Here is a 143,417-nt window from a genome sequence, read left to right as displayed (position 1 = left end):
ATTTCTCCTGTATACATATCATCATGTCTTCATTCTTCTTCTTCGTTTGTTTTGATTACTTTTTTCATATTATTGCAGGTAGTCATTTCTTCTTATTATTATTATTTATTATAATGTGTTTGTATATATTATCATTTGTTGTTTTATTTGTTCATGATTATAGATAAAATAAATTTTGTTATGTTTTTCAATTTTTTTCATTTCAGAGAGTAAAAGATCGTTATCGTGTATATGGACATCATCATTGTACAGTATGACTTCTATCTACGTTTCATCACCATCATCAACAGCAGTAGTATCATCTGTGAAGTTAGTATCATTAATTGAACTCTGTATAGACAGCATCAGTGAACAGTATATGGCAGCTGTGAAGTTATCACCTGAACAATGAAAAAATCTAACGTTCTTTTAAAAATGTACTATACTTACCGTCGTTTTAATTGTGTAAATAGTTTCATCAGCAATAAATACTTTGCATTCTTTTTCTCTTTGAAAACAAATGTTTTATTTCTTATTTTCTCTGTTTCCTAATAAATAAATGTTTTATGATCAATTATGTAATTAAATACACATATCATAAAACATATTTTTAAGTCATTGAATTAAAGAATTTCATAGTGGTTTTTAAAAAAAGATTCTAAAACTGACTTTTAATTCAATGATGTAATCACATAGCTACATAATAATAATGAATTCAAATACTTAATCAGTTATTCTTTCGTAAATTAAATCAAGTATGAGAATTCAATATTATTATGATAGGATTTTTGTTTTTAAAATTTTAGTATTAATTATTTTAGTTCCTTTTTTTAAAAAAATAAAAAAGTACTATCATACTTAAAACAAAGTTGTATAATAATAAAAATAGTAATTTCAAATACTAATTTTTAACATTCATTTCAAGAATTTGAATTCATTATGATTATGATTATTATTATTATTATTATACATATCACTTATAGTATACGAGGGAAAAATGTTAGGATTTTTTCTTATAATAATTAGTATACTAATTAAAAATCCTATCATATTGAGGTGTATGAAACGAACACAAAACACACAAATAAAACATTTCACTTTCACTATATATTTTATTACATTTGATATTACGTTGATTAGTATACATGTAAAAACAAATCAATTTTCTTCTTTATGAAGAGACGTTCACTTCATTGATACCCTCCGAAGGTTGAGTATCGGTTTTCCTCCACCATGGCTGTGTTGGTACACTATCAAATAAATCAGCCATAATTGAATCTATGAGTTTTTGTTTGCAAAGTACTTTCATTTCCAATTTTAATCGTTCACCATCAATGTTCACATCACTGTTCTTATCAAGAGAGACACTTGGAAAACTGATGTTCATACCATTAATAATACTCTGTTCATCTACACAGGTATGGATTCCGGCAAGTCCTCTGCATGTAAGACACTGTAATTGTACATGATTACGAATAGTATCTGTACACAAGTCAAAATATTCACGTAACACAACACTACAAACTTTACCGTTTTTCACAGCATGTTCAATACACGGTAATATTTCCAAGAAATAAAGCCAATCACTTGAAGTACACAGTGTTTCGAGGAGCATGAAGTGTTCCTTTCTTCTCTAACATCACTAATTTTTCACCCATTAGTTTTCGTACCACCAGTTCGTTTTTTCGACCAAGAGATTTATAAATGTAATTTCCACCTGAGAATTTAAATAGTCCGTGACAAATGGGGTCAAATGTACAAGTTTCTCCCACTCTGCCAAATTTAACTCAACTCCAAACACAAGTCCTTTGCCAACACGAATCACTGGTTCAAAAGAATCACCATCCAGTCCAATACAAATTAATTTGGTTTTCATTGAATTAAGTCCATATTCAACATTTAACAAGTACTCTTTCTTGGTATCCATAGTTGATGCACAAGCACTCAAAGACATGTTACTCCAGTCGCTGGCCAACACAGAATAACGACACTAAGCATACAGATGACTGCGCATGCATGAAGAGGAAGGGAGCGAAGAGGAAAATTCATGTTTCATCTTGTTTGTACATGTTACCATACACTTATGATGAGTATACCAGTTCAGTAAATTCAAGATCGTGCATGTTACGCCCAGATACATTAACCTTCATTCCTGTATATATTAAACAGACATTCCCACTTTGTAAATACGTTAATAATGCACCATTATCTGCTTCCAATTTTTCAGTACAACGTCCTGGTAAAATCACTTTTTCGCCTCCTTCAAATGTCACACATGCTTTCCTACCATATACCGTTGTAATTATCTCACAGTTTACAATACGAAATGGTACTCCAATCTCCAAATCTCGCATTTTTGTAAAGGGTACCATTGATGGCTTATTAAGCTTATCTAATAAACTCATTGACGATGACATCTTTAAATTTTGACGTTTCTTCCTTTGCAACAGCTGCTAACAGAATGATCTACACAAGAACATACGTTCCGCTTACGCTCTTCGCAGGAGGGGTGGGGGATTTGGGGATTCAAATTATTAGCCAATACACGACAAGAACAAGAAAAAGGCATGTTTCATCTTGTTTTTTTACATCTGGTAGGCGTCCAAGACTATGAGCATAGCAACAGAGGGTTCCAACATCAAACATTTTCCCACGGGCTCCTGTGGTAGCCGTAAAAGGCTATGAACATAACAACTAAAGGCTTGTCGAAACTTGCCTCCGAATTCCAGGAAATGATATCGAATTCTAGGAAAACAAGATAATTTTTTGCATACTCGGCCGTCTATCCGCCCGGATATCTACTCGCGTTTTCCTCCCTATGTTCATATGGACTTTTTTTATTTTTTAGGTGTGAGAATTTCACCAGTGGATTTTGGCTACATAATAAATTAACACCCTGTCAATTTAAGCTTCATGTTTCTTTAACTTAATTTGTGAAGACAAATATTTTGAATTGATTATTAAAAATGTAAATTAATAGCTTTCCAGTTTACATTTAATCTCTTCATGAATATAATTTTTGCTATGTTATTAATGATATTTGAATTATTCATTTTGTCGAAATTATTACCTGATATAATTTTGAGTTGATTTTGAGTTTAACGTTCCTTTCAGCAGCGAGCTTATATGCGACTGGACCTACTGACTAACGTGGAATACAAACCACATGAGGTTCCGCTGGGAATCGAACCCGGGTCTCCCACGCCATTTTTATTACAATATACCCATTATTTGCTGTATTATGGTCAGGGAGAAATTATTCTCTCATTTGCCTTCTCTGGAGCACTGTGGTTACTAAACCACACGTTCTTTGCTTGCCTCGAGCAATGAGGGTTCTTAACCTAACTCCTTAGCTTGCATAGAGTTCTAGGGTATCCTTTTTCTTGACAGACTAGGCCTAGGAACCATCCATTTACCAGCAAAACCCAGTTATCGTGATTTGTGCTATATTTGTAAATAATAGGATTTCTATAATAATAAAAGATTGTGGGAGAAAGTCCATAAATTCAATGTAGTCTACTAATTGCTCTACCTACCGCCTTAGCAGTATTTTTACATCATTCTTGGGATGCTGAAACAGTTGCAGAAAACCACATCTTGATATCTGTAATCGTTTTTACCCTATAGAAATCGATATTGAAACCAGTAGTCAGGAGCGGATAGGCATCATTAGGGTGGCGCGGGCGCTTTTTCTTACAAGGGCCATTAGCGTCTCAAGGTCACAAATCAAGTTGCGCAGTTTTCTTCTACAGTAAGTCAATAATGTTAACAATTAAAACATTATATTCTCTTATCAGAATATCATTCTGAATTCTTCAAATTACACGAAGTTCAAGGATTACAAATACTATATTACAAAATTAGCAGATATTTTAGTATACTGCTTTTTGATGCTACAAGGTCGATCACCTTTTCATTCGAAACATTCTCTAGCAAGTCCTTTTCAATACAAGACACAAAACGAAGAGGAGGAAACGAAACGACCCACGTGTCTGCCAAGTGATCGAGATTTACAAGGAACCCCTTGCGAGGTCGCAAGTGCAATCTCTAGTAAGGCTCATTTGAAAGTGTAGTGTGAACAATGATTACAGGCAAAATATTAGCTGCTAATGACTAAGGCCCGGATTTTTATGTTTTTACATATTTTTTCCTTTGTATGTACGCTGGTGAAAATATGAAATGTTCGCAAATTACGAAGTAAGGAGCCATATAAACCAAAATCACGTTACATATTTTTACATATTTTGAAGTCTGTTACATATTTTCCGTCTACTGTACATATTTTTAAATAAATTCAGTTTTCTGGCTCCTTTTTGCTAATTTTCTTTAAATAATACGCAAATAAAGGTAGGCTTATATATGTAATAATAACTCAAAAAGTACTTTATTTAAATATCTGTATTTTTTTTCTCTCACTTTGTTCAACCGATTTGCATTGAGGGAAAGCTGGGTTAAACCAAATCGTACACTCTACAATATGAAAAAAAAACGTCGTCAGTTACCGCTTCCAATCCTCAAAAAAATTTGTTTTCTTATATATAAATAAAGAAAACAATATAAGGATTTTTGTGCTTATCGCCTTTGCAAGCAGACGCCACTCGGATGTGTGCCGACAAAACAAACTAAAACGCATATAGTTGGCTGGCTTTCTCACCTTTTTTTGTATGTGCAACCTCTACGGAAATACAAGAAACTCAACATTGTGCAGGGAGAAACAGGTGCGAAAATTGCCCGAAAGTTCCAGTCAGTTTTGAAGAGGAATCCAGGATACCTAACATTGAGGACTGCATGCAGGATATTGGATGGAGAAGAAACGGAGGCACCTGAGGAAATCAGTCCTGGAAAATGTCATTTGCTGAAGTTCGCGCCTGTCAATTCCTGCGACGTGGAGAGGCCTTTCTTAGCCTATAAAAGGATCCTGACTGACCAACGACTCTCTTTAGCTCCTGAACAATTGGAAAAGTATGTAGTGGTTCATTGAGCATCAGCAAAGTAAGTGCTTTTTTTTCCTAAGATTTTTTTCATCATATACAATAATGTGGTTTTCATTTTTTCAGAGACAATTTCATTTGTTACTAGTAAAAGCTTGAAGTATCTGTGGCAAGTTAGAGATTTTTTCGAATACCATCATATAAAATACCTAGTGGTTCATTGTGCGCTCCGAAAGTAAGCGCTCGTTATTTTAAATATTTTTTTTCTCTTTTGATATTCAATAATGTAATTTTCATTTCTCCACGAGACAATTTTATTTGTTCTTAGTGAAAATTTGAACGTATCAGTGACAAGTTAGTGACAAAGTTTTTCCATTGCGTAAAATTATTTAGTGGTTCATTGTTCGTCCCAAAAGTAAGTGTCTTTTGTTTAAATAAATATTTTTTTGTGTTTATATGTTCAATAATGTGATTTTTAATTTCTTTATACATATTTTCATTTGTTTCTTCTGAAAATTTGTACGTATCTGTAGGAAGTTATTTACACTTGTTAAGCTTTTATTACATAAATATGTTACAGTATATTAATTAGCTAAGAAAATAGCACAGACACAAAATAAACACGAAAAAATATTTTTACATATTTTCATATTTTTAACATATTTCTTACATATTTCATTGATTTTTGCTACATATTTATGTACATATTTCGGTACTTTGGACTACATAAAAATCCGGGCCTTACTAATGACTCACCATGTGCATCAGGAGGGCGGCAGAAAATAAAGTGTCCGGGAGGTGCAGAGATCAACCTTCTTTGGGATATATGTATTACACTTCACAAAATGTACATTGTCGACAGTCATGAAATGTTCAAAACAAACCATTAATTTGCACCATGAACACCGAATAAAAATTAACGCTCCAGAGTAATGTCAAATGTTCACACCATCAAGATCGAAGGCGAACTTCTTGGGAATTAACAAACCATTTAGGACGTTCAGCTAGGTATCCACTTTTAAAGAATGCATATAGAATTATATTGAAATAACGAGATAAGAACTGACGGAATGTGTTAACACCCACTACACCAATATGATTCTATATGCATTCTTTAAGAGTGGATACCTAGCTGAACGTCCTGAACGATTTGTAACTCCCAAGGAGTTCGCCTTCGATCTTGATGATGGGAATATTTGTGATTACTGTGGCGCGTCATTTCTCATTCGCTGTTCATGGAGCAAGTTAATGTTTGTTTTGAACATTTCGTGAATGTCGACGATGTCAATTTTGTAAGATTGATCTCTGCACTACCCAGACACGTATTTTATGCCACCTTCCTAATGTCCATGGTGAGTCATTAGCAGCTAATATTTTGCGTGTCATCATTGTTTACACTACACTTTCAAATGAGCCTTACTCCAGATTGCACTTGCGACCTCGCACTCAAGGAGTTCCTTGTTAGTCTGACCATGGACCTTCAGTAATACAGGCACGTTGCGTGCACCCAGCAGTCATAACTCGTCCAGTGTCGAAGATAAATAGAAGTATCTGAGCAGCTTGTTCGCGTGTGATTGTGTATGACTTTAAAGTAGGCCTGTTATCTACCGCATCAATTCACCGCACATGCTAGGCATTTGGGGAGAATGTCGTGAGCAAACGCACCTCCAGGCATTCGCTCTAGAAACTCTGTACGGGAGATATGAGCCTTTTGGATGAACCCCACAGTAGACGCCCACATGTGTTGGATGACGAGATCCTGAAAGCAGTCATGGAGGAAGACAGTATTCTAATGTGTGACGAATTTGCAGATAGGTTCCATGTTTCCATTGAAACAGTCAGTTACACCTGCATGGGATAAGGAAGTCATACAAGCTAAGTAAGTAGGTATCCCACACTGTCGGCAGCCAAGAAGGAACAACGAGTGACTTCTTGTTTGTCCTTGCTCACTCAGCAGCTGAACACATCCATCTGTAATCGCTTGCTCACTAGTGATGAAAACTGTGTCCTGTATGGCACTCTCAAACGTATCAGACATTGGTTGTCACCACGTGGCCCTGTTCTTCACATCTGAAGACCACTTCTGCACTCACGAAAAGTTGTATTCTCTCTATGGTGGAATTGTCAGGAAATAGTGCACTACGAGCTCATTTCAAATGTCAGATCATCACTGCTGACATCTACTCTCACAAGTAAGGGACCATATGGTTGTCGCGCAAATCAGATGCAGACATACGCCATCTGATTGAGCATGAAATGATATGGAGAACACAGAAATTTAAGGTGCTAAGGGCCATAGAGAGCAGAGCGAGGAATGAGGAAACATTGAATATCGGCAAAATTGGAGAAAGTCAGGAATGACGGAAAAAGTTAATTTCGTGCAACAGGGAAAGAAAGTCAAGCAAAAGAAAGAAACTAAACATAACAAGGGCATCAAAGACGAAGAAAGATCATAATCAGGGTTGCCATCCGGACCGCAGTGTTGCCAGCGCTGCATAACATTGATATGGAAGATATAGCACAGTATAGCAATTCATTCACAAGGAAAAATATTTGTAACACAAAAGACAATTGAAAAGACTCCGTACACGTGCGTAAAAAGGTTTAAGGTAGTCGTGAGTGAATATTACACCCGCGTGAATATACAGATGGAGGAAAATAGAGAACAGTACGCACCATTTGTAGTTTAATTGCAGTTGACGTGAAGATCACGAATGAATGCGTGATCAACACACAAACATTTCTCGCAGTGAGCACAGTGGATGAAAGCAAGCTGGTCACACGCGTCTCTGCAGCATTCCTATGTGAGTCCTTTTTCAAAGCAATATGCGGAAGGTGTTTCAAACTGTCCAGGGTGGTAATTGGAGTAGCCAGATTTGAAAAACGCAAAGCGTATCATCTTTTGGAATCGCCTAGAGGAAAACTGGTAATGAACAAATGACTGAAGGCGGAGAAAGTTCTCACGTTGCCACACATTAATACTGGAAACCACTAACGTATCTGTGATGAACTTCCCCATGTTTTTGAATGGACGAAAGAAGAACACATCAGCAGGTTGTGTAATGAACTTCACCATGTTTTTGAATGGACGAAATAAGAACACATCAGCAGGTTGTATAAGGCCTGTACATTTCGGAGGAATCAGCTTTTTGTAGAATTGAACACCGTTAGGAACTGTCATGTTGTAAAGTGTGTCATCCTTGTTTGGAGTCCAGGAGTCAACCAAAAGCAAAACACGATCCTTACCCTGAAGATCGGGCCACAAAACTTCTTCCAGGAAGATTTGCAAATCCCGAATCGAACACAAAAGGTTCGGATCCCTCGTTACACTGTAGCTCCCGCCCTTTATACGTCATTATCATCCCATGGAAGGCAATAGCAAACCACCATGGGTTCATCCAGCCCAGGGACCTTCAGGTCAAAACCTGCCTACGGGCAGAACACCGATCGTCATCATCATCATGGAACGATGCTCCCAAACACTTTCGTTTCTGTGTTATCATTTGTACCCCCTTCACTTTCATGTCTATATTTGTCCTCCCTCATGTACATTATTCACTCACGGCTATCGCTAAACCTTTTTACGCACGTGTACAGAGTCTTTTCAATTGTCTTTTGTGTTACTAATATTTTTCCTTGTGCATGAATTGCTATACTGTGCTATACCTTCCATATCAATGTTATGCAGCGCTGGCAACACTGCGGTCCGGATGGCAACCCTGATTATGATTTTTCTTTGTCCTTGATGCCCTTGTTATGTTTAGTTTCTTTCTTTTGCTTGACTTTCTTTCCTTGTTTGTAAGAAATTAACTTTCCCATCATTCCTGACTTTCTCCAATTTTGCCGATATTCAATGTTTCCTCTTTCCTCGCTCCGCTCCCTATGGCCCTTAGCACCTTAAATTTCTGTGTTCTCCATATCATTTCATGCTCAATCAGATGGCGTATGTCTGCATCTGATTTGCGCGACAACCATATGGTCCCTTACTTGTCAGTAGTTGCGAAGGGTGCACCGTGCATTGAAACACAAGGAGCCGGCATTGGTGAATCACAAGATGTGCTGTACCTGACCGGCCACATTGGTAAAGAGGACCCGGGAGACCCTTCAGCAACTTAGTTGGGAGACATTGTCACACACACCATGTCCATCCAGACCTTGCACCAACAGATTACCGCCTGTTTAATTCCTTCGATAACCACCTTCGTAGGAGATTCATTGCAAATAAAATAGACCTGCGGAACGCACTCAGTGACTTCTTTTCATCCAAGACTGCCAAATTTTATCACCAGCAAACAAAATAATAAGCTTACGTGGAATTTGATTTAATCTCCTTCAAAGTATTGTCCTTGGCTAGCAACGTTGAATCCATGACTAGAAACATTTCTGGAAGGCTTCTTTTGGAAGAGCGTTCAACTGCTCTCTCGTGGCCCTCTCAATGTTAGGAGTGGTGTCCAATCGTTTTCCTTTAAGCACGGGTTTTAATTTTTGGGAAGAGGCAGAAGTCGAGTCAGATTATATGTGGAGAGTACGGCGGATGTGGAGAGAAAGGATTTTTTCTTCCGGCCAAAAACTCCTGTTCGTCAGTCAAAAGTCGAGGAAAGAAATTCGCACTCACTGTTCTCATTTCCAAATCGGTGGTTAAAATACTTTGTACGGACCCGTAAGAGACGTTTCGTTCTTTCGAAAACTATCGAATAGTTATTCGTCTGTTTGAACGAACAATTCTTGCCATTTTTTGTACTTTTTCTTCTGTGTTTGAGGTTAATGGACGTCCCGAACATCGACTCATTTCCACTTTTAAATCGCTCATACCACTTGTAAACAATCTTGAGAGTTTCAGGATTATCGTCATACACAAATTTCAACATTTCATGAGCTTCTTTGGCACCTTTTTTTTTTTTTTTTTTTCAACTTGAAACAGAACTTAATGTTAACGCGTTGTTGATGCGCAACAAACACGGTAAACACAACCTTACTCTGACAACTTTGAACGCTGACTGACAAGTCAGAACGTGTTTCAACTTGACGCTGCTTGTTTCAACGGATCAGCCTATCGGACAAATTACATCAAATGGTCGTAGCGTCAGCAGTTGCTGCCGAAAAGTTTTGATCAGACCTCGCATAGAACAGCTCCGCCTGTCCTCCAGCCCTTCTGTCGACAGATCTCAACGTAAAAGCTGTAAAAGATAGACAGCATCTGTTTTCTCATATTGTAATGCACCACCTTCGGAAGCATTACAAGTTTTCTATATTTATTATCTAGATTTTGGTATTTTATTTTTGTTCATGATGTATATACATAAGAGCTTGGCTTAACACTTCTAACACCATGGAAGCTCCCAGTCAGGACTTCGAATTCTTGAAAAGTCTTCACTAATACACAGTGGCGTATTTAGAGGGGGGGCTTCCGGGTTTAAGCCTTCCCCGAAATCTTACTTACTATAGTAAAGTATATGAAATATCTTGCAGAATTTTCACATTTTCAGGCAAAGCCGCCCCAAAAGTTAGTAAAGCCCTCCCCGAAACAAAATCGTAAATACGCCACTGTCACCAGGGTATTGTGCAGCTGCAGGAACGTTGACAAAAGCCGTCGGATGCTAATGGAGATTATTTTGAAACCCAAAGTTTCGTACCGACCACTGTATTGCTGTTTGTTTATCACTGCTCTAGAACGGCAAATACTTTGGTTACCTTGTTTTCGTTACCCTGTTTGGTTACTTTGTTTTTGGTTACCTTGTAATATACATCCTTATGGTCGGTTGAGTAGTTTTTCAGACAGTACACAGCAGGCCCGCATTTAAAGCCTCGGGTGGGAGGAGGCCATGTTTAAGCAGGCCTTCCTCAAAATATATATCGCAAGAAAATAGAAGGAAAGTTGGAAGAAATGCCTCACGGCATCACATAATATCATGAATGAGAATGCACAACAGCATGCAGAAAAAGCTCCATTCATGAGATATATTATCGAGAAGAACTTACAAGCCATCCTATAGAAATGATAAAGGCACTGGTTCATTGTAAGTACTCTGGTATGAAGAATTCAAGATTCCTGGAACAATTTTCAAAATAACCTAGTCCTAATTTCTAATGCAAAATAATATATAACAAGTTATACTTACACAGAGACGTCGGAAGTATTTGTCTTTACGGTCGGGATGGGGGAGCTTCATTAAACTTTCAGAAAAAAGGAAATTCAACCGGTTTTGTACGTGTGCACTTCACTTGAAAAAAATATATATATATATATATATATATATATATATATATATATATATATATATATATATCGGGTAATTCCGTTAGTTCGTACCAGGCCTTTAAATCGAAAACGGTCCGAGATATGTACAAACTGAAAAACACGTATCACATTAGTTGCAAAGGACAACAGAGCGAAGTAAAAAGTTTCGTCCCAGGGTCCCCCGCAGGGTCACAGACGGAGTCCAACTCAAAATTGTCAAATGGAAAGAGGGGTCAAGTGGTATATCGCTTGAAAGCTCTTGTAAAAAGAAAGAAGCTACAACAAGTCCCGATTCTCTAGGATCACCCTATGCAAAATGGCGGCGGGTCAAAATGTCATTAAAACCAAATTGCATTGAAAACAATATGGCCACCCCTATAAATCTGAAACGGGCAGCCAGACAGAAAAACTGATAAACAAGTGTCTCATTCTTGCAAAAGTACAACATATCACGTAACCAGTTCTAGATATCAAGGCAGGGTCCACCTCCAAGTTAGCAGTTGTTTGATTGTGCTGGAGGGAAGAGTCTGAACATTTTCAACAACTATATTTCCTTGGTAACATACGTTTTCCGGGTACAATACTACAGAGACTGTTCAGTCCTCTTTCGTGACACTACTGAAAAGTGTTGTCTTGTCTCGTCTCGTAGTCAACACTGGTAACATACACAGTATGGAAATGGAAGCGTTATAGTGGACAGGTAAGCATATTATATTGAAACGTCTAACGTTGTTCTAAGAATTAATTTACCATCGCATAACGTACAAAGGATATATCATATTTACCTTGGAGACGGCTGCTTTCCGTTATGTAACAGATGTGCACTTCACACAGCACGTTTTACATCACGTTTTGCCGAAATTGTCGTCCATGTACAGCAAGACAACGGTCCAGACGGCGATAATAATTATAGCCCACAGTTTCAAGCTCTGCCTCTCCTATGCTTCGAAATACGGTCATTATACGTTGCCTCATATCTTCTGGTGTAGTTGGTCTATTTGTGTAAACAAGCTCCTTATATTTCCGTCTTTGTAGATTTCCCTTCTCAATTCGCAGATAAACTTTCTATACATACACAGCCTTTCCTTTCCTTCTCCAGTCTCCCTGATGAAAACCAATTGTTGCTGGTTAGGCAATGAAAAAATTGTGTGCCTGCAGCCGAGACTACTTTGACTAACCAAGAAGCGTAACGTTTTAAAAAATCTTTCTTTGAAAGTGACACACGTCAGGCAGACATTCTAATCACATTAGCCAATTAAGAACAGACATAACTTTAATTTGTTCTGCCTATGGTTTTACTTCTTACATATAGATCTAAATACTTTCCGCATTAATTCATTTATCTCGTACTCAAAATATTTGGGGGGACGCGTCCCCGCTGTCCTCCCGCCAGGGACGCCCGTGGCTAACAAAGATGGAACCTTTCTTGGGACGCTTAATCAATTGCGAAAATCCGCTTCTCGATATTTCTCACCGTTTTTGCTCTTTGAAAACAATTTTTAAACCGGAAGTAGTAGAAAATTTCAAGTGCTTCCGGTTTTAGAGTGTTGAGGGTTGTGATTATGTGCTCTTTTCAGGCATTGAATCAATTGCAGAAAACCGCTTGCCGCTATATATGACCATTTTTGTTCTATAGCAAAAACCGAAAAGAAAACTTCATCTCGATATCTTCTACTGTGTTTGCTCTGATACCTGTCTACAGACGGACGGACGGACAAAGCCGGTCTAGAAGACTTCCGACACCTATGTATAGCATAGTTTGGAAGTCTAAAACTGAGAACTGCCATAAAATCGGATTGATTTCCATTTAACAAAACTCGATTTAATCAGTCTACCGTCAAGCCAAAGATACGATAGGACAGTGTTGGGAAGTAAAGTAACGCAAGTAACGCGTTACTTGTAACGCGTTACTTTTTAAGTAACGTTTCCTAGTAACGCGTTACATCTTTTCCAAAGTAACTGTAACGGTAACGCGTTACAAATTTTTAAGTAACGTACCTAGTTTGCGTTACTTTTTCCGCGTTACATTTCGGATGAGTAACTACAATATATGTATATTTTTTTCGGAAACAAATGTTTCTTTCCTGTAAGTGAATTTCTCAGAATGAAACAATCGAGCATGAACTACGTATGTCAGTGACCGACAGTCACAGACACACAGAGAACAGATAAGTTCGTAGTGCCACTTGCTGTTTTTTGAAGATGAGGACAGCCCTAGGGAAATCACGTGTACTGATTGCAAGCACCTGGAAGATTTTGTCGTAGATTTTGACAGCTCCAAATCAATACATTCAGTGAGTGAACTAGGAGTGCAATGATGCTGGTAGTCTATTTTACTTTGATTGGTGTTGTTTTTATAAAGATGGAGAACGAAAATATTTTACCGCTCGAACATTTGAAAGAATACTTTTTTCTTAAGAGCTAAGGATGATGGTGAACAGAATTTAAAAGTAAAGTGTCTGAAGTGCCCGGCGAAAAATATTTATCAACAACTAGGGTGCCATAATTAACGATTTACAGTCAGGGGTTAATATGAATAAACTGTATTCTGATGAGCAGGCCTTCTTTATTACTAGAAAATAGTTTGCTGATGGTATGTAATATTGGAGTTCTTTCAGATCAGTTTCAAGTCGAATCGAGTCAAGTCGAGTTTCGAGTCAAATCAAGGGTAATATCCTCGAGTCGAGTTCCGAGCCGATTCAGTTTTCCCGTCGAGTTTCGAGTCCAGTCGAGTTTGATTAACGGCTCGTTCGTTTTAAGTCGTCTTGAAATCATGGCCTGATTACACTGGAAAACGAAATCCATGAGAAATGTAAGCTAAACAGTAATATGGAATACTTTTAGTGTTGCTCACCAGAAGGGACACTGCTCGTATCTCGTCTCGTCTCGATAGCGAGACCACAAGAGCTATTTTTATAACAAACTCAGCTCGGCTCGACTCAACTGAGAAGATGGCTCGAGCCGGCTCACTTGGGGTGAACCATCGGCTCGAGCTGGCTTGGTAGGGATGAGCCATTTGCTCGGTTCGGCTCAACTGAGCCGACAGTTCTAGCCGAGTCGGTTGGGTGAGCTGTTGGCTCGGCTCACTTCTTGGTTCGGATCGATAGTGAATGAGCTGTGAGCCGAGTTGCTCGAGTCATTCACAATTCTAAACTCGGGCCGAGCAGTTTTGAAGATATTTGGCCAGTGCCCTATAACGCTTAACAGTGTTTGGCTCGAGCCCGATTACTCAACCTAGACCCTCAACCCAAATTCAGAAGCTCGTGAACAATGTCCTTCACTCCTAGACTTCACGATTACCGAGGTTGGTAATCAACTAGTTTTTTAGTATTCAAATACAAACCGCCCCTTTCATTTTTATATACAGTGTTGTTATAATTAATTAATTAATTAATTAATTAATAATAATAATAATAATAATAATAATAATAATAATAATAATAATAATAATAATAATAATAATAAAAGTTGTAGTACTAGTAGTGTCATTGATAATAATTATACTGTCTATGTAATATACTTGAAGAAGTACTAGAAACTACACACCGGATTTCGCTCGAGTCGACTCGAAACTCGACCCCAATTCGAGTCGAGTTGAAGGAAATTTTTCGAGCCTAGTTCTCGGTTCGAGCTCAAAGATGTCTGTTTCTAGTCGAATCGAGTTTCAAAGAAAACTCGCACGTGTCCATCCCTACAAGTAACGCAGTATGGCATTTTATCAATGTTACATTATATTGAAATGTTCATATATCAAGAAAAAATCTGTCCTTGCATTTACATAAAGCGATTCAGAACGTGCAATAATAATAATAATAATAATAATAATAATAATAATAATAATAATAATAATAATAATAATAATAATAATAATAATAATAATAGCGGTAGTAATAGTAGTACGGAAAATTGAAGTCATATTTTTTTTCACATTTTTAAAGTTTCGGACCTAAAAGTAACGCGTTAGTAACGCGTTACTTTCGAAGTAAAGTAACAGTTACTTTTTCGGGGCAAGTAACGCGTTACTAACGCGTTACATTTTAAAAGAAAGTAAAGTAACTTGTAACGCGTTACATTTTTACAAGTAACTTACCCAACACTGCGATAGGATGAGCAAGCTGCCACTGAGTCAACATTCTTGTTATAAAGGTCGCGTAGAGCTTCCTCGTGTCTATGTACGCGTAGTTGCAATAACCGCCTTCGGAGCGAGACTCGTGTTCGATTTCTGGCAGGAGCTGAGATTCAAATTCACAATAAGTTATTGATAGACGTCTCATATAGCGTCGGTGTTGAAAGGGACGGTAAACCCCAATCCAACCATGCAATTTATCTTGAAAACAACTGATTATCTAATTAACACCGTATTGCTATTTGTGATATATTTTCAATTCTTTCTGAATGTTTCTGCTTGGCGTCGTTAATAACTTGTTCGATCTTCTAACTTATTTAAACTTTTTTATGTTTTGTGGAATTGAAACCATCTCATTCGGATAAATAAATAGAATTTTTATTAATTTATTTTCGCTTTGGTTTATAGACATCTTATGGGGATATGCCGAGCCTGAAACAATGTCAGTTGATCGTGTACAAGCAATCAGCGCCGATGGCTTGCAGATTACAAAGGGAAGAGGAGCCTGAGAAAGATACCATTACGATTAACAACCATCGAAATTTCCTTTGGAGAAAGTCTTGTTCCAGGGCGTTGTTCCCCTTCCCTTTGTTGCCCTAAGTAAACTTAACAATCAATTTAACCCAAAGTTTAGGTGTTTTTTGAAAATTCTTGTATATGGGATACCTTCATTGTTAGTCACTTTTAAACCTCACATTACTAGATTTAAAATAAATAAATAAATAAAAACGCGGAAGACGGATCACACTCCGCCAACTTCAAATTATTACATACAAGAAATTGACGTTTTAACAATTCTTTAATTGTTCATAATCTTTAAATAAATTATGTATAATCGTGAAAAGCCACTGTTAGAACTTCTTAATTAATATAATATATTTTAGTGCAATAGTACATAATTACTTACAAATATACATTCTAAGAGGGAGCGCATGTGGTTCAAACAGACCCCACGCTAAGTTGAAGGTCTATATCTCATATAGCTCCGATGTCAAAAAGAACTTTAAAACTTCTCACCAATTGACCAACAAGGTCAATGCTGTTAGAATGCAGTATGAAGCTTGTTATATTGATACATTAGGAACGTTTTCACTCATGCTGCCAATGGGAACGGATCAGCAAGTTGCTAAACTTTCGTTAAGTATTATGTAGTCGCCAGGCTTTACAATTTTGAAAGTAAAGCCCATTCGGACTCGTTACAGAACTCCTTGGAAAAATATGAAGGGGTAATTTGGATAAGGGCGTATTGATCTATTTCCGGTAAAATGAGATATACATATTTTCTGCAAGTTTGAGCATGCCCGTAAGTGTCTAGGTGGTGTAAAGGTAATATCTCTGCTCCGTAGCGAACGCCTGTCTACAAAAATATTGTGTGACCACGTTGTTAATTGGATAAGAGTGTTTGTTTTTCTGCTCTAAAAAAAATGAAGAATTGCTAGTTACGCCTTTATCCAAATTTACCCTCATAAGATAATATGGTGACAATTTATTTGAATTTAATTACAATTCGCTATTCAACTACCACTCTTGGTAGTAAAGTCCACGAAACATGACTTCTCGGACACACACACCACCTGGGACATCCTGTACAGAAAATAGTTAAAGTGGGAAATTGAGTTGGGTTTAATTGAGAATCTATGAATACTGATTTATTTTAAAATATAACGTTATAAAATATTTTAGTACGTGCGTTACGGAGAATGTATATCACCGTTAGGGAAAGACAATCAACACTAAATACAATCTTTTATTTAACAATGTGTTTCGCTACATATACAGTGCAAAAATATAAAAATTCAAAATTCCACCGAAATAAAAATTCAGTTATTATTAAAAATGAATGACACTGATTAGAATCGCAAAAGTTTTTTTTTTTTAATTTTCTTGAGAATTACGCACGAGAACTCATTCACAAACATAATTTTGTTCAGCTCAATGTGATTTATCGACTGGTGTCTTATTTTTTGCATTAGTGTTGTATCGTCGGACCAATTTGAAAATTTAAAAAAATGTACGAAAATGGACTGCATAGGTTATATTTGGTTGGATTACATTAACTTACGTTAGATTACGTTACATTAGGCGTGCAGTATTACCATACGTATCCATAGCAGGAGTAGTAACGGGTGAGAAGCTCCGCAGGGGTTGGTTGGGTTCTGTTCTGAACGTGTAATGGATCTGGAGAAAATGGATTACCGAAAGTATTTTATGGCTTGTCCAATTTTCTCTGTACGTTTTATAATCTATGGATCCGTATAGTAAAACAAGTGTAGGGGAAAGTGGGGGAAATGTGCGCACCTAAGTCAAATACCTTCGTGTGGTGTTGACAACAAGGACAAAGAAACAGTAATTACCTGAATAGGTTCTTTCCCCACTGTACCGTCATACAGTGATATTAGTTTAGGTCTATATTTAAACATAAGGAAATTATACTGCAATAAAACAAGATATGTGTGTGCTCGCACCAAGGATGTTATAAATAGAGGACCTGTCCATATGTATCTTCATCCTATTAAATTGATGAATCCAAAAAACAACCGAGCATCGGCACGTCTGATTGGCTACTCTCGTATTTGCCATCGTCTGATTGGCTACCTTCGTTTCCGCCATGATTGTTGGCTCAAAACATTGCGATCTTATTGGGCGGAGTGGGCAGAGTAGGGGTGGAGAAACTGTGACGTATTGCTTCAAGATTTTGTTGTAAGGGCAGACCCTCTATTTTATAAGATCCTTGGCTCGCACGGTTCCATGCTATGAGGTAATTGGGCGCAGAAGGCTGGGTAATGGTGCACAGGAAATCTAGAGATCCGAAGGTTAATGAAAACACGAATGCAGTTGTAATTCATACTTTATTAACATTAGTCTGATATATTAAGAAATATGTTGATAATACGACTTTTTTAACAAACGCTCTAACTTCCGGTAATCCTGTTCAAACTTGTTCCCTCAGGTTGCCTCACTCTAACATCAAGGTGTCACCATAGGAACCATATAGCCAGTCCTTTCCCGCTAACCCTACCTCTTTGTTAAAATTATTCTTTATTTTCATATCTTTAGCATAACGAAATGCAACACGCCTAAGCTCTTTTGGTGTCAAGCCATAAAATACTGTACTCAGAGTAAACACATAAGTCTCTTAGTTCTAACTCTACTTTTTTGGAAAGGATTGAATGCCTGCCTCATCTTGGTACTGATGACCGGTTTAGTAAAAAGTATTTTCTCAATGTTGATTCTGATATGTTGTAACATCTTCCTACTTCTCTCATTTTTTATGCCATCGTTCCGTATTGCATCGACAGCATTTTGCAAAGTTTCTTGCGAATAGGAATTCTTTTGTTGTTTTTCCTAATGTATCTGCGCGGCATCTGTAATGAAAAATGATGAAGAATGAACTTAGAACTTGTTGCACAATATTTGAATCGGTGGGGGAATCATGCGCATTTGCGCGCACCATTACCCCATACGTGCCGTCGAAATAAACTTTATTCGCAACAGTGGGACATTGAGCGACAGTACAACCTTATTATAGTATATTCTATAGGAAGGAACTTTTTTTCGCACTATACTTACTTTAATGTCATAAGTTGCAAAATATAGGCTTACCTCCTTATTTTCCACAGCTCGTAAATAACAAAAAAACGTAGGAACTTTATTCCGTCTCGTCTAGCTCACTCCTCATCAACACTGAACGCTCTTGGTCGTGTCTGCAGTGTTTTGCCTGGAAGCACCTGGAACCAACATCTCACTGCACTTGCTAATGATATTCCAAATATGAGAAATTGCGGTGCGCGCGATTACCCGCCGCGCACGATTCCCCGACTTTGCACTACCTCTCCGCGAAATAGTCCATCCAAGCCGCTTACAACATCAAAAACAAACAACAAATACAACCACTTACTTAACTTTTACTATTCCCGTTACCTGACTTTCACTCATTCTTCCTCAGAAACTTAAATTCTCCAATTGATCCGGTAAATTTCCTAAAATTGGTCCGGCGATACAGCACTTAACCCCATTATTATTTTTTTTGACAATATTTCAGTTAAAGATAAATTAAAATTTAACAGTTAATTATAATTTAGGCTATATCTCAAAAACTATACAGTGTATTGTCATCTGGCTAGTATGAAAATGAAGAACTTAAAAAGGGTATATTACATTATGAGTTCTTCTCAATAAAGATTCATGGTTCTTCTACAGCATCAATTTTTAAATTCACAAAGGACATTATTTTTCTCCATTTTATCGAAAACTGTGCATGCGGTTTTACTCATGTATATAACTTTATTCAGCTCAATAAATTCTATTGGTTGGTATATGTCTCATCTCTGGATATAATATAGTCTTTATTTTTTTGGTTAAACGCTAATCATATTTTAGCATTATCCTTTCTTCTAATATTAGATAAAAAATAATGTCCTCCGACTTGATTTATCCCTTTGAGACTTCCTTTTGCAGCCCGTTCAAAACTTCTAACTCGAGAAGCAGGATGAGTAGTTGTCACGAGTTTCTTATTTTTTTCCTTAAACGCTAATCATATTTTAGCACTAATCTGACTTCTAATATCAGATAAAAATAAAGTCCTTTGACTTGATTTATCCCTTTGAGACTTCATTTGCAGATTACACTTCCCAGTGTGTCAACCACTCGACAATAGTGCCTAAAAAAACTTTTAACTTGAGAAGCAGGATGAGTAGTGGCCAGGTTTTTTTTTTAACCCTTTCTTCATAATCCACACGCTGTATATGTGCGTTAGGGTTGCCATTCGTCCCGGAAAATTCGGAACCGTCACGGAATCGAAATCTGCGTCCCGAAAATATTTCTTGGGACGCTTAAATGTCCCAGGTTTCAGCGAAGAAGTAAGGAAGGGAATATTATAGTTAGCTTTTTTCATAGGATTAGATATATAATTATTCTCTTCAACTTCTGAGTAAGGCAATCAAAAGTTGGAAAAAGAAAATCACTTGAAAACATAAAACATGCATTTAATTAAGTTCACGATTTAACTACTTTGACATTGAACGAAGCATTGGGCCACGGACAAAAGGTTTTAGTGATCAATCTTATTGTTATCTTTAGTACTCTGTTTCAATCTGCATCTTGCTTCTGAAATATTTTAATTAATAATTCCTGACCGATATTTCTGTAAATTTCCGCTGACCATTCAAGAACAAAAATATATTGTTTTAATTAATAAAACTGAACATACAACAATGGGATTTTTTTAAAAATAAAAGCTTATGATGTGGAAGAAAACGTAGTTTTTGAATTATCTGCGGAAGATTTTTTTTTCTTTTTACGCAACAATAATACTTGAACAACTTTATCTAATGGATATTTTTTGGTGAAGATATCATAGTCTCCCAGCGAGGTGTTCAACAAGGCGACCCCCTAGGACCTGCTTTATTTGCGTTAACACTTCAATCTATTGTCAGAAATATCAATACCGAGTTAAACATTTGGTACCTCGACGATGGGACTATAGCTGGAGACAAGGAAGATGTCCTCGAAGCTTTGTCCAAGATTCGTACTCAATCTCGTGACATTGGATTACAACTCAATTTCTGCAAATGTGAAGTCGGTTTCCTGGGAGTCTCAAACGAACAGGCCAACATCCTTTACTCCCTTTTCAACGAAGTTGCACCTGGAATTCAACTTATATCATCCAACAGAGCCTCCATTTTAGGTGCAGCGCTACACACTGATACTCGACGCATTTTGTTATTGGACAAGATATCTAAATTAGATCTCTTCTTCACTCGCCTATCAAAGTTATCTACCCACTCAGCTTTTTATCTCCTATGGGCCTCGTTAGCCATTCCAAGACTGTTATATTTCCTTCGTAGTTCTCCATCCTGGCATGAGACAGATCTTTTGGAACAATATGATGAATCCATCCGACTTGGCCTAGAATCTCTTCTCAACTGCTCTCTCACAGATAACTCATGGCTACAAGCATCTCTCCCTGTGGATCACGGAGGTCTAGGAATTCGTCGAGCCCTTGACTTGGCTACTCCATCTTTCCTTTCATCCATGTATAGCTCTATGCCTTTGATCACTTTTCTTCGCAAGGATATTCATCAGGATTCAGAAGCTGAGATAAATGATTGTATCTCCCAGTGGATATCGTGCGGCGGACTCGATCTACCTGATTTTGATAAGAGAAGTTTTCAAACTTCATGGGACGCTCCTCTTATAGACTCCAGATTATCTTCTATTCTTCAGTCCTCCACCAATCCTGAAGATAAGGCACGTCTTCTTGCCACTTCTTCCCCTGAAGCAGGTGCCTGGTTACAAGCTATCCCATCTTCTTTCCTAGGGCTGCATCTTCCAGACGAAAGTTTTCGAATCGCTTGTGCGTTACGTTTGGGAGCAGATGTCTGTGAACAACACCAGTGTCCTGCTTGCGGAAGTTTAATGGGTAAGAAAGGTATACATGGCCTATCATGTGTTCACAGTGCTGGCAGATACTCTCGACACTCCACTGTTAACGATCTCATTATGAGAGCCCTCATATCCTCTGGAACGCCTTCCGTGAGAGAGCCAATGGGGTGTAGTCGCTCTGATGGCAAGAGACCTGATGGAATGTCTTTGGTGCCTTGGAAACGAGGGAAGGCTTTAATATGGGATTTCACTTGTACCTATACCCTAGCCCCCTCTAATCTTCCTTCATCTTCGACAAAAGCTGGGACGGTTGCAACTCGCAGAGAATATGAAAAGAGACGAAAGTATAGCAACCTGTTGGACAAATACCACTTCGTCACCATAGCCATTGAAACTTGTGGGTCCTGGGGTCAGGAAGGTCTAAACTTCATTAATGAAGTTGGACACCGTATAGCTATTAACACAGGAGACACCCGAGCTTCATCCTATCTTATACAAAGGATAAGTATGGCTGTGCAAAGAGGGAACGTAGCAGCGATGCTAGGAACTCTCCCTCCGGGAAAAGCTTTGGACGAAAATTTCCTTTTGTAATCACTTTCCTCTCACCAAACTCTCGAAAAAAAAAAAATTATTGTGTATTTAATGACTTTAGATTTCTGGAAACAATGTGTGCAGAATAAAGTGATTATAGTGGGAAAAAAAAGTTAAAGTAACTATATATTTCAGTAGCAAAAATATGTAGTAATTAATTTCATGTACAAGAAGTCAATTTTTATACAATTATTAGCACTGAGCACTTGTTATAAGCTTAATTTCACTGAAGATATTTTTTGCCATTAAACAAATGCCAGTAAGATTCTGATAAACATTAAAAAAAAAAAAAAAGAAAGTAAATTAGTATATAAAACTTCTTTTCATTTTAAGCATTTCAAAGATTCTCGTAATTTAATAGCGTTCCGGATTTTCATTTTTGAAATATGGCAACCCTAATGTATGTGTATCTTTAATAGGCAAAAGGTTTCTCAAACTTCAATTTTCATGTTGATAGAATACATTACAGAACATGTAACTGTACTTAACCCTTATAGGATCTTGGCTTTTTGGGCTATTTTTTTTAGACTTTCAGTCAAGCAGCTACTGCATCGTCACTATTTATGCTAGGATCATGGTTCATACCTCATTCTCTTCAGAATAGAGCTGGCTTTCAAATGGTGCCACTTGCATGCCCATACCATATACCAGGAGAGGGAAAATTGATGTCGAAGGGAAAATTTTGAGGGGGAATTTTTTTTGTCCAACTTTGGGCCCCCCTGTCCCCCCCCCCCCTGTGTGAACGTAGAGACCTCCAAAAAATCTGATAAATAGTACTTGGTAAACTAAATGCGTGTACCAAATTTCAAGTTTCTATCTTGAATAGTAAGGGCGGGAGAAATTTTATCAAAAATTCCCACAATGCCCCAAATTACCACAAAACACTATGATCTCAGGGAAAATATTTCCTGCTACATCCCTAATTACCCTAAAGACATGTGTCGCCCATATTCTCTTCTGAATAGAACTGCCTTTCAGGCGGTACCATTCACATGTCTCCATCATGTATCTAAGGCGGGAAATTCCAGAAAAAAGGGATTTTTTGGGTCTAAATTTCCCTTTTTTCAACTTTTAGCCCCTCTGGACCCCCCTTGTTTTAACGCAGAAATCTGAAAAAAATCTGTTAAATGCTACTCGGTGGACTGAATGTTTGTGCACAATTTCAATCTTCTAGGTGCAAAAATAAGCCCGCCAAAAAAAAAAAAAATTAGAAAATTCCCCATGTTACCCTATACAGAAGTATATTTTGAAAAAAATTCACTGAGACGTCCCTAATTACCCTAGAATAATAATTCGACCGTCATTCTCTTCAGAATGGAACGGCCTTTCAGACGGTATGACTCACGTGTCTCCATCATGTATGTGAGGCGGAAAAATCATGAAAAACGGGGTTTTTTGGGTCTAAAAATCCCTTTTTTCAATTTTTCCCCCTTAATGCCCACCTGTTTTAATGCAGAGATCTGAAAAAATCTGAGAAATACTACTAGGTGAGCTGAATGTTTGTGCACAATTTCAATCTTCTAGGTGCAAAAGTAAGCCCGCAAAAAAAAAAAAAAAAAAAAAAAAAAAAAAAAAAAAAATTATATATATATATATATATATATATATATATATATATATATATATATATATATATATATATATATATATATACCCACCATGTCCCATTTTTCCCTACATAGAAGTATATTTTTCAAAAAATCCCTGAGACGTCCCTAATTACCCTAGGATAATGATTTGACCGTCATTCTCTTCAGAATGGAACTGCCTTTCAGACGGTATGACTCACTTGTCCCCATCATGTATGTGAGGCGGGAAAATCCTGAAAAACGGGATTTTTTGGGTAAAAATATCCCTTTTTTCAACCCTTCGCCCCTCTGGTTCCCCCCTGTTTTAGCACTGACATCGGAACAAAAAATCTGGTAAATACTACTCGGTGGACTGAATGTTTGTGCAAAATTTCAATCTTCTACGTGAAAAAATAAGCCCGCCAAAAAATAATGAACATAGGCTTCATAAGGGAAAATTTCTATTTCAAAATTATGATGTCATCACCTCCTATGTCTGGACGCAGGACGGTCTGAAACCATACGTAATGTCTTCTACAATGTATCTGGACTTGAAAAAAAAAAAAAAACGGACGAAAAAGCTCAAATAGAACAGAAATAACGCAACGTACGATGAAAAATGCGTATCGTACAAAATGTATGATAAGATCCCCAAAGGGTTAATTGTTACTGATAATGTTATTTTCACTTTTGAAACTATGTTGCTCTATGCTATTTCCGAAGCTTTAAGCTTTATGATATAACCGAAGCTATTTCAACATATAATGAAAAAATCAAACACTCAGCTGCTAACGTAGACAAAAAATCGAAATATAAATATGTAAAAACACTTAACAAATAAAACACAGTTCTGACCAGAGCAGAATGAAATATATTAAAAACTATACTTACAATGTGTTACAGTTTCAAGGACCTAACGTCCTCTTCATCAGAGTGTTGGTGTCTGATGAAGAGGACGTTAGGTCCTTGAAACTGTAACACATTGTAAGTATAGTTTTTAATATATTTCATTCTGCTCTGGTCAGAACTGTGTTTTATTTGTTAAGCTACTTATCCAGAGCCATGGAGTTTGTTCAGTAAAAACACTGTCTAATGCGCAACGAAATTTCTTAAGATGGTAACTCTGTTCATATTAAGTTAGGGAAGTTCAGGTGAAAAAAATTAGAAGGGTCATGCCTCTTCTACTGACGCTTGCTCCTGCACAAGTGGAGGTAGTTATCTATTTTGTCGACCAATAGGACTTCCAGTGGAGTGTTGGGCATGGAGTAACCCTAATACTCGGTGTCTCTGGCTGGGGATAGGAAGATGTGTTCCTCCAAATATCTTGTCTAGGAGATGAAATACACCAAGACGAATGTTGCGATGTATAACCACATAAAAATTTTATACATCTAGTCTCACAACTTTATTGGATTTTTCATCTTTTTTTAAAAAAAATCCACTTAAACCTTGTCGTGTGCCAGAACTGAAGCATTCGTAGTTCATGAGAAGTTATATTGCTCTCAAGTACTCTCAGCGCTTCAAACCGAGTTAAATTAATTTCGAAAGATGTAATGAAACTAATATAATGTCTATGCATTTTATAGCTTCACAATAATAACACTTATAAAGGATAGACAAGAGTTTATCTACTTATAGATAATCCTCTATATAGAGTATCCTGTACCACGGAAAAGATTGTCTGCTGGTTCAGAATACGACTGCTGCGTTTATGTCTTACGGTAAAAGGCAGAGGCTAGTCGTCTGCTGGTGATGTTGCTCTTGGACAGCCTATGAGCGACATTTGCTCATAGGACCATAACAGTAGGGCCATTCTGGAAACGATGCCATAACCTTGAAACTTCTTTTTCAATCAATGTTAAATTCTCTGGTCACTTCTGCCTACGACCGACCCAATTTCAATTTTTCACTAATTCGACTGCGGTCAACGTTACTCAAATGATGTTCAAATGCCTACAATGGGTATCAAATATACCATCAGCACTACTCTGCTTCACGCACCGGATAATACAACGCTGCCCGATGTGATGAAAGTATGTGTTGATAACAATGGACAATAGGGCGCTGCTGTGCAAGTTCTCGAATCACTACTCTAGTGATGGTTACTGAGTTTGAATCTGTCCAATAGGCATGTGGTGTTCCAGTCTGATGGACTTCAAATCATAATAACACCAAGTTGTTTCAAGTTTTGTGGAGCCGTGTATTCGTATTCTGTAAAGCAAGAACTTCTCAAATATGAACACTCGTGTCTTAAAAAAAAAGCAATAATGGTGAAATTTTCGGGCATGTTGGTCACATGATTTTATAGTTAAATGCAACATTTTTATACAGGAAGAAGTTTTTATTAAAAGTACTAGGAAATAAACATAAAAATTAATACATTTAAGCACATTAATAATACTAACACTCAAAAGATTCACTTTCAAACATAAGAACAGATACTACTATTACTTTTAACGTCTTGTGATTTTCACTAGTTCCGACTTTCTTTCGCCATTTATCTATAATAATTCCATCACATAAATTTAATGGATATGGGACGACCTACTTTTCTTTATGTACAAAGCAACTTCATCATTCATGAAAATGTTCAAAATTTAAGCAACAATTATTTGATGATGAGAAAAAAAAATCTGAATCACATATTTCACGTAACTACATCAAAAAACGGCGCTTGATCAATGTCGTCAAGATGAATAGACACTATGTGCCTTCCAGGTACCATCACTAGCCCCAATACTCTCGGCTCTTCCATGTTTCCATTTTCTGAAAAAAAAAAAAATAAAAAAATAAAAAAATAAAAAAAAAAAAAATTTACATAACGCTCTGCATACAGCTTATTGTACAATGGTTAATCCGAAAGTAATTCTGTTTTTTATCTTTACAGGTGACGCCAGAGGAAAATGGTGGTAGTGCAGCAGTAGAATCTGAATCTTCTCGCAAACTTCTGTTATACTTTTTGCCATGTGACAAATGACACCAAAGGAACAGTCTAAAAAATTGTGCCTGATATAGATATACTTAGAAACCAAAGCGTGTAATTAATTTTTTCATATGGAAAATAAATGCTCCTATTGAACAATATCGACACTTGCTAATGGCTTACGAAGACCAAATAGTTAATGTTAGCAAAATGAGAGGTGGGTGACTTGTTTCCGCTGTGAGGCGACTTTAAAACAAACCACGTTCTAAACAGACATGCAAATTTTCATACTATGCAATGAAGAGCCTATCGGTCAGCTTATCCATGCAAATCGACAGATTAAGATCAGACAACTGTTCTACGAAAATTTAATATATCACTAATCAGTGAATATGCTCTTTATAACGTTCACTTAAAAAAAAAGCAATCAAATTTTTAATTTATGTGAATAAAGGTAATTAGAATTTACTATTTTTAATTTAAAATGTACTTTCAAGTACATCCTGCATTATAAATCTTTGTAAGCTTAGATCACCTGATTCACAAATTCCTTGTATTTGGATTCCAAGGAAGTTTCGTGTTGTTTTATTGGAACATAGCCATGCTCTACCAATTCTTTGTTTGTTAGATATGCTTCAAACTTTCGAACTTGTTCACAGCATCGAAGCTGAAGAGCCACAAATACAGCATCTTAAATTTTAACATTTGATAGATGAGGAAATTTGTTAGCAACATCGTAAACCCTCTGCGTGGGATCCATAGTCTTTACAAATGTTTAATAGGCTCACTAGTCAGTTTCATGGAAGGATCCAGCAGTACCACACAAAATACCAGATTTTCCAGTCGCACATTTTTAAACTACTGTGCCGATATTACTTACTTCAAGCATACTGAATATAAGCAAGGAAAAGAGAATTAATAGAAATACCATGAATATACACTTACATTTACTTTATATCTCTAAAGAATCATAATAAATCGATCTACGTTCATAGAAATCGATGTTTTTTCCACTGTGACTTGCGAGTTTAACATCCTACACTACTCAAACAGCAATGCGAACACCTGAAAACGACAGAAATTCAAAACTAAAGTTGCCAACTATTTGCACAGATTCCCTATATTCAAATTACTTGGAAACTATCCGTCACAGTGAAATTCTGATTTCAAATTTGACCAAATTTTACCTTACAGCTGTGAATTCCTTTAGAATTACTGATTTTCATGAAGAAATAGAAACTACGTAACACAATGAAGTACAAAAAAAGTGAAGATATGTTTTTGGTATGGGAAAAAATATTAAAATACCATTATCTCTCGTACCTTCTGGTTTAAGATATTCATTACAGGATCCTAGGATAATATTCGCATCTCTATCCGTACAGAGGAAAACACCTACAAGCACTCGCCCATCTGTCATTTCGATTTTCATACTTTTATTTAACCAACTCCGAAGTTTCTGCTTCTCTGGTACTTCATCTTTCACAGCATCTGCCTGCAACAAAACAAAAATATGTATTGTATATATGAAAATATTTTGTACCGATAAATACCATTACCATTTCTACTTCAATTCAATTTTCCTTTTTTAGTATCTTTAAAATGTAGTTCAACTGGAATCCAATTCTATACTTTGTCAAAATAAATTTCACTATCTTAAGTTTTTTTTTTTTTTTTTTTTTTTTTTTTTTTTTTTTTTTTTTTTTTTTTAAAGTGTACCGCAATCAGTCTACTTACTCAGAAGTTTCTGATACAGTACCAATACAAAATTGCACACTCATTGAGACTCACTGCAACATTATTCGTAATTCTAGACCAATTAGCCTCGACAAATGACTGATCATCTTGCATTCACGTATGCCTAAATAAAGAGAGGCTCACATAAAAAACCCAAATTTATACGTAGATTGTATTTACGGGAATTGAGATACATTGCTAGAGAGGACATAGAGATAGATATGATTGTTCGATGTACACTCATGTCCAAAATTATTGTCGCATGTCTATAAAAATGTTGTTGTAGGAATATAATTTGATAACGAATTCGCCCGGTATTTCTTATAATGTTAGTATGTGTATAATCGGCAAAGACATCTGTGTGGCCAATTTCATGTGGAAAGAGCAGTAAATAAAAACAATAAAACGAAAATAAAACTTTCTTGTCTATTAAACAACATTTTGTTTTATTCATTCTAATTTTCGTATTTATAATTCTTTTCCTACGAAATTTATCACAAATATACATTTCCTGATTATACACATAGTATCAGTATTAAAAGTACCCTGCAAAATCATTATCAAATTATATTCATACAAGGAGACACTTAAAGATATGCGACAATCATTTTGGACATGGGTGTACATTCTGCAGTTAAAGATGTATTTAATCAGTTGCATATTTCTCAACGATTTCGCTATGTGAATTAGAACATGGTTGCTTAACACAAAATGAACCAATAAATAATAAAAATTAAACAAAATCCTTATTATGAATAATACACACAAATGGCTGGAGACAGAAAATAAAAAGAAAACTTATAATGACCACTCACGGTTTCTGATCAGTTTTAAAACCATGTGGGACTCACCTTCAGATACTACAAAAAACGAAAACACGGCAGGGTATAAAAAGAAGTGTAAAAATATCATCACTCGGTTCCACGTGTAACAAAGTATAAATGATTTATTAGTACATTGCTATGATGTACAGAATCAGACTTGCCAGTCTAAATCAATAATACGCCTTCTATATACCAAAAACCGACCACGACTGTGATCCAGTTCTTATTCTACTGCTCGATCCAAATAAATTTAGTATCGAAACAAATATACTCACCCTGTTACACTTTAAGCTAGTATTCTTAGTTTTAAATGTACATAAAAACCGACTCAGTTCTCTCTTCTCAAATTATTTTGATTTCCGTATGACATTAAATTCACTGATATCATAATAAGTATTAATAAATGAGTTTGATGAAATATTAAAACTGTACAGCATAGTATTTATTTTCTCTCCCAACATGTGAAACAATTTACTTTATTTCTGGTGGTTGGAAGAGCACAACAATTGAGAAATATGTAGTATCTACAAAATAAGTACACTTGAAATCTTCATGCTGCAGACCAGGCAATCTCAGAACTCCTTCCTCAACTTCACGAGGCTCTCCCACACACTCAACCATTGGCTTTAATAAAATGTTTAACAAAATACTTCACCAAAAGCACTCCTCTGACTGCGAATACTTATTGGGCCACAACTGTGTGAGATCAACCTCATGATCTGACGAAGCCAAGCCGGCCACTCCTGCAAACCGACTAGGACATCCTCATCCTAGGTTCACAAAGTCACGTTTCTTCTATCATTCTTATCATGAAAAGTTTTGTCTTTTGGAGATTCTGTGCCGCGGCATTCAAAACTGCAAGACACACTGCTTTAGTGAAACTATTTCATTAAAGCAGTTTCTTGCAGTTTTGTGTACATATAACTTAAAACGCCTTCGTAACTTTCTAAATGTTTATCTTACGAAAAATCTATTGTACAAGAAAACAGCATGGAAATGACGAAGAGTGAAACACGTTAAATATATACAAGTTACACAGGGCGGCCAAAATGAAACTGGCCCGGGAAAGTGTTTTCGGAATTTCGTGAAAATGTAATTCAAACAGCAAAGAGACCATTAAAAATTAGGACAGACACAACTAGGTGTGAAAAGACCATGCCTAGACACGTTACAGCAACTAGTTATTTGAGTGAAACGTGTACACGTATTTATTGATCAGTTAAAGTGAGAGGAGATATGTGTTTAGTGACTAGTTGAATGCAACACAAATGATGCAAACGATAAAACACCCCATACTTATTGTTAGGTGTTATGCGAAGCACAACTCGTGAAAAATGTATGTTGAAATATTTCCACAACAGTTTAAGAATGGAAATGTGTTGGTAAAACATCCAGCAAAATATGCAATTCAAAACTTAGAGGCAAAACGGCGCGAAACACAGACTAGAATATGTAGACCACAAACTCAGCGAAAAACTGAAAACTTAGCGACAGTAGCGCCTCTAACACGCGACGACACAGTCGATCTGACGTCACCTACATGGAAATTTCGAAGGTAACTATTACTCTTTCGCTCCTTTAGTTGCATTTGGGAAACAGCGTTTTCTCTTGACGTACTTCCCGGAACTTAGATATTTTCAAAGTGAACTCTTTAAAAGAAAGAAAAATCTGTTAATATATATATATATAAAGCTGGAAAGGAACGTCCAGTCCAGAGACAGTACAAGAGAAAGTAAATATTAGCTTATCTGATGATCTTTCTGCACTACATCTAACACTGAGATGCGAAGCAAACGAAAACAATCCGCCGGTTACTATGACAACCATGACGGCATGTTCGAAGACCGATGGCCGCGCCATCCACACACGACGACACTGATCCGGCCCACCGAGAGCGTTGACTGGTTCTTTCGCTGTGCAGACGATGCAAACTAATTTCAATAGCGCATAGAGGAAGTTGCTCGTCTCTATGTATTCTAGTCTGTGGCGCGAAACGGGTTCTGTAGTGAATAATGAAAGCCTGCGGAAAAAAAAAAAAGGCCGACAAATTCTCAACTCCGCTTTATAACCTCAAGTGGGAATTAAGAGATTATCTTGATACCTTATCGTGAAAATGATATGCATTTTTATCCCTACAAATTTGTTAAGCCTGAGCTAAATCTTCCAAAGAAACCTGCCTATGTGAAATTCTGCCGATGGTTTCTGAATGAAGCGGAATCAGGACTTCCGGATCCTCAGTTTTTCATTTCTTTAGATAAGGTCTGGTTCAGCTCATCCAGGTATGTGAATTCACAGAACACGCATCACTATGCATCAGCAAATCATTGACAGTACGTTCAACAGTTGCTACACAATCTTAACATTGGTGTTTTGTGCGCAATGTTCGATTTCCGAATCATAACATGATTCTTTCACCAAGTTGTTAATGTTCGTCGGTATGACTGGAATTAATTTAATTCATTTGTGGTTCAACTCATAGAAGAAAAATGACTGGATATTTTCAGCAAGATGAAGCAACAGCACACATCGCACTGGCAACCTTGTCACGAGTTCATGAAGTGTTCGTTAAGAACAAGACAGTCATCAGAGGCATTAAAATCTTCCGGCCACCACGCTCACACCAATTTCTTTCCCTGTGATTTTTACATGTTGGGCAAGGTGAAGGGTCAGATACTCAAACGCAAATAATCTCCACACACTGGAAGAGCTACAGCAGAACACTGAAAACGCAATTGCTGCCATCGCCTAGGCAGAACTGCTTTGTATGTCTCATAGTTCGATAAATGGAGCACAGCGCTGCATGAACGTCAACGGTGGTCATTTCCAGCATCTTCTGTAGAGGGTAGTTCTTGTGTTCATTAAAAGGATAAATTTAGCGTCCGGGCTAGTTTTATTTCGGCCACCCTGTCTATAGACATCATTCTTGCTTCCTTGCTTGTGATAAGGAAAAGTGAATTTCTCCTGAAGAAAAACTAATTGCAAGTATGGAAATAATAGTAAGATTACAACTACTAAATATTAGTACCTAATGAGGCTATATATACGAGTATATACATACTTGTATATACTCTCATAATGTAGTAAAAGAATAATAGTCGAAAAGTATCTAAAATACGAGATTATAGGTCCAAAAAGAGGGCCATTTAAATAACATGGGGAATTTCTTTACCGCCCCTTTAGACCCACTAAAAATTAAAAATATTCACTTTTGGCAATATTTCTGCGGGTTAGTCCCGAAAAGCTATAACCATGTTAAATTTAACCTTTGTAATACTACAGGCAGTGCCCAATAATTTTGGGGTGTAAAAGGTGCCCCATATAAATAATATGGAGAAGATTTTTCAGTTCCTTATAAAACCACTTTAAAGCTGGAAATTTTTACTTTTAGTTATTTACTTAGGTAACGCTAACGAAAACGTACAAGCATATCGATTTTCAAGTTTTATTCCAATTCCAAGTACCTACAATATAAGATTATAAGTCTTAAAAAAAAAAATAATAATAATAATAATAATAAAAAAAAAAAAATTAACATGGGGAATTTTTTCAGCGCTCCTTTAGATCCCCTAAAACTTAAAAATATTCATTTTTTGCTAATTTTCCTGTAGTTTAGTCCCGAAAAGCTATAATCATGCCAAATTTCAAGTCTCCACGTCAACCGCAAGTGCCCCTTTATTTTATGTCAGTTCATGTAGTTTTATATATAGTTAAGATTTCGCGAAGGCAGAATAATTTGAACTTGACATTTAATTTCTTCGTGCATATGGCTTGACTTGTTAATGTTGATTCTAGATATTTTAAAGTATCCACTTTGTTAAAAGTATTATTTGATATTTTAAATTGTCCATAATTTGCAGTATTACGGTCAGGGCGGACTTCCACGTATTTAGTTTTCTATGCGTTTACTTCTAAACCAATGCCTTCCTGCAGGCGTTTAATAAAACATCTGCTTTTCTTTCTATTATTCTCATACCATTCCCTATCAGTTTTACATCACCAGCCTAAGCCATAACCTGGTGAGTGTCATTCAGCTCTAGAGCCTGGCTGCTTTGATTTTCCTTATAGCGTGTTTTACAACAGAACTGAATAATAAAGGAGACAACGCATATTCTTGTTTCAGGCCATCCTCGACATGAAACCTCGTGAACAAGCATCTTCCTATTTTACTTCGAGATTCATTAAGTACATCTTAATTAATCTAACTAGGATTTACGGTATTTTTAAATTCAGTAAGAATGTTGTACAATGTATCCCTTCTAATCGAGTTGTATAAATAATTCAATAAATAATTCATGTACCGGAGTATTGTATTCCCGTTTCTTTTCGAGTATTTGACGAAGATAAATGTCTGGTTGATAGTTGATCTATTTCGCCTAAATTCGCAGTGATAATCTCAATAATTTCATCTGCGTATAGGATCAATCTTGCTAACAGAATGTCTGACAAGTAAAGGGTCCAAATGGATGAATCGAGTTGCGGGGTCAGACATAGTGCGACTGATAGAGGATGTGGAAATATGTATATGTGCAAAGCTATAGCGGCTGAGCGCCATAAGAAACGGAGGAGGTCGAATTTGGTGGGAGAGGGGCTATGCTGTTATTGAAATACATCAAATAAACTGCTGAATCGTGAAAATAGTGAAAGACAGACAATGCAAACGGTGGTAGTTTTACATATTGGCAAAATAAGAATGGGCAGAGTAGATCACGAACCTCCACCAACATCTTAAAATTCGTCACTTCGAAATCTGTTATATTTTTTGAAGTGGAAAGATATGTGATATATATCAATTAGGGTCAGCATGTTCTCAAAAAGTCGATTATGAACTTTAGTCATCGTTATCTGTGTTTATTTGGGAGATTTAGGACCATCTTTATAGTTATTTACACAAATCTATGAGACTGATACTCGTATGTTGAAAGTTTTGATTATCACGAAAACACATGTAAGTTGAACATATCCACAAGCCAAGAAAACTAACAGTGAAATTTGATATCCAAGTTGTATATTAGTGCATTATTACTATCACATTTCACTGTTGAAAATATCAAATTTCACTGGATATATATATATATATATATATATATAGTCTGGGTCGTTCTCTTTCCTTCCCATCTAACTTCTTTCCTTCCTACGAGGTCCACCCTATATGTCTAACTCACTTATTACGGATTTTAATGCGCCTGTTCTATAGAGACTTTCTATATTCCATGTTCCAAATCTCATGTCCATTTTACTTTGCTGAGGTCAAGCCATGCTATTAGTTCTGGTCCGAGGTTTCTGTGACTGATTCTGAAAAAATGCTTCTTTACAGGATGAAGTTGTCAGCCTCACGCCAAACCCCTACCTCTTGTTTGTTTGCGACTGTTTATTCAATATATTCTCAGCTAACCTCTCTATCTAGAGCCCTTCTTCTCGATCCGCAAGCTGAGGACGCGCTATGTTGTGGTGAAAGGAACCCATTTACAATGTTTATTCACATAATGTACAATTTAACTATCAGAAATGTTCTGAATGTGAAAACTTGATTGTCCAAGCACAACAGGAGTAGTGGTGCAAGCTATGGGCCTGAGTGAATGAAGACCAACTACAAGAGTGAGGGAGCGTATGATTGTTCAGAAACCGGACTGGGTAGTGTAATGGTAACGCATCGGTACGTTATATCGAAGATCCTGGGTACCGGTCAAACCCTGCATTTCTTCACTCTTTGTGTATCAGCCATATATTTGAAGAGAAAATACATTCTTCTTCCTTGGGCAGTAACGGGTTGCAAATATACATACTCGTTTTTCTTCTTACATTGTAGCCCCTGAAAAGAATTTACACTATTAGCAAATCAGAGAAAACTAATACACTAGAAATATAAATACTGTACACGATAAACGCTCATATTCTATCGAGTTCGCTAGTATTCTCAAGTTTGACGAGATAGTTTCTTTTCAGGATCTGCAAGGTAAGAAGAAATACTAATATGCAAATATGCAACCTGTTGCTGCCCGGGAAAAGAGTACGCTTAAATACACAGTACAAGATAATACGCATACACCTAAAATCAAGAACATAGAGGCGAGTGCTATGAGTATATGGTCCTTACGTACTTTATTACTTGCTAAGTATTTGCACAATCGTTCTGCGTTGCTGAACTTACATTTTGATCTTTTTGAAAATCAACTCCTCCTTCTTGATTATCCGTAAACACATCCGAGGGCTCTGGGCATGCAGATCCGTGCATCGTCACCTACACAAAGAAGTAATTATTATTACTTTTACGAAAATATGCAAGGGCATATTATTATTATTATTATTAACTTAATGAATATACTAAGTACAAAGAAATTACGTTATCGTCTAATATATATAGTAATAAATACGGTTGATTGATAAAAATCTATGATATAAATAAAATTTATTTGCTTAACACAGAAGTAAATTGCGATATTTCTGACCATTCTGGGACACTAATCGAATGTAAACTTGAAATTCGTATCTTAATCCGTATGATGGTAGGATTTTAATAATCCAAGTTTAGTATACAAGTTTTCTAGATTAGACTTAATGGGCCAAGGATTTTAACAATATACTGATTTAATAATTGATATTGTACAGAAACTTGAGAAGAAGGATTGAATTCATTTAACATCCAACACTTACAATTTTTAGTTTAGAAATATTGAGTAATATTGTAGTACATATTACATATTGTAGTAATGTAATAGCCTTTTTTTTATCCAGTTTAATGTAATAGTAACTGGGACGTTTACATTTATATAACGGGTTTAACTATTTGAAATGAATTTTCGAACATAGTACCTATCCCAAACGGGTTTTTTATCATGTCACTTACATTAAAATGCGTATCCTAAAGGGGATGGCAAAGAAAGTTTTAGAATGTAATCAAAGATAGAGTATCTTACAAACTCCTCATGTTCAAAAGATAAAACTTCGTGTACACCTCCTTATTACAGATAAGTGGCCACGTGGTACAGCGTTTTAGAAAATTGCGCTTCTAACGGAGAGGGAGAGACAATGTTATTCTCAATATACAGCCTAAAAATATAATATATAACATCGACGTCATCACCCTTTGTCAATTCCTAACTTCTCTGGTGGATCCAATGCAATTAGCACATTCTTCAAGCTCACATCCACAAAAATTAACTAAGAAACAATGGATAACACAATAATAATGGTGGATGTTCTCTGATCCCTTCTGGGATGATAACTGATTTCAGGTCGTGGTCACGCAAACACAAATGAAGCCCATCCAGAAACATTCGCTAACAAAAAGCACATTCGTCCAGAAACATTCGAGGTTATTCCTGGGAACGCACCACCCCAACGTCAACATGGCTTATAGATCAAATTTGGCCTAGTGACATCACCTTGGCTCCAATCTATGCATAAGAGTTGGGTTCATAACCACCTCCCGCTCCACAAACTGCTGCAAACTGTACGAAAAACACTTACTTCCTGGGATCAAAATGGAAGACAGTTGTTACTTTGGATGAAGCATACAGTTTCCTCACATGTAATGATTACATTCGGACAATTACGTACCGTGGTATCTCTGACAACAGAGATACCGAGTTTTACAGCCGCGCCGAGTTTCTCGCAGGGAATCAGGATTGTCGTTGGAGACGGTAATAAGAGGTAGTTAGGGCAAGGTGAATAAAAACATTAAGGTGAATGTTTTCTACTTCTAGGAATCAATCATTCCTGTAATCTACTAAAAGGACATCCTTTCTTTGTATGGAGCTAATAAGAACTAGGTGAGATCCACATGAACAAAGTGTCCACTCATATCCTCCGGTTTCATAATTCGTAATATTCTCTTTCATAACATTCCTGATACAAGTCCTAGCAGCAGCCTAATAAAAATAAATAGAAATATTTTTTACAGTTTAACGTCCCACGCATATGCCCTTTAGGCTGAAGGAGACGGATTATTAATGAAAGTGAATAATGGTGAAATTAAACTTTTTGCCCTCTCCCATCGGGAATCGACCCAGAGACCACATGCACCAAAGGACATACGTGCTAGCCACTAGTGCAGCGGGAAAGGCTGCCAACCCAATGAATTTCGGCGCATTTATATTGTTAAAATATCTACAATATGTCACCACCGACTTATGGAAAAAATGCAGGGAAATTGGGGTGGAATTCCTATGCCTGTAGTTTACCGTACTTTCTTGCAGTGGAACTTGTGATGTCGTGTGATAATCCATAGTGCTGGTTGTCCGATGGAGTACTACTGATAGTGGCGGCACAGTTTTTGGATCAAAAGATCCAATATATTTCAGGCAAAAATTTTCTTGTAGGCCCTATATCTGGAGAACTAATATAGTGTAGAAAAAGTCAAACTATCACTTAACTCTGTATAATGTGCTTATTCCGTATATATATATATATATATATATAACTTAATTTAGGAGCTGTTCAAAAATTTTGCGGCCCATGATTCGAAAACTAATTATTGGCCAAGATCGCAATCTTTTGACTTTTTTTTTTTTTTTTTGACCATTCCTAAATTATTCTTCATAGGGTAAGTAAACATAAATAGGCTGCCTATAACCAATTAATCTTTTGTACAGTGCAGATGATAGTTACAAATTTCAATTTGTTTTAAGTTGTATGATTCTTACATTAAACATTACAGTAAAATACTCTTTCGCCTCTTTATTCTAAGATATGATTTAACGAAAGTAGAACAATTAAAGTGCATTTGGTTGAAGTTGATATACTTCATACAAATTACTATTTTGCCTGTTGCTAATTCTAAATAAATTCATCTTTTCATTTAGAAACTACTTACCCCAAGCGCAATCAAATTATCAAAATCTAAACTTTTCGGCAAAAAGTTATCTTCCTTAGCACAAATCTTTTCAAAAAATAACGTTGTCTGTGAAATTACATTCCCGTTGATTATGTTCTTTCCTTACGTAAATTTCCATTGTACTTAAGTAATCTTCCTCAAGAGTACTAACAAGTATCTTACATAATGATTAATTAGAAAAAAGACAATCAACGGGATGTATTCCACAGACAACGTTAAGTTTCTGAAGAGTCCTGCTGAAAAGTCAATAACATTTTTTTACCGAAACATTCTCATTTACATAATTGCGGGTGCTTTTGGGAAAAGTATTTTTTAATGAATATTGAATATGCATCCTATTCAATGAAGAAACTAACCACTTCTTGTATTGGACCATCTCATAAATAATGCGTTTTCTTTTTAAAGTGCATGAACTAATAATTGGACGGAGAGGGGGCAAACTCTTTTAGCAACCTAGTATAAAAGCAGGTAAGACATTTACTTTTCTTCTTCTTAGTGCAACTTGTAAAGAATGCAGTTCGATTGGAACACTTATTTATAAAAAGTTAGAATGGACAATGTGACAAAGGAACATATTCAGCATATTTTGCTTTACGAGTTCAATAAAGACAATATTGCAATGTAAAGTGCAAGGAATATTCATGCAGCATATTGAAATCAGACAATAAGCGTAATCCCGACAACCAACGCGAAGTCAACAAAAGTACCGAAATGTTCAATGTGTTTCTCACGAGCTTTCCCAGTTTAATCACAGGTAGGTATGAATATGTGCTTTTCTTTGGTATCACGTCCCAAGAATGAACTTTGTTTCAACGAACAGTGATGTGACGAGAAATGGGTTTTACTGAATTTTGGAAAAGGGCCCTTAAAAGTCCACCAAAAAGACGAAAGAGCATTGCAGAAAATGAACGATTAAAAAGTAATTTTGCAGAATTACATTGCAGAATAATAAGATTAAAACATGCTTTTATTCACTTTAACTTTGATAAATGAAAGAGGTATTAAAAATCCACGTTATTTCTGAGATAACCTAAATGAATGTAAGAGATTTCTCTTTATTTTCAGCATTGCACTTTTCTCTCTGAATCTTCGTTGGCAATTATAAAATATAAAACATGTTTCCTTCAACCCAAAAAATGTTGTGAATCATTCGTTTATATGCACTAAGTTTTTAAAATAAGTTTGTCCGGTTTTTAAAACATTGTTAATGTTCTGCACAATCTCTTCTTAAGTAGTAACAATAAAAAAAATTTTCCAGCTCGACAGCTGACAATATAGATATTTGAGAAAATGAAATGGCTTCGCATTCAAGATAATTAGTTGCAACCGAGCCTCTAAGAAATATATATGTACATCCTTGTCCCTAGTACTCGTATAAAAATTAAGAAATTAATGTAGTACCTAGTACAAAATCAGACTCTTTTTTCAAACTTACAAGAGCCACCTTTTTATTATTATTATTATTATTTAACTTTGCAACAATTTAGCTGTGCATTTTTAAGGAGGTATATTTTCTTATATGGTTACTATGTGGTAAAAGGTTTCCAAAACTCGTGTTGCTGACTAAAGTTAACAAGTACGAGACTGAGTCCCAATGAGGGTGAAGATTGCGAGTTCGCACAAAGTTCATATGGAATGGACATCTCTATCTGTTTCAAGATGACTTCGATAAAATAAAAAAAAGGATTTTAATAAAACTTTACGTATGTCTTATTTAAGGCCTGGAAACAAGAAAGTAGAACGGGATAACTTTCCCAAAAACTAAGTTTCTCAATAGAAGTTTGGTATATTGTTTGGAGTTGAAGGCAATCGGACAACGAGATAAATTCATAACATTGTAAAAATATATGTTTAAAACTTTCCTTTAAAAAAGATTAACAGATTATTTTTTTTAACATATATCACTTGCGCTTCCTTTGAGGCTTTCCTATAAAATCTCACGAGCAAGAAAGTGAATTCGTCTTATTTTAAAAAATCAAGTTTAAGGATATACTTTCTGGATATGAACCGAGTTCCATGAAATATCGCATGTACTTTCTTTAAAAATTGCCTGTGTAATCTATTGCCTATAACTGAACTCAAGGATAGGGTGAATTGCCTTCAATGCCCTTTCTTTGTGGTTTAAAAGCCTAAGGAAGGTAAAACAAAAATGAGTCAAAGGTACGGCAGTACAATCCCACAACATACACGTGAAAATCTCTTATCGCTTCTATTCTACAATACAAAGCATTCAGTCTCAGAATCGACGAGTTGTATTACTAGCATACTACTATTCTCTTTTACTAGATAGGTTACTTCCTTAAACTAATAAACAAAATCTGGCAATACACTGGGCTGGTTTATGAACACATTTCTTTCTTTTTAGTCTAATTATCAATGCATTGAACACAACAAAAAACAAAAATGTCATTTAGACTCAATCCTCTACAAATCTCATTTTCCTATTAGAATTCTGTTATTACATCACACTTTCCTATACAGTAAACTCACTCTTAACTGCACTTTCTTAACTGTTTGTCTGCTTAACCGACCACCTTCCAAGAAATAAGTTATCTTCGTTCTCGGATGCGCTTGGTGCCCCATACAATGTACTGTAAATTAACTAATCGTTATGAGTCTATGTTTCTGCCTTGATATTGATTCGACACTGTAAATAAGTGTGTGATTTATTGATGGTATGGTGTGCTTTATTCAATATTCCGTATTTCGTTCAACTGAGTTCACAGGGGAAGCTTGAGGTGTAAACTTTACATTTTGGAAGTTAAATTTATTGAATTTAATAAACTTAACTTTAAGCCTCTTTTCTAACCATTATAAAGATGGTATGCAATTAAGAGGCTATGAAATGGTGATTTTCGCTTTAACAACTTTTTCGTTATCGAACCAGGGGACGGTCTCATGGTGATCGGTTAACAAGGAGTCTACTGTGTAACAATTCTATTACATATCTGATTCATCCTACACTAGACATACCAACTTCCATTGTATTCAGAACAATCCTCTAACTAAAAAAGCAGACACTTATTTGTACTATTGAATAATTCATTGCGGTTTATATAAATTCGGATTTCCTCTGAAGATTTCTTGAGATACATTTATAGTTACTCTTCTTTATTTACATATTCACCAATAAAGATGATTTTCCTGAAATATCTGAAGAACGCAGGATTATTCGAAAACACTATTAACACGTTCACTGCGGCAGTGTAAAATCGAGTTTAGATCTAAGTGCTATACGAGTCACCGTGTGTCTCGTGACTCGTGTAGCACAAATTCTAGTAATGTTAAAACTCAGTACAAACGAAAATACCAGAAACGCACAGGGGTAATACAATGCATACAATGGCACCGCATAGAAATGAAAGATCGCACGAGGCACCGGTGACTCGTAACGCAGAGAACATGTTAAATCTATATTATCACTTGTAATCTTCGCATTTTCTCACTTGTAGAAACCTGTTATTGAATGCTGAATTTTAATTTATAAATGTTACTGGTAGTATTTAGAAAACTATTATACATATTGGTGAAAAAAAAAAAATGTGGTCTTCCATCCCAGCGACGTGTCGTGAGTCCCTTATTATCAGTAAAAGTGAGGGAAATTGAGTGTGAAAAAGTATAAGTGCTTTTATTTTGTAAATAGGACTCACGACGCGTCGAGAACAGTTTTCTAAACACTAACAGTGACATCCACAATTATAATATTCGATAAACTTCTATAAGTGAGGAAGTTCAAGGATTAACAAGAGCTACTACAAAAGTAGTGTTTTCGTATGATTCTGTGTTATTCTAATATTTCAGAAAAATTCTCTGCCAAGGAATATATAAGGAAAGAAGGGCAATTAGAGGAAATATTACTCGAGCAGGCTCCAGAGACATACAACGCAATTGAGGAGTACTGTGTAATAATGGCCAATAACAAGAAACCATGTTTTGAGATAATAGCGTGTAAACATTTCGAACATGAATATCTTTGGCATTTAATATTTATACATGAGTGCACTCAACAATAATAACTTAAGTTCATTTATCTCGGTCTTCAAAATAACACAAAAGTAAGGTTTTGTTCCATTGTAACCTAAATATGCACGTTTAAAAGACAGCGTACATAGATCCTACTTGGGGAGAACAACTTCGTATGATCCTGCGTACATCTATCTCTGTAATTGTCTGATACATTTTGAGAAACTAAAGAAAGAAACGAAATACCATGACAGGAAACACAGCATAAAATAACTAGAGCAAGGTTTTTGCACAAATAAAGGTGCAAAGCAATCTATGTAACACGTAGAAACTGGATGCTGATTACACCTACGCATGAGGATCATCCTCTACAACTCCATTGTGTGGTTCTTGGTTCGGGCTTCGAGCTCAACGCAACAGTTCCTCGCACTAATAACAGCATCTGGGCTTCGAAAACGTAACGAAATCCCTGTGTCTCTTCTTTGGCTGGGTTGAACTACAGTGGTTAGCTTCCTAACAATGTAACTTCAAGATTCAAGTCGCAGTCAGTCGTTTAAAGCACTTAAACGAAATATAAGCATCAGTATACGTATCAGCAGCTAGACATCACCAGATGGTTTAAAGCAAAGTCGTACGTAGGACTGAATCTTGAAAGTATATCGAGCTCCTGTTGGTTTATGTTTCATTACAGTTTTGAATCCATCAGTAGAGCTTCTTGTTCTTTCAATCACTTCCGTAAAACTGAGCAAACTGTACTTCTTATTCCCTAGTGCTCAAGTTCTTCATCAAACATTCGTCTTTACAGCATCCGCCCACTAATGCAAATGGTTTTTCGAAAATATCTTTACCATTACTCCCTATATGTCTCACCTGCGTTGTATAATTAACATCTTCTTTGCAACAGTCACATTTTAACTGTTCCTCTCGTTTCTTCGGACTAACAACACCGCGCTGTGAATTCGTGCTACCACATTACGACATTTTCCAACCTGTTGCATACAACTACCCCACTAACATAACTGCAGTTGGCATTCGCCTCCGTCTCACGACGACTTCTGTTAGTTTACTGCAGCAACATCAAGACTTGAGATATTGAAATGAAACTTTGCAGATATACCAACCTAAAATCCTTCTTACATGGGCCTGACCTGAGGCCTTAATCCAGGTTACAATTTGACAGTGTTGCTTAACTCAAACTTCCATGCAATTTCTTTTATCCTGAGGTGATGTAGAGGGTTCAGACGATCCTTAAAACTAGGTAGGCTTTACCAGCAGAGCCTCTCGTGGCCGGTATATTAAACAGATGAAAAACACTTTAAGAACATGTTACGTATAGGGCAAAAATGAAAAAGAAATAAAATTAAATCTTTGAGTTTTACATCCTACGTTTATGCCGACTAGGCTAAAGGAGACGGTGATGAGAAATGAATGAAATGGTGGAATGAAGAAAGTAGGAAGAAAACGGGAGAACCCCGAGAAACCCATGCACACCATGTTTGTCCACCACAAAGTTCACTTGGCGCGAGCTGGGATCGAACCAGGGACCCCATACAGCAGAGGTGAGCGTTATACCACTGAACCACCGCGGCCTCACGTACAGGTCAACCAGCTGTCGGAATCGTAAATAATATTGTTTTTCTATTTCGCAATATGAGTTCATTCGCAATAAAATTTGGCCAAATATATAAATGAGAGCAGTTATTTGGCACGGAAAGCTACAAGAAGGAAGCCTAATGTTCTAGTCTAGGTACTGAGAATATCCGCTCAGCTCTGTACTCACATATCACATAAACTAAACTTAATACTGCGATAGGAGACCTTCTCATGCACTGCACCCGTGCATTTTGTATTGTGTCACCATTCTAGAACCGTTCCCTAAAATTGCACGAAGGCCACACAACACTGATGACAACCCTATTTTTTTCTTTTAACATATTACATTATCGTTTGGTATACAAGTTGCACAATATACTTAAATCACCTATTTTTAATCTTTTAGAAGATGTAATTGCATTTGTTCATATCTGTAGTGTTCGGGCGGACACTCCTTACTTCACTGCATACCTTCTCTAAGGCCTCTATTCTTGCATTTTTTTTTTTTTTTTTAACAAATTAAATTGTGCTTCACGTTATACAAAAGATCATATTTTTCGTACGACTCTATTAATACTTCATGTCCTGATAGCCTTGTTTTGAAATGACAGTGAGAAATAAAGTTGAATGTCGTCAGGCGCTATAGTTTGCTGATTGGTTGGGATAGCCACAAAGTTCCGGTTCCGGCGGAACCGGTTCTCAGAGATCCGGTTTTTAGAACCGGTTCCAGACCTGGATCCGAAAACCCGGTTCCAGAACCGGACCTTAGGAACCGGTTCCAGACCTGGATCCGAAAACCCGGTTCCAGAACCGAATCTTAAGAACCGGTCCCAGATCTGGATCTGAAAACCCGGTTCTAGAGCCGGATCTTAGGAACCGGTTCCAGATCTGAATCTGAAAACCCGGTTCCAGAACCGGATCTCAGGAACCGGTTCCAGACCTGGATCCGAAAGCCCCCAAAGATCCGTAAAGGAGGCATAAAGTTCACCTTCAAAAATAATGCAAAGAGGACCATGCGCTTGTGCCTCCCCGCCCAGACCCGCTTGTGCCCCCAGAAAAAAAAATTTGGTCCACCAGTGATGTTTAGCCAAATGAGTTGGCCAGTTTGCCTGTTTAGCCAATGAGTTTGCCAGTTTCCCAGTTTATTTAGCCAAATGAGACAAGCTGCCGCCGCCTGGGCGCCTGCCTGTCGCTTCCACCATTTTATCTAGCATACTGTTCACAGCTTGCCAGCAGCTCGGGTTTAGCGTAGGGATGGTCACAAAGTTTCGGTTCCAGCGGAACCAGTTCCAGACCTGGATCCGAAGAACCGGTTCCGTCCAGACCCGAAAACCGGTTCCACCAGGAATCGGTTCTGGCCATCCCTACTGATTGGTAGTTGAATGCAAGTTCAGAAAAAAAATAGAAACTGCTTCTATTTCTTCCAAGTCAGTATCCAAATAAGGACAGCAGAAAATTTCAACCTGGACTAAGAATAAGTTACTTCTCACATGGCCGTTAAGTAAAGTCGTGAGTTTTAGATCGTGAATCGCAACTTTCATAAAAACATTCTATGCCGGTACGAGCCCCTATGACATAGAACTCCTCAATTAACTGTTTAAGGGTACAAGACGAGTGCTTGCTTTTTTGTTACAGATATGTGTTCTATTGCACTCACTAGCAAATATATAATCCTCTGCCCTCCATTAGCTTCCAGGTTCAAACAATCCACTTACACAAAAGATTATACACCCTACATGTCCTGCACCAAATAAAAAGATAATCGGATCATATTCAGCTTAGTGTTTCTACAAACTTTAATAGCGGAAAAAGATGAAACGTGTTCGCAATTTTTAAAAACTTATTAATTTCTGTTACATGCATTGCGACGGTAAAAGAGATTCTCATTTTAATGCTTACCAATGTAACATTGTGCTACGAAAAGAGATATCCAAGAGCTAGTGCTAAGAAATTGAATGCAATTCCGTGTTCTATTTAGTTTAGTGACTATAAGATCCCATTGAAATAAAAAAAAAAAAAATATTTTAGTGTAACATTATGCTCTTTAGGCTAAGGAGACGGATGATTAAGGCAAGTGAATTACGATGGAAACATTGGTAGAATGAGAATGTGGGAGTACCTCGAGAAAACCCACGTACACGATGTTGTCCACCAGAAACTTACTTGGCCGGGAATCGAACCAGGGACCCCATGCACCAGAGATAGGCACTCTACAACTGAGCCACCGTGCCCCCTTGTATTTGCCTGTAATGTTGCTCATAAGACTGTATTTCGGGGCGTCTCGTTTGGAAAAGGTGTCTTGTCTCGGAAAGTGTACATTTTTGTCGTCTCGTGGACAACACTACCCGCAGGCGTTCTCTCACTGTACACTTTCAACGTTATTTTTGCAACAGCGACTGTAAATAGCGCCTGCTTCAGTGTTATATTTCAACATACTAATTCCTGATAGATTTACGAAACAAACATCTTTCAGCGAGCCTACCCAATGAAGTGGAATGTAAAGGATGGAATAAAAGTTTTATGTCATTAGGAACGAAATACTGTAGTGAATAGGATTCCCATGAGATTTACGTCCTTTTCCAGCACTACCTTGTTTAATGTAGGATTCTAACCACTACTTGGATTTGTACCGAGAAAAATGCTACCACCGGGAACAGAATCCGAAGTACATACGCAGAAAACATACATGGCACTCACTCGTCCACTATGAGGTATCTATATAACAGAATGTGTAGTCATTATCCTAACGCACCGCTACTAATCTGTACACGAAATATGCAAGATTATAACATTCTAGGAGGGTAGGTTGATAAGTTCTCAGCCTACCCACGTTCAAACAAAGCTAGATATAAAAGTTATATACGTTTATGAGGCTTATAATTTGTGAAGCCACTGTACAAAATTTGGTTTGACTAAACCAATTTTAAATTTGTTTTATTCAGGTCCAAATTGAGAATGTCAGCCCAGGTCCCAGAAATTAGTAAATTTGAACACCGTGCATTCATCAAGTACATCTTCCTAAAGAGAGACTCGCCGAAGGAGATCCACAACGACCTTGTCACATGATTGGGGGACAAGGCACCATCGTATGCTACTGTGAAGAAATGGGCAGCGAACTTCAAACGTGGGCACTTTGGTCTGAACGATGATCCAAGGTGTGGTAGACCAATTTCAGTGACCTCTCCGAAGATGATTGACTCCATTCACCGGCTGATTCTCGACAATCGCCGAATCCCGCTCAAACAGATAGAAGATACATTGGGCATTGCTAGTAGTCATGAACGGGTGTGGAAAGCTATCCGTGAAGATTTGGGTATGAGGAAGGTTGCGGCAAAATGGATTCCGAAACTTTTGAATGCAGATCAGAAGCGTGAGCGGGTGGAGGCAAATAAGGCAGTTCTGTCCCAATTTCAAGCGGATAAGGCCAATTTTTTTTTGCAACGGCTGGTAACAGTGGACGAAACCTGGTTATATTCCTACGATCCCACGACGAAACAGCAATCGGCGGAATGGTGTCACAGCGGTTCTCCACGTCCGAAGAAGGCTAGAACACATCGCTCCTCTGCTAAGGTCCTTGCTACGGTCTTCTGGGATTGTAAAGGAATTCTATTGCTGGATTATCTGAAATCGGGTGAAACCAGCAATGCAACTTATTATATATCTCTTCTGGACAAACTGAAACCAGCACTAAAGGAGAAGAGAAGTGGGAAGCTGTCAAAAGGGGTAATCTTCCTCCAGAACAATGCGCCCTCACACAAGGCACGTCTGACATTGCAAAAAATTGGAGGACCTACGGTTTCAAATACAGGAACATCCACCTTATTTGCCTGATTTGGCTCCATCAGATTTTATCTCTTTCCTAGATTGAAAATGTTTTTAAAGGGAACGCATTCCAATGATGCCGATGACGTCATTTCTCAGAGGCCTTGTTTGCAGAGCATTCATCCGATTTCTATTTGTCTGGCCTGCAAGCACTGCAGCAGCGATGTAAAGAAATGCATTGCACTACAAGACGAATATGTTGAATAAAAACACCAAGTTTCGCTTCCTATCTACTTGTTTTCTTGGTGAGGCTGAGAACTTATCAACACACCCTCGTAAATATGCCCCATATAACAACTTTAGCAGGTATTTTTTCTTTCGTTCGTCCTCATTGCCACCCTAGTGCTACCGTGCTTTTACGGCGCAGATTCACTGTACGGATTCTCAGATTTGTAAAATTTAGAGAATAAATTTGTAATAACATTTTAATAGACTATTGTGTAAGTAATCTAACCTATGCGTATCTTCCTAAAATTACATTATTAAAAGTCAAACCCGTTAATGAAAATCGTCCACAAGTTAGCTAGTAACCATAATATACAATATGAAGTGAAGTGAAGTATCTGAAGTCAATGGGCTAACTCCTAACACACAACTATAGACGCGTCCGAGTGTTAAGGGATAAACATAATTGTGAAATTTACGTTAGTAATTTGTTATGTTACTTTGGAATAAATATGCAAACATTGAAAACATATTGGAATATTACCTACACTGTCTTTTAGCCGTACAAATTCATAATTCAACACGGAAGGTAAGTAATTTTATGCCAAATACAATGTTTTGCACTATACTCGTTTATATCTACCCACCCTTGAAGATACACCTCCTCCCTACGGATGCACCCTCTCACTACCGCTCGGTGTCCCCTGCTGCGCTCATATCTGACTCGGTTAGATAGCATTCTTGCTTTTTAGAGATCACTTAGCATAAGTCGGTTAGTGTCTTTTGCGCAATAATTCTTATCGTGTACGTACACTTAAGCCCCGTAAAGTGAATCTCTAGAGAGGAAAGCAAGTTTACGCACCAAAAATGATTGTTTAAGATACAAAAGAATAAGATGTATATATGCAATGAATTTATATATGGTTAAGTACAATAAATTTGCACCGTTTTTAGTAGTTACCTAGAACAGATTGGTTGGTGTTTTTGCACTATAATTTCTATGGAATATGTCCGCACGCTATATTTATGTCCATAACGGTTATGCCCTCCTAAAATAAAATTAAAAAAAAAAAAAAAACTAATCCTACAAGAAATGAGTTAAAACTGCTGCAGATGGCAGCCCCGAAATACAAAATTTACGGAGAAATGAATAATCAGACGAAATATGATAATGAAAATAACAATCATTAGAAAGGTTATTACTGTACGGTAATTAATAATGGAGAAAAGATAAGTTAAATTGTGGACTGTATGTATTTACGGATTGATACGATATGAGGTGAGTAGGCAATAGAGCATAATCTGACAGTGTTTCAAACGCATTGTGTTATTAACTAGGATATGTATGCTGCTGTAATGCAGGAAATATATAAATATAGAGCAAACACTAATAAGAGGGGACTAGAAGTATTCCTAAATTGAATGTTAAGCACGCTCAAAGAAATATTTTCGTATGCGTTTTCTAACTTTTAATGTTCTAGCGACATGCCCCCCACCCCCACACGCCTCTGAAACACACACACAAAGTAAGGATGATACCATTCACGAATTTTTAGTACAGTTTCGTAGCTATAAGGTAGTGAAAGTTCATTTTCTGAAGAAAGAAGTGCATAATCCATGAGTAAACTTATGGTTGCGTAAACTAGGATAACACTTTTTTTTTTTTTTTTTAATGTAATCATTTGTAGGCCCCACATTCTTAAGGGGGCAGACTACTAAATATTTTTCAAAAGCTAACAAATTTTCTTTTGCCAGTTTTTCGTAAGCGAAAAGAGATAATGAAATGTATCTTACCTCAGGAATAGATAATGTTATTCTACACCCGAAAATACGAATCAGAAGAATTTTCAGTGTTGCCATCCATAGAATTACAGTGTGACCAAAATTTGAATTACCCAAAAATCTAGGTTATGGCAGCAATTGGAAAATGGAAAAATGTGGGCAGTCTCTAATTTGCCTATTTCATGTCGAGAACAGAACCCAAACGTCCCCTGCGGGGCTTCTAACTCGTTCCCACTACTACTTATGCTATGGATCCGTACAGTAAAACTGCACGGTTTGTTGGATTTACAATGCTAACAAATGGACAGGATACACATGGCCCCAGTAATAAGGAAAGATGACTACATATATGCAGCGCATTCTAGAGTACTTTATCGTAATGAATTACCACATACCAAACTTTTGTTTTACCAACTACTATTTTCACTGTGTTAATTCCCTGCCCGCATCGAGAGCTAAACTTCAACACTAAACTACAAAACTTTGGTACTAACGAACATTGGTGAGTGATTTATCTATAAACGTTATGTTCAATACTTACATTTATCAACTAATAATGTATTTATAAATAAACTGAAAATCACCAACTCTCGCCCTGTCGCTCAAGAACCGTCATTTGTTTTCTCTGACAAACAAAACAAGAACACACTGCGAATAACGTGACTTTCTATGAGTTTAGCGCCTGCTTCATAAAGCAATGTTATGATAAGGCACTAGTGAATTAGTTTTGAGTGATTTTTTATTAAAGCACTCCTCTTTACTACTTTTATTATATCCTGATTTTTAAGAGATGAAATTTATAGTTTTCTTACGTTTCGTTTCAAATGAATTATTTGGGTTTCCAACTAAACATAAGTTGACAGGTGAGTATATTCTTAATTGAAACATCTGGAATCGAAAATCGGTAGTACCAGAGGCAGTAGTGAACTACATAGATTGGAACAGTTACACTAGATGTCATTTACAGTATATATTTTTTAGAACATATTCTTATTTTTACAGGTTCACAAGGCAAACTCCCACTTTCTGTAGGTTAAGTTTAAAGAAACTCCCAAAGAGAATACTGAATTAAGATGAAGATAAGCGTGAAGAGTTACAGTGGTCCATTATATTGAAAACAAATTTTTATTTCACTTTTCTTTCTTAAATGAGTCCTTAAGACATTCTGCACGCTTTTTTTTTTGTAAATTTCCTGTGCGTGTTCTTAAATAAATGCGTACAAACTAATGTGTAATATGGTGCTGGTGTAGATTTGGCGCAGAAAAATTTGGAAGATTTATAGTTAAAATTGAAAACTTTGCCTGAAAAGACATAACTAACGCATTTCTGCAGGCGATAGAATAGGAATACAAAGTAATACAGCTGTATTTTAGGTTTACAAGTAGTGGGTTACTAGTGTAAAATAATTACAAGAGTTTTACGATGGATAAAATAAGTGAGTGCATATGAAAGTTGACTGTTAGATGTCATTTTCCACCGACGGCGTATTTTTGCACTGTGTACAGAAGCTGTATCGTTTGTTCACAAGTGGAGCGTTACTAGTATGGAAGTACTATTGAAAATTGTATCTTTGCAAAATCCCACTTCATTTTACTATTCTCTTTTATGCGTATACCCACCGTCTCCTGACGCGCCTGTTCCCTTCGGCCCGTCCGGGCCAACAAGCTTCGCCCTGCTCAGACTTGCTTGGATGGCATTCTTGCTTTTTAGTGGCCACTTACCATAGGTTGGTTTATGATTTTACACTCTAGTTCTTATGCCATACATCCAGGAGCCGTATTAATAAGCAAATCGAAAAGTAATTGTAATTTTTCAACAGTTACTTTTGATGGTCCTCTTGAATTTTATCTATGCCAAGTGAGATATTTTCATGTCGCCCAGCGCAAGTCTTTCAAAAGCCAATGAGAGAGAATTTAATGAAGCAGTTATAATTTTTCAACAACTGTTTCGAATGGTGCGCCAAAAGTAAACCTGCACGTGTCAAAAAAAAGTTCGATTAAGTTCCGAAGAGTAGGTCCAAAAGCATAAAACCCTAAATTAACTAACCTAAGTTTTACCATCTAGGATCTGCTCTGCGACACAAAGACCTTATGACAAGAAGACATATGTTATTATTTCGGGTTCACTCGAGCAGATGATTCTACCCAGCAGAAAATTGATAAGTAAAATATGATACGAAACTTTTTTTTGTGTGTGTATGAAAAAATGAGAATATTAATATAAGTAATTATTGTCAGTGCACAGCATTCTAAAATTAATTTTTGTGATATGTGTGATTGTATGTGTAAATGTGCTCTTCCAGTATCCTCGTTTATGCGTATACACCCCGTCGTTGACGCGTCTGCTATTTACGGATACACGCCCTCACTGCCGCTTGGGTCTCCCGTGCTGCGCCCCTGTCATAACTCGATTAGATAGCATTCGTGCTTTTTAGTGACCACTTAGCACAAGATGATTCGTGCTTTATGCCGTACGTCCACACCGTATTTATACTGAGCTCTCCTGAAGTCTATCTGGAAGTAGTAATGGGGATCCTCTTTTAGTGCATGCTCTGCTAAAAGAAATACAAAGCTCTAACAAAAGGTGAAAATGTAAGAGATGTGTCAAAATTTGGTAGAACCGTCTTCTCGAGTAGTGCCATGATTTTCGTGCAGCATGCTCAAATAATTACGGACAGGTTGAATATAGTCGTGCAAACTGATGTGGCATAAAAAAAATTAGTATTTATGTGAAAAAAACCTATTCTAGGTGGTGGCTAAAATAATAATTGTACCCCGGTTAAAAGCAGGGCTAAGCTGATGGGCCAGCGAAGGTACGTTCGTAGGGAGCAGGCGAGAAGTGTTGTATGTGTACGAAAAAGCGATTATTCTTGCGAAAAACATGGAACATTGTATGCCAGGTGGCCACGACAATCAAGAATCAAGATTTGCACCTTCCGCGTCAGGACAGGGGAAGCTGGTGGCTCTGCAGTGTGATTCATTCATAAGAAGTATTATAAATCTATATCTGTACTAAGTGGCCACTACATACAGCAATTCGATGTTGTTGGTAGCTTGTGTTTACAAGTACTTTAATGTTGTTTTCATAGTGTTTTAACTCTTATGGTATACAGGAATATCTCAGAAAGAAACACTGCTGTACGCATTATTGCAAATACTCAGAATCATCAACAGGCGTGAGACTTCTTACAGCACTTCTATTAATTTCACACTAGTAACACTACTCTTGTAAACATAAAATGTAGTTATTGTGCAGAAATATTCGGCCGGTGGGAATTAATCGTAAAGAGTCGTCTTTCATATGCACTTACTCATTTAAGCTGTAAAAAATTTATATTTTAATGACAGACTGTTGTAAATCTGTACCAAAATAAGGTATAAATCAGTTACGTTCACTTGGCTTAGTTTCATTTTTATTTGTGTGCATCTTTCATAGTACTTTTTAAACTCCTTCGTCATAACTATAGGTTTGCATATTATTATTGATGATAAGATTCGTTAATCTGTTGTTTGTTCATTTAACACAATACGGATCTTTACCGTATGTGTTTTTGTGTTGGTGATTACCATTAATTTTTAACTTCCCATCTATATTTCAGGCAGATTATTCAAATGCCTTTACCCAGGATGTTTAATTAAGTTAAATTGTGTTGGCTACAGTATATAGGGCTTCACTAATAGAACAATTTAATTATAAGAATCAAAGAATTCCAATAGGGTCAAATGGGGTAATTTTGAAACGAAAAACCATACTTTTGAGCGTACAGCAGAAAGTACTTGGGTTAGAAACATGAAGAAAATACCGTTATATACGGTACACAATCATTGGAAATAGCTCAGATCTTTTTGTTATCGCATTTAGTTTTCCTGGAAAAAATGAAAACATGTGTTTCAAAATAGTCCTTACATTTGGTTCTATTGTGAAACATCCGTATAACTTACAGGATTCAAGTCTCCAAAAAATAATGACGTAATGAAATGCTTTGGGTATACTGTTTCACATGACAAAATTTGGTCTAATTATCTCTGATAGTTACTCAGTTATTGCGTATAAACAAAATTAAATAAAAAATAATCTCGTTTTTTGGTTCTTACCTTATCAGTAATAACTTTGCAAGTGAAGGTAGGGAGCAGGCTTGCAGTGTAAGAATAATTACTTTCATGTCCTGTCTTCACCAAAAATCCCTTTGTTTCAATGGGAAGCTCCGTATCATGCAGAAAATACAAGCTATAAAAGATCATCCCGTTTTCGTGATTCAACATGACTGCATTAAAGAAACGAACAAACGAATAAACCTTTTGCAGCTTGTACTGACAATAAACGTAGACACACACTTTTGTTCCATAAAGTTAGATTATCATGTTCAAGATTAGAAGAAAAAAAAAGAAAGTCCTCTACAAGAATATATATGTAATTAGTTAGTGAGTCATTTAATATACGAGATATAACAAAAGTTCTGCAAGAAAACGTAAGTTTTTTCGTTGAAAAATTGACGCTTTCAGATTACTATTTTTCTCTTAAAAACTGTCATACATAAGACTTTTTAGATATATGCAAAACATAGGTCAATAAATTTACTGTCCAATCTTTTTTTTTTTTTTTTTCAACTTCAAACTCAAAGAGTTTCGAAAAAACATAGGTGTTTCACAATAATCCTAATTAAACCAGTATAAAATTCTATAGAGGTGTTATATGTTTATTTCCTGTTTATTATATATGACCTGTAAGTGCACTTTTTAAGTCAATATAAAATTAATGATTTCTATTTCAGTTTAATACTGAAGATGCCCAAATTCATTCTTATCATCATCCACTACTACTAACCAAATTTCAATTCCTACGAAAGACCTTGTGCAACCCATTTGGTAAGGAAAAGCACACAGTCAAAAAGGGTTTACAACCAATCACCATTTCAACATCTGATAGATTGAATCTACTAAAAATGTTTTCAAAAACGAGGTCTACAAGTGCCAAATGTAGATGGGAACGAGATTAAAGCAGTTAGAACCTGAGATTGAGCAAGCAGCGTCAACAAATTGGCAAATGGGATTATTTTTGGTGCAAAGTTCAGAAAGACTAGTACAGCGTTATTCAGGTGATAGCAGCTGCTGGTGTTGAGTAAAACTGATGTTGTTAAAATAAAAATTGAGACAGAGTGCTAAAAATATAAAGACATGGACATCTTAATTGTAGAACTTAAAATTAAACTTCTGAATCCAAATAATTCCTAGAAAGTTGACACTGGCGCTCGGTAGCTGGACCATAACAAAAGGAGCTGAAGAATTTACTGTTCCAACTAGAATGGTGAAGCAGGCCAGTAGCGTAACGCAAAAATGTCGGGCCCCCACGCAGGATTATTTTTGGTGCTCCATCCCCATGCCCATTAACTTCCCACTATATTATGTCCCGGTAGAAGACAATGGTTCGTAAATCATAATTAACATACTGACCATGGAAAATAATTAAATTTCAATTAAAATTAATGCTCATAAAAAAAAAACGAACTGCTGAACGTTGAAGTTCATTTGAAGCGATGTAATCTTCTATCATTTTTTTCTGCAAATATTTCTATTATATTAGTTCTCTTACATTCAACACTTACAATACTGAAACTGGTCAAACGTTCTTGAGACATGGAACTGCGTAAATAGTTTTAATTTTGACTAAGATCTCTCCCCTGCAGAAACACTCATTGGTAAGGTCAGAAATAACAAAAAAGCTGTGCATACACTGAGAATGCTAGAAGCCGAAGTATAGTTATCTATTAATAGGAGATATGCTACTTCCCGAATTGTTGTTTTCAACTTTATTTCATTGTGGAATACCAATTTGAAATCACAACAATATAAGTTATAGAGGTTCTGAACTGAATGTAGTAATAGGGATACTTATTTCTTTTGCTTAAATTTTTGCGCCAAAGAAAGACATTTTCAGCACATTGTACAGTCGGCACGAACTTATTTTTTCTTAATCCTCGAGTGCTAAGATGATTTTTTAAACTGATATTACTAGAATAGATAAATTTTCATCCAGAGCATATTATTTCCTTTTCTAAAGTAAATAATATTATTCAGGGAAATGTATATTCCGTATTCAGCTCATTTGTTTGTTGCTTATAGTTTTTGACATTTTCTTCGCGGTGGGCCCCAAAATTCTGCGGGTCCCCCGCACTGCAGGCTCTGCGAGCCTCTCAGCTACGTCACTGAAACAGGCTAGAAACTTACAGGTGTAAGCTGGCATTTTGGCAATACCTACGAACAAATACGGGAAACAACTCAATGATGGAATTAAGTAAAATGTTCACAGTTTGTTTGAAGATGAGTTTTCTCGTCTATGCCCAAGCAAAAAGGGTTTTATTGCAGTAGGGAAAATTCATAAGCAAAATTGTCTGTTTTTTTGTAATTTGAAAGAAGTATTCATAGTTTATTGTAAGCAATATTCAGCAGTATCCCCACGTACTCAGCTCAGCGTACCGAAATCTTGTGAACTACAACTAAAGTGGTAATTGATATATATGTGGGGACGGGGAGGTACAATTCACGACTAATGTTGGCTCCAGCAATATCAATCAAAACTGACGGAGAGGAACTGATCGAGAAAACTATATGTAGTTTGGAAGCAAAAGACAACACTGTGAGCAATACTCAGGAAGAATTTAACGTGAGTCTTATTTGGGAAATGTTTTTAAAGACTACTATCGAGATGAAATGATAAAATACAAGCAATGGATCCATACTGACATGCAATTGTTAAAGACTTTACAAAATAACTCGTTTTAAAACTTACCAATTTGACAACCTAAAACCGAAATCTATACCTTAGAACAGCTTAAATACAATCTTACAGATAATAAAGTGATCATATTGATGGATTTTGCTGAGAACTCCTCATTTGTTGTGCAAAATGCTGTTTAAGGATTTCATTGGGAAAATAGTTAGACCACATTGCATCCTTCTATCATCTATGTTTGTGGAAACTAACTTCAGAACCGTCACTGTTCATTTTTTTTCTAATGAGTTTGATTAAATATGTGAAGAGAAAGATAGAAATAATCAAGAACATTTATTGACTTATTTCTTTAGAACAAAGCCATGAAAAAAGCTTTTTGTGACGGCATTGGAAAAACAGTTAAAAGACTAGCAGCTCGTGCTAGTTTACAGAGGCTCTTATATGACCAAACATTGACTCCACATGATTTGTTCAAATTTTCCTGGACAATATTTTAATCTTTTTTTTTTTTTTTTTTTCTTCTTTCTTAAATGTGACACAAGGCGATATTACATTTAGACAGATCAAGAAAGATTTGCCAGGAGCCACAAAATTACTGGAACAAGAGAAAATCACCAATTTAAGCTCATCAGTTTCAATAAAATCAAAGTAAGCAGAGTATTCAATGGTACTGCAGCAGTCATATTAATGCTTGTGAAGCAAATGACGAAATTCCAGGTATATTAATTGCAAGTTTACAACCTAAGTAGTATGTTGCATGTTGGTGGATGGGAGATATATGTGAAGTTTCATATGAACAATATGATACCCTTGTCAATTTCTTGCACCCCTCATGATCCTGTTTACGTCTTCTATTCGTCAGATGTCTGTTGGATTCCAGAACAGCATAGATTTATGATCTTAAACGCACTATCAACATCATCATCAGGAAGACAATATATTTATTCAGAATTATCCAAGGCAGGATTGTGACCCTTTTTTGGCCAAGAGTAGAACTGATTGTTCAGTATATTGCACGTTTCGCAAATTTACTGTCTGTTTCTGTTCATTTATGTTATATTCATGCTTTAAATTGATATGTATATTTGTCGTTACTCATGCTCAGTATAATACTCAGAATTTCGATGACTTTGCTCGCTCTATATTCAACGAATATATATACTTTACTTATACAAGCTGAGTTTAATCCACACATCGACATCATAGGTGGGAACCATGCCTCCCAATTTTGGTTGAGTTGGTGCATTCATAACGTAGTTATGATGTGTTCAATATGGGTTCCCTGAATTGCGTAAAGACTTTTCTTTTCAACTTATACTTGCCAAGTTTGTACTGAGATATGCTTAAACGACTAATTAGTAAGATATTCTGAATCAGCATCAAAAGTTGTCCAAGTGTGCAGAGGATCAGGATTTTATGTTTAGTACAACTTTCGAAAACACTGGGTAAACTTAGCATCTTCGTACGCGGAGCGAAGGTGTGGCCTCTCTTAAAGGCCAGATACATGCAGCCAAAGCAGATATTCAACTGACATTTGGCTGACTACCATCAGAGACAATATAGAACTTTTCCAACATATTTTATTAACTATGGAAATGGTCGAGCTGGGACCCTTGGTCCTCTTGATGTGAAATGACCCATTACTCAGTTTTCATATAATCACCAAAAATATTCGTATTCTATACATCATCAAAATACGTTAAACCACGCGTTTTCTTTTTCACATCAAAGCAATAGAAAACTCTTTGGATTTAAATGAGATATAGTCTTAGATGGCAACACTGACACAAAATAGGTTTCAAAACTTTGAAAACTTACGGGTAAAATACGTATATTATTTGGCAAAAGAAATTAAGTGTGAGGAATCTACTTACGCAAGCGGCATATCTTTACAGTGTTAAGGTACAAATAACGCATGAAAATGAATGTGAGTGATGAATCGACCTATGATTTCCTTGCTTAAGTCATGTTGTTTGCAATCAAATATGTAACTTCTGAAACCTTGCATTTTCGTTAGCACCATTTATTCGAATCATCCATAACCAATAAATAGGATTTTGTAAGCCTGATAAAGAGCATGTGCGAATTTCAGTAAAATCTGTCAGATAAATCTATTCCATATGAAAGTTAATGTGGAATAAACAGACATGTTCACAAATGTATGCTGAGTCGAATGGCAGAAGCTTTCTTACATGCTTCAAGCATTGTAATTTGGGTAAACGAACTCCTAACTTTCAGGATGTTTTTCACGTAAGTATGCTGTTGGTAAGTTACTTTAATGGCTCTCAAGAGACATATTCATTTGATCCACAATTTTTTGTATACTTGTATGACTAGATTTGCATTCAGTTTCTTCTGGTTAAATGTGACTTGTTAGAGAATTCACGGAGCGTTTATTGTAATTTCATTTATTTACTTATTTATTGTTTAGATTGTGTGATTTATTTAGTAACTTATCATTGCAGGTTGTGTGTGAATGCTGTTAACAAATCAATGAATGTACTTACATTGTGAAGAAAAATGTCTGGTTATTCAGAAAAGATGATAAAAACACGTTCACTGACTGACAGTCTCACTGCTACGTCTGATCCTAGTGAGGTAGTGGAAGCCATTCTCTATGGAGTGTCCGAACAAAAAGTTGCGGCAAAAGTTGAAAAAGTGAGTTTTAGTGCTAATGTTTTTAGAAGTTTAGTATTCGTACGTCAATTTTGTGTTCTATGTATTCTTAATTCATTTAATATAAATATTTTTCACGGTTGTGAAAATATTAAATGAACAGTTAAATATTGAAACTAATAATAGTCATCTCATGAAACACTATGCAATGTGTAAGACGAATCGTGTAAAACATATTCAATCAGCGGATCGTCATCGCCGGAAAGCGGTGGGGCTGAGAGGGCAGCTTCATTTATCATTCATCTGATCACTCTTCATTTGCATATTCTTTGAGTGTCCGTCAAGTGCATGTAAGTGTCAGTTGCGAATATAGCTGCTGGACTCACGGGTAGTTGATGGAAGACTTGATAGAGGATGGACAGTGTACGTCTTTCTCTACCAGAAGTGGATGTGCTCCGGTCCGTCCTAACTTTTAATGTTTTATTGCTTTTTTGGTATCGGTTATTATTATTAGTATTAGTATTAATATAGGACCATGTTTTTTTCAACGGGGTTGAAGCTTTTATGCACCTCTCCTTCTCTTTGACCGTGTTGGCTCCACGCTGAACCTTCTGTGGTATCGTGCGTACGAAATTGTTAATAGAGTTGCCTTAGTTCCCAGTAACGCCTCGATGTAGTCTTGCGGCGACTCACTTTTCATTTTTAAATGTTAAAAATGAAATAAAAAACTCATATGGGTAAAAAAAATACTTAACTTCGAATCCCGGCTCACTCTTTCCAAAAAAGTCCCAATCTGGTATGAGCAAGACCTTGTGAGGGTAATGTGGAAATGATAAGTATCGTGACTCCTGTAGCCCAATATCTTGTAATAAGAGAGAAGAAGGATGGAAGTACAAGCTCTGAATCTAACTGTCCGAGTGGTATTCAAGGTCTTTCCTTTTTCTGTTATAAACTTTGTTATTACATATACAGCTGGACAAGTTAAGGGCATTAAAAAAATACGAAGTGGCACGTTGTTGGTGGAAACGATAGATCAGAAGCAAAGAGAGAAGCTACTTAAATTAGATATGTTTCAGTGGAGCTTCGCTGACGACTGAATGTTAGCTGCGGAGTAATACCATATTAAAGACTCCAGAGTAATACCGCGGAGTCTTGAACTCAAAAGACGACGAGATTAAATCTGAGTTAGCAGACCAACATATAGTTGAAGTAGCTCGAATCAAAAATAAGAAGTCAAGTGAACTAGTTTTAACAAGTTCATATCGTTTAAAAGTGCGCCCCTATACTAGCCCACTTCGTTAGTTTAAGTGTCAGCATTGTGGATACACCAGGACGTCCTGTAATGCGACGGCTACAATTTGAGCAAATTGTAGCCAGGAAAATCGTGGTGTGGAGGCCTGTACACCGACTATGTTAACTGTAAGGGGGATTATTCATAGGCTATCCACCTCTTCAGAAGAAGAAACTAATTCGTGAGGTAATGTTAATTGAAAAGATTTCCGCTGATGCGAAACGTCGTACAAATGAGAGCGTTCAAGCCCTACTCTGTTCCGTTTACATCTGTAGTCGCAACTTCCCGAAGGTCTGTTTCCACCCAGACATTATTTACTGAATGTAAGAGTGTAGAAAATGTCGCTGCTTCTTCCAGCTTACGACCGAAAACTCCACGTGTCATTCGTAACGTTGGTTTAATGAAACTAATACCATACCACTGCCACATGCGCCATACATTGCTGGAATGAAACTAAGCCAGCATGTTCATCATCGTCTTAACGACCATCTCCTCTTTTAGGGAAAAACAAAATTTCATTAGTACAAAGGCCACCTTCGATTTCACTGAAATTGGATTTGGTAGAAAACGAACTGATGAATAGTGAAGATCCTTAATCTTTCCTGCTCTGGCGCTTTTTCAGTTGAATCGTAACGACTTCAGTAGTCATTGATCTCTGGCCACTCACCGGCTGTTATCTGTTTGCAAGCTCATTTTCGACCTACACAGTCATCAGTTTCAACATGTTACTCGATATATAGGTGTGGTACGCATATGGATAGTCGCGCCAGTGGCGGCATTGCTATCTCGGTACTCAATGATTTAATTCCCGGTATATTAATATACACTCATGGTTTGCAGGCAGTTGCAGTGTGAGTTTTCTTCTCTCGCCCAATTACCATCTATTCATTGTATGGTCCTCGTGCTGAAGCCTTTTCGTCAGCTGATCTGATTCAGCTTTACAGTCAACTTGAGCCATCTGTATTGATTGTTGGAGATCTAAATTCGATCATCGCCTGTGGGGCTCTTTCTGACCACCATGCAGCTTTCTGATGCATTGTGGTCAGATTTACGACCAATACGCAGCACGTTCTCAGGCTACACGTTCATGGTACGTTCGTGCTTTCAAGAGTCTCATCGAAGAATTTGTATGGCCATCTCTTTCTTTGCTGTCTGTGCTCTTCCACTTTGGCTATTAATTTACCAAGGCTCGACCTTCCATTGTCATCACACACTATAGAGCACACAAAACCCAGGAACCAACAGGAGTTCGGCACGTTTCTGGACCAGTAATCCAATTTTAATGTTTTATGTGGATGGTTGAGAAAGTGAAAACCTGTTGGGTGTGCCTTCGTCACAGACGAGGACAGTTCAGAATTTAGTCTGCATCTCCTGTGTTCAGTATTTAATGCTGTACTAATAGAAGCTAAGCTTGCTTCTTCCTCCAGCATAAACAAACGTGGGCAATCAAAAGCAGGATATAATTCCTAGTTTGAGCTAAACCTTTCAGGAATTGAAGCTTGTAGCTCTTAGAGCAACTCGAACATAGACAAAGCTGCTTCTAGAACTTTCCATTAGACGCAATTACCTAACAAATAAGTTATTAAGGAAACGATTACCTGAATAAATTCCTAAATAAACTGGTATAACAAAAACAAAAATTTTATAAACAAAATCAGAGAGAAAAGGTGGAACAAAAAAAGACAAATCAAGTGAATACGAAAGAATATGACTGTCAGGTAGGCCATAACAACTCACTTCTTGGACAAACTGTATATTTTCGCCGATTTTTAATCATCATGCAAGATTAATATTTTATTCATGTGAACGAAAAATTCTTTTCTTGCTTTGCTCTGAACGCTTTCGAGCAGGCGAGAAACTACTTCCTTTCTTTGCACACAGGTGTTCCCTAGACCGACTGGCGCCGTCAATAATACAAAGAAATCATTCTTTACTGAGCTAAATGCTTATCTTATTAGCAGAGTGCTCCGAAACAGTAAACTTTTTTCTTTTCTTGAGTGAAGTTATCAACTCATGATTTTGGCTACTAAAACTATTTTGTATATACTTTTCATATGAGTGATTATCAACGCTTAGAAACGATTTTAGGTACAAAATTGTTACATTGCAGACCAGGTTACGGTGTACACCAACCATTGCAGTCCGACACTTCGTTATCTCAACTACCATGGGAACTGTGTTCGTAACCTGTGTGAATTGCAGACAGAATGGTCAATCTCCACAATTACCAGTCTGTATTCTTTTTTATTAAACTGTTTTGTATTGAATTATTATGTAAAGAATCCATCAGTTATAGGCTGAATTCTTAAAGTTGGTCTGCAACACTTACTTAATTGCAATTTCGAGTTCTTCGTTCTTAAAAAACACTGCCAACCAGAGACATCGTGCCGGGATTTTTCCGAGTGTTGGCAGAAGCGAGGAGTTCACGCTTGGTGTTAATAAAGTAAAGCACGTAAAGCCTACGTTGGACGAACTTATTTATGTACTAGTATGCAGATGACTACGACAAAGTATTAAATTTTTTGTGTGATTGCAACCACAGCCTCAACAGAAAAAGTGAACAAAGTGTTTCTTATATATCACACTATTGCAAGCGGTGATTATATTCAATGAGAAAAAGCGGAAAGGCTATTACTCACCGAAAAAAAGCAGAATTTTCTTCTACACGCAACAGGTAGCTCTTCCGGAAGATGCTACTTCTTTCATCAGCCTGTGGTAAACTTCAAAAGAAAAAAAAAAAAACATGAAGAATGGCTAAAAATGGTTAAAAGGTTAGGATATGTAAAAAAACAAATCTTCTGTCAAACATTAAAACTCACGGGAATGGAAACTCACTGACATTGTACACTGCTGTTCACTGTTTTCTGTTCTTGCTTTCCAAATGGTGAAAGTAAGTGGTGAAAAGATTACTCCAAATAATATTTATTTCTCCTCTATCCAGGTTAAGTGAGGGCCTTTCTTTGTGAATATAATATGATTCTTTAATTTTTCGTTCCGTTGCTGTTTTTGCTTTTTCAATCAAATATGATTCCACGATATGATGGTTATAATCTCTAAGATGCTTTGCTAGACCGGATAACTGTTGCGGATTCCAAGATTTCGAGGTACGAGAGTGCTCGGTTATTCTAGTACAAATGTTCCTTTTTGTTTGACCTATATACACTTTATCACAATGACATTTCACCCGATAGACGCCACTGCTTTGTAAAGGGCCAGTAAAAAATTCTTCAAATTTGGTTATGTATTTATCTATAGATTTTGCAGGAACTTCTGAAATTTTGATGTTGTGTCTTTGCAGAATCTTGATTTTTGCTGAAAAATGTGGAACCAAAGGGACACCACTACATCTGTCAGTTACGGCATCTGTTGTTGGTTGATGGTGGGTCCGACGATCTCCTGTTGTACCTGTTTGTACCATTTTAACAATAAAGATTTTTGTTAAACTCTTCATATTTTCATACTTTCAGACCTCTCTGAGGATCTCAACAAGGAAATACAATATTTATTAGAAATTGGACAGGAAAATGGTTTCCAAAAATCTTTATTGTTAAAATGGTACAAACAAGTACAACAGGAGATCGTCGGCAGTGGCGACTATAGGGTGAAATGTCATTGTGATAAAGTGTATATAGGTCAAAGAGAAAGGAACATTTGTACTAGAATAACTGAGCACTCTCGTACCTCGAAATCTCGGAAGCCGCAACAGTTATCCGGTCTAGCAGCGCATCTTAGAGATTATAACTATAACCGCCACCAGGTTATAGGAATATTTTTGTGGACGATCTGTATATTTCGTAAAGAGAGTGATCATTTTTTCGATTTATACTTTGTTTTGCGACGCATACAAGTTCTTTCTTCGGTGAGAATTGCTTCTTTCCCACACAACTGGACAAAGAAGTCTTTCATTGCTTTTTCATATATATATTTAAAACATTGCTTTTTGGTGAGAACATTTCAGTGAACTACGAACCTTTTCAGTGTTTCTCCCTGACTTATTATTATGCACAGTATATATTCTGCAGTTATTTGGAACTGGATTAAGTGCTTTCTTTAATCATTTATGGAAATACTACTGACCAGATTTTCTAGCACCAGAGTGGCACCAACTACATTGCTTTTGCAGTTTCTTATCTGTACTTTCTCACGCCCGAGTTATTACAATGTCTCGTGCATCGTGCCCAGTGGACTAAAATTAACATAAATTATTTTCTGTATTCTGTTTGCATGTGCATACAGGTGTTTTAACTGAGTGGTTTTTAGAATAAACTGCCAACACTCTTCAGTCGACCACTGCAGCTCGTACCTTGAGCTTTGGTGCTCAGGGAGTTTGACTCCGGTATTGTGTGCCGCCACCACGCACGTTGCGTCGGGAATTAAGTATGATTTTGTGTTAAGGGGCATGAGCTATTAGCCGGCGAAAGACGTTTTCTTACGGCTAGCCCCAACTAGGGAAGTCCCAGGTTCATAAACCTTGTGCGCCAAAAATTTATAAATGCGCCCTCCAACATCAGCATTCCACTTAGGAAATTATTTCGCTGAAGACTCATGTCGACTCTTCAGGAATGTTTGGAGTAGCAACCAGGATACTACGTGGGATTACCCCGGCGATCCTTTTCCCAGTGCTAATCCCCCAAGTGCGTCAATGGTGTGAGAGAAGCATTTATAGTGAAATTTCAAACATAATCTCATATATATAAAGGGCTACAGTGCATTAAAAAGGCAAAGTGTGATTTTAGTAATGAAGATTATTATACATATTCTGTGTTAAGTGTTGTGTTCATTCTTCTTCGTCGTTATTTTTTTCTATATAATAGTATTCTAATAAATAAGTATAGTGTTATTTAATCCAGTGTGTTTTCGTTGTGTGTGTGTGAATGATGTTTGTGTGCGTTATGGTCTGGATGACCGTCTGATCGTCCGTGAGGTTTTCGGGACGAGACATCCGAACCTCTCGGCGCCTAATACTCATCTCATCATTGAGACCGACGAGCGATTTAGAAACAATTTGTAATCCCTTCTTGGAGAGGTCCCTCATCGTCCTATCCAGGTAAGTTCTGGTCTCAGGAGAATACTTATTGCCAGGACCACGGAGGACAGAACCACGAACACCGAACTCAAGTTGGTTACAAATAAATGGCAGCCCAAACAGCGACCCGACACCCGGATAGTTATATAACCATCATATCGTGGAATCATGTTTAATTGAAAAAGCAAAAACAGCAACGGAACGAAAAATTAAAGAATCATATTATATTCACAAAGAAAGCCCCTCACTTAACCTGGATAGAGGAGAAATAAATATTATTTGGAGTAACCTTTTCACCACTTACTTTCACCATCTGGAAAGCAAGATCAGAAAACAGTGAACAGCAGTGTACAATATCAGTGAGTTTCCATTCCCGTGAGTTTTAATGTTTGACAGATTTGTTTTTTACATATCCTAACCTTTTAACAATTCTTCATGTTTTTTTTAATCCTTTTTGAAGTCTACCACAGGCTGATGAAAGAAGTAGCATCTTCCGAAAGCGCTACCTGTTGCATGTAGAAGAAAATTCTGCTTTTTTTTTACCGGTAAGTAATAGCCTTTCCGGTTTTTCTCATTGTTTCTTATATAATTTTATAAAGTGCGTCATTCTTGGAACTACAAAACTTCGCTGGACACTGGTGCTCTACCCAATCCCATACTTATTTCCCCTGTTTTACAGTGAAAGTCTAACTTCGACGTAAGTAGTTTTTTAGTGAATGTGATAAAAGGAATAACAATAAGGGCTATATTCTCAGTGCTTTCATTTGCAATATATATCTTATGATACTAAATGTTTCATATTTCTGAAGTGTGTGCACAGTGTTATTTGCTCAAGCATTCATGCTGTATCAAGTGGAAATTTGTGTTATCAGTATCCTTTCTTTTGCTACATATATAAATACGCATACATTTAGTAAATAGGAATTCTTTAAGGTAATTCTTTTCTTTTTATTTGTGTATGTGCGAATACTTAGGGAATCATCAGCTTGCCAGTCGTATATACGCATACGTGTGTACAAAAGCAAAATACAGTTAAACCGGAATTTTTGAACCACTGAGACTACCAATGTCGTATCGCTTATTTTTTTTTTTATTGTTGCTAATTTGCGCTTGAATAGGACATGAGCTCTAAATCAGGTTGTTATCAACTGCTTCTTTAGGGACTATTCTAGGAGCCAGTACCCAAGGGGGACGGTAGGTAGCACGCTTAACAGTTTAGTCATTACTTAACCAGTAGCTCGCGAACTGTAGATTAAGAATCGCTGCCATATATATCAATTTGTCAATATTTTTGTATTCAAGTATTGAAGCTGAACTATAACCAGTGCAAAGGAATAAGTGTCTGCCAAGAGAACTTGTAAATCAAATTGAAATTCAACTTTAAAACTACACACAAATTTGTCTTCCACTCATTACAAATGCTTTCACGAACACGTATGTAACCAATTAATCATGCTTTTTGAGCATTATTTAAAGAGCGTTGAACGATACGTATGGGAAGGAGATAAAATTCAATAAGAACTATGTTTAGGGGAATCCATGATATAGAATATAATGCAATGATTCAATAATAAGCTAATAGCTAGAATACATCAATTTACTATATCTAAATAACAATGTCACTGGCAATTGTCTTATGGTAATGGCAGAAATTAAACTGGAAACATTGATTTTTAATAGACATGGGGGCACGGTGGTTCAGTGGTGGAGCGCTTACCTCTGGTGCGTGAGGTCCTTGGCTCGATCCCCGGCCAAGTAACTTTGTAGGGTGGACATCATCGTATCTGTGGGTTTAATCGGGTACTTCCGTTTCCTCCCATTTTTCATTCTGCCAATTCTTCCATCATCATTCGCTTGTTTTAATCATCGTCTCTCTCAGCCAAACGGGCATAATCTTGAGACTTTAAACTCGGACATTTCATTTCAATAGACATGCGTTTTTTGTAATGGCATCTAAACTGTAGAATCGCCAAGCGTACGAAGATAAGTTATAACTAACATTGTTGTCGTTACCATTGCGACCAGTTCTAAACCTCCCACTTCCCAGCACCAGGCAACGTCTGAAATGAAGCACTAATTGTACGTTTAGAGAGGTCGAGTCGTCGTTTGGAACTAAAGCAGTGGTACCAGTAGTTAAGATTGTAACATGGGAATGGTTGATTTTATATAACGACTATTCGTACCGTATGTTTTGAAATCCATAACATTTCTCAATTTAAAAACCTATATAAACAATATTCTTTCCATAAATTGTGTGACTCGCCTAGTCAGTCGCACCAATGTAAGACCGCCACTGAAAAAAAAAAAGAAAGAAAAAAAGGCATTGAGGAAAGGGGCAACCGAAACACAGTTAGGAGTGTTTATTTAATGTTTCTTTGCAAGACAAGCTAATATGAGCATTTTAGTAGATTTACAATTATGATTCCTTTCTTGATCAGTATGTATGTGATGAAGATTCCCTTCTCAACATAAATTAACGTTCATGCCACTAATAAAAAGTTCTCATGCTTGGATAAATTTCTAATTGCACTTTTCTTTAAATATTAATTTGAGATTACTAAATCCAATGAAGTTATTTTTAAACATATCCGACCATGAGGTCACGAGAAAAATGATCTCAAAAGTGAGATCATTAAAGCACCACTTATGCCAATGGTAAAATTGCTCACACTTGGATACGTTTCTAGCTGCATTTTTATACTAATTTGAGAGTCCTGAATCCAATGGTACTATTTTCAAACATATCTGTCCATGAAATCATGAGAAAAAAACTTTGAAGTTAGGATAATTATTTTATTTATTTATTTTCTGTCCCAAATTTAAGATCACTTTTTAAGGTGCCCCATAGACGCGTATGTTTAAAAATACTATATTTACGCGATTTTAAGACGCACTTTTCTTTTGTCGATTTTTTACTTCCAAAATCAAGGTGTGTCTTAGATTTGAGTTATGCAAATTTAGGCCAGATTAAATGGATTTTTGCCAAAAATTGCTAATCCCGTTAGAAGGAAGATAGTGATGCCGAAGAGGAAACAGATGATAAGCAGTAACGTGTCAGTGTTCTTTTTGCGAATGTGAGTGCAAAACAGAAGAAAAGAAACAAGTTTAAATAATTGGTGAATAATTATATGTTTGTTTGTTTGTGTGTGTGTGTGTTTGTATACATACTAGTATAATATGATACCGATAATGGATTGCTATAAATCTGACGCAAGCAAGTGTTGTACCGTAATTACATTAGGAAAAAGAGTACCAGCAGATGCACACGAATATACCATAAATTCCAGCAATAAGTTCGATGTTTCTTTATTTTCCCATGTTTATTAATCTTCTCCTTTTTTTTCTTTAAAATCAATGCAGTGTAGTTTTTCATTTTCGCCAAGGATGCGTTTTACATTTGAGGATTTTCTTTAAGTTTTTCCTTGAAAAATTCGGGGTGTATCTTGCATTTGAGGATGTCTTAGATTCGCGTAAATATGGTAGTTTCATTGGATTCAGCGTTCTCAGATTTGTATAAAAAGAGCAAATAGAAATTTATCCAAGCGTGAGAACTTCTTACTAGTGACATGATCATTAGTTTTTTTTTTTTTTTCACGTATTCTTGAACTGCAGCTTCTTTTCTAATTTCTTATATATTGTAATAAGAACTTGTCGTTAGAAGATAACTTTATCTGCTAAACATGGCTGCCAATTATTGCATAGTTATTATTTTATTTCGTAGATTATTTCTGGTTTGCCGCCTGATAAAAAGATCGAAATAACAGAAGTGTTACAAGAAAAACTGAGAGAAGTTTTGGAACGTTATGATGACAATACTCTGAAGAATGGTTAGTATGATATTAAGTATATACTGTGACTATATTATTAAAGGCGTATCAGCCTTAAAGTGGTACCATTTTACTTTCTTTAGAATTACTTTAAAACAAAACAAAAAATAAAGTTTATATTACATGGTGTCCTAGAATTTTAAAAAGGATTTTCAATAATATAATATATAGCAGTAAGAAATGTGTTTACAGATGAGGAGGTATATATTACGTAGGACATACTATCAACTATAACATTTTAGAAAATTTTATCAAGTCAGTTTTGTACTGTTTTCTGATTTACTTTCTTTGTAATTTGCTTTGTTATATAGTAGTTTAAAAATAAAATAAAAATGGAGTGAATTTTATTTCGGCAGACTCATCTAACATTTGAAAGAAGGAGTTTAAGCTTAGCCATATAAAGTATTAACGTGATAATATAAATTACGCAAAGAATACCTGTATCAAATATATAAACTCACCGTTATTTGTGTTCCGCTTTTCTATATGTGATTAGTAATTTCAGCGACTTACATTATGTCACTTTCTTCAGAGCATTTAGGCAGAGTGGGTTTGGAATTGAAGGTGTACGGAAGATGTAAATATAAATATAGGAGAATACTCGTACTGATTGTTATATATATATATATATATATATATATATATATATATATATATATATATCTAATAGTCTTTCTTAAAAACTGCTTAGTGTTATTTAGTTAGACCTCTCGTTCGTTGTACGTTACAACTTTTCGCTGAGTTACGAGGACTAGGTGGGTTCAATTGACTATGGTTGTAAAAATTGTACGGAGGCATTGATCGTATAAGAAAAGGGAAGTTGCGTGCGATGTGTCTTCATAAAGCTATCTAGAGACTGTTAATGAACTTAGTCCCATAAATTGGGGAGGTGATTCAGAATACCAAAATATAGAATGATTTCTATCTGCAAGATTAGTTGCATGTCTTCAACAGCCACTCCTCTGTGATTTTGCAGCCATACATAACTCTTATAATTCTCCCGCCATGTCTAATGTGATTGCAATATCGACTTGCCGACAATAAATTCCTGTTTCCTAGTGATGTGCCCTTCCGTTCATGCTTATTTCAACCACCTTATTCCGAACAATTTTCTCAAAAAATGATTTAGACTATTTTGTTCATATTGCATAATTAAATATTTCATTAATAATCTGACAATATATCATAACTCATTTGTCTTGAAAAACTCTTTGAGGGTTAGTGTATTCTTGGGGATGTTTTTTCAGACTTCTTTTTCAAAAACGATTCATGCTATTTTGTTACTATTTTATAAACAAATATTTCACAAATAACTCTAACATATGATAAGTCATTTCTTACGAAAAAATCTACAAGGGATAATTTAGTGTTAAGGGTGATTTTCTTTGCGGCCCGAAAACGCCGTATAATTTGGTTCGTATTTTACAAGAAAATGTTCCATTAATAACTACAGCATAACATGGTTTATAAGGGGCGATCAACTGAAATCCGTTCAGTGGTCATAATTCATGAAAGAAATGTTATTTCGAACGGAAACTTGTACACTATCTAGAAGCGTCTATGGTTAGTGTGCAGTAAAAATATTGTTCAGAAGTCGCCATGAGCGTTGAAACATTGTCCCACTGTGTCACTAACTTACAAATGTTGGACGGCTGACTATCAAACCAATCACGCACAGCGTCCTGAATCTCAGCGTCAGACTGAAATCTCTGACCTTTCAATGTCTTCTTTAGAGGCCCAAAGATGTGAAAGTCACAAGGTAAAAGGTCAGGGCTGTAGGACGGGTTTTGCAACATTTCCCACTTGAATCGTTGAAACAAATCCTGCACTTGGTTTGCAACGTGTTGACGCGCGTTGTCATGCAACACAATGACTCCAGCGATCAATAAACCTGGCCTTTTGGTTTTGATGGCTCTCCGTAACTCCGCCGGAACACTTCAGCTGGTTGACCTTCGGCACTCAGAAACGGGATGACGTTACGTTGGTCCTGTTTGGACGGATTGGGATCTCGAACGCCATCTTTCACTCGTTATACCTGCAAAACGGAAACACGTATCAACAACATTCCTACACCCATCACATAGGGACATTATCCATTACACACTATTAAACAAACAATATCCTTCTACACACTATATCAATAATATATGGAACGAACGGGTTTCAGTTGATTGCCCCGTATAATTTAAGGAATTGTAGCGAGAAAGTTTAGCGCGGTGATTTGTAATAGTATATTAATATACTATTCTAATAGTATATTAATTCTTAATAGTATATATTACAAAATTCTTGACATAAATTTGAGTGACTTACCCAGTATATATTATAAAGCCATTACAAAATAAACGGATATTTGAAAGAAACATTAATATAATGAACAAATTGAGGTGAAATTATATGGACGTATGGGAGGATAATTCAAATTAACAAAAAATTAGCTATTTACCAATTAATCCTCCCTTGGGAAGCCTAAATATTTTTCATACGTTTCGGAACGCCACGTTGGTTCCTTCTTCAGTGACAAGGCAACAAGGATAAAAGCGGATAGGAGATAAAAGGTGTAAAACAATTAATACGTACCACTAAATAAATGTAACGAAAAGAATGGATCCTGAAATGTCACGAGCAGAGCAAAGCGCAAAAAGAGTAAACTGAATCGAAGAAAGCGCGGTGTCTATGTTGCATCACTATAGTCAGATTCAAAATATGCATCAAAGGTAGGTAACCAAGTTCTATCAATGTTGCCAGTATCGAGGTTTAAAGCGGGTTTATATTTATGGATAAAGAATGATTCTTTAATCTCCCGTTGTTTGTTTGTTTTTGCTGAACCTATTACATTAACCTGTTTTATATTATGTGTATGTTGTTTTAAATAAAGGCGAATCCCGACATGGTCTCTTCTTGTGCCTTTTTTTATTGTCTAATATGTTCCTTAATTCGAGTGTTAATATTGCGTTTCGTTTAGTCTATATATGAGGAGTCACATTCGCATTGAACGCGGTAAATGCTTGACTTATTTAGTGGATCAACAAAATAACTTTTAAATCCGATGAGATGTTTTTGTAGACTTTACGGGGGGATACTAGAAGCAGATATGTTATGCTTTGCAAGAATATGTTGAATTTTTGTCGATAATTATTGGAAACTAAGGAATTCCTATCCAAGTTTTTGCTTCTTTGGGAATAACTGTTTTAGGGGTATGCACCGATCTACGTGTTGGATTAAACCACTTTTGTAAAGTACGCAACTTGTAACCGTTTTTTTATTCCCCTATTTTATATAAAAAAAACTGTATTTCGTCATTAAGATCATGTAGATTTTCACAAATTAATAATGCCGTGCAAAAGAAATTATTCCAAATATTGGCGTTATACAATGGCGGATGAGCTGACTTGTTGTTGTATGTAAGTAGTGCCTTATTAGGTTTGCGATATACAGGGTGTTCAATATACAATGCAACCCGGAGTTTAGGATAATAGAACTTTTGAATCTAAAGCGATTCACAAATAATGGTTATACCAAAATGAAGCTTTCTTCATGCATATATTTTTAAACTAGGAAGCAACGATTGAAGTACATAAGAATCACACAGTGTTGGCAGATGTAACCGAAGGTGTAAATCTTTGAAGCTTTGTTCATGCATATATTTTCAAACGAGGAAGCAATGATTGAAGTACCTATGAATCACGTAGTGTTGGCAGATGTAACCGAAGGTGTAAATCAATTTTTTTGCAAAACACGTAAATTGACTCATAGCTCATACGTATGGATGTTCTGTCGTTAATTTTCAGTTTGTTTAGTTGGAGTAGCTTGGAAACTATGGAGCAGAAAAAAGAATTTTTCATTGCCACGGATAACTAATCGGATGAGGCCTCGGTAAGGGGGAACTAGGGAAATGGTAGTTTTCATAAATTGACATTCTAAATTGGCAACAATGGTGATGTTTCAGTGCATCAAAAGGTGTGTTAAGGATCTGTCTACATTATGCAATTCCTGAAAACAACGAAAAAGAAACTTTGAAATTATCATGATAAAACTTTTACTTACATGCACTCGGCAACACTGCTGTTTATTTCTATGGGGCTACTTATACAAGAACAGCAGGAACAAGCAGGAGGTATACAAGAACAATCCTCGAACGATATGAGACCTGGAAACGAACATTCGCACTGCCATTGGGAACATTAACATTTCTATTATTCGTGAAGTTGCTGCCAATATGGTGAAATATGTAAACATGTGTTTGAATCAAAACAGGGGCCACTTCCAGCATCTCTGTAGAGCTGATAACTCACTTCGTGATAATAGCAGTATTGCCTGGTGTAAGTAAAAGTTTTTTCAATAATTTCAAAATTTCTTTTTCGTTCTTTTCAGGAATTGCATAATATAGACAGATCCTTAACATACCTTTTGATGCATTGAAACATCAGCAGTGTTGCCAATTCAGAGTGGTAATTTATGAAAACTACAATTTCCCTAGTTCCCCCTTACATAACCCTCCTCCAATTAGTTATCGGTGGAAATGAAAAATTCTTTTCTCTACTCCATAGTTTCCAAGCTACTCCAACTAAACAAACTGAAAATTTACGACAGGACATCCATACGTATGAGCTATGAGTCAATTTACGTGTTTTGCAAAAAAATTGATTTACACCTTCGGTTACATCTGCCAACACTACGTGATTCATAGGTACTTCAATCATTGCTTCCTCGTTTGAAAATATATGCATGAACAAAGCTTCATTTTGGTATAATCATTATTTGTGAATCGCTTCAGGTTGAAAAGTTCTACTACCCCAAACTCCGTATAAATTTGTTGTGTGATCGGGTAATCAATAAGTCTAAAAATGGAAGACAGTTGTATTAAAGACAGGTATTTTCAATCTGGCAATAGTGACGTAACAACGCTTCTTTCGATTCAGTTCGTTCTTTTTGCGCTTTGCTCTGCTTGTGACATTTCGGAATCCATTCTTTACGTTACATTTATTTAGTGGTATGTATTCCATGTTTTACACCTTTTATCTCCTATCCGTTTCTATCCTCGTTACCTTGCCACTGAAGAAGGAACAAACACGGAGTTCCGAAACGTATGAAAAATATTTCGCTTCGCAAGGGAGAATTCATTGGTAAGTAGGCAATTTTTTGTTAATTTGAATTATGAGGTGTTTTATTTGCTTAACTAGGATTTCTTTTTACAGTTTGTGGTATCATTGAATATATGCCAAGTTGTAGATTCGTCTTAGTTCCGTTGATGCCATGCATATTAAAACTATGCAAAGAAGTTGTTGTAGAGAACCTTCAGCAGTTGAAGAACAGTATGGAAAAGTATATTAATTCTTCTATCTATAGAGTAAGCGGTACTTTCTATTATTTTCTGTGTAGCATTGTTTGTTTTCTTAAAAAAATCAAAGATTAAAAAAATTATATGTCTCATTTAGTAGGCCAGGTTTTAAGAATGATGAATGAAAATATTGCAGAGTTATTAATATTTTTAAGTGTGCACAGCAGACTCCGTCTTTTTCAAAGTGTCCACAGGAGATGCATCTAGCTTTTTTCTTTCTTTTTTTCTTTTCTTTTAAGTTGAGGAATTTAAGCCTCTTCGCTAAACTCATCCTATTTTTTGAAATCTTGTAAATAATGCAAAGACAAAAAATATTAAAGAAAATGAGCTAAGCACTATGTACAAAATGATATTAAATAAACTAGTAATCGTTTCTCAAGCTTTTATATATATATATATATATATATATATATATATATATATATATATATATACAAAAAATTTCGGCCCCCAGTTTATGACGACATAATTGTTGGGCACTCAAATTTATACATTACACAGAAGGTCTTTAAAACAATTATTAGTTCATATTATATTGTAGATACTATCTGACTTACATTCCAAATTTTGTATATTCTTAATGTGTTTTCGTTATTGACTAAAATTAAAAAAAAAAAAAAAAAAAAAAAAGTGAACTTAATGGAGAGAGAGACTTAAGCTTTGGACGACTAACATACTTAGTCATAGCAGTATAAAAATGGCTTTTAGTTTATATAGTACGATCACATTTTATCTTAACACCAAATATGTATTCTAACAAAAGAAAGAAAAGATTTGGATTTAGATTTTTTTTTTATTGTGAAATCTTTTCGGAGATTTACGGAAGGATAAGATTGTGTCCTGCAGTTGATTTGCCACCATCTGGAGTGTAGTTGTTGCTATTGGTATAACACTGACAGTCATCCGGACACAATCATTCTAATGTAAAGCTATTTTCACCCACATTTCTGATTTGTTTGTGAGTAACAGGGATAGTAGCAAATATAATTTTGAAAAATAGACTTTTCGTACTTACAAAATAATACACAATGTACTAAAAACTGTTTATTAGAATTTACTTACATTGGAGAAATTTTGATGCTTTTTAGTAATGATGAATTGGGCTATAATAAAAGTAACAATCATCGTATGTATCAGGGTGCAGAATACTGGAAGTATGAGGGGGGGGGGGAGATTCTTTCTACCTAATATTTTTGGAATGTGTGTGTGAGAGAGAGAAAGAGAGAGAGAATAAAGTGACACCATTGGCAAAAGTGTGCAAATTAATTGTAAGAATCCACATCTATCATATTGCATGATATTTCATTAGCAATTAACGGATGAACGAATATCGTAGTTTAATAATTTTGGATGTTCAAATATATGAACTCTCGATGTCAAAACATTCCAGTACGAATGAAAAAAATCTTGTCTCTCCCACTTCGACTGTTATTTTGCACCGTGGTATGTAAATTGTAGCATTCTGTACAAAGGAAGTAGCCTACCTTATATGTCGCATTGCTAGAATCGATGACCAACAGATGGTCCACATGACCTGCTAACCGGAAAAGCATGTTCAGGAATGCCAATTCAGTGAAAGTATTTTATGTTATATAAGGAATCTGAGTATGTTTGTAGTTTAACTCCCTTTTAGGTAATGACACCATTTGAGACTTGGCCCTCATTAATTGTTAAACCAGAAGAGATAGTATTTTTGTCTTTCTTGCTACATATTTTCATTCTTTTGTTACTTTTCCTCCCCAAAATATCTTATAGTAGAAACTGTAGTTAGAAGTGTGGGTATAAGTAATATTGAGGATGGAGAAAGGACAAGAAATTCTCTTACTTGAAGAAAGTACTGGCGTCAGTGATTGGAGCATTCGGACCAAAAAAAATTGTGATATTATTGGCCTAATACTCTGGGTATTATTATCAGAAGTAAAGTTCATACCAATATTCCAATATAAATACGCTCACTGACATGACCGTATGTTTGATGCTATTCAAGTGTTATAACTGTAAACATTATTAACAGTTCCTTATAATCTCACTTTCAAGCTAATTTCATTACAAACAAAACTTTCGTACCCAATACTATCTATCTTTATCTCTCTCTGTCTTCCATTAAGAGTTAGAAAGAAATTATTGAAAGTAGCTAACCTGACAATGTCCAAGCAAAGATCTTTGAGGAAAGAGTTTACCTGGTGTAACGTTACCGCGTTCATAGGCGAAGTGTGTCCACTGCAGCTTGTTAGTCTATAAGAATTTAAAAATAAGTAGTACAAATAGAGAGAAAAATACTTAAGAAAGATGATTACACAACAATGAATGGGTGCAATATGAATGTTTACAAGTGCTTTTCACTCATCATCTTTTCCTTCTAAACATTGATGTAATTCTAGATAGAATAATCTCTTCTAGTTAGAGAAGTAATGCAAAATTCTTCTTTTTTTCAGTTAATTACTGCTATGTGCCAAAAATTCCCGGAGGAGTTGAGATTGCAACATGGTGACGAAATACTTGAGCTCTCATTTCTTTCTCTCAGTGTGTCTGCTACTTGTCCGCACATTGAGGTAGCAAGTTTGGCTGCAACGGCTTGTTGTACCTGTTTGAATGTAAAACAAAATCCTGTTGGCGTGAAATATATATATAAACAATGTTTGACCGATGAATCTAATAGCCTGTTGATGCTCATTGAAGAAAAATACTTCGAAATACACGTACTTAATAAGGAATCTTTTCGGCTGTGTTTATGTAGCGCAATATTGCACTGTTGCCCCTCTTTGCTATTGACTGACGTAGAAAAATTAAAAAATTCCGTTTTGGTTGATATTTTTTCGGTCCTTCAACAATACTGCAAATTATATTCCAGATATACTTACTTCGCGTTCAAAACCCTCATGATTTGGTTGCTTAAAGTCAAAGAATTCATAAACAAAGGTTTGTTTAATAAAGATTTGGTACCTGATTTACACAATGCTTTGGAAGTCGCTGTAGAACTAGTAAATACAAATTGGGAAAGCCCGATTTCGGGAGTGCGAAATCACGTTTCGAAGATCTTCTCGTTGGTATTAGATATCTTAGAAAGTAAGTTGGGTCCTAGTGATAGTGGTCTTTTGAAAATGTACTCAGTGCCTCTTCTTTTACAATATGTTACGAACGAACTGCCGTGGAGAGTGAAAATGAAATATCTGATGCTATTAGTACTTGTACCACGATACGGAATCAACAAGGTAAGATAATTTATTTACTTGATTTGGTTATACTCATAGTATCTTGTTTGTCATTCACTTGGTTTTGGATTTAGATACCGTATGATAGATATAAATTAATTCAAACTTCATAATATTTCATTTGCAGTACAAGGAGCTACAAGGAATCTCTGGTTCGAGTCTAGGCCATGTTAGTTTGTGGTGGATAGCATAGTGCCTGTGGATTTTCGTGAGGATTTCCCGTTTCTTTCCACTTTCACATTCCATCAGTTACTCCCTCATTATTCATGTGTACTTATCATCTATTTCCTTTAGGGAGTAAGTGCTTAATCGTCTGATGTTAAACTGAAGATTTAATTTCATAAAATTTTCGTAAACGAACTTCAAGAATAATTTTATTTTAATAATTTCAGTAAGTTTTAAATTTGAACATGGCTAATACAAAATATGCTATAGCGTTATTGAGTTAGTATTATATATATATATATATATATATATATATATATATATATATATATATATATATATATATATATATATATATATATATATATTTAAATAAGTTTAAAAGCTCCACTTTTATGCTCTGAGGTTAGGGAAGATGGTGATAATGATAATGAAAGAAATGGTAGGATAAAGAAAGTGTGAGGGGAAGAGAGAATCTGATAAAATCCACGCACACTGTATTTAGCTACCAGAAAGGCCACTTGGCGAGAGTTGGAATCGAACCGAGGATTTCACATACAGAGTAAGAAAGAAAATAACAGTTCTACAGCACAGCAATGTTATGGGTAATGTAATTCTTCAAGCAACGTAAAACTCCTTAAAGAAGTGGTACTTTAGAAAGCGATAAGCCAGCCGCTGAACTGCATTATGAGTATCAGTCCAAATATACTTGCTTCAGATTTTGGTCGTTTTATTTATGTTTTTCATAGTGTAATCATTCTAACGAATGTTGGGGAAGTAGATATAGTTATTCTCCGGTTTCTCATTAAGTTGTCAGAATTGTATGTAGTATAAGAAGAAGGTGAAAGTCTAAAGCTGTAGTTAAGTTACCAGTAGCTTTTTATTGTACATTTATGTTACAATTCATGTTTTTGGAACATGAATGTACAATAAAAAGCTACTGGTAACTTAACTACAGCTCTAGACTTTCACCTTGCTCTTATACTGATATATATAGTTTCTCAGTAATTTTATTCACTAAAATTTGTTACAGGCACTTAAAGATTTCCCAGACATTCCGAATGGTTTGCTTTTAAGTCTTTCATACAACCATCTTCTCACAGTTGGAACAGATGTATATAAAGAATGCCTTAACGATCTAAAATATGAAGAATGGTGCCAATATTTCTTTCTACCACTTAAGAATCTTCTTCTTTCTAATGACAAGTAAGTTTATGTGCCCTTAGTATTTTTATTAATAAATTATAGTAATTAAAATTCTACATATAAATAAAACTAACTTTAGCGCAAAGCGTGCTTTATTAAAATGTTGAAAATTGAAGTAGAAAATGTAGTTTTGTGTAACAAAATAAATCTTGTAGTTCAAAATTTGTTCCGTGCCAGTAAGAACTTTTATTTATTCCGGCTTGGTATCATATCAATGTCACTCAAGCAAATAATAATAATAATTGTAGAGGACATGAAATTTGACAGTGTGCAGTGAGGAGCAAAAGAGTACCGTACTAAAGAACTGTTTGTATTGTATAATAAATTTTCAGGACTTTTCCCCTGTTTTCCTGTTGAAATTGGTGTTGAAACTTTCAATTAATTTTCAGAATTTACAATAATAATAATAATAATAATAATAATAAACCATTTCTCCTCCTCCTTTGAGTGATGAGTCAGGATGACACATTGGATCTCTGGATCTCCCAAGATGAACAGTGAGAGAGATATGAGATAGAAAGGAACAATGTGCGTCGAAAGATTGTAGCAAGTTGTTCACTTTGAAATATAATAGTGCCAGTATTCTTTGAGGTCGCGGAAAATACAAACTGACAACGCGATCAGTGTGTCCTCTTAACAAAAGAGTAGCTTTCTTTCAATAAACGCACCCATACCTGATCAGCAGACGTGGTTCTTGCCTGTCAGCTGCCCTCGGGCCTTGTGTTATGTTTCTGAAGTCTGGAGTTCATCTCTTCGTATTGACGACTTTTATTCACAGTCATTTAAGTAAATAGCGCATTTGTAATAAAGCATACAAAACATCCAGTATTCAGTTACAAACAACCATCAATTTTGGTAAAATTTACAGCACCTAAGGTCATGTTCTTTTGATACCTTACTGATCAAAACTATAGATAGCGGTGTGTGAATTACAGAATGCCCTCTTGATCAAGAAAAAGAAACTGGCCTTACTAGACACAAAATCTAGTTCTTGAACAACAAATTATACGAAAATAAATATATATATATATATATCCATTAACAACACGAAACAAAGGCGTCCAGCACAAATCGTTTTACTTGTCACTCTTTTCACAATGTGCAACCAAATGTTTACGTCTCGCATAAAATTGAGAATATTCTAAACAAAATAAATAATCCTGGAATATTTCACCCTTCAGTATATAATTGGTCTATTTAGTGAACAGAGTTCTAAGCTTTCGTAGTACTCAAATCATCATTAATATTTCATCACTGCCAAGTCATCTGCTGCAAATTGAGAAATTATCATGCACTGCACTGTTCCCACCTTAACGTGGAGTTCTGCTTCTCGGATATTAAACTCTAAGCTAAACATACGGTCCTCAATAATCTTTTTGTCTTGACGTAGCAATTGATGAGTGACATACAATATTCAGGACTATTCGCTCAAGCATTCCAGATGTCGATCTACGCGATCTAAACCTAGAAACAACACCGTTCAAAGTGAAACTATCTGGCTAATCTAGAGGAGGATTGAGTAGCGTGGTGGGGAAAACACTTGCAAGATAAGCCGATAACGGGACAGGACGTTTGGGCGCAAAGCCGTTTAGGCGCTAGACGTTTGGGCGCGAGGTACATAGTAAAAATGACAATTTACGACATATAAAGTAAGCTAGGCACTGAAAACTAAGCGCGAATCAAGGTATATATATTTCCTACACTTCTATCTTTATCTCACCTCATTTATCTCCATATTATCTATCTCTATCTTATTTATTCATCTAAATTAAATAGTTTAATGCGTTTGTGGCATTTGTTGCCTAACCTCGTCATGGATTGATTTTTCGCTTGTTCACGATTCTTGTACTTCTGATCTAATGTTGATCTAATTTTTGCATTATATAAGAAAGCTAGGAAATGAAGGAATCAGACGAACTGTTAATAATTTTATTAATGTTAATTAAAACATATTGATTTAATTTTTGCATTTTTTAAAAAGTTAATAATTACATACTTATGAATATTAAAATTCGTTTTCTTTCGTATTACATTTACCAAACTCTTCTCTTCCTTAAGTCCAATAAAGAACTACCAATAAAAGATTTCCGCGCACTCGAGTTGAGAGAAGTAGCCCCGCGTAGCGTAGTTGTTAACGCTCTTCGGTGCGGGCGGTCCCGGGTTCGATTCCCGGTGGGGGCACTCGGTGGAAAAAGTGTAACACGCTCTTTTGAGGCCACCCTGAATAAGGTTTTCCTCATTCATACCAGGCAAATGCCGGGGTGGTACCTAATTTATAGGTCCAGGCCGCTTTCTTCCTTCCCCAATTCTTCCTTCCTTTTCCCCAGATAGTGAGCCCAGATATCTAAAAGTCCTAAATCCTAATCGAGTTGAGGGAAAGATGTTAATACAGGGTGTCTAAGACATTGAGTTTAGGAACTGCAGTATACCGTATTTCTGGTATCACTTTTAATTTTATTAACATTCCAATATAAAAATCAAAACTTAACGCACTTTTTTTTCGTCCCATTGTAAGCATTTAATCTGCATTAAAGAAAGTGGCGAAAGGAAAAAAAGAACGATTTCAAAGTGAAAAATAATAGTTAAGTATACATATATCGGTCATTTAGCCACTAGAAATGTGTTTGACATTCACACTTATTGCATAACTACAGTAGAAGCCCTGCTTTAAGTCTTTTAATGGAATAGGCTCACTATGTATGTAATGCAGTCAATCATATCTAGTCTGGTCTACCTACCTTTGGCTTGAAAAGTTATGAAATAAAAAGCACACTTAACTTTGGTTGAAACTTAAATTTACAAAATTTAATTGTTAATTCAGTTTTTAGAATTTTGTAATTCCAGTATTTCTAGTATAGAAGACAAAATCCAGTATAATTCAGGGACTTCCACTACAGCAGACACCTTGTGATATCTTGATTCGAACTTAGTACTCAGCGCCTAACATAATGACTTTTTAATTTAACTCGCGCTCAAAGTCCAGTCCCAAACGGCGGGGCCCAAACGTCACGTGCCGGCCGATAACCAGGTTTGATCACCGGTCTAGTCGCATGTGTTCACTTTTTCCAATTTAATCGATTTCATTGTATAATAGCTAATCGTATTAAACTAATTCTGTAGTGTTCAGTGCTGTAGCTGATAATTTCGCTCACTTATTGGTATTGTCTTAGTAAGAATGGATTTGGGAATTTTTGATTTTTCAAATAGTAAATGAGTGTAGATGATCCTTACGTTTAAATTATTTATCTTCTAAAATAATTTCACTTTAAAATGACATTCCTATAGTAATTAAACTGCTACGTTTTTATTCTTAGTTAAATTTTCGTCAAGGTTGTCAGATCATGGGAACGAATATGACACAGACTGTAGAATTGTATGTAGCTCTTTTAGTTCAATACTGATGAAAATTGAATTGAGAATAAACATTACAATTCAATTATAGTGCTGCCAAAATGTCTTGATCCATGGCAAAAAAGCGAACTAAACTCACACCCTCGACACATCACGAGTTGAGCCAATAAGGGTTCAGCTGTTGCTAAGCAAGAGAGCCTTGCAGCAGTGGGAGTGGAATTCCTTCAGCCAATAGCAGCGCTTGCAAGGAAAGACTAGGTGTCAAGTCAATGTAGCATATCTATAGTAGTAGGATTTCACTATGAAGTGCATTTATTGAAGAAAATAAGTTATTTCAAGGTAGAAACCATCCATTTATATTAACTTCCCATCTATAGTCCCTAAAATGTTGTATCCTACACTTATTAAGGACTTCACAGAAGAAAACAATAGAAAGTTCTCCATCTAAAAGTATGATATCGAACGTTGCAAAGTTAGTTTAATTTTATGTAATTTAATTAATTTCGGAAATCTTTTTATCAAATTTATATACAGAAATCAATTGCATTACATAAACTAGGAATATCTCATTTACACACATGTTACATACAAATGGAATATTACAGATTTTAAGGTAAATTTCTAGACAGACAAAACTTATGTTTTAAATAATAATATTGAAGTTAATAACATACAATTATTACAGTTATATATCCTTTGAGATTATGAAGAGAATTTTGGCACTTTGGAATATTACATTAAACATTCTTTAGTTAAATATACATTTATGAACTTATGCGTATGTTTTTAAGTTACATAGTTGATGGAAGGTGTTTTAAAGCAGGGAGATCTCATCTAGTTCTTTGCCTGATGATATGGTTCCCAATATAGAGGCTACTTTACCTCTTTGTATTGCCATACTTATTCTTTGAATTAGGAAGGTGCTTGCTCTATTTCATGTATATTTGAGTTTTACGGGAAATATATTATACTGATAAAACGATTGGTGAAGTAGTGACATATGTATACGTTATGTGTTCGAAGTTCGAACTCTCAACTGACATCTTTTGTGCTCGTTAATATATCGCCTTAGACCATTCGACTATGCTAAGTGGAAAAATGAAAAAAAAAAATAAATAAATAAATAAAATAAAATAAAATAAATAAATAAATAAAAAAAAAATAAGTACTGTTATAGATAATATATTTTCCTTTTGCATTGCTTTAGTTTAAATAAAATTTTCAAGTGGATGTTTTGTTTCTACATTGTAAGATATTTTTAAATAATAATTACTTGTAGTTTTGCATGAAATAAAAAAGTAAAAAAAAAAAAAAATCAAACTGAAGAACATAATCGTTAGAGGTTTTATTATTACGTAGTACGAAAATATAATTCTTAACGAAATGAAGTTTTAATTTGTGTTAATGCAACAAATAGGAGCAAAGCTCGAGGTTATTACATAAAGCTCAGATGGTTGGTGCATGAAATCCTTTAATATACCCTCAGACGGCAAGTGGTTTCCTTTATTGCACGTCGTATACACATTATTATCATTAAAATTCGGAAAATAATATAAAGAAAAATCTCAAGACTGCGAGATGGAATGTAAATTCTCGTAAGAGAACGAAAGTATAAGTCAGCTATAAAAAGAGTGAAAAGAAAACACACGATTGGACTAAAAATCAAACCTGAGTCCCGATGTGGCAACTACTGTGCTGCCCAGTTGGCTCGCTGAACAACCGTACTTTCTATAACTCTTGAAGTCGCTGCTTAGCTATTCAGACTGTGTTTGCATCTATATAGGAATTGGTGTCATATATAATTCGAAAAAATAACAAAAAAATTAAGGGTTAAAATTCAAATTAAGGTAAAGAAAAAATAATGCTTTAAATTTAAAATTAATGTCAAAAAAAGTAACGGTTAACATTGCAATTAAATTCAAAATTAACCGATGACAATTCAAAATGACAATTTTCACTACAAGGGTCGTTCAATAAGTCCTTAGAAAAAGACTAAAAAAAATTTCGTTAGATTTTTTTTTATTTTTTATTTCAACATAATCTTCTAGCTCGACACATTTTTCCCTAGCGTTTCTCCGACTTTTTTTAAGCCGTCCAAAAAGTAGGATTTCGGAAGGTTCTCAAAATAGGCATCTGCTTAGGCGATGACCTCTGGCGATTTTTCGCCGAGCCATTTTTTCAATTTTGTAAATAAAAAGAATAGCCATTGGGTGTCAAATCTTGTGAATACGGTGGATGTTTTAATAATTCTAATTTTAATTCCGTAATTTTTGCCATCGAAACTTGTCTTGATGGAAGAGATTTTTTTTTCTTTTCTAAATTTATCCTTTGTCGTTTTTCCAAACAATGGATGTAGATGATTCCGCGTGCATGCCAAAAAGCTGTCGCCATCGCACCTTCTTCGGAGCTGGATTGATTTTCAAAACCCATTGTTTCAACTGTTCCTTTGTTTCTGGAGTGAGTAGTGTATCCATGTTTCGTCCACTGTTATCTATTGACGCAGAAACTCGTTGGGATTGCGAAAAAGCACCAAACCAACCTCCGAATCGATCACACGATTGCGTTTATTCTCCACTGAGAGCAAACGAGGGACCCTCTTGCCGAGATTTGCTTTTTCAAACCCAATTTTTTGTGGAAAATTAAAAGCACTGTACCTTGTAATATGCCTCTGAGTTCAACTATTTCGCGCAGTTTGATTCATCGATTATTCAAAACCACATCCTAGATTTTGTCAATCATTTCAGAGGAAGTCAGTTCCACTGAACGTCGTGAACGATGTTCACGGTGAGAACATTCGAACATTTCTCGAGCTAATACGGTAACAAGTGCAGTTCTGTGTTCAGACATGCTTTCCTGTTGTTCAAAGGTGAGCTAGTACGAGAGGAGTCAAGGCCAAGAGGAAGCAGACAAGTATAGATCTGCAAACAAAACTAAAATTCCTTGTTTTCAGCGAGTTTTGAGGAAGCCATGGGTACAGTTGTCCGTGAAGTTACCTGACATTTTCGTTCCCGTCTGAGATAGCGCAATATACAGGAATTTTTAACTAGAAAATGATCTCTGAGTACATTTTCTGAAGTTACAGTGTTATTGTAGTGTATTTTTCTCAAGTGGATTTTCTGTGATGTTGCAAGTTGATGCTATAAAGAGAATTGATATATGCGGTAACATAAACGTTCTTTTTTAATCTTCCAAGATAAGAGACACTGTTTGTAGTGTTTCCTATGACGACATGCATAATATAGTGTAGTGCGTATTATGGTCATAGTGTAGCGCGTATGTATATAAAAAAGAAAAAACTATGTTTCAAAAATAAAATTTGAGTCATTCGGTTAACACAAATTTTTTTAATACGAACTCTTGATTTTCCGGTTCCTTTGGATTCGTGTTAACGAGGGTTTACTGTATAATTTTTTTTATTCATTGTATCGTAATAGAATTTTTTTAATGGAAAGGTAACAATTCGACTTTGGTATTTTATGTTTCAATTATGATCTGTTGCAGAGGAAAAAAACTGAATATGGTTATTGATATTCTTTTCCAGTGCTGTAAAACAAAATCTCTTCAACTATTGGATGACACCTACAGTAAAAGCATGGCCTTGTGCGCTGAAGAAGTTCCTTAGGTTATTCGAGTCTTCTGCTGATGCGGATATGTTTTCATACATATGTTTATTGAAATTAGGCCGTAAAGAGGGCCTCCTTTCTTGGAATAATATTGATGTTTGTGTAGTAAATGCTTCATTACATCACTTTAGTGATTTGTTTCAAATGCAGGCCTTCGGCGCAGTGTGCTTAACACCGAAACTGACAACACCTCCATGTGCCCAAGAGTTTGAGATGATTCAACTGTTCTTAGTTCAGTGTATTAATTCCGATAGTGCTCCACTCAGACAATCTATAATCTCATCGTTTTCACATTTCATTAAACGTTTGAAAGATTCATGCAGGCTTCAGTTGAAACGTAAAATAAAGTCGGCTTTGGATAATGAAATATTGAACACTTCTGTTAAATTTTTAGACTGGTTACATAAGTTTTTGATAAGCAATTTCGAAGCTGGTGCTAATTACCAAAGAAAAATTTTATCACTTCACTTGTATAAAATTATACTTAAAGATTTGTGCGAGGTGCCAGTAGCAAACAATACTAAGCAAGACGTTAAAAGCGAGAGCATAGTCGACTTCTCAAAAATGCTTAACAAATGGCATTTTGATTCTGAAGAGAGCTTGAAAATATTGTTTAGATGTATCCAGGATCCTTCAGATGATATCCGAAAGGCAGCAAACACAGTTCTTTCGGATTATTTTAATATACCAAAAGAGAATATGCATTTACTGCTCGCTAAGGCTTTACGGCTATGCAATAGCTCTTTATTTTATGAAGCACAAAGTGGAGCGTCATTTTGCAATTTAATTGCAAAATGGTCTTATAAACAAAACATTGTAAGTAGTTTAACAAGTAGTGTAGTTGAAGGCTCTGAATTGTTCTTGGACGTGCTGTTATCGCTAGTTGAAAATAATATCGTGATGCTAAAGAAGGATCTTCTAGAAGCATCTGTGAAAACTCCAATGCATGGTCTCTTGAGTGCGTTGACTCAAGTATGCGTTGCTTGCGATGCACCTGAACATTATCTAGTTACAGAATTTCACACTCAGAGAATGATCATTTTGATTGAGGAAACTGTCCAGCACTTGTTGCACGTTTTGGCGTCTAAATCAAGTAATTTTAAAGGTAAGGTATTGAATTTTAACTTAATTTCTACACAGAATTACAAAATATAATAATGAAAAAAATCTCCTAAGTCTTACCTTATTGCATAAATTTAATTTATCTTTCACTGAATATTCTACAACTATCTGCAGACCGATTTCTCAAAATAGATTGAACACTAACTTGCTTACATGTTGCTGAATATCTTTTTTTCTTTTTTTTTCATGAAGTATTTTTTATTTAACTAAATAAACTTGTGTAATTGTATTTTATTTATTTATTTGTTTATTTTTCAGAAAGAATGTATCTCTGTAAATATCAGCTAACAGCTGCATGCCATCATACTTCACGTTAGCATCCAGTGTTACGACACCTTGATTCGTAATTACCTTCATTACTCACAGTACTATAAAGTTAAAATACATAATTAGAAACAGTTTCGAATTAAAATTTGATATGTCACATTGATTAATGCTGACAGCCTAAAATTCGTATTGATAGATGTAGTAGGATCGTAAAAGTTTAATGACCTAGAAGTACATAAAATCACAAAAATATTGGAAATCGGTATGCAAACAAATTATTCTACGAATGAGAATCAATTCTATAAAGGTAGAGAGGGACTAGCTATGGAGAACTCCCTCTCTCCGCTACTAGCTAATGTAGTAATGAACAATTATGAAAATCAGATTATGCAACTAGATCAGTTCAAGTATGTAAAATATTTCAGATTTATAAATGATTCCTTTCTTCTGCATTTATAAAAAGGAAGATGATTTAGAGAAGCTTCTGTCTAACGTGAGTGTGAATGTCAGGCATAAAACTTAAAATATACATCTACTCACCAATTGGATATGATCCATTCACTATATGATCATAGATTATACGTTATGGTCAATATTTCTGGATCACAGCGTATAGTATCCAAGTCCTAATGATAATTTGTATAAATGTATCCTAGATTTACTTTTGACCTTAAAAAGCTTGGAAGAATCCTGAATTTAGCGGGAAAGCCAGAAAATGTGTGAAACTTCTATTTTCAGTGTTACATTTCCATACTGTGAATATTTATTAAACTGGTAAATTTGGTGACACTGAATAAGGTATTGTAAAGTTAGTCCTTTCATAGTAAAATTCATATTTTATTTTTTGACTATTGAAGGAAGGACAAAAGTGCTCAGTTTTACAATGATAATGAAAATTTTGCTTATTTAATATGTAATTTACGTAGCTTTTACTCGATAAAACAAACAATTTTTGGATGCTTGAAAGAAAGTAGAAAATCATTAACACAAGATAAATGTTGTCACTGGTAAGACCTGAAGAAAGAAGGAAAGAAACCAGGAATTTGAAAACATACGTTATTGTACGTTATATTTATTTATAAAAATCGACTCATTTGCCTCTGTAGGGAATTAATCATTAAAATGTGTAGAAAAGATAAATACTGGAATGATAATCTTGATCCGACCTGAATAAATTTTACTTTTCATTCAAATTGTAGATTGCGTAAACGATCAAATCTCTCTGTCTGTCCCTCTTGTTGCCTTGGTGACCTTGTGCCCTTTACAGTTTTGATGATATATCACTCAATAAGTAACTGTTATTTTATTTTACTTTTTGCCATTTTTTATGATTGTTTTCTACATGCCAGTTGTATATTTCTTTGGTGACAGCGTCCAGATTGTTTCTTTCTCTTTATTTATTTACTCTCTGTAACAAAACGTAGGGATATGAATTTGGAAATTTGGAAGTATTTAAACTGAAGTTTTTGGTCTTAATTCCAAAAATCCGTCTAGGTTTCTGTTCCCAGAGGGTATATAGTAAGTATTTTAATGTTTATTATTGTCTCCTTAAATCTGTACATTACTTCCAACTTCATTTTTTTAATTTTTCTTATTGTCTTTAGTTCCCAATAATTCTAAGAGTTTATCTTAGCGAATATTTAAGTGTATGGCTATACGAGGATGCGTTTCCGATGCGCTACCCCCCGCAGCGAACGCGACCTAGGTAGCTACTCGGTAATTTTACTTTCGCCAGACTTTTTAAATCATTCTTTGAGCCAGTCAGGGTTTACAAGCGTTACTGCCACAGCCTTATTCTCATTCATGCAAATCACGAGAAATAACTCTATTGTGTTACATAGATTTTTCTGTGATTAGCTAATTTTTCGGAATTTTCTTGTATTTTTATGAATTTTCTTTTGTTATGCACGCACATACTTTATAATAGCAGAATTCCAATACTCTGCACAAAGCATCTTCCAAGCAGCTGTTTCTTGGAAAAATCCCCTTGCCTGGCAACACGTCTTTCCTTTTTTTCCTTCCTTTAGACATTTTCTACTGATTTCGAAACAGCAGTTCCGAAAAGCACAAAATACGCTCGAACCGACGTATTCTGCGCGTTTTTATAGCTTTCGTCTTTGCAGCGCATTGTGATTAGCCATCCACATTTAAATACATGGTTAACGTATTCCAAGCGTACGCATGAACCATAAAAACGCGTTGCGAACGCATCGAATAGCCGTGCACTAAGTAAAAAAAAAGATTCGTTCCTGTTTATTTCAAGAGAAAGTTCCAAGTACATAATTTGATTGATTCTCAGCGCCTGAATCAATATATTGAAATGTATAGTTTCTTTTTTTAAAAAAATAAGCATTGTATTTTTAACCACACAGTGTCTATAGCGTTCATTAAAGGTTCATTCGTTCTTTATTCATTTATATTTCTAATTTTTAACCTTTTTATTCTCTTAGAATTTGCACCATCATTTGCGGAAATGGGAGAAGCCATTGAGGATATTATTCATTCAGGTGCACGGTCAAAGACAATAGATGATGAAACATTGCAGATCTCTCCAGAACATCAGCTCGTTTTAAACTGTATCTGGTTGAATTTGAAGGTAAGCTCTTCTAAAAAGTATGCTATATGTAACAAATGAGAACTAAAACTTCTCTTTTCACAAATTCAATCATTCATTTTGTTTGTCTCACAGACTGGCATTTTCCCAATATGAATCTACGGCCAACCGAACCATCGTGTGTCCCTTTAAATTCATCTAGCCTTTCTCCCACCAAATCCTGAGCTTCATGGTTTTATGGTTAGCTTACGCGCCTTTGGCGCGGAAGATCCGACTCGATTTCTGGTGGGAGCTTACGTGATTCAGGTTCCATGTTAAATTTTAAGTCCACGCTTCTTATAGCCTCGGTGTTGAAAGGGACGCTAGACTCCAATCCAGTCAAATCATGAGCTCCTTAGATTTAAACGACATACTTGAAAAATATCAAGACTGACGTGCACATCGTATTTACCAGCACACTTAAATACCTAAATTTCAAGAACTTCCATCATCGCTACATAAACCACTAATTATCCTATGTCTTGTGCATGAAGGAAACTCATATTTACTTCACCACAGCGTCCTTCCACAACTACTTAAGATCCTCTTGTCACTGCGCTTCAGCATAGGATGCCTCTTGCCAACTTGTACACAAGCAATTCGAAGGTGCACAAAGTTCTATAGAAAATAGGATCTCGATAATATCCAGTATTCCGAATTTCCTTAGCCAGTATCATCCCAGCCTCAGTTCACAACAAAAATCTCATAACACTTCATCCGAAGCCAAAAAAGCTGTACCTAAGACTCCCTCAACCTTCCACTCTCATTACAAAAACTATTACCTTGATACATCTCGTACCTCCCCGAATGAATTGTCAGAATCCGAATTGTAAGATTTTGAGCAATTCGACAGCAATTGGAACGGATTGTACTGTGAGAGTTGATCTTGCATGATAGTCTTTGCGCTCGCCAGCTGCACGGCCGATTCAAACCTCGGTCCTGGTTCGGGATCCACGTCAATAGTAGGTCCCAGTTTTCGTAAGGACATAAAACTCTAAAACTCAAATTCAAAATACTTTTGATCCGTGTGGAGGTATCTCACGTTACTGCTGTAATGCAATTAAATATAATTGACACAGCGTTTCAATCCTAAATGTACCATCATCCGAAGAGATTAAACATGTGAAGGCATATTACATTGTCAAATGTGAATAACTTGACGTTGATTTGCTAAATTGAAATTTACGGATGTTAATTTCCAGAAAAGACGATTGTCGGAATATATTGGAAGAATACCTTCCTAATTTCCTTTTCCTGCTTAGCGACGCACAGTGGTCTGAAAATGGAATTTAGCCGGACAAAAATATTTGCTGTAGAACTGATGCTACGAGAGCATTGAAAATGTTACAAAAACTTAAGGCAAACATTGCCCTTAATATAGTGAAATGAAATAAAATTCCTAAGTTTTACGTCCCACGGTTATGCCGGTTAGGCTAACGGAGACGGGCCCTTAATATAGTATGTAGTTTGGACCAATACCTTTATATGTAGCATTGTAATATATATAGAAGTAATTAATATTACCTGTGCGCTGTGCTACTTTATGACAGTACCACTACCTTTACCTTTTCTAATGATTGTGGGCTAACCGTGGCATGGGCAAATACAGAAACAGTGTTAACAGAGAAATTGTTAATTGAATTGAAACATTTATTTTTAAATATACATATTTAAGTGGGAAATGCTACGACATACACTAATAACAAAAATATCCAACATGATGCATGTCCTCCCATAATTATGATTACAGAAGCTTATTTCTGCTTGAAATGTTGTGGTTTATACCAAATAAACATAAAGATAGTAAGCATAATAAAACACGAAAATAAGTTCAATTTACATTTACCTAAATTTTAACAAAAAAAAAAAGAATAAAGTCTTTTTGGGTGGAAAATGTCCATTTAATTACAAAAAAAAAAAAAAAAAAAAAAAACCTTCTTTTACTGTAAATTAGAAATAGTATAAACGTCCACATGCATGTATCCCGATGATATCTGGGGCTTCATTCCACATCATCATCGCTCTCATCAGTTTCGTCTTCTGCGTTATCTGTGTGTACCCCTTCTCCTTTAGCTTCAAGAAGTCTAGGCCCAGGTGAAGACGTTTCATTTTCTTGCAGCAGCCAAAGTGCTTCCTGAGGCATTTTCCTTTTTGGCGTTCGCTTTATACTAATAAGGGATGAGATGATTGGATCCGACGACACAAGCAAATTGTGTAGTATGTCTGTCATGACATGGATTTGAGAAGTCTTTCTGGAATGGTGTGCCCGGTAGTTGTGGAAATCTTTGTTCCTAGATTCCTGTGCCTCCTCCGAAAGAATACCTATAGGAACTAAAAAGTGTTTGATCACCTGTGATCCGTGCATTACAATTGTATGCACTGTTGGTGGCATCCGATACCAAGCGTAATGTTGTACGTACAACGAGACAGTTGCCTTAGTGTACTCATCAAATTTATCATAGTTAATGGCCCTACCACTGGACATAACCATGAAAATGATGCCAAAGCGTTTAATTAGATCCACGTCTACTCCCGTTGCATCTGCAGTCTTTTCTGGATGTGCGAAAAATCGCCTTGCCACATTCCCTGTGTTCGACGTGCCTCTGCCTTGAAGAACTTTATCTACCGTGATGCCCAGTTCTCTCTTAAGTGCTTGCTGAACAGCTGTTTTTTTTTTTTTTTTTTTTTTGGTCAGTAAGGTTTTTCTTCTCATTTGCTGTAGTGCCTCTAATAGAAGTTTTCTGCAGTTTCAGCTTGTAGGCAATGTGGAGAACACACTTACGGAATTTGATCAAAGCGTGTAAAGTGGAGAGGCTATTGTACACTTGTGGAAGATCATTCATCTGACACAAATGTAACACCTCTGACTAGATGATCCGGTTAGAACGTTTATCACTTTAGTACCTAGCATTGTACAAAGAAGCAAAGGATAAACGTTTACATGTTCTTCCTTAACAATCACTTCTACAGGTCTCAGTTCACTGACCTCCTTCTGAACTTTTCCCACTTCCTCAACTGTAGACTGTGCTGTTTCTTTGACGTATTTACATCTGATTGATCTGCATAATGCATATCGGAATTAGTAGCAGCGGTGAGTTGTAATGGCACCAGAGTAAACATGAAAACTGTTTCTGTTGAAATCCTGTTGTCAGTTACTTCGTTGTGAGCACGAGCTGCAGAGCTAGGGAGGCTCAATATGAATTCATTGTAATTGCTGCTGCCATCACAGCCCCATTTGCAGAGCAGTTCCAGACGGTATTGAATCGTCTCATACGGACGCTTTGTGGTATGATCGATAAGTCTCTGCAGTGGAATATATGCGCAGATGCTCCCTTTTCTGAAACGACAATCCCTGTTGGATAACACCGACAGAAATATCATGAAAATGTTATATCCAGTCTATTGGCAGCACAACTCACCAAGATTTATTCAATTTCGTGATACTCAGTTTTACGACTTTTGTCCGGCTAAATTCCATTTTCAGACGCCATCTTACTGACTGTAATAGGCTTAGGAAAACAGTAGTAAGCCATATTTTCAGTTACTATACAAGTTCTAGTAGCGAGCTAAGCAACTCCTTCAGCAATTAGTAATGGTGCATGTTGGGTTGGGTATCAAGACTATTATTTGATATGTATTCCAATGTTAATGTTGTTGATAAGTAAAATGGCGTTTTCAGCTAGGTATGAAGTTTCATTAGCAAATATATATATATATATATATATATATATATATATATATATATATATATATATTTATATTGTGATACTTCACCTTGTACTGAATTTTATTTTATTTGTATTTGTAGGAATGCTGTCTTCAGGCTGCAAATTTAGCATATAGCTACTGTAGCAAATCTCACAACAAAACGTCGAAGATAATTTTAAAAGAAGAAATTATCGAACGATGTGGTCGTTTAATAATTGAAGTTCTTACAAAATGTCGTCACAAAGGAGCCATTGAATCAGCAGGTGTATCGTTAGCGGTTTTCATTGCTGGCGTCTGTATGGATAACAGAGATAAGGTCAGAAACTTACCAAAGATATTTCTTAATGAGTTCTTAAATACCTTGGAACACAGCACTGTAGGAGCGTCTGTAACCAGGAGATCTGCCGGACTCGCAATCTTTGTTCATAAATTAGTTGGTAGTGGACCGAGTTCCGGAAAGGTATGTATTTTGTTTTTCGAATGCCTTTTACAAATTTTTTGCCCAATACTTTTATTTACATTAAAGCAAATGAGAGATGTTTAGTTGATGCATTCTCTTATGAAACTGAGGAATATATGAATGCAAATATGTTTTCTGTTTCTTATTGATTAATTCGCGCATTTTGTTCTTCCTTAATTTCATAACCTTAAAAAAAAAAAAAAAAAAAAAAAATAAGGTTGTTGATACCTGCACCATCTTCATTTCTATAACTCATTGCTTTATATAGGGAAGTATTTTTGTTTCATTTGAAATGAACTAGAATTTTATCGGTTTGATTTCGCTGATTTTTTTTCTGATTTCTGTCTCTTACTTTGTGAAATTTAAATTCCAATATAATGTTTTTTAAATATTTATAAATTGAACTTAATTTAAGTAATATTAAATTTATATATAATAAAAAATTATTTTTGCAAAACATTGAATATCGAAATAGACCTGATGAAGACGACAGTAAAATCAAATCCTTAGGGCTCCCATTCGCTTCAAAGAAAAGACTAGAATTTTTTCGTATATAAATCAGCGAGCTTGGAAAACTTAAGCAGTAGGCCAGCGTCTCACATAGGCTCGCTGCTGAAAGGAACGCTAAACTCAGATCAATTCAAAATCAAATCGAGAAATTGTGGTAAATTATTTAGCAGCCTTAACATTTTATAAAATACTAGCTGCAAGCACCGGTCGTTGTCGGATCTTAATTCAGAACCTAGAAAAAGAAAGAAAAGAAAAAAAACTTTATTCCCTGGTGTTTATTCTCTGCTGATATGTAAGCCCGCACAACAATGACGTAAATGAAGATTGCATATACGCAAGCCGTTCTTTGAAACATCGAAAAACGTGCATATGTTTTCGCATGCATTTTCATTCCCCAGAATCCAATCTCTTCCTCAGCCGAAAATTAAAAAAAAAAAAAAAAGGACTTCGTATAGAATTAGATCTGGTAAAGATCTGTCTATGGTTTTAGACCATTCCTTCGTATGCGAAAATCTTATGACACATACACAGAAAGAGAGATATTTTATACATAAGTATAGATACAACCTTTGTTTATAAAATCTGTGTTTTGTAAATAGACATTGTTACTCAGTAAATATAGAGTTTTGACTCTCCTTACTGCAATATTGGTAACCTTTGTATAAATTTTATTGACATTAATGACATACTTTATTAATTATGTGCTTAAAAATAATCAGTCGTTTAACTATTTATTTTTTTCTGTTTTCGTGGCTAATGCAATGTGAAAAAATACAATTGGAAGAAATTAACTGTTTCAAAAACAGGAAAAAAGCTCAAAATAATGAGGCAAAAATCAAGGTAAGGCGAACAGAAATAGATTGTTAAAGAGCCAATAGCAAAATCATAAAATCACTTCTTGTTGGCTTATCTGTAAAATATTAATAAAAAATGGATATGGAATAGGGTTGCCAGATTTTCAGAGAGAATAAAGGAGGATTTTACTATTTTTAGGGCAAAATAACGAAAAACATAACAAACACATATACTGTTTCGCATAGTCATGCAGAATAATTTTAATTCCTAAATGGGAATGTTTTGTTAAAAGCGATTACAACACAAAAAACATGTATTACAATTCCCGGTAGAATCTCATGTGGTTCGGATTCCACGTTAAGCTGTAGGTCCTTATCTCATTGTAACCTTGGTGTTGGAAGGGACGTTAAACTCAAATTCAACCAATCAAGTATACTTCACAAATTTTTGTTGCCTTTTGATTTCATTTTAATGAAGACTTTGCCTTTCATAACAGTCTCACATCCATTTTTATACGTATAAATAGTCCCTGCAAGACATATCGAAATTCACAACCTCTTGGAGTTTCCGCTTTTATTAATTCACAGTAGCTTCTATTCCTGATATCAGTATATCACGGTTGATCGTAACTGCAGTATATTCGAGATGATGTTGACAGACGAGGATTAAGATGCTAAAACCAAATTATCGTTAAACATAAAGTTGGGGTTACGTCGTTGGGTTGCGTTTTTAAGAGTGTATGAAAAATCAGTTCTTCTAATTGAATTTTTTTTCACTAACTTATAAGAACATTTTAAAAGCGTCGCATTTCTTACGGAAGAAATCATTTTACGATGAAAACAAGAACGTATAACGTAAAACTTAGATGAAAACATAAGATCTGCCAACACTAGTATGAAAAGATGTTTTATAGTTTATAGTCTCGTACATTTTTAATGATTTTTTTTTTTCAGGCATTGTTGCATGAATGTGTAGAAAGATTATTATCTCTAGCCGAGAAAAAGATTCCTAATGATTGGGAATTAACGCAAACATCGGACTTGCCGCAAACACAGGCAATACATTTGTTGAAAATTTTAACTCAAGACGCTGGCTTGCGAGAGGATATGGCACCGTATATGAGCGACATAGTTCTGTTATGCTTCCGGAGTTTTTCTTCACCTGTGTGGACTATCAGGTAATTTTATAGTAAAGTAAATTCTAAGCAAATAGGGATGGCTTAGTATGGAACACACGGTACTCAGTACGGGACATCTAGTCCAGGAACACGCAACACACACTCTGCGAACAACCCAGGCACGAATGTTTCCAACTTTTCTGGAATATTCGCGCCTAATTCTTTACAATTGTTTTCGATATACACTTCTTTCCGTAAATTACAATCATTCTCTTGTGAATTCGTTGGGCTGATATCTCTCTGCTGAAAGTAATTTAATAACAGCGCGTTGATCGACGCGGGATGGATTTGCAATCGCTGCCAATCCTTTTCCGGGCCACCACAGTGAAACGCCACGCATTAACAGCTAATTTCATATTATGCATGCATTTTATTACCACCTCTTACGTCACTCGCCTAAACACACTTTTCTCCATGCGCAGTGTGGCCCGGACAGGTTTAATTGGACATGCTTTGTATAGGTAGATTTTCTAAATTTAAGCAAGGTTTTGTGTCGTAAATATAATTACTCATTTAACTGCGAAAGAATAATGATTTATGAATAACATTTGTTAAAAATAGGCTTGACATTAAAATTCCAAGACTGATTTTCGTACCAGAAAAATTGAAGTTACTGGGGTAAACCACAGTAAAAATTATTGAAAATAGTCTTCCGTTTTCTCAGTGCACAGATTTGCCCGTTTCACGAGGTCTAATACAGATCTTGAAGTCATTGAATGTGGTTGATTTGTGTTGTCATGAATGTCTGAATATCCTGAGCAGTCATGAAACACCGTCTTTTCACTGCCAGTTTGACTTTGAGAAATAGAAAAAAGTCTGCGAGAGCCAAATCCGGGAAATGGATGATCCTGGGGACCTCACACTTCATTGAGAACTATTTCGTGGTTATTCTGAGTAAGGACGATCCTTGTCATCCAGGAGGAAGCAGCTACCATTCTGTCAGGTATGGTTACGATGAATTCGCTTCAGCAAGTAATCAAGAAGGTCGCAATAAAAGGGACTGTAGATTTTGCACCCTCAGAAACCCATTCCTTATGAATGATACTTTGGTTGTCTAAAGGTTATTAGTATCATCTTGATACGTGATTTCTGGGGCGGATCATTTTGAATGATAATGAATTTGTTCCCGCCCACTCCATGCTTTGCCTTGTCGATGGGTCATGATAGTCATGATGACACCAGGTTTCGTCGTCTGTGACGATGGGATCCACCAATTAAGGGTCCAACTCCACGAACTTAATCAACTTTGTGCAACACTCGATTCTGAGCTTTTTTTTTTTTACCCTCGCACAGATCTTTCTTTTTCTCAGATCTTCCTTCAGGTTCTGCCGGATCATTTCGCTGTTGGTGTGTAGCATATCCTCCAATACTCGAACGGTTCGAGTGCAGGTCACAAACACGCTCCACATATCCTCTGTACGAACGTCGATTTCTAGGATCATTAGAAACGTCTTCACGAGCATGAGCTACAGCATTCTCACAATAAATAGTTCTGATCATCTTATAAATCTTTGTTGATGGCTTACCTGCCTATAGCTAAACTTAATATAGGAATCCATGTTAATTGGTACCAGAATGTCTTCGATGACACGTTTTAGGGCACAGATGCTCTCTTTCCCAAATTTTCACATGACCTGCAAACCTAGAATATCATAGTATTAATCTTACATGTTAAACAATTTTCTGTCATTAGCAACATAGTACCAACATCAGTCCTGGAACTTTATTGTCAAACTTTGTGTGTAATAAAATATTCTTTGTTATTTCTCATGTACAAATTATATGTCAACGTGTAATTTAATATTAATGCTGGCTGAAGCGGATGAAAAATCTGTTTATCACCGATAATGTATAATATCAGTATCGTATATAGTAAATGTATAATAGTGACAGTATATAATACTATTGAGTATGGTATTACTCTTTGTACTGGAACATGAATATGTTTATTTACATGAAGGAGGTACTTTTCGAGTGGACGAATGATTGTAATTAATGAAGATTTTACAATGTTTAATATTAGAGATATACTATGTTATTAAATTAATGATTGTAAATACTTGGATGGGGAAAATTGATTTATTTGCAACTAATAATAGTTTATTTATTTATTTGTAATTATTAAATGAAAATATGCTTGGAATAGACATATGCCATTTTAAAACAACTAGATATGGTATTAATTTAAATGTAATGGTTAGTTGGTAAGACATTTGTGTAATCTTAATCCATCATTCATGGGGACTGATGCTGCTGGCGACGTGGTTTAATTGTGCTATATTAAATGCCAATTCCGTACTGTATTGTACTTTTACGTTAATAATAATCGTTATGTAATACGTAATATCACATTCAGAACGAATTAATTAATTTAGTATGTTACTTTGAAGCAATATAAGCTCAATAAATTATTTATATTTTAAAGACTATGAGAGTAAACACTATTCGTTGACAATTGTACCCAAATATGATTTAACTTGATTAAGATTCGTAACATATCCAAAACTCAATTTCACAAATTAATAATAATAATAATAATAATAATAATAATAATAATAATAATAATAATAATAATAATAATAATAATAATAATCCTTAATTATACCCTTGTAAGAGTTTTAAAAAAAACTTTAAATGCACATTTTATCGAAGTAATGTTTTAAAAAATTTCCTGGTATTGAACTAGTGCAGTTATGTATATAGAGTAACTAGATGCGCTTATATAGATGGATACTAGTGTTCGTAAAAGTAACATAAAATCCATTGTGTATTAGTGATGGGGCTTATACTATTAAATACATTATCGAATACACACTAAACCATCTAAACTCTTATACTTTCAGACTTTTTCTCTACTTTGAACCTCTTCAACCTAATATTCTTTATAAATTTAATAATTAGTCTCTCTCGAGACAAAGGGGTGTATCTTCTATTATTATTATTATTATTATTATTATTATTATTATTATTATTATTATTATTATTATTATTATTATTATTATTATTATTATTATTATTATTATTATTATTATTATTATTATTATTATTATTATTATTATTATTATTATTATTATTATTATTATTATTATTATTATTATTATTATTATTATTATTATTATTATTATTATTATTATTATTATTTAAATTTTCCAGAAGACAAGTTTAAAGATTTTATCACAATTTATTTTATCGTGTTCAGTTAAAATTTAATTTGATTTCGTAAGTTATATATCTGAAACGAAGGAAATCAAACTAAATCTTAAAAGAATATGGTAGAATAAATAATGCAAAAAAGTTTATAAACTTGCCTCCTGGAAAAGTTAAGGAAACGAGATACCCCTTTTGCCTCGAGAGGGACGAAATGTTTCAACTATACTTATTATATATATCATTTCGAATGTACTAATTTGTAGATGAGGTATTTATTTCTTAGCAGTGTGTTACCAAAACTTTGGATCATTTTCGTAGCTTATTGGGCTACATCCACTTGTTGGATTATATTTGAAACAACTAAGTATACCACTTTCGTGAAAGTATATGTACACAAGTATTTTGCAGACTTGAAGTTAGGTTAAGACAAAATAAAGTATTATTAGTATAGTGTAATGGTTGTCGTGAATTCGTAAGACAGAAGGAGCGATTTCTGTTTCACAATTAATCGATTACAAGTAAAATTTTAATAAGTCAGTGTTCTATCACGTTTGATGTATTTTTCTGTTCATAGTTTAAGGTATGATTTAGTTGTGAGTCTTCCCTATTTTCAGTTTACAGTAACAGTAATGGATTTTTATTTCTCTCTTTTTACAGAAATGCTGCTTTGCAATTATTTGGTGCCGTTGTGCCCAAGATGTTGGGTAGAAAGAAAGCTCAATATGAAGACATAGTTGGTGGAAGTATCACTGTAGAAGAATTATTTTCTCATTATCCACAGCTTCAGACTTTTCTTCTTGATCTATTATCCAAAACAGTGCATGACCGAACGGAGAATCGACCCATTCTAGTTCCGGCTCTTGTCCTGCTGTCTCAACTTTCCGTTGGCATTAAGCATTGGATTAGTGAAAGTTTTATGGAAACTTTGTTTGCTTTCCAAAACTATCTTCTTCGTTTGCTTTCGTCCCCGTGCCATATAGTTAGAAGATTAGCTGCAAAGTCGTTTTGCGGTTTCACGCCATATTCAAGTATATACAGAGCTATGGTTGGAATTGTTGGATCCGTAATTGATGAACGCACGAGTCTTTTATTGAATCTGCACCGAGAAGGTCAACGGAGAACACATAATGAGCTTCATGGCGTATTACTAGTCCTAAAATTCTTTGTGGAGAGACTGAAAATAGACGGAAAGTGTATGAATGATGCTTACTCAACACAACTTAAAATGAAACCTCTTTTTAAAAAATTGAAGTTTATTAGTGAGTCAGATCAATATTCATTTTATGTAAAAGCTCTTTACGATGAATTGGAAGAAACGAAACCACAAAGTATAACAGACATTGTTCATACTGTTCAAAATCACCAACCGATTGCTTTGCATCCGGGTATTACGTTATGGGCGAAGACTAATATTCAGATTGTGTTCAACAAATATACCACTGGTAATTTCGTTCCTGTTTTAAAGCATTGCATACAGTCATTTTGTTCAGACATTTGCGAAGCTGCTTTACTAGCGTTACAGAAGAAAATTCAGGACAAATCTATATCGGAGGAAGTTATTCCCGGTGTTATAACGGAACTACTAGATTTCTGCTTGAATTCAAAACCATCAACGACGTTGATGTTACAGATTTTAAATACTTTGTTAATGTTGTGTCAAATATTACCAGTCTCTCTCACTCTTGATGTAAGTGCAGATAAACTTTGTACTTTGTACAGAATACTCGTGCATGAGTTGCAATATGGAATTCAATGCTCGGGAGTTGCTGCTGCTGTGATTTCAGGATTTCTGGCCAGCAATGGTAAACAGGTATTTCAAGATAAGCAATGTGTGCAACTTCTGTGTGATATAGTCACTTCAATTGGCCACAGGTGTTGCCCAACATGTATCGAGGATTCTCGGTTGATGGCTGCAAAGGCTACTGTGTTGTTGGTTCCTCTGTTACAGTGCATGCAAGAAGAAAATTTTATTGTCAAAAACTATATTTCTGAAGAATCAAAAATAAACATTTCCTTAAATATTTTGAATTCTGTTTTAGAACTTCTTCAGGATGAGGATTGTGAAATTAGGGAAGAAGCAACTGAGTTTGTTATACAGTTTGTTTCTTCGAAAACAAAGTATGAGAGTTTAAATCCTCAGATTTGCATTAAGTTAATGCTTGAGTATGCTTCAAAGTGGGTATCTCGATATCACTTGATAAAATATTTATGGGGAAAACTCGATACCAAAGTACAAATGCATGAAATTATCTTTGAGCTAGAATGTTGTAAAGTTCAAAATCCTTTCGATCATGAAGTTGATAATATTTATGCTGAAGAAGTCAAATTAGTAGACTTGATAGGTGAATCTCTGCTGCACTTATTGTCAGATGTGGACCAAGTACTTTTGGACAACATAAGCCAGGAATTTGGACTTTGCAGGGAAGAGCTAATAAAAAACATTGATTCTGTGATATCGTATTCAGACCCGTGTAATAAGTTTGGTAAGTATTTATTTAAGTTTTACGTAAAATTTTGTGAATAACAATTGCAATTAACATTTTGGATAGTCTTAATCACAACTAGATAAGGATTAGATTTCCGCAGCACAACCTGGTATTACTTCAGGACCCTCAGTATGAGCCTACTCCTTTTTTTTATAGGACTAAATCAAATGTTCGAAATGTCCTCCATCATTTTCAATGCTCAAATTACGTCTTTTAAGCACAGAAAAACATAGGACATCTCTGCTGCTGTTTGATGATAGTTTATCAAATCCAGAAGTAATACGTTCTTTTTAAATTGTCTAGGTCCGTGAAAAAAGAAACTTTTGTTTTCAATTATTTCCCAAACAGAAAAGGCAGTTGGGCTGAGTTCCTGTGAATACATTGGCCGTTGAGTGGTTCCTTGTCTACCATTCATTAAAACTCATTTCAGAAGTCTCCTACGTTGTTTCCATAGTGAAGAGGTACACAGAGGTACACAGTCTTGTTCCCAATTTTTTTTTTTTTTTTTTTTTTTTTTTTTTTTTTTTTTTTTTAAGTAGTGGTGTTGCTTTTTAAATGGAGGATTATTTTCCAGTTCATTCATCACCTCATACAGCGTTTCAAGGCATTTTCAGAAGGGTGAAGAAAATAGGGTTCGATAAGCTCACCAGCATGAATTCCTTCCCCACCCCACTTGTAAGGAGCATTTAATTCATGCTGAATTACTAAATGTGGGTCTTCATAATTCCTGTAAATGCAGTTGTGTCTGTTCACTCCCGCATTGCCTCACTAGTCCTCATAATCTTTTTTTTTTGTAAAAATTCTTTGCTTCTTGCCGTATTGCATACCATTCACAGAAGTATTTTCGCCGCTCAGGATCATCTTCATTCAGACCATGAAATAAATCAGGGCGTTATGATTTGAGTCCTAATGTTTTTAGCATCCTTCGGAGGATTGTTCTTGAAACATCATATTCATTGGGTGTTATCCGAGTTAATGTGGTCGAACGTTATGTTACTGTCAAGATTCTCTTCTGTAGTCACACAATTAAGCGTATCTGGTGTAAGAAGATGCAGCAAACTCAGTAAAACCTTCTATGCAGGTTATGGATTGCTTGTCAAGATGAAGGTACATTGCTCGGAAAACGTTCCACAAACTACTCAATCATACCTTGGCAATTGTGATCATGTAAGCATCACTTTTGAAGTACGTTCATCCTTGGATAACGTTCTGTTCATCGTAAGCTTTTACTTAGTTACAAATATAACAAGGTTTAAATTCTCTATAAAATCACTTCTTACAACATGTTCTTCACGAACCACGCCATAATGTGTTGTTTACGTCAATCAGCTATTACTCTAGTCAGTACTGAGTCAGTGAGAACTGAATAACTGCTAGTGTCAAGCGATTTGTAGCCCACACTGTAATTTTTGCACACTCAGTATACGTACATAAAAAGTACTCACATTTGAGTTTGGAAAAAAAAAAAAAAAAAAAAAACACTATGAAAAGGTTAAATACACGTTATCAAACTTTCGAGACACGCGTGTCAAGTTAGACCAACCACCAACACCAAAGCGACCGGAACATATCTCAGAATTATGGGCTATTTATGGGCTAATTAGTTGCTCTAATCCCAATTTTTGGGCTCCTACTGTTTAGCGGGAAATCGGATTCAAACTGGGCGAGTCCAGCTTGATATCAAGCTAGAACCCCCCATATGGTTAGAATGGTCCGATCGAAAAAATTCAAACGCCAGAATTATGGGCTATTTATGGGCTAATTAGTTGCTCTAATCCCAATTTTTGGGCTCCTACTGTTTAGCGGGAAATCGGATTCAAAGTGGGGGAGTCCAGCTTGATATCAAGCTAGAACCCCCCATATGGTTAGAATGGTCCGATCGAAAAAATTCAAACGCCAGAATTATGGGCTATTTATGGGCTAATTAGTTGCTCTAATCCCAATTTTTGGGCTCCTACTGTTTAGCGGGAAATCGGATTCAAAGTGGGCGAGTCCAGCTTGATATCAAGCTAGAACCCCCCATATGGTTAGAATGGTCCGATCGAAAAAATTCAAACGCCAGAAATATGGGCTATTTATGGGCTAATTAGTTGCTCTAATCCCAATTTTTGGGCTCCTACTGTTTAGCGGGAAATCGGATTCAAAGTGGGCGAGTCCAGCTTGATATCAAGCTAGAACCCCCCATATGGTTAGAATGGTCCGATCGAAAAAATTCAAACGCCAGAATTATGGGCTATTTATGGGCTAATTAGTTGCTCTAATCCCAATTTTTGGGCTCCTACTGTTTAGCGGGAAATCGGATTCAAAGTGGGCGAGTCCAGCTTGATATCAAGCTAGAACCCCCCATATGGTTAGAATGGTCCGATCGAAAAAATTCAAACGCCAGAATTATGGGCTATTTATGGGCTAATTAGTTGCTCTAATCCCAATTTTTGGGCTCCTACTATTTAGCGGGAAATCGGATTCAAAGTGGGCGAGTCCAGCTTGATATCAAGCTAGAACCCCCCATATGGTTAGAATGGTCCGATCGAAAAAATTCAAACGCCAGAATTATGGGCTATTTATGGGCTAATTAGTTGCTCTAATCCCAATTTTTGAGCTCCTACTGTTTAGCGGGAAATCGGATTCAAAGTGGGCGAATCTAGCTTGATATCAAGTTAGAACTCCCCATACGCTTACGGCTAGAAAGATCCGATCGAAAAAAATCAAACGCCAGAATCATGGGCTATTTATGGGCTAATTAGTTGCACTAATCCCAATTTTTGGGCTCCTACTGTTTAGCGGGAAATCGGATTCAAAATAGGCGAGTCTAGCTTGATATCAAGCTTGAACCTCCCGTAAGGTTACGGTTAGAATGGTCCGATCGAAAAAATTCAAACGCCAGAAATATGGGCTATTTATGGGCTAATTAGTTGCTCTAGTCCCAATTTTTGGGCTCGTATTGTTTGGTAGGAAATCGGATTTAAAATGGGCGAGTCTAACTTGATATCAAGTTAGAACCCCCAATGTGGTTACGGTTAAAATGGTACGATCGAAAAAATTCAAACAACGGAATTATAGGTTATTTCTGGGCAAATTAGTTGCTCTAATCCCAATTTTTGGGCTCCTACTGTTTAGCGGGAAATCGGATTCAAAATAGGCGAGTCTAACTTGATATCAAGCTAGAACCTCCCGTGCGGTTACGGTTAGAATGGTCCGATCGAAAAAATTCAAACGCCAGAATTATGGGCTATTTATGGGCTAATTAGTTGCTCTAATCCCAATTTTTGGGCTCCTACTGTTTAGCGGGAAATCAGATTCAAAGTGGGGGAGTCCAGCTTGATATCAAGCTAGAACCCCCCATATGGTTAGAATGGTCCGATCGAAAAAATTCAAACGCCAGAATTATGGGCTATTTATGGGCTAATTAGTTGCTCTAATCCAAATTTTTGGGCTCCTACTGTTTAGCGGGAAATCGGATTCAAAGTGGGCGAGTCCAGCTTGATATCAAGCTAGAACCCCCCATATGGTTAGAATGGTCCGATCGAAAAAATTCAAACGCCAGAATTATGGGCTATTTATGGGCTAATTAGTTGCTCTAATCCCAATTTTTGGGCTCCTACTGTTTAGCGGGAAATCGGATTCAAAGTGGGCGAGTCCAGCTTGATATCAAGCTAGAACCCCCCATATGGTTAGAATGGTCCGATCGAAAAAATTCAAACGCCAGAATTATGGGCTATTTATGGGCTAATTAGTTGCTCTAATCCCAATTTTTGGGCTCCTACTGTTTAGCGGGAAATCGGATTCAAAGTGGGCGAGTCCAGCTTGATATCAAGGTAGAACCCCCCATATGGTTAGAATGGTCCGATCGAAAAAATTCAAACGCCAGAATTATGGGCTATTTATGGGCTAATTAGTTGCTCTAATCCCAATTTTTGGGCTCCTACTATTTAGCGGGAAATCGGATTCAAAGTGGGCGAGTCCAGCTTGATATCAAGCTAGAACCCCCCATATGGTTAGAAAGATCCGATCGAAAAAAATCAAACGCCAGAATCATGGGCTATTTATGGGCTAATTAGTTGCACTAATCCCAATTTTTGGGCTCCTACTGTTTAGCGGGAAATCGGATTCAAAATAGGCGAGTCTAGCTTGATATCAAGCTTGAACCTCCCGTAAGGTTACGGTTAGAATGGTCCGATCGAAAAAATTCAAACGCCAGAAATATGGGCTATTTATGGGCTAATTAGTTGCTCTAGTCCCAATTTTTGGGCTCGTATTGTTTGGTAGGAAATCGGATTTAAAATGGGCGAGTCTAACTTGATATCAAGTTAGAACCCCCAAAGTGGTTACGGTTAAAATGGTACGATCGAAAAAATTCAAACAACGGAATTATAGGTTATTTCTGGGCAAATTAGTTGCTCTAATCCCAATTTTTGGGCTCCTACTGTTTAGCGGGAAATCGGATTCAAAATAGGCGAGTCTAACTTGATATCAAGCTAGAACCTCCCGTGCGGTTACGGTTAGAATGGTCCGATCGAAAAAATTCAAACGCCAGAATTATGGGCTATTTATGGGCTAATTAGTTGCTCTAATCCCAATTTTTGGGCTCCTACTGTTTAGCGGGAAATCGGATTCAAAGTGGGGGAGTCCAGCTTGATATCAAGCTAGAACCCCCCATATGGTTAGAATGGTCCGATCGAAAAAATTCAAACGCCAGAATTATGGGCTATTTATGGGCTAATTAGTTGCTCTAATCCCAATTTTTGGGCTCCTACTGTTTAGCGGGAAATCGGATTCAAAGTGGGCGAGTCCAGCTTGATATCAAGCTAGAACCCCCCATATGGTTAGAATGGTCCGATCGAAAAAATTCAAACGCCAGAATTATGGGCTATTTATGGGCTAATTAGTTGCTCTAATCCCAATTTTTGGGCTCCTACTATTTAGCGGGAAATCGGATTCAAAGTGGGCGAGTCCAGCTTGATATCAAGCTAGAACCCCCCATATGGTTAGAAAGATCCGATCGAAAAAAATCAAACGCCAGAATCATGGGCTATTTATGGGCTAATTAGTTGCACTAATCCCAATTTTTGGGCTCCTACTGTTTAGCGGGAAATCGGATTCAAAATAGGCGAGTCTAGCTTGATATCAAGCTTGAACCTCCCGTAAGGTTACGGTTAGAATGGTCCGATCGAAAAAATTCAAACGCCAGAAATATGGGCTATTTATGGGCTAATTAGTTGCTCTAGTCCCAATTTTTGGGCTCGTATTGTTTGGTAGGAAATCGGATTTAAAATGGGCGAGTCTAACTTGATATCAAGTTAGAACCCCCAATGTGGTTACGGTTAAAATGGTACGATCGAAAAAATTCAAACAACGGAATTATAGGTTATTTCTGGGCAAATTAGTTGCTCTAATCCCAATTTTTGGGCTCCTACTGTTTAGCGGGAAATCGGATTCAAAATAGGCGAGTCTAACTTGATATCAAGCTAGAACCTCCCGTGCGGTTACGGTTAGAATGGTCCGATCGAAAAAATTCAAACGCCAGAATTATGGGCTATTTATGGGCTAATTAGTTGCTCTAGTCTCAATTTTTGGGCTCCTACTTTTTAGGGGGAAATCGGATTCAAAATGGGCGAGTCTAGCTTGATATCAAGCTAGGACCCGCGATGCAGTAGCAATTCTCCGATCAAAAAAAAAAAAAAAACTCAAACGCCGGAATTATTGGCTATTTTTGGGTTAATTGGTCCTCTAATTCCGTGTTTGGGCTGCTACCGTTTAGCAGGAGTTCTTCATCAAATTGTGGGATTTGGCTTAACTTCTAGCTATAAATCTAGTGTTATAATACTCCGATCAAATAATTAAAATGCCGGAGTGCTAATTATTTACCCTAATGTCGATTTTGGTTCTTCTATCGTTCACAAGAAATCTAATGCAAGATTTGTATTGATTTCTAGTTAACGAGGAATGATAATTTCAAAGTTGCAGTGAGAAAATGTCGATGTCTGTTAACTGAAAATTGATTTATTTGCATTCTCCGCGAGTACCAATATATATCTCTACTAGTAAATCCATGAATTGTCTTTTCACGTTTATATGTTCAGTATGTTTGAAAGTAAGTTGTGTATATATAGAATTTATATAGTGAAATATCATATTATTTTTTAGATACTTTTTTTTGTTTATAGGAGATACCTCTTCGCCGTTGCTGGGGACCGCAGTGGCGCAGCGGTAGTATGTTTATCTCTTGCGCGTGTGATCCCTAGTTCGATCCTAGATTGTGCCAAGTGGTCTTTGTGGTTGACAAACACCTTGTGGGTGTGTTTTATCGAGATTCTCCCGTTTCCTCACACTTTATTCATTTCTTATTATCGCCGTCTCCCTTAGCTTCGGTTAATAGGGGTCGTTAAACTAGATATTTCATTTCCTCCCCGCACTTCCATTTTTAAAAAAAAACATATGTTGAGGCTTTACTTTTCCAAGAAATATACAGGTAATCTCATCTATGATAAAGATATTGCATAGACCATAACTCTATTTGTAGTAGTTCTCGAAGAGTAGGGTAAACATTGTGATCCACAAGGATGTTGGAAATTTTTTTTATTAAACTAATTAAAAGTGGAAAAGTAAAGTCAGAAATGCCTTCTTCTGTAGGCATGGTACAGAAAAAAAAACACAACCATTTGCAAGATATTATTTCTGATTATTATTTGTCCATTGTTATGCAAAGTTTAAGTTATATTACGAGGCTCATTCCGAATGTAATGCCTCATTTTTGTGTGTGATCTATAAGCTATGGCAGACGGTGATAATAACAATTGAATGAAATGGTGGAATGAATAAAGTGGGAGGAAATGAGAGAACTCCGATAAACTTAAGTACATGGTATTTGTCAACCACAAAGACCAATTGGCGCGATCTGGTTTCGAACCAGGGATCACACGAACAAGAGATAAACGCTCTACCACTGTGCCACTGCGGCCCCCAGCAACGGCAAAGAGGCTTTTCCTTTGCACAATAAATTTATTTAAAAAATAATGATATTTCACTATATAAATTCTATATATACACTGCTTACTTCCAAACATAATGAACATAAACATGTGAAAAATTAATTCATGGATTTACTAGTAGAGATATAGATTTACATTTGCGGAGAGTGCAAAAAAATCAATTTTCAATAATAAACACCGATGTTTTCTCACTCCAACTTTGAAAGTATCATCCCAACTTATCTAAGATCAATACCAATCTTGCATGAGATTTCTTGCTAAAGATAGAAGAAAACAATCGACATTAGAGCAACCATTTAGCAATACAAATAACCCATAATTCCGACGTTTTAATTATTTTGATCGGAGTATTATAGCCCTGGGTTTATAGCTAGAAGCTAAGCCAAATCTCAATTTGATAAAGAATTTCTGCTAGAAGGTAACAGCCCCAAACTAGGAATTACAGCATCAATTAGCCCATAAATAGTCCATATTTCTGACGTTTGATTTTCTTCGATTCGAGATGTCTAACCTTATGGAGGGTTTTTCCTTGATGTCAAGCTAGACTCGCAGACTATGATTCCGATTTCCTGCTAAAAGGTAGAAGCTCGAAAATCAGGATTAGAGCAAAAATTAGCCCATACTTCCAGCGTTTGAATTTTTAGGATAGGAATATTGTAACCGTATGTTTTTTTTTAGCGAGGACAAGCTAGACTCGCCCATTTTGAATCCGATTTCCCGCTAAACAATAAGAGCCCAAAAATGCGATTAGAGCAACTAATTAGCCCATAATTAGCTCATAATTCCGGCGTTTGAATTTTTCGATCGGACCATTCTAACCGTAACCATATTGAGGGTTCTACCTTGATGTCGATCAACACTCGCCCATTTTGATTCCGATTTCCCGCTAAACAGTAGGAGCCCAAAAATTGAGATTAGAGCAACTAATTAGCCCATAATTCTGGCGTTTGAATTTTTTCGATCGGATCATTCTAACCGTAACCGTATGGGGAGTTCTAGCTTGATATCAAGCTAGATTCGCCCACTTTGAATCCGATTTCCCGCTAAACAGTAGGAGCCCAAAAATTGGGATTAGAGCAACTAATTAGCCCATAAATAGCCCATAATTCTGGCGTTTGAATTTTTTCGATCGGACCATTCTAACCATATGGGGGGTTCTAGCTTGATATCAAGTTAGACTCGCCTATTTTGAATCCGATTTCCCGCTAAACAGTAGGAGCCCGAAAATTGGGATTAGAGCAACTAATTAGCCCATAAATAGCCCATAATTCTGGCGTTTGAATTTTTTCGATCGGACCATTCTAACCATATGGGGGGGTTCTAGCTTGATATCAAGTTAGACTCGCCTATTTTGAATCCGATTTCCCGCTAAACAGTAGGAGCCCGAAAATTGGGATTAGAACAACTAATTAGCCCATAAATAGCCCATAATTCTGGCGTTTGAATTTTTCGATCGGACCATTCTAACCGTAACCGCACGGGAGGTTCTAGCTTGATATCAAGTTAGACTCGCCTAATTTGAATCCGATTTCCCGCTAAACAGTAGGAGCCCAAAAATTGGGATTAGAGCAACTAATTAGCCCAGAAATAGCCCATAATTCCGTTGTTTGAATTTTTTCGATCGGACCATTCTAACCACATTGGGGTTCTAACTTGATATCAAGTTAGACTCGCCCATTTTAAATCCGATTTCCTACTAAACAATAGGAGCCCAAAAATTGGGACTAAAGCAACTAATTAGCCCATAAATAGACCATATTTCTGGCGTTTGATTTTTTCCATTGGAACATTCTAACCGTAACCGTACGGGAGGTTCAAGCTTGATATCAAGCTAGACTCGCCTATTTTGAACCCGATTTCCCGCTAAACAGTAGGAGCCCAAAAATTGGGATTAGAGCAACTAATTAGCCCATAAATAGTCCATGATTCTGGCGTTTGATTTTTTTCGATCGGATCTTTCTAGCCGTAAGCGTATGGTTAGTTCTAACTTGATATCAAGCTAGATTCGCCCACTTTGAATCCGATTTCCCGCTAAACAATAGGAGCCCAAAAATTGGGACTAGAGCAACTAATTAGCCCATAAATAGCCCATAATTCTGGCGTTTGAATTTTTTCGATCGGACCATTCTAACCGTAACCGCACGGGAGGTTCTAGCTTGATATCAAGTTAGACTCGCCTATTTTGAATCCGATTTCCCGCTAAACAGTAGGAGCCCAAAAATTGGGATTAAAGCAACTAATTAGCCCATAAATAGCCCATAATTCTGGCGTTTGAATTTTTTCGATCGGACCATTCTAACCATATGGGGGTTCTAGCTTGATATCAAGCTGGACTCGCCCATTTTGAATCCGATTTCCCGCTAAACAGTAGGCGCCCAAAAATTGGGATTAGAGCAACTAATTAGCCCATAAATAGCCCATAATTCTGGCGTTTGAATTTTTTCGATCGGACCATTCTAACCATATGGGGGGTTCTAGCTTGATATCAAGCTGGACTCGCCCATTTTGAATCCGATTTCCCGCTAAACAGTAGGAGCCCAAAAATTGGGATTAGAGCAACTAATTAGCAAATAAATAGCCCATAATTCTGGCGTTTGAATTTTTTCGATCGGACCATTCTAACCATATGGGGGGTTCTAGCTTGATATCAAGCTGGACTTGCCCATTTTGAATCCGATTTCCCGCTAAACAGTAGGAGCCCAAAAATTGGGATTAGAGCAACTAATTAGCCCATAAATAGCCCATAATTCTGGCGTTTGAATTTTTTCGATCGGACCATTCTAACCATATGGGGGGTTCTAGCTTGATATCAAGCTGGACTCGCCCATTTTGAATTCGATTTCCCGCTAAACAGTAGGAGCCCAAAAATTGGGATTAGAGCAACTAATTAGCCCATAAATAGCCCATAATTCTGGCGTTTGAATTTTTCGATCGGACCATTCTAACCATATGGGGGGTTCTAGCTTGATATCAAGCTGGACTCGCCCATTTTGAATCCGATTTCCCGCTAAACAGTAGGAGCCCAAAAATTGGGATTAGAGCAACTAATTAGCCCATAAATAGCCCATAATTCTGGCGTTTGAATTTTTTCGATCGGACCATTCTAACCATATGGGGGGTTCTAGCTTGATATCAAGCTGGACTCGCCCATTTTGAATCCGATTTCCCGCTAAACAGTAGGAGCCCAAAAATTTGGATTAGAGCAACTAATTAGCCCATAAATAGCCCATAATTCTGGCGTTTGAATTTTTTCGATCGGACCATTCTAACCATATAGGGGGTTCTAGCTTGATATCAAGCTGGACTCGCCCATTTTGAATCCGATTTCCCGCTAAACAGTAGGAGCCCAAAAATTGGGATTAGAGCAACTAATTAGCCCATAAATAGCCCATAATTCTGGCGTTTGAATTTTTTCGATCGGACCATTCTAACCATATGGGGGGTTCTAGCTTGATATCAAGCTGGACTCGCCCACTTTGAATCCGATTTCCCGCTAAACAGTTGGAGCCCAAAAATTGGGATTAGAGCAACTAATTAGCCCATAAATAGCCCATAATTCTGAGATATGTTCCGGTCGCTTTGGTGTTGGTGGTTGGTCTAACTTGACACACGTTTTCGAGACTGCTATCTCACCCTCAAGTATGGGGGGAAAAAAGAGAGTGAAAAATAATGTTGTGTCAAATGTCGCGGTCAGTGTGTGACCAGATTAAGGTCTGAGTAGTGTCTAGATAGAAGAAAGCCGGGGGAGGGGGCACGGTTGCTCAGTCAAGTAAGTTTGTGGTGAGAAACTTGGGGATTTGGAGTAATGGAGAAGTGGATCATTATTTCTTTCATCGTTGACAGGTGATAAACTTTCATGCACTACGGCCTTCAACTAATCTCTAACTGCTTTGTTTTCATGTAGCAATAATTCATTTTGGTAACGTTCTTTTGCTTCTTCCTTTTCTCCTTCCACCAAATATTTTATCACGTTCCTCAGAATAATAATAATAATAATAGGCACAAACACTGTTATTCGTGGAGCTGCCTTCCAAACGCATATTTGAGTAAACATCAAAGAGCAGAAATTCACCAACAAGGTTGTCAAACTTTGAGGGCATTGTGAATGAGTGAAAAGAAAGCTACACAACAATAATAATGTAAATAGCTGTAACATAAACGGTAACAATTATTATAACTAAACGGTAACAATAATGACAACGAAAATATAAAATAACAGCGACAATCCTACTACATTGCACAATCAGAAGTATTCTCCGTACAACACGAAAGATCACACTGACAAAATTTCATGTATAGGGAATATCCCCTCGCGTTGTGTTTTGTGGGGAAATCTGTAAATCTAAATCAAGCTTCACGACTCCTTGCAATCCCAGGCCTTCGGTTCGTCTGCAAATTACTTACACGTTAGCATATATCTTGGCGTCAGAAAATAGCGCTACTAGCGGCAAGGATAAGCCTAACTGTAAACTACTGGGAATTAGCGTGACCGACTGACCGATGGGTCTTACATTACAATAAGGATTAAAAATATCTAAATATTTTCGCCCAGATGTTTATGCAACTTGGAACATTTAAATGTTTTGAAGTTTGTGTATTAGAGTTATTCGCAGACTAACATGTTTTTGTATTGTAACTATTATTATTATTATTATTATTATTATTATTATTATTATTATTATTATTATTATTCCGTGTAACGTGGGTTCCTGTCACCACGACATGGCGCGTCCTCAGGTTGCGGATCGAGGAGAAGGCCTCTAGATATAGAGGTTAGCTGCGAATATACTGAATGAGCAGTCGCGGACAGACGACTAGGAGTGGTCCTCCAGCTTGGGGGTTTGGGTAAGGCTAACACCCTCATCCTGTAAAAAAAGGTACTTGTTCAGAAACATTCACAAAAGCCTCGGACAAGGACTGATAACTTGGCACGACATCAGCAAAAGAAAATGGACATGAGATTTGGAACATGGAATATTAGAAGTCTTTATAGGGCAGGCGCGTTAAAATCTGTAACGAGTGAGTTAGAGAAATACAGGATGGACTTAGTAGGAGTTCAGGAAGTTAGGTGGGAAGGAAATGGATCTGAGAATTCCGGAAATTTTACGTTCTTTTACGGGGAAGGAAATAAAAATCACCAGTTAGGAACAGGGTTTTTCGTTCACAAACGAATATTACCAGCAATTAAACGGGTTGAATTTGTTACTGACAGACTTTCTTTTATTACTCTTAAGGGACGGTGGTGTGATATTATTGTTTTAAATGTACATGCTCCAACTGAAGATAAGGGTGACGATATAAAAGATAGTTTTTACGAAGAAGTGGAACGGATATTTGACCAACTCCCGCGATACCATATGAAGATTCTATTAGGGGATTTCAATGCGAAGGTAGGACGAGAGGATATTTTCAAACCAATTATAGGGAACGAAAGTTTGCATAAGGAAAGTAATGACAACGGTGTTAGACTCGTGAACTTTGCAACATCCAAAAACCTAATCGTGAAGAGTACAAAATTCTCACATCGCGACGTTCATAAATACACTTGGACATCACCAGACGGAAAAACACATAATCAAATTGATCACGTTTTAGTAGATAGAAGAAGACAATCTAGCATAATTGACGTCCGGTCGTTTAGAGGGGCTGATTGTGACACTTATCACGAAAATATCAACTTTGATCGAATTTTTTAATTTAAGAGATCAGACATTTCATCATTAAAACAGTGTCGCCGTAGAAATACCATTTATAGCAGCGATAATACGGGAGAGATTATCGTTGAATAAATGTAATACTCAATGTCCGAAAACGGAGAGATTTAATTTAAAGAAATTAGAAGAGAGCCAGGTAAGAGAGGAATACCAGATTGAAGTTTGGAATAGATTCTCGGTTTTAGAAGACTCGGAGTGCACTAGTGTTGAGGATACTTGGATTGAAATTAGAGATAGCATTAAAAGTTCAGCAATAGAAAAATTGGGACACGCGGCAATACGTAGGAACAAACCATGGTTCGACCAAGAATGCATTAAACTAGTAGAGAAGAGAAAACAGGCAAAATTACGGTGGCTACAAAATCCGAATGAAATAACTACACAAAATTTCGCAGATATCAGGCGGGAAACTTCCAAAACTTTTAGAACAAAGAAACGGGATTTTTTGAAAGCTAAAATTAAGGAACTTGAAGATAATAGTAAAAATAAAAATATTCGGGACATGTATAAGGGGATCAGCGAATTTAAGAAAGGCTATCAACCTCGTGCTTATATATTAAAGAAATCTGACGGAACAGTTCTCACTGATACGGATAGCCTCTTAAATAGATGGAAAGATTTCTTTGACGATTTGCTGAACACGCAGCCAAAAACTAATGTGCGTGGAGAAAAGGAGATACACACCGCAGAACCGTATATTTCAGAACCCAATCGAATAGAAGTGGAAGCCGCTATAAAGAAATTAAAGAAACACAAATCTCCGGGTGTAGATGAAATTCCGGCTGAGTTAATTTTAGCTGGAGGCGAAAAATTGTGGAACAAGATACACAAACTCATTCTCCTTATCTGGAACAAGGAAGAATTGCCACAAGAGTGGAAAGAGTCAATCATTGTTCCAATTCACAAGAAAGGCGACAAAACTGACTGTAATAATTATCGAGGCATTTCTCTTCTGTCAACATCCTATAAAATCCTTTCAAATATTCTGTTAGCAAGATTGACCCCATACGCAGATGAAATTATTGGAGATTATCAGTGCGGATTTAGACGAAATCGATCAACTATCGACCAAATATTTACCATTCGCCAAATACTCGAAAAGAAGTGGGAATACAATACCCCGGTACATCAACTATTTATTGATTTTAGAAAGGCTTACGACTCGGTTAGGAGAGAAACATTATACAACGTTCTTACAGAGCTTGGAATACCGAGAAAGCTAATTAGATTAATTAAGATATGTTTAAGTGAATCCCAAAGTAAAGTCCGGGTAGGAAAATTTTTGTCCACGAGCTTCCACGTCGAAAATGGCCTGAAACAAGGAGATGCGTTGTCGCCATTATTATTTAACTTTGTGCTGGAATACGCCATAAGGAAAATCAAAGATAGCAACCAGGGCCTAGAGTTGAACGGCATTCACCAGGTTATGGCATATGCTGATGATGTAAATTTAATAGGGGATGATAGGAGAACAGTAGAAATAAATGCAGAGATATTATTAAACGCTTGCAGGGACATGGGTTTAGAAGTAAATGCAGAGAAAACTAAATACATGGAAGTGCGTCGGGACCGTAATACGGCAAATTGTGGAGGCGTTAAAATATTAAATAATACTTTTGATAAAGTGGATACTTTCAAATATTTAGGATCAATATTAACAGACGAAAATCATATTCACGAAGAAATTAAATGTCGACTAAAAGCAGGGAATTCGTGTTACTATTCGGTTCAAAATCTCTTGTCGTCGCGAATTCTGTCGAGGAATTTGAAGCTTAAAATATATAAAACGATAATCATGCCTGTTGTTCTGTATGGTTGCGAAACATGGTCGCTTACTCTGAGGGAAGAACATAGACTGAAAGTATTTGAGAACAGGATCCTGAGAAGAATATTCGGACCCAAGAGGAACGAGAATGGGGAATGGCGGAAGCTTCATAACGAGGAACTACATAGTTTATACGGTTTACCCAACATTGTTAGGGTCGTCAAGTCTAGGAGGCTTAGGTGGGCAGGTCATGTAGCTAGAATGGAAGAAAGTAGAAACGCTTTCAAAGTCTTGACTGGAAGACCAATCGGAAAACGACCATTAGGAAGACCTAGGCGCAGATGGGAGGATAATATTAAGATGGATCTCGCAGAGATAGGAATACAAAGTAGAAACTGGATCCAATTAGCTAAGGATAGAAGTCAGTGGAGAGCTTTTGTGAACGCGGCACTGAATCTCCGGGTTCCATAGGCCATAGAGTTAGTTAGTTAGTTAGTTAGTTAGTTATTATTATTATTATTATTATTATTATTATTATTATTATTATTATTATTATTATTATTATTATTATTATTATATTTAAAGAAGTGTGGTTCGTCGTTAAGCATTCTATTCAAATCCAAACAATACGAAACTTTTCCCTCTCTTTCTTCGGCTATCAAAATACGGGGCATGGGTACAAAGAACCAACAGATCTGTTCTTTAAAACTTGAACCACAAACAGCTACATCGTATTTTTCATAATGATCAGATCTTACTATCATCCAAGTCTCGTCTTTTCGATGCTTCTATTGATATACCAGTTGGTCGCATCACATGTGTGGCCGTTCTGAAATTTTACCGACCCTTACAAAATATAGTGTACCACCTGAATATATTTGATCGATGATTTGGTTCTCTATCTTTGTACACTGTAGTCATTATTTGAAAAGTTTATCTTTCTTACCGGCTTGATAAATAAAATATCGCGATCTATCCAGTTTTTAGATCCATGACAACATTGTCTAACACTGTAAGTAAACTGCTCTCAGACAGAAATAAATGCACCTGGCAGGATGAAATATGCACAAGCATCAAACAAGCTTCCAACAGATGAATCGCTGATTCCACAAGTAGGGCTGTAGTGTTCCGGTCCTAAAACAAACATACCGTGCATATACACTTTCTAGTACTTTCCAAGACCTTTTACAGATCTTATATTTAATTTTCAAACATTAATTCCCAAACATATTCTGAATTGTGTAAGCACATTATGTAAATACTTGATGTATGTGTAAGTATTGCACTAGTTTGGTTTGCTAATTAATCCTTAAAGATTAAAGAAAATAATGAAAAATCCTGGAAGAACGTGGGAACCATAAGTGAAGATTTGAAGATTTTTTTTATTTTGTATGATTTTGAATATGACTCGAAATCTGAACTTTGTAGAATGCAACTGTGGTGTATTATAATTGTTTCTTTTAACAGTATGAATTACTTTTTTTTTTTAATTTGATTTTCTTTTCATCCATAGAACATTCTTTATGCCTGTTGTTTATGCATCCTGGATTGTATATAGCGTCCAAGAAGTTATATCATCGATTGGCTGTGTTGGTTGACTTAGGAATTGGAGATCTGAATCAGCTACAATATGTAAGAAATTTCTTACAACTAACTCTGTGTTCAGAAGCAAATGTAAGGCTGACAAACAGTTCGGAGATTGGGAATTTGAGTTGAATATCTCAGTTTTATTCGAGTGTTAACACCGTGACCTTGTGAAAAAGCATTTATGTACATACTATAAAGTAACTTTTGTAACTATATATTTTCGATGAAATATATATATTTTGTTTCCGAAAATCGTACTTTTATTTTATTTTCTTTCAACAATTCTGTTTGCAGTGTTATTAACGAACAATATAATAGGCTAAATTAATAACATCATGCTTGTCTCAGTAAAAAGTTTAAAGCTGGAATAAGTCTTCGTGACTCGTTGTCCTCTTGTCATAAGATTGGTTTCGTGAAATTTATAATGCACGCCAAATGATAACACTGCTCTACAACGATTTTGCTGTTTGGAAACTATTAACGTTTACTTAATGTTTTGACCTGGGAAATCTAAAAATGTAGTTAGTTTTGCTCTATCACATACAGTTTTCATAAAATAGAGGGGAGGGGGAGAGGAAAATAGCCGTATAAATGTATATTTCGGAAGAAGTACTGATTATAATTACAAACATAAAAAGATACTTTCGATGCCATATCCTTCTGATTATCTTTGAATTTGTGATAAAAGACGCGCAGTTACTTATTCTGCTAACATCGAAAAAAAATATGTACAGTATCTGGTAACACTGAATGATATCACAACGCGTTACACGTTGGGAACGCATTAACAACGCTCAGTAAGCTGTGATTGCGAGAACTATGGACCGCCGTATGATTTGTTGTTGTCTCTGCCTGTGCTATTTGTTGTTGAATCGAAATGGAACGTAGGAAGTGTCGTAACAATCCTGATTATTTCTGTTTCACCTGTGGCAGTTATTTAGTGTCGAAACAGAAACAAAAAATTACATTGTTTGTGAAACGTGCATATTATGCCTATTACGGAATAAAGTTAGGGGATCAAGACAAATCATTTGCGCCACACACAGTATGTAAAGTATGTGTCGAAGACCTAAGGAACTGGACAAAAGGCAAGAAGAGATCTCTACGTTTCGGAATACCAGTGATATAGCGTGAAGCAAAAGATCATAGTAATAACTGCTATTTCTGTTCGTGTGAGGTTAAAGGTTTTACCGCTAACATGAAACAAAGCCTTACATATCCTAACCTTCCATCTGCATTACGACCTATACCACATGGTCCTGGTATTCCAATACCTAACCCACCGCAAGAACTACTGTTTACATATTCTGCTTCTAGTAGCACCGAATGTAGTGATGTGACGTACGGCAGAGAAGAGAAAATTGCTGAGCCGAAGTTATTTACACAACCTGAGTTAAACGATTTAGTGCGAGACTTGAGTCTTTCCAAGCAAGCAGCGGAACTCCTAGGCTCAAGGCTTAGTGGAAAGTATTTGTTGGCTTCAGGAACATGTTCATATTTTAGACATCTTGAGTAAGAATTTGTACAGTACTTTTCTGTTGACGAAAACTTAGTTTTTTGCAACAACGTCAGAAGTTTCATGATAAAACTCACAGGGGATGAATATAATACAGAGGAATGAAGGCTTTTCATTGATTCCAACAAGAGAAGTTTGAGGGGTGTGTTTCTTCACAACAGCAACCAACAATCCTCTGTACCCATTGCTCATTCTGTGCATTTAAAGGAGACTTACGGAAATATGGAAATGCTTTTGAAAAAAATTCAAGTACGAGGATCATCAGTGATTATTGTGCGGCGATCTAAAGGTGATAGGTATGCTTCTTAGACAGCAGCAAGGGTATACCAAATATCCATGCCATATTTGCGAATGGGACAGTAGAGAACGCGATAAACACTGGACTCAAATTGATTGGCTGTCAGGGAACGCCGCAATATAGGAAGTAAAAATGTAAAAAATGTCTGCCTCATAGACACTTCAAAAGTCATATTACCACCTTTGCATATGGGCCTAATGAAATAATTCGTCAAAGCTCTGAATAAAGATTGACAGTGCTTCCAGTATCTAGTGACAAAATTCCCAGAATTTTCAAGTGCTAAGTTAAAAGAAGGAATACTCATTGGTTCTCAGATCAGAAAGTTGTTTAAGGACTCAGATTTCGAACATTGTATGACAAATGTTGAAATGGAAGCATGGAGTACATTCAGGGACGTGTGTCATAATTTACTCGGGAACAACAAACACGAAAATTACAACGTACATTGTGTCTAATATGTTCCAGAAGTTTAAAATATTAGGGTACAAAATGAGTCTTAAAATTCATTTTCTGTATTCACATTTAGACAGCTTTCCTTCTAACTTGGATGATTTAAGTGAAGAACATGGTGAAGGATTTCAACCAGGACATCAAAGCAAATTGCATGCCACTATCAGAGATGTTAGAGTACAACAATGCTTGCGGGTTACTGTTGGACGTTGGTACGTGAAGATTACGAACTACTCACAAAAGGAAGTCTAGTTTTAGGAGTTTCTAAGTGAAAAGGCAGACACAAAAATGAGATATGTTGTTTATCAATGACCTTAATAGTTTACAATATCGATGTTCAGATTAGTTTTTAAGCAAAATAATGCTAGAAATATATAGTCATAATGCTACTCTATATTAGCAGCGTTGCTGTGTAAAGCACAATTTACGCAATCATTTTTTTTTTCGATTTGTGAAAAAACCTGATGTGATGCGGGTAAAACTAATTTCATTTTCGTAATCAGCAACCTTAAATTATATAAAATCAGGTGTCAAATTAGAAACAGCTTTCAAAAAGTTTCATTTTGTCGAGCAGTGTAATGTTTTATAGGCTTGCATAAACATATTGGTTAAACTTTCTATTATTGCATTTTCCATTTGTGAAGGAAGTTATAAGCAGAAAACTTGGGTAATACATTAAACATCAGATTCAGGTCTAAAATTTTGCCCAAAAAGTCTTATATTATTTATAAATACCATTATTTTTAAAAAGAAATAAAAATGAAAAAAAAAATGTAAAATTCAGATTCACAATTATTTTCAATAAAATCTGACTGCGTATTTGTATTAAAAGTTTTCAGCGTTAACTTAAAATATAAGCTAATTTGGTGTACATGCTTTAGTTAAAAGGGAAGAGAGATGCTGATGTTTAAAAGTAAATATTTAATCTTAAGTTCCATGGTTTGTGCCCTTTAGAAAATAATCATGAAATATTGGTGGAAACTTAAGGACACGACGTCATCTTCTACAAACGTAGATTGTCAGGGATCCCTTACACGATAGATGAGCAGCATATTATTTTAAATATAATTTTGCACAATATATTAAAATGGAAAAGAAGTTGCCGCACAGAAAAGAACAAGACAAAATTGAATTCTTGTACTCACACTTACAATATTTTATTTGTATTTTAAACCAATTGACATGGTACTTTTTCAAATGATTGTAGTTGTTTCTTTAAATATGTGGAAAAACCAATATATACTTTTTGAGAAGAGTAATCTCCGTGAAGAGGCAAAGAGAAATGGAGATAAATTTTGTAATTTACTTTCCAACTGGATTTCATTTTAAATATTTATGTCGACAGTTGGATATAGAAAATTTGATATATGAAGAATGAAAGTTCAGTTCATGAAACTCGAAGTTAGGCGAAAAGGAATCCAAAGATGAGCCATATATCAATCGATAGAACTTATTGAACTGACAAAATTAATATGCGTGTGTATCCTCATGCGTAATTTTCGAGAAATTGGAGGAAAACTAATTCTTTGCAAACCTAAAAGTTTATATTGTACGTAAATCATAGCACTTTCTGAGATGAAACTGATACTAAAATATATCCGCATTATGACACTAGCACGACAGCAATTTGTAATGCTATGAATGAATGAAAAATATAAATAACTTTTAAATTTTAGTTTCTATTTAACAAAATAAATAAATAAATAAATAAATAAATATTGTTCAAAAACAAGATACACTGGGCCTTATGCAGAGTCGTTTTGAAGTGAGATTAGTGCCATATTAAAGAGTTCGACTAACATAAGTCTCCTGCAGTAGTCAGTGGTTTAGTATGACGCTAATCATACGTCGTAACGACTCTGCATAAGGCGGACTGTGTTTAAAAAGTTCTGTTTTGGGAACGAAAATTAATAATTAGGACGGTATATTCAACTTTGAAATCAGAATTTCACTGTCAGGGATAGCTTTTCAGTAATTTGAACATATGGATAATAGGTATTTGAAATAAATATAGTGAATTTGTGTAAATAATGGGCAAAATTATTTTTGAATTTGTGACAGTTTCAGATGTTGCCAATACTGTTTAGATAGTGTAGGATGTTACACTAAAAAGTCAAAATAAGAAAATATCGCTTTCTATGAACGTAAGTTGATTTATTATGATTCTTTGAAGGTATAATATGAGTGTAAATTATATTCATAGTATTTCTTTGAATTTTCTTTTCCGTGCTTATATTCAGTATAGTGTACAATTAGTGTCAGGATAGTAGTGTAAAAATGTGTAGCAGAAACTTCTTTCATTCTTCACATGAAACTGGATCTAATTAAACAACATTTGTAAAGGCTATGGATCAACAGGCAAAAGGGTTTGCACATGTTGCTGACACATTTCTTCGTCTATCAGATGCTAAAATTTATAGATGGTATGTTTGTGGGTCCTCAGCGTCGATCAACAAGAGCGAAGGTTTTGAAGCATACCTAATTGACAAACAGTAGCGAACATGGCTGTTTTGCAATGAAGTAACACAAAACTTCCTTGGAAATAGAAGAGACGTCAAATACAAGCAATCTTGAACCAAGTGATCAAAGTTTACAAAAATGTATGATGCAACATGTCCTTGATTCACAGGTTCAATTCTAGCCTTTTTTTCCAGAAACTTACAGGATCTGTCAGACGATCACGAGGAAAGATTTCATAAAAGCATAGCTACCGTGCAAAACAGGTATAAATGGAAATTATTGCAGAACTATTATTCGGGACAAGCACGAAAGGACTAAATAAGGCATTTTGTTTTTTCTTTGTAACTATTTTTTAGACTATATATGTGAACACAATGTCAAATATTACTTTCTGTTACTTTGTAAATGTTATAGACATGAATTTTAGTTGGATATATATCATTATATGAAAATAATCAAATAAATTAGAAATCTGATTACTCTTGAACTATGGCTAGTGTAGAAAAAACTAAACACATGTGTGAATTCAGTTCTCAAATGCCTATAAAAATCACAATTTTTTTCTTGAAAAAATAGGAAAATGTTTTCTTTGTTAGAATAATCATACTTATCAATCGATAGATCGCATCAAGCTGAACAAAATATAAACTCTCATGCGCAGTTTTCGAGAAAAATGAACTTTTGTAGTGGTAAAAAGTATGTTGTTCCTTGCCAATAATAATTGGCACTTTTTACTTTACTGGAATAAATTGTTATTTATGTATGTTATACGTAGCAAATTACACTGGCATTTGTTATTGTTTATCTTTTCCTAGCGGTGAGAGACATACTACTCATGAATGTTAAATCATTAATACAATTTAAAATGGGATTTTATGTAAAAATACTATTTTTTCAACATCAAAAAGTAAACATTAACAATTTTGCTAGTGCAACGATATTTTATTTTTCTTCATAGATTATTGTTTACAGACTAAACTACATGTTTCATTATCAGACTTTTTGATTGTCAAAAATTAACCATATAATACTTTAGCGACTACTGGGACAACTTTTACAGCAGGCGCTGGCTTGGCTCCTGGTCCTACTCTGCTCACAATTGCATTGAATCCGTTGATTCCATCAGCAACATAATTGACTACTCGGAGAGTTCCGTCAGGTTCTACCAGACTGTATCGTCCTCGAACTACATCCCCATCACGAGATTCTTGTTGAGTTTTGCTGTCTCCAGTCAGAGGATCATTTACGCCATAAGCAAATGCATATCGAGGGTAGGCCTGTAATGTTTTAATTTAAAATATTATAGATCTGTATTCCATCAGAAACTCTCATGTTTGCTTTGTAACCTTTATTAAAATATTAAGTAAAGAAATAGTGTATTTCAGTAAAATTACTGTCATTCAATTAGCATTTTCTTACGATAAAAATATAAATGTAAATTGATTAACGTTGATGTACTTACATAATAATTGGCCGCAGAAGACTGTTGCAAAGCAGCGGCAGCTACTGGAACAATACCAGAAGCAGGAGCACCAGCTGACACAGCTGCTGATGGACTTGTGGCAGCTACTGGAACAATACCAGAAGCAAGAGCACCAGCTGCCGCAGCTGTCACTGGAGAGACTGAAACTAAGGCAGGGCTTGGAATTGGTTGAGAAGCTCCTCGGATTCTCTTGACAACAGCGTTAAAGCCATTAGCATCGTCAGCTGCATAATTCACCACTCGAAGTGTGCCATCGGGTTCTACAAGGCTGTATCTACCTTTTACGACTGGACCATCTCGAACCTCCACTTGTTCCTTATTATCTCCGGTTAAAGGATCACTAACACCATAGGAAAAGGTGTATCGTGGATAAGACTGTAAGAAATATATAATTATAAACTTGGTTAGAGTCTATTCCCTAATTCGGTGTAGTATATTCATTTTTCCAATATTCTTCAATACTTTAGTACTTGTCGAACAAAAGTTAATGGTAATGTGGGTACTTATGTCTATTAATTGTTTTATTAGTGTAATTAATTTTATGCTTGAACCTACAAGCTATGAGTAAACCGATTAGATAATAAAAGGAAACATTTTCGTAGAGCATTTTCTAAATTTAAAACATTTCTATTAAACATAAATACATATCTACATATTTTAAAAAAAAAAACTCTTATGAATTATATATATATAAAGCTGTTGAATATAGCAATAATTAAACAAAAGTATTTACATTTACGTAACTTAAATAAAGCTGGGAATTAGAAATATCTTTGCTTCACGAACAATCAAAATAGATGTGCCGGTAATGAAGATTATTAGTTGTTGGTGGTTGATTAGGGTTTAGTGTTCCTTTCAGCAGGAAAGCTATATGAGACATGGACCTACAGCTTAACCTGGAATCCAAAACCCAGGAATCGAACCCGGGTTCCCCACGTCACTAATGACGATTAGAGCCAAATACTAAATATAGAAATGGAAGCGCATATTTCAGAATCGAATCCTACAGAAGGTTGTATAACACTAGTTATATTTGTTTAATATTGAAAACATTTAAAAAGGAAAAAATGCTACGTAATAGAATGATAGCTTACGTAATAATCAACGTAGGATTGAAGACCAGCAGCCACTAAAGGAGAAACTGAGGCAGAAGGTGCAACACCAATGGCAGGAGCAGATGCAGCGGTGACAGGAGAAGCAGAAACTGCGGGTACTAACCCAGCAGCCAAAGAGGATGGCTGAGCAACTGATGAAGCTCCAACAGCTGCAGAACTTGGAGCTGGTTGAGAACGTCCACCAGTTCTACTTACAGCTGCACTAAATCCATTCACACTATCAGCAGCGTAGTTGACTACGCGAACACCGCCGTCAGGTTCCACTAGACTGTACTGTCCTCGGACAACTTCTCCATCACGAGACTCTGCGTGTTGTTTGTTGTCTCCTGTTAATCCGTCACTTACTCCGTACGAAAAACCATATCGTGGATAGGCCTGAAAATATAGTTAGTATTTACAAAATTTGTTAATTAGTTTCTGAATGGAATATATGCTCAGAAAGATGAAAAAAGTAACTATAGCAAAGCGATGTTGTAAACATATCAAATAATTCATTTTTAATAACTTTATTCTCTGTGAAATTCTTAAGTATATTAATTCTAAACCAAGAAAGAATTGCCCTTCTTTACTCATCCCCGTATTTAGCACGGAACCTGGTGGTTGAAATAGTTATCCAATAACTTGGGATTGTTTATAAGAGTTGATTGTTTTACTATAAAGAAATGCTCAACATAATTTATGTAACACATAAGTGCATGCAATAAATGCAACATTGCTTAGACAAAATTTTCCGATAAAATAAATGTACAGTAAGGTAGTATACCTAGTTCATGCTAGTATTCGAAATCTTGACTTCAGTACCTGACAATTATTACTATATATTTTTCAAACTACTAAACATCGATTAATATTTGACCAAGATAAATTCAAAAGTACAGTAGTATCTAAAATATCTGCTGCTTCGCGGTAGTATCTAAAATTTAGCTTTTCTGATCAACAATTATGGCTACTTACATAGTAATCAACTCCAGCAGATGCACCTCGTACAGAGGAAGAAGCAGCAGCAGATCCTGAAAGAGCAGCAGCGGATCCAGCAGGTACTCCAGATAAGACACCAGTAGCTCCAGAAGGTCCTGAAAGAGCAGCAGCAAGTCCACCAGCTATTCCAGAAAGGCCAACAGTAGATCCAGAAAGTCCTGAAAGAGCAGCGGCAGATCCTGCAGGAACTCCAGAAGCGGAGGCAGCGGATCCAGCAAGTATGTCTGAAAGAGAACCAGCAGGTACTCCAGAAAGGGCAGCAGTAGATCCGTAAGCTCCTGAAAGAGCAGCAGCGGATCCAGCAGATGCTCCAGATAAGGCACCAGTAGCTCCAGAAGGTCCTGAAAGAGCAGCAGCAAGTCCACCAGCTATTCCAGAAAGGCCAATAGTGGATCCAGAAAGTCCTGAAAGAGCAGCGGCAGATCCTGCAGGAACTCCAGAAGCGGCGGCAGCGGATCCAGCAAGTATGCCTGAAAGAGAACCAGCAGGTACTCCAGAAAGGGCAGCAGTAGATCCGTAAGCTCCTGAAAGAGCAGCGGCGGATCCAGCAGATACTCCAGATAAGGCACCAGTAGCTCCAGAAGGTCCTGAAAGAGCAGCGGCTAGTCCACCAGGTATTCCAGAAAGGCCAATATTAGATCCAGAAGGTCCTGAAAGAGCAGCGGCAGATCCAGTAGGTATTCCTGAAAGTGCGGCTCCAGTTCCTCCAACTTGACCATAGATACCAGCAACACCACTAGATGCTTGAGCTAGTCCAGAAAGACCAACTCCAGGTCTTCCAAACTGTGTAGAAGCAGCACCTGATCCTGGAGCTATTCCTGAAAATGCAGCGCCTGGCCATGAAGAAGACCCTGGAGATGTCCATTGAGCTGATCCTGAAGAAGCAGTGCCTGACCATTGAGCTGATCCTGAAGAAGCAGCGCCTGACCATTGACCTGACCCTGAAGAAGCAGCGCCTAATCCCGGAGTTACTGCTGAAGTGATACCTCTAGGAGACCACCAATTACGACCTCCAAGTACTCCAGTCGCACCACCATACGAACCAGGAACACCACCGCCATATGACGTTACTACAGCGGTCAATGCGACTAGAACCTGCATCAAAAAATATTTTGCTTGAAGTACATCTTTCAGACTTCTCTAGAAATATTTTGTTTCATATGATATATAATTTTCAATTTTTATTTTCCAAATCATTATAATCAAAACTTATATAGATTATAGTGTATAATTCTGCTAGTTCATTACTTTAAAAAAAAATATTTTCAGTATTTTAGTATCCAAATGAAAACCGCAGACAAATGAAGAGGTAAACAGACGTCTTCATGACCATCAGTTAATTCAGTTGTTAGCGAAAATCTAACGCGTAAGCATGTTTCTCATTACAATTTCCCTAAGAATTCTGCTTAAAATGGGGGGGGCGGGGCGGTGGCTCAGTGGCAGAGCGTTCACCTCCGGTGCTTGGGGTCCCTGGTTCGATCCCAGCTCGCGCCATGTGGACTTTGTGGTGGACAAACACCGTGCTCGTGGGTTTTCTTGGGGTTCTCCTGTTTTCTCCCACTTTCTTCATTTCACTCATTTCCCATTATCACCGTCTCCTTTAGCCTAACCGGTATAACCGTGGGACGTTAAACTTAAAGATTTCATTTCATTTTTTCTGCTTAAAATTGTCAATGATTTCGTTTCTTTTTTTTTCTTTCTTTAAAAAAATTAATTTATGCCTATGCATTAAAGGATAATACAATCCCGACATCTGTTTCGTGGTATGTTACAGAATTACAAATATATATGTTATTCTGATCTAATAGCAAACATTAAGCTTTCGAATTGAGAATAAATTTAAGTTTTTTTTAGAAAAGCATGATTTTTCAAAATTTTGTCAAAATCTTTTTTTTTTTTTAAAGAAATTAGAAGTGCAATGCAAATTTAACTGAGTTCATACTCTATACAGTTAGACTAACACTAATCGTGCGTTCAGTATTTCATGTGAACAAAGGAACAATTACTAAATTGTGAAAGTAGCACTTTGGTTCATACGAAACATGGACATGGACACCATTATTAATGACAAGATGATATAATATCTGGACTTGACTTTAGTCAATCTATACTTTTGTTGTGTTGTGACAATAGCTTACAACCGTATTTGAAATGCTGAACACATGTACGGAAAGAACTAGAGTGCAGTGTTATTACCTAATTTACTTTTTTACATGGATGCGTTCTAAATTAATGAAGATAACCTTTTTGAATAAGTTATAGATATTGTACAGAAAACTTCCTGTTAAATTACATGTACTTCTTAAAGAAAACTCAGGAGAGATATGCTGCTTTTCGGAGTAAATATAGGTCTACTACATTCAACTGCTTTCATTTTTATCGGATGGCGTATTTCAATGTGGATGCAAAAATACACGTTGGAATTCGAGTAAAGTCTAAATGTATTGTATTTCCCTCCTTTTTTCATTGTTTTAAACTTCCTTTTTGGCAGCGAGCCTAAATGGAATGAGACCTACAGTTTAACATGGAACCTGACTCAAAGCTTCCCCCCACCAAGGATTTTCTTCTTAAAATTGAACACAATATGAAATACTTTCTTGGCAGGATTTTGTGTTTGTATTCTGCAGTTTATCATAAAAGAATCAGTGGCCGTTGTGAGGGTAGTCATAACGGTAAAAATTAAATTTTTATCTCTTCAATTAAATGAAAAAAGAACTTATCTAATGAAAAAAACTAGAACGTTAGGTAAAACCTTAGTTTGAAGCAAGAAAAATCGAATTTTTACAAATGTAACCACCTTCAAGACCCGCCACTGACGTAGAATGAGTGAATTACATTAATCTGATATGTAAGTCTATACTTACTGTTAAGATGTTCATTTTGTTTGATTTCCTGAATCTCTGCCTTGTTTCCCGACGGCTTTGCTTTATATATGCTGTCTGAGAATGTGAAAGCAAATAATTGTTGACATATGACTTCCTTTATTAAGGTCCTTCCCTGTATAATTGTCTGACCTTTGCATATTTCTAAGTTGGAATTTAAAGTACATTTTCTTACAAATCATGATAATGAGAAAATTGCACTTGTTCATCTGCTGTTGAAAACAAAGAACTTTTTTTTTTTTTTTTTTTTTTTAAGTAATGTTACATACTTACATCGAATTTCAGTTCAGCGATCGACTTATTGCAAATTAATACAATGGTCTTAAAATGTAGATCCAATAACATACTAATCAAAACTGTTTTGTACATAGGTTCTGGTTTCGATTCAGGAACAAGCCTCCATTAGCTCAGAGAACAAATCGTGGCATGTAGAACTTTAAGTTGTATAGATTATGAACCGCCTCAGTGGTAGAGCGTTCACCTCTGGTGCATGGGGCCTTTGGTTCGATTCCAGCTCGCGACAAATGAACTTTGTGGTGGACAAACATCGTGTGCGTGGGTTTTCTCGGGGTTCTCCCACTTTCTTCCACCATTTCATTTATTTCTCATCATCACCGTCTCCTTTAGCCTAGACGGCATAACCGAGGGATGTAAAACTGAAAGATCATGAACTGCCATAGCACGGATAAAACTAATTAATAGCATGGCTTTTAGTTTTTCGTGTTTGAAACTTGTTTCGGATAATTTACACTTTTTCTTCGTTTAGATCCGAACTTGCACAATACCACGTTTTGTCTTGTAAGCGTGAAATATGTTATTCAAATATATCTATCATTGTCGCATTACAATATAGTTACTAGCAGGTGTGCCTTTGGTGCATGTGGTCTCGGGTTCGATTTCCGGTGGAAGACCATGGAACGATTATGGTCGTTCGGATTCCACTTCAATATGTAGATGCACTTCTCATATATCCTCGGTGTTAAAAAGAGACGCTAAACTTCAACAAGTAAGCACTAACAGTGCATAATAGTTTGAAAAATTAGTTAAAAACTTGGATTAAAATTAAGACAATGAAAGAATTAATTGATTGCCATTGTAAAGTAATGCTAGCTCAACCTGCGCTCTCTACATAGCGCATCATTCACATATAAACATGAATATCCTTGTCATTCCTCACAACATCTGTACATGTTCCTTTACAGGCACAAGTGAAAGACGAGATTTTTTTTTCGATTTGTTTTTCAATATTTCGCACCGTTTGGAAGATTTAAGCCTACTTCCGGTTGGAGTTTCTAATTTATGTATGATCAGTGTTTTCTTTCTTCTTGCATGTAGTATGTAATAAGCAATTACATTACATATATAATTAATTATAATGTCAGTGATATGGGTGTTCATTGGGCAAAACACTCCAAACAATAAAGACACATCTTAGCCTGGAGAAATGGTTATCCTTCGTTTTTCATTATTAGTTGGCCATGAAACAAATGAATGAGGGATGTACAACCCTGTATACAGCCATGTTGTGTTGGAATGTATAACCCGTAGGATATGATGCTTAACTCTTATAAAATTTCAACACTTCCAGTGTATACCTAAAAAATGTAATAAAGAAATAACGGTCACACTTTTTATATATTCAATTAGCAATTTTAAAATTAATTTTCGTCATTCCAGATTTTTTTAAAGGTGTGTGTTTTGTCAAAGTTATGTTGTAAAATCGCTTTCTTACACGCCAAATTAGATTTTCTCCGTTTCTTGGAAACTGTTACTCAAAATTTGTATCCCTCAAACTGAATTTTTCAAAAATCAATGTTAAGCTTTTTCCCCGTGTCGCTAGCTTTTTTTTTTTTTTTTTTTTTTTGTATGAGATATTCATATTGACAGGGACGTATGCAGGGAGTGGGTCAAGGGGCCTGGAATCTCCTGCAAAATCCCGGCTTTTCTGGAAGTTTAGTCTAATTTTAGGGGTGACTTTTTCAATTTTAATGTAATTTATCCTGAAATTGAATTTACAGGGTTTGTCCGGAAAGTAATAGGACTGAGTCGATTTAAAAAATTTATTGAGCCAATCGTTACAATTCTTTAAAAACTTTCAAAATAGGCTCCTTCTGCGTCGATGCAGCGCTGCCAGCGCGATTTCCAAGCTTGAAGGCGTCACGGAAGTCATTCTCCGGAGTAGCCTTGAGAGTCGCGGTGCAAGCTGCTTGGATTCCCTCTGTCGTCTTAAAATGCTTGCCTTTCATCGGGCGTTTCAGGCGAGGAAACAAAAAGAAGTCCGGGGAGGCCACATCTGGGCTGTAGGGCGGCTGCGGAAGCGTTGGGATGCCGGCCTTGGTCAGGTAGCTGTTCACAAGAAAGTCGGTGTGACCCGGGGCGTTGTCGTGGTGCAGCTTCCAGTCGGCTCGGATGTCTGGTCGGACCCGATTGACCCTTCGTTTGAGTCTCTTGAGCACTTCCACGTAAAACTTGGCGTTGACGGTTTGTCCAGGAGGAACAAATTCATGGTGGACGATGCCTTTGATGTCAAAAAAGACAATAAGCATCGTTTTCACTTTGGATTTGCTCATTCTTCCCTTTTTTGGGCGAGGAGACGCCGGCGTTTGCCACTCGGAAGATTTCCTCTTTGTCTCGGGATCATACTCAAAGATCCATGATTCATCACCTGTGATTACGTTATTCAAAAATTGGGGGTCACTTTCACACATGTTCAAATTTTCTTGGCACAATTCCACTCGCCGCAATTTCTGGTCGTCAGTGAGCACTTTTGGGACAATCTTCGCGCACACCTTGCGCATGTTCAAATGCTCCGTCACAATTTCATGAACCACAGTTTTTGGTAAATTTAACATCTGGGCAATTAAACGAATACTTAGTCGACGGTCTGAGTTCAAAACTTCGCGCACACGATTCACATTGTCGGTGTTTGTCAAAGTCGAAGGTCTTCATCGGCGACCTCTTCCCGGCCCTCCGAAAAGGCCTTGTGCCACCGAAACACACCACTTCTTGCCAAAGCATCATCTGGGTAAGCCTGCTTGATCATAGCAAACGTCTCTGTCGCAGATTTACCGAGTTTAACACAGAATTTAATCGCGTACCTCTGTTCTAACGAACGCTGCATTTTCGGCTTGCACCACTCACAGAAACACGTCGCGCGAAAAAGCCTGTCCTGACTCTCCGTGTGCTCGGAGACAACTGACCAGCCGCTCGTTCGTTAGCTAGGAACTCCCTCTACCGGATCCAGTCGGTGCGCGCACGTTCCGAAGTACAGTCATGGCGGAATAAAATCAGTCCTATTACTTCCCGGACAAACCCTGTAGACCCACCCAAAAGCTTTGGACCTTTCCTGAAATAAATTCCTGCATACGTGCCTGCATATTACGTATGTCAAAATATATACAAATTTAATGACTGTATGCCGAACGTTTCGACAGAAATTCGTAACAATAATGTTAAATCACATGAACTCCCACTGGGAATTATAATGCAATTTTTTGTTGCAATTATTTCTAATGAAACTTGTCTCAGTTTCTAACTAAAACTATTATACGTTACTATGTGAAACCATACAAGTGTTTATTATATGTAAATTCTGAATATCACCTATCTTCCTTTCTCCCCTAAAAGTCCTAAAAATCTTTATTTTGTTTCTCTAAAAAATCTGGCAACCCTTAATTATAGTGTATCGACTCATATAATTATTACATCTTTCAAAAATCTCCTTTATTTTTTTCCTCTCAAAGGCTGCTAAGCCGGATAAGCATCGTTATTTTTTCCTCCTTTCCTTGTGGTGTCAAGAAAAGCAGTGATGACAGCGCCAATCTTTCTCGACATTGCCCAAATTTGATTGGTTGATATTTGTGCAGCTTATAGAATTCGGATTTCAATGCAAACTATATTATAGGAAGAAGTACAGTATGTCCTGCATATTTCTCGTTTGTCACTGTGCTTTTGCCTTCGTGGTTGAGAAGAAGTAGACAGCTTCCCTTTTGTGGCTCATGGAAAAATGCTCTTGAATAACTAATTGATGGTGGGCTTTGATTTCTACTGATATTTCATTCACAGATATTTAAGCAAGTGCTTCGATCCTAAGTCTAGTGTTTTAACAGGAAAAGGAACTGTTTCATTTACAGATGTTTGAAACTAGGATCTTCAGTCTTAGGTCTAATATCGGAAGAGAAAGAAGAATAATCACTTGGAATATTACATCCTGAAATAGCTCGCAATAGAAAATATGGATACATTTTAAAGTCAATGTGTGGGTTTTCGATGTTACTGGAGGGACCATGGCTTCTTTTCTTCAGGTCACTACTTTCATGTTTTTCTTTTGTAAGTTCCAATCCTTACAGAATCCGTTCCGCGCTTAGCTACTGTTCATGTACTAGCTTAGTAAATATATTCTGAGAAATTGCAAAGGAAGAATTTCCCATTACATGCAATCAGGATCACCCGATCGTACAGGAATTTTACAAACGATGTTGATAATACTGCGGATGACATTCAGTCATATCTGGCATTGGAGCTTGTTCACAGTGATAGAACGGTTTTCAAGTAACTAACAATTATATGTCACAGTAATATATTTTTGCAATCGATTTTCGTTCCCAAAAATGTTTTATTTGATTTACTCTTTCCATTGTTGCATCTGACGAGGGAAGGTCACGATGTCACTCAGAGATAATTGCACCAAATTTGGTGTAGGGGTAGTTAATGGGAATAGAAAAGAACGTATGGAAGCATTCGTTTCGCAGGCGTTAGAAATCAAAAATAATGGACCCTACAGTGCAGGAGAAGTATTGCCTGTCAATCAGATATTGATGGGATGGAGCCTTTGCTCGATGTTGCAGAAGTTAAATAAAGTAGAATGAAAACAGAAAAGATGAGCTGAACAGAAAATGCGCCAATGTCTGCCATCAGTCCCAGCAGGCGAATGCCAGGATACTAAATCATCAACTGCCCTTGCCATTACCCACTTTATCTCACCTTATCTCTATAAAGAGGAATTGAAATATTAAAAAAGAAAAAAAAGCAGTCTCAACTGCTTCAGACTGAACGTATGTTTTTTTAGCATATTTATTTTTTGAATACAGTTTCTTTATGCGTGCCAGTTATATTACGTTACGCGTTCCGCTTGCGTGCCAGTTATATTTTTAATGCTTCTGTTAACAACTGTTTCTTTATGTCAAAAAACAGTATATAACTCACTGTACGGTATATATAGGTTAACTACGGTATTTTCTAATCTTGTTGAGACCAATTTGGAAGCTAACTTTACGAACGTGGCATGTGTGTAGGTAGTGAAGAAGACGTTCTGTCTCATGTGTGCTAGGCAACAGAAGTGAAACGCTCATGTTCCTTTTGTGTTCACACTATTGTGAAACACGCGTGAGTTATGTTTGGAGTCTTGAACGCAGTTGTTACACTGAGAAAAATGATCAGGTTGAAACTTGAAATTGACTAACCAGCTGACTAAAACTGCTTCGACCCAAATAGGGTCAAAGCGGTTAGTTAAATTGGGTTGAAATAAATTCAACCCAATGTGTAGTTAAATGTAAGAGTCCAACCCAACGACCCAATTGGTGTAAAATCACATAACCAGTTAATACGTTTAACCCAACTTAGTGTACAATATGACCCAACACAGTGTAAATTCCATTAACCCAATAATGCGTTTGACCAAACATGTAGTTAAAAGTGAACAAGCGTGGGGCAAGAAATGACCACATTGTGGGGTCGCTTGGAGAAGGAAGGAAGTGCAAATAACCCAACAATGAGGTAAAATTGACCACGATGGAGTTCAAGCATGAGGAAATAATGAGTTAAAACAGTCGAGGTCACATTAACCGTTACGGTATTTAACATAACATGTGGTTGATGTTAAACCGACAATTGGTTACAAAGGTGACCCAACACTATTCCACACAAGGTGACTACCACTTTAGTGTGTTACTTAGCTTTTTATGCAACAACAAGGATATCGCCTTCCGAGCATATCAGAAGTAACTACATACTGGCCGTGAGCAATGCAAATATTCACAGCCAGTAAGTAGTTATTTCAAAGCTTTTCGCAGTACATTTGGCATATATGCCAAGTAATAAATAACGTTCTATGTTTTCTGTAATTGGTCACAATAATAGTTTCTTAAACTTGTGAATAGTCTGACAAAAGTTGCATGAATAACACCGTTACGCCATTTGTTGTTTTTATGTGCTAGGATATAAGAGTAACATAAGGAGGGGGGGAACTATAACAGCGCTGCTATTCATGTATTGTGGCTTCGATGCAATGTTTCTCCTTTTCGATACTCTCTACCCTTTCGCTTGGGCCGGAGCTAACGTTGCTATAGTAATCGTACTCTGACAAGATTTAACTCTGTATAATTTCGACTAAATAGACAGTAAAAAAAAAAAAAACAAACGTTGTAGTTTTTGAAGTACTAAATTGTCCACGTAAATCAGCTTCCTTTAGACTATATGTTTCATGCATCATGACACTTTCCGTTAACCAGGTATGACCCAAGTGTTTAAAATACTCTACAGTAACATATAGTCATTTTGTTGACCCAACGGTTAATGCAGTTGGGTTGCAAGTGACCACCCATCGTTCCCAAACAACCCAATTTGGTTTTAAAATTTTTAACCACACCGCGTGGTCACGTTTCAACCCAACCATTTTTCTCAGTGTACGAGCCCGTTTCTGTCCAATACATTTTGCTGCTAAGTAGACCAAATTCAAAATTTCCTTTATCCTTTGCGTTAACATAGTTGTGTTAGTGAGCAGTCTCGTATGTGTTCAAACGGTTATTTTTATTATGGCCGTCCACAGTCGTTCTCATTTTAAACATCACTAATCCCGAAGTATATACATTTAAATTCGTCTCACAAACACACAATACTTTAATTTTGGTTGGTGCCATGTCGTAGATATCAAACACCCGTACAAATGAAATCAGTTAATATTGATGGGTTCAAACCTTTTATACTTGTGTACTGACAGCATCTTATAGTATGAAGAAATACAGCAACTTCACTTCGACCCCTTCCCTGGAAAACTTCTGGCGACGCCCATGATTAATTTCTGTATATATTTTCTTTATATTTTAACATAATTTCATTAAGCTAACTAATTATGTATATCCAATTGGTAACGGCAAGGGAAGAGTAGTTGGTAGATTTAGTATCCCGACATTCGCCTGGTGGGACTGAGGGCGGACTTTGGCGCACTTTCTCTTCAGTTCATCTTTTCTGTTTTCATTCTTCTTTATTTAACTTCTTCTGCATTGGCCGCAACAGCGAGTAAAGGCTCTGTCCCATCAATATCTGATTGACAGGCCATACTTCTTCAGAACTGTAAGGCCCATTATTTCTAATTCCGAACGCCTGCGAAACGAATTTTTCCACATGTTCTTTTCTATTCCCATTACCTACTCCTACACCAAATTTGGTACAATTATCTCTGAGTGACATCACACCTTTCCCTCGTGAGTTTAATTAGACTAGGGTTGCCAACTTTTGAAAATGAAAATACCGAACACTCTCCTGGAATAGGCTATGTGTACTCTTTAAAAGTGTGATGGTATCGCTCATCAAAAATGTGAACAACCGGGAAGTGGTTATAAAATTGAGCGATTCGGAGTTCGAATTTAATAACTTTAGTTACTTTTGAAGTAATTATTAAATTTAATTATTCCAGGTTTGGTTGAGTACAAATAATTTTTGTAGTTTACCATCAATAATACCTCGTATTTAAAACACAAAAGCAAATATCGTTGGCGATATAATTATGGCATGCACAAAACATTCTTGAAACATAAGTCTTACCACCTTCCCTTGGGCTGGTAATATCTCTTAATGCCTACATACTTTTATTAGATCTGGATGCATTATTTAGGTGGGAAATGTAGTTGAGAATGAAGCAGTGCTAGCTGCACTTTTGAAAATGTACTTTTGTTGGCATTTAGATTGTGAAATGCAGTTCATTTTAGAATCCAGATTCAACTAAATCTACTTTCGACGGAATTTAAGAAATAATCTGAATACAACAGAGAATAGGACTAGTAATAGGAAAAAAATACCTGTCATTAAAGTCCGGTTTTGAGGTTGTCCGGACACTGGACAAGGAGATCATAAACTGAACTGTCCGGTAAAATACCTTACGGTTAGCAACCCTAAATTAGACACGAGTTATAATTGCTATGTACAGTATAATAACAGTGTAATCGGACTTATTTGTATATATATTGGACTTGTTTGCCTTTTTAAATATTTATTTGAAAGGTTAATAAACCTTTGAAACATAAATTCTACAATGTTATTAGCTAGGGTTGAAAGATTGAACTGAAGGTAAGCCTGAATGGAGATTAGTGACATTTATGAAATTGTGGACGAAAATTTGAAACTGAAGATTTTGCGTACTTAACTGTATTGCCACTCTTACTTACGGACTCTTACTTCTAATGCTTATAGATATTTACCAATTTAATGGAAACACCTGAGGAAAGTGCAATTTACTATATTAATATCCGCCCTCAAAACAAGTCTGATACGACGTAAAATTGACTGATAGAGGTTGTGAATGGTAGTGAGTGGAATATTACAATTCTGCGTGCAGTGCATCACTCAGTTCCGTAATAAAGGATTGCGGCGGAAATCTACATCGGATCTGTGTTTCCAAAATGGACTACAGATGTTCAATTATGTGCAGATGGGTCAGCAGAGGTATTCAACTTCCTCTCGATGTCCTTCAAAGCATACTGTAACAGCTCTGTGTGAATAGGCGCATTATAGTCCTGGAATATGGCGCCATTGCCTGGAAACATTTGGACCATAGAATGCCCTAACAGGCCATCACTAACAGACCGAAGATGAGGTCTCCGAAATTGGTGACTTATTCATGGGCAGTGACGTGATCGATATGGGTCAGCACAGAACCCACTGAAAACTAGTATATTGCAGTATTTATCATCATAGAGTCGCTGTCATATTTCACGATTGGGTGGAGATACTACGAATTATACTCTTCTTTGAGCATTGCCACACATAAATATGGTCCATGGCTTGAAATAAAGTGTAAGATGGGTCATCCGACGATATCGCACGTTTCCAGCTATCAGTGGTCCATGTTGCGCCACTATTGGTGTCGTGTTAAAGCGTTATGGTCCTTTATCAGTTATTTCGCCCATGCAACCTTCTTCCATATATTCATGTCATCTAACTTTTTGGCGGACTATGATCAGGCACTCAGGCACATAGCCAAAGGGAAGGGGGGTTCCGGACCCCCTCCTTCGAAACCAAAAATGAGAAAAATTAAGGAATGAGGAAACAAAAAGAAACGAGAAAAAGAAGAATTATCGTTAAGAAGTTATTGACTTATGTTTTGCTGTCTCTTTCAAATGACAAATTAAATAAGCAGTAGCCATTGATACGCAAATTTGAGCACAGCGTTGTCGGCATGTGCCCTTCTCATTGTTCCCTCTCCACTCCAGCCTTATGAGGAACGCATTAGCCGAATTACTTGCAATACATGCTGGTGAATGGGTGGGATATCATGGAAAAGTAAGGGAATTTGAAATTTCTAGAATTTCTGCTACTATCAGGGAAATTTCAAACTTTCCAAAGCATAGTGCCATTCTGTAATAGTGTGGACATTTTTTATCATAATTTTTCGTCATCGCTTCTCTGCAGTATCAAACATATTATTTCAGAAATAGTTTTCCACTGCTCCTTGAACTTGACATTTTTAACAGACAGTAGTTGACGGAATAATAAAAACAAAAAGTTATGTGGAAAGAATGTTCTGTTAACATTTGATTCAAAAGAGAAAGGAACGCGGATATTGTACAATATTTTACAAGACATTATTGGATATGTACTTTTTATAATAATGGATATGTACTTTTAATTATGCTTGAGTTGAGGTCATAACGAAAGGAAAATGTTATATTTGAATGAACAGAGGAAGGAACGTAGATACTGTAAAATATTTTTTAAATATTTTTTTAAATATTCTTTTACTAGATTTCTTCATAGTTAGTTATTAAAATACTAACACATCCTCATTTCATCGTCCTAATAAACCAGTATATTTTGCCAGTAAAATAGTTTAGATTGATTGAACCCCTGGTGTGATAATCATAGTAGGCTATTTCATGTCATGTCCCCCCCCCCATTACAAAAATCGTGGCTAAACGAACCAATGTATGTTGCCACTAAAATAATTTAGAATGATCGACCCCCTGCGTGATAACCACAGTATTTCATGTCACGTACTTCGCATTACGAAATCCTGACTACGTGCCTAACTGTGATTGTCGACACAGACCGTGGGAGATGCTGCTTTCGTTCCTCCGTCATTTGTACTGTACATCAGTGGTACGACTTGTGGACGAAATGCACAATCTAGCTGTGCAAAAGTCCAAAATGAAGTTGCTTGGAATTGCACCCATTCTACCTATAATGAGTCACAAAGAAACAATAGAAATCAGGAACAACGGTAATATATCCCAGGCCAGAACGTTATATATATATATATATATATATATAACGTTCTGTAGGGAAATGAGTTTCCACTATAAAAGACGGGCTGTGATACAGCAGCAGGCATTACTAATAGTGGTGAGATTTAGAGGGTCAAATTAACCCATCGTACTCAACGTTTGCTCGACTGTTAGAAATCGAGAACTGCTGTATTTGCTGCTGCAGGAGTGTACTATAATTGAAATAAAAATTGACTGAAAAATTAAACGAGTTTACCACAAATACACACGTGCAATATCGGAAGTTGCTGTTCGTATAAAAAAGTATGTGATATTGAATTTTAATGGAATATAGTAAAGATATCCACCTATATCCACCTCGAAATATGTTTATGTGCAATTAATGAATGTTCTTGTATGTAATAATAGGGATTTTAGCTGCAACAAACTGCAATCTGATTATGTTTTTTACAGGGGCGGATCCAGGCCGACTCCTGGGGGGGGGGGGCGGTGGGTTGTCATACTGCTACTTTTAAGGACTCCAAACTTTGGGATGGATTTTATTTATGTATATAAAATAAGAAAATTTCCTCTTCTGGTGGGCGGCGATCGCCCCGATCGCCCCCCTGGATCCGCCCCTGTGTGTTTAATCATTTCAGATACGATGTATATATCCCGCTGTTTCAAATTTGGCGTGAAGAAAGAACTATAACTACCAAAAATGCTGCAGTTCCAACATATGTCTGGAGCAGACTGGGACGCCAGACGAAGGCGACACCATTATTGCCGTCTACCCAGTTCACTACCCACTGCTTCTTACTGAGTTTGCTCTAACACCTGCTATACACTATAGGATAGATCCTAGGAAATCTCTTACGATTGTTCCTAGTCAAAATCTCAACGTGTATGGCATCAGATCGCGTGTCATTTCCTATGTTCTGAGATTTTTCTTGTTTAAAGAACGCTCTATTTCGGAAAGAAAATTCCTAAGATTTCGATTTAAGCGACATCAGGTCAGAGAAAGTGAAAACAAATTTGTTATCTCCCTGCCAGTTGTATGTGGGTGAAAAATCAAAAATCACTCGACAAAATGAAGAGTGGTGCAGGGACTGATGAGGTATGTTTTGCTATTTTGTCTTCTGATTTTCGTGCTTTTTTTTAGAGAGGTGCAATTTAACAATATAGCGCCTCGTATCAATATCAGTAGGATGTGCAGTAGTTACGTGTATGCCACAAAAGGGTAGGATTTCCTACGAGATATGTCTTAAGATTTTTGCTCAGATTAATTTCTAAGGTATTTCCTAGGACTTATAGTATATAGCAGGCCTTACAGCCAGACGATGAGATCGCTGCCTGTTTCTAGCCCAGACATCTGACATGTCTCCAACTCTAGGTGTTTTCATTAAATTGATAAGCATTTGTACAGCCATTATTACTAACTATAATAATATTACCTTTACTACTAATAAAACATATCGTCTACTGTATCAAACTAAGTAAAAAAAATAAAAAAAAAAAAAGTGATTTGCCGCTTACCTTATTCATAAATATTTTTGAGCACCTCACTGCGTCAGGATGGATCCTATATTTCAGGACAGTTTTGTGGAAATTTTGATAGGTCATTTTCAAGTTAAACGGAACATAAAGTTATGTTGACATTCTGTTTCTATCATCTGACCATAAAGCCATATGAGTGTCTAATTACACTAAGTTCTCGTTCGAGATGTGCATTACTGACTGGTATAACAAGAATACTGCATAATTAAACGAGTTTAGTGTATCTGTTTTCTAGAAAGCTTACAATTGTTATTTTTATCGCACCTCGTAACTTGCATTTATTATTATGGTCCTTTCTATTACTTGTACATATTTCAGATTTGGATAGAAAACTCATTAAACATATCGATTTCCATAGAAACTATATTGTTTCATCCTCCACCTCTGTTAAATCATTAGAATGCTGGAGCCGTGCGATAATACAAGGGTGACAATGAATGAAGGCAAATCTAAACTTCTATTGCAATAAAAATAAATATAATGCTTGTAAATAAGTAAAACATATAGTATTTATATAAATAGAAATGAAAGTGACTACGTTTGTTATTTAATAATTCTTAAACCTCCCACCTGATCTCGATCAAATTTTCAACATAGATGAAGATGAGGTTCTGGCCTGGGATATTTTAAAATCATTTCACTTTGATGGTGCAGCTTAGGAGAGGGGGGAGATATATAAAAATGATAGAAAATGACACTTCCGATGCCATTTAAATCCAATATTAACCCTGCAACGTGGAGGAGGAGAGGGAGTTGACACGAACAGTGATACTTCCGACGTCGTTTAAATCCAAATTCAGCCTCTATTAGTACTCTTAAGGGGGATGGTGACATGCAAAAATAATTGAAAGTAACCAAATTTATAGTTTTTTTGGGTCCCTAAGTTGATTTGGTGACAGTTTTGGTGCCCTTTATATCCAAAATGAAACATATTCTCCCAGTGCGAAGAATACATTCTGCTAGTAATTATATAAGAGAAAAACGTCATATCTAGTTAATTATATAACTTATTTAATATTTAAGATTAAGTTAGTTAGTAAGCAGACAGTCTTGGGAAGTAACGTAACGCAAGTAACTCGTTACTTGTAACGCGTTACTTTTTGAGTAATGTTTCCTAGTAACGCTTTACATTTTATCCAAAGTAACTGTAACGGTAACGCGTTACAAATTATTAAGTAACGTACCTAGTTTGCGTTACTTTTTTCGCGTTACATTTCGGATGAGTAACTACAATATATGTATATTTTTTTTCGGAAACAAATGTTTCTTTCCTGTTATTGAATTTCTTAGAATGAAACAATCGAGCATGAACTACGTATGTCAGTGACCGGCAGTCACCAACACACAGAGAAACAGATAAGTTCGTAGTACCACTTGCTGTTTTTGGAAGATGAGGACTGTCTTAGGGAAATCACATTTACTGATTGTAAGCACCTGGAAGGTTTTGTCGTAGGTTTTGACAGCTCCAAATTAATACACTCAGTGAGTGAACTAGCAGTGCAATGATACCGGTAGTCTATTTTACTTTGATTGGTGTCGTTTTTATAAAGATGGAGAACGAAAATATTTTACCGTTCGAACATTTGAAAGAATAATTTTTCTTAAGAGCTGAGGATGATGGTGGACAGAATTTAAAAGTAAAGTGTCTGAAAATATTTATCAAAATATTTATCAAGAACTAGGGTGCCATAATTAACTATATACAGTAAGGGGTTAATATGAATAAACTGTGTTCTGATGAGCAGGCCTACTTTATTACTAGAAAATAGTTTGCTGATGGTATGTAATATTGGAGTTCTTTCAGATCAGTTTGCTTAGAGTCCCGTTAATTATAGAGTTTGAAACTAGCTTTAAAAAGCATGCATCGATTTTAGAGTTACTGGCAAGTTTTGATTCACCCCCAGTTCATGTGTTCTCATTTTGTCAGTTGTAGTGTAATGTTTCTCTATATTCTGTATTTTTAATTTTACATAACATTGTTATTATTATGTAATTAGTTTAGCAGAATAATAATAAGCAACCATTTTTTCTAAC

General features: G+C 36.2%; 2 protein-coding genes across 5 annotated transcripts; one reads left to right on the top strand and one right to left on the bottom strand.

Moving 5' to 3' along the window:
- Positions 1–26,137: 26,137 nt before the first annotated feature.
- Positions 26,138–50,137, bottom strand: Sbat (LSMD1 domain-containing protein Sbat). Of its 3 annotated transcripts, none has more exons than XM_081772055.1 (4): positions 50,001–50,137; positions 35,450–35,539; positions 28,064–28,235; positions 26,138–26,583 (listed from the first exon to the last, which is right to left on the bottom strand). In XM_081772055.1, the coding sequence occupies exons 2-4, from the start codon at positions 35,531–35,533 to the stop codon at positions 26,465–26,467; spliced, it is 375 nt and encodes a 124-aa protein (XP_081628181.1). In that variant the 5' UTR covers positions 35,534–35,539; positions 50,001–50,137; the 3' UTR covers positions 26,138–26,464. The 3 variants fall into 3 exon arrangements, with proteins under 3 accessions (XP_081628181.1, XP_081628182.1, XP_081628180.1); XM_081772056.1 differs by having other exon boundaries at positions 50,044–50,110; XM_081772054.1 differs by lacking the exon at positions 50,001–50,137 and adding an exon at positions 49,472–49,552.
- Positions 50,138–50,177: 40 nt separating this feature from the next.
- LOC145695128 (tRNA (32-2'-O)-methyltransferase regulator THADA) lies at positions 50,178–118,421 on the top strand. Of its 2 annotated transcripts, XM_081772053.1 has the most exons (13): positions 50,184–50,322; positions 56,731–56,905; positions 58,654–58,846; positions 68,843–68,948; positions 74,147–74,298; positions 76,725–77,501; positions 78,700–78,872; positions 85,765–86,951; positions 89,686–89,831; positions 93,637–93,996; positions 96,255–96,478; positions 100,286–102,111; positions 118,096–118,421. In XM_081772053.1, exons 3-13 carry the CDS (start codon positions 58,709–58,711, stop codon positions 118,296–118,298), a joined length of 5,292 nt encoding a protein of 1,763 aa, XP_081628179.1. In that variant the 5' UTR covers positions 50,184–50,322; positions 56,731–56,905; positions 58,654–58,708; the 3' UTR covers positions 118,299–118,421. The 2 variants fall into 2 exon arrangements, with proteins under 2 accessions (XP_081628178.1, XP_081628179.1); XM_081772052.1 differs by lacking the exon at positions 56,731–56,905 and having other exon boundaries at positions 50,178–50,322.
- Positions 118,422–143,417: the final 24,996 nt, after the last annotated feature.

Source organism: Thermobia domestica, chromosome 9 (genome assembly GCF_964235325.1).
Source record: "Thermobia domestica chromosome 9, izTheDome1.hap1.1, whole genome shotgun sequence".
Taxonomy (NCBI): Eukaryota; Metazoa; Arthropoda; class Insecta; order Zygentoma; family Lepismatidae; genus Thermobia; species Thermobia domestica.
The sequence above is the reverse complement of the archived record's forward strand: the minus strand, read 5'-3'. Positions and strand labels throughout refer to the sequence as shown.

Bases quoted from the DNA above. Each gene is read 5' to 3' on its own strand.
- Sbat (XM_081772054.1), bottom strand. From the start codon at position 49,537: ATGGCAACACTGAAAATTCTTCTGATTCGTATTTTCGGGTGTAGAATA. The intron at 28,236-35,449 runs GTAAGTTCAGCA...GTTTTGTTGCAG, and splicing joins ATTTTCAAAAAGATCAAAAT to GCAGATGCTGTGAAAGATGA. The intron at 26,584-28,063 runs GTACGAGAGATA...TTTTTTTTTCAG, and splicing joins TGAATATCTTAAACCAGAAG to AAAATGGAAACATGGAAGAG.
- LOC145695128 (XM_081772052.1), top strand. From the start codon at position 58,709: ATGTCTGGTTATTCAGAAAAGATGATAAAAACACGTTCACTGACTGAC. The intron at 93,997-96,254 runs GTATGTATTTTG...TTTTTTTTTCAG, and splicing joins GTGGACCGAGTTCCGGAAAG to GCATTGTTGCATGAATGTGT. The intron at 96,479-100,285 runs GTAATTTTATAG...CTCTTTTTACAG, and splicing joins TCACCTGTGTGGACTATCAG to AAATGCTGCTTTGCAATTAT.